The sequence below is a fragment of the Callorhinchus milii genome, unplaced genomic scaffold (genome assembly GCF_018977255.1).
Source record: "Callorhinchus milii isolate IMCB2004 unplaced genomic scaffold, IMCB_Cmil_1.0 Scaffold15, whole genome shotgun sequence".
In the NCBI taxonomy this organism is placed as follows: Eukaryota; Metazoa; Chordata; class Chondrichthyes; order Chimaeriformes; family Callorhinchidae; genus Callorhinchus; species Callorhinchus milii.
In genome coordinates, this window is record NW_024704756.1 from 4,185,700 (window position 1) to 4,329,878 (window position 144,179).

At 41.6% G+C, this 144,179-nt stretch overlaps 5 protein-coding genes and 1 long non-coding RNA gene across 7 annotated transcripts; 3 read left to right on the plus strand and 3 right to left on the minus strand.

Moving 5' to 3' along the window:
- Positions 1-28,774: 28,774 nt before the first annotated feature.
- Positions 28,775-69,257, minus strand: LOC103179303 (golgin subfamily A member 6-like protein 1). The gene is made up of 3 exons (XM_007894523.2): positions 69,230-69,257; positions 49,311-49,364; positions 28,775-30,380 (listed from the first exon to the last, which is right to left on the minus strand). The coding sequence occupies exons 2-3, from the start codon at positions 49,339-49,341 to the stop codon at positions 29,452-29,454; spliced, it is 960 nt and encodes a 319-aa protein (XP_007892714.2). The 5' UTR covers positions 49,342-49,364; positions 69,230-69,257; the 3' UTR covers positions 28,775-29,451.
- On the plus strand, positions 50,670-52,458 carry LOC103177405. Its single transcript, XR_487721.2, has 3 exons — positions 50,670-50,707; positions 52,114-52,232; positions 52,352-52,458. It is a non-coding gene; the product is annotated as an uncharacterized LOC103177405 (long non-coding RNA).
- On the minus strand, positions 57,917-59,077 carry kctd12b (potassium channel tetramerisation domain containing 12b). Its single transcript, XM_007891537.2, has one exon. The coding sequence runs from the start codon at positions 58,968-58,970 to the stop codon at positions 58,050-58,052; it is 921 nt and encodes a 306-aa protein (XP_007889728.2). The 5' UTR covers positions 58,971-59,077; the 3' UTR covers positions 57,917-58,049.
- A 927-nt stretch (positions 69,258-70,184) lies between the features above and the next one.
- On the plus strand, positions 70,185-105,753 carry LOC103177406 (exocyst complex component 1). Its single transcript, XM_007891540.2, has 18 exons — positions 70,185-70,322; positions 72,630-72,760; positions 73,880-74,039; positions 80,758-80,960; positions 85,557-85,784; positions 86,197-86,329; positions 87,218-87,327; positions 87,902-88,051; positions 89,312-89,414; positions 90,409-90,536; positions 90,623-90,673; positions 92,169-92,282; positions 92,609-92,691; positions 94,531-94,774; positions 97,976-98,159; positions 101,236-101,435; positions 102,180-102,374; positions 102,692-105,753. The coding sequence occupies exons 1-18, from the start codon at positions 70,199-70,201 to the stop codon at positions 102,842-102,844; spliced, it is 2,694 nt and encodes an 897-aa protein (XP_007889731.1). The 5' UTR covers positions 70,185-70,198; the 3' UTR covers positions 102,845-105,753.
- Positions 105,754-108,051: 2,298 nt separating this feature from the next.
- On the minus strand, positions 108,052-114,197 carry irg1l (immunoresponsive gene 1, like). Its single transcript, XM_007891553.2, has 6 exons — positions 114,081-114,197; positions 113,796-113,853; positions 112,686-112,873; positions 111,708-111,800; positions 110,496-110,701; positions 108,052-109,863 (listed from the first exon to the last, which is right to left on the minus strand). Exons 1-6 carry the CDS (start codon positions 114,096-114,098, stop codon positions 108,945-108,947), a joined length of 1,482 nt encoding a protein of 493 aa, XP_007889744.1. The 5' UTR covers positions 114,099-114,197; the 3' UTR covers positions 108,052-108,944.
- A 5,477-nt stretch (positions 114,198-119,674) lies between these two features.
- si:ch211-153b23.3 lies at positions 119,675-129,098 on the plus strand. Of its 2 annotated transcripts, none has more exons than XM_007891564.2 (11): positions 119,675-119,715; positions 121,225-121,392; positions 122,321-123,790; positions 124,485-124,577; positions 124,881-124,985; positions 125,085-125,194; positions 125,488-125,682; positions 126,146-126,308; positions 126,478-126,643; positions 126,758-126,852; positions 127,364-129,098. In XM_007891564.2, exons 2-11 carry the CDS (start codon positions 121,236-121,238, stop codon positions 127,447-127,449), a joined length of 2,640 nt encoding a protein of 879 aa, XP_007889755.1. In that variant the 5' UTR covers positions 119,675-119,715; positions 121,225-121,235; the 3' UTR covers positions 127,450-129,098. The 2 variants fall into 2 exon arrangements, with proteins under 2 accessions (XP_007889755.1, XP_042196819.1); XM_042340885.1 differs by having other exon boundaries at positions 119,690-119,719.
- Positions 129,099-144,179: the final 15,081 nt, after the last annotated feature.

Here is a 144,179-nt window from a genome sequence, read left to right on the forward strand (position 1 = left end):
AGAAGTGCTCATGTACATTGGAACATATTTTTCTGTGAGAGAATCTAGCGATTGGGTTTCCATTAACCTCATATAATTTCAGACAGAATGCCCACTGAATGTAAAACTTCAGCTGTAAAGGAATTACTGTCCATTTTGTGGTATCTCAAAGGGATCATTCTGTGGAGTAATTTCTTTGCTTATTTGGTCAATTGCTCATTCCTCATACACTCCTTCCCACCGACCTCGCTTTAAGGGCTCACTCAGAAACGAGTTGTTGATTTGAATCAATAATTCTTGTATTCAATATGAATGATCATCACGTCAAAACATCCTGGTGCAGTGGTAGCACTCTCACCTCTGAGTCAGAAGAGATTGTGTGTTTAAGATTCATGTCAGGACTTGGAATCAGCGCAGTGCTGGGGTGTGTTGCGTTGTTGTTTGGATGAGAAGTTAAACCTGTTTAGGTATATGTTAAAGATCTCATGGCACTATTCGAAAAGAGAAAGGAGTTTCTCCCGGGGTCCTGGGCAACAATCCTCCAATTTAAAATTTGTTGCTTACTTCATGCCTATTTATGAGACATTGCTGTGCGCAATTTGGCTGCTGCGTTTCACCCATAAAATAATACACTTTACAGAATATCCTGAAATGTCTCAATGACATGATAAGACCCTATATCAAATGCAAGGATTTTTATTTATTTATTTATTTATTTATTTATTTATTTATTTATTTATTTGTTTGTTTGTTTGTTTGTTTGTTTGTTTGTTTGCTTGTTTGTTTGTTTGGTTGGTTGTTTGGTTGGTTGTTTGTTTGTTTATGTATTAAAACTCTTAACAACCTGAGTTACTATGCATGCATGTTGTGTATTAAAGATATTATAATATTATTAATAATATTTACTAATAATATTCTTTGAATTAGTATTGCAATATTATGGTATCTACCATTTGTTTGTGTATATTTATTTATTGATGTTTATTTGTTAATTGATTTACTTCTTGCATACTTTGTGATATCAATTCAAAACTGTGCTAGATTGCAGTCATTTTATACAATGGGAAAATGAATATTTAAGATGAATCTTTAAGGTCTAAACCAAGTTGTCCTTAGGGTTTCTACCCACAAAATACACAACCACTTCACCTTACAGTGTATCCTGTGAAGTATTTTGAGATGTCTTGATAAGGACCTATATCTGGAGTCCTGTAGCTCAGTGTAGATCATTCGCTTTGCAAGTGAGAGACCTGAGTTCAATTCCAGGCAGAGAGCGAAACCTTGGGCAAGTTTCCTTACTCCACACAGAGCCTAATAATAATCCCTCCAAAAACCAAAAACAATAATAAATTGGTCATTTTCAATTTACGACTGTTTGTGGGACATTGCTGTGCGCAATTGGCTGCCACGTTTGCCCATAAATATACAGTCAATTCACTTTACAGTGTGTTCTGTGAAGCGCTTTAGGACATCCTCCCGACGTGAAAAGCGTTATATCAAATGCAAGGATATATTATATCAAATGCAAAGATTATTATTATTATTAAGGTGTACAGTAGTGGTGGAGAGGAGGTAATAATCAGATGGTATGACGTGTCATTTACATCAGTGCTAAACACTTCAGGTTAGATTATCTTTCAGATCACACAATGTCATCCGATGAGTTTCTTGATTTTAATAAAATTAATTCTATATATCTGAAAAGTTTGCTGGAGGTGGTGGGTCTAATTAAAAAAAAACACATTCATATCCACTCGCTTGCAAGAGTATACGATTCATATAAATTAATCATTTAACCATCATTCTGCAACTGATAGGATTGTGAATGTAAAAATAGATTTCGCTATGCTTCGCACAGCTTGATAACTCATTGCCAGTTGGTATTAGTCTTAAATGAGTGACACGAGAAGGCTATAAAACCTCATGCCCTTCTGACATTGCACTGCAAGCCTTCTGTTTGGCACTGTGTTGTTTTCGTAAATTCTTATAATATGTGTGCATTGGCTGAATTTTGAGTGGATTAGACAATCCCAAGGGAGCAGAAGGAACGAGGTTCATAAAGACCTTTTTTGAGTGGGACAATTGTATAAAGCTTCCATTGTTATAACACAACAAACTGCAATATCATTAAATGCTTTCATTGCTTCACGTGGGGAAAATAGCATGCATTATTGATAGAATGCAGTGACTCACTCATACCTTCCAACTCCTCTCTTTTTGTACAGGTGTTAGCCATCCCACCTCCATTACCTTTACCCAGCAAAAATCACATTCAAGTCATATTTAAATTGGCCACAAAGTCCCAGTCTAGGCTGACACTCTGGTGAAATGCCAGGGTAGGGCTGGATTGTCAGAGTTGCTGTACTTCAGATGATATGATAACCTGAGGACCCGCCCGCACATTCCAGTAGATATTAAAGATCCCCTGGCACTATTGAAAAACAGAAGGGAGTTTCTTCCAGTGTCCTGGCCAGCAATCGCCTAGAGAAAATTAGCCACTCACTTCATGGCTGTTTGTGGACATTGCTGTACACAATCATTACAGTTTACAGTAAATCCTGTGAAATGCTTCGACACATTCTTGACGTTGGAGGTGCCAAACCAAACACAAAGATTATTATTTTGTTAATTCAGTGATATTGGAAATCATTAATGCAAAAAAAAATTTTTCCTCAGTACATATGAGGTCTTGTTTGGAAATACCACAAGTTGGCCCCTGCTGTACTTAAGAGAGCAGTGAATCAAACCGCAGTGATATAAATATTAGTTCAGATGATCATAACACAAGGCTTGCATTCTCAATGTAATTTATGGTTTTAATCTAAACCGTTGAACTTTTGTAAGGCAGTTTGCTATTTGAACATCGTTCATGCGATCGATCGTAATGTACCCAGCGACCTGAGCTTCACAAATGCATTTCTAGAACCTCCTGCAGAGAGAATTATTGGTTGCAGTTTCATTGCAGCTTTGACAAGTCACAGTCAACACAGCCATCATTTTGCTCAGCTAATGGACATCCCTTACTGTGCAGTGGAAAATCTCAGAGCTTCAATAGACTTATGCCCTTACATTGTAATCATAAACGTTGCACGCAATATCGCACCTATCACATGGGGAGGGCGTCTCAAAGCACTCCACAGGATATATTGTGAAGTGCTGCGTATTTTGTAGGCAAACTAGACAGTCAATTTATAGATAGCAATGTCACACAAACAATAGTGAAGTGAATGACTAGTTTTACCTGAGGGATTGTTGTTGTTGTTGATGATTATGATCCAGGACTCCCTTCTCTTTTCGTGGGATCTTTAACATCCACCTGAACAGGCAAACAGGACCTTAGTTTAACATTGTATCCGAAGAACCTCACCTCCAATCCAGTGCTCCCCATAGCCCTGAACTAGAGCATCAGCCTTTTAGACTACATGAGCTCAAACTCCCAATATGAGGCTTGAACCCACAAACCTCTGACTCCAAGGTGAGAATGCTGCCAACTGAGCCAAGCCGACACACCTGTTGTAGGAAGCAACTACAGAGTAAACCTTTAAGAGTCCTGTGGCTTATTGATTGGAGCACTCGTCTCGCAAGCGAGAGGACTTCGATTTCCGGCAGAGCGAAACGTTGACCAAGTTTCCTAATGACACACGCCTGTTTACCTAGCAGTAAATTGCTAGTCGAGTGACAGATCGCTATTCTGGGCATAATAATCCCTCAAAAAAACAATAATAATTTGGATACTCAATCCATGACTGTTTCTGGGACACTGCTGTGCATAATTTCCTGCTACGTTTCACCCACAAATATACAGTCAACTTACTTTGCAGTATATTTTGTGAAGCACTTTGCAATGTCTAGAAAGTGTCTAGAGAAAAGGAGCTATACCAAATGCGACAATTATTATAGGATTATAAGACTCCAGAAGGTGGATAGTGATTCCTGTTTTGAATTTTGGATCTGAGGTTTTCCACTCGATTCTCCTGCAGTATACATTAATATATACAGTCTGCCTTTCATTAAGTAACACATCACTGCCTGTCTTTGCATCAGTCTCCTGCAGTGACTCCTGTTGATTCCTACTCCAGGAATTCAGAAATAAGAATCAGCGTGTGTGCAGGCTTGAGGTGACTGCCAACGTGATGACTTGAGCAATTAATGTTGCTAAGAAACAAGTGGAATTATGAGATTAATATTTGCCCAGAGTGCCAATGTTTGGGAAGTAAACCACCGATAAGACCAGCCCTTTACATGCTTTTTAGTGATTTATCTCATGATTGAATGTGGGCTATGAACTTTGACACAGAGCAAAAAAGCACAGAACTCCTGCCAACTGAACAGGGCTCATAAATTCATTGTTGATCTTTGCTAGTATAAATTGCGGGGGAGGGAATTCTATCTTTTTACATTTCTCTAAATGCAGTGAATTGGAATATGTGCACTGGAGCCCATTCTCCATTGCAAATGAAGTTTTTAGATTCTTCTTTTAAATTTTCTGTTCTCTGCAATTGGCGGATCACTTTTCGGGGGTAGTAATCCGTTCAACCGAATAAATAAATAATAATTTGGTCACTCAATCCACAATGGCTTGCGGGACACCACTGTGTGCAAATTGCCTGCCTTGTTTCCGCCACAAAATATACAGTCAATTCACTTTACAGTATATTCTGTGAAGCGCTTTGAGATGTCTCAGCACCTTGGGATGCCCTCCCAACATGAAAGGCACTTTACAAATGTAATTTTGTTGTTATTTTGTTGTTGCCTAAACAATGTGATAAGGTGATATATCAAATGTAAGAATTATTATCATTATCATTGCTTTAAGACCCATCTTTTTGAAAGTGCTTTCAGCTTCCTACCAGCTCAGGCCCTCAATCAATTGTATGAAGTGTTTGAGACATCATCCAGCAATTCACTTTACAGTATATTCTGCGAAACGCTTTGAGACGTCGCAACGACACGTTAAGACTCTATATCAAATGCAAGGATTATTCTTATTATTTCTATATATAAATGTAAATTGTTGGTGTTACGTGGAACACTATTCTTGTCAGAATTTTGATTCTATTTCACCTTAAAGAACACTCGACTGATCTGTTCATCCGTGAAGACCCTTCCATCTGTGTGCACAGTTTCACCCACCATGAAACTCAGCATGAATGCAGCTGTCTATCTGCCTCTGTCTCCAATTCACTGCAAACAGCTCAAATATTTCACGAACGAACTCAGCAGTTCATATTATCTTGCTTGTTGACCCACTCTCTGTTATTTTAGTGACTGTAAATCCTCCCTCTTTCTACATCGTTGGCATCCTTATGAAATGCTCTGAGATGTTGTCCCACGGGAACATAAGAACATAATAACATAAGAAGTAATAGACAAAAAAACATCCATCTAGTTCGCCTTCCACCTTCCTGGCGGTCGCATGCACATAACTCCTGAACTACCTATGTACCGTATCCCATCATGTTATTTTCTAAAAGAAAATTATCTAATCTGTGTTTGAAGGAATCAACATTTCCTGCTTCAACCGTTTGTTCCGCAAGTTTGCTGTTCATATTGAAATGCACTGTTATAAAAGTTGGTGTTATTGGTGTTGTTATCGAAGTAAATCCAGTAGAATACAAAACCGGCTTTAAATCAAAAACAAGCTGGAAAATTCTAATGCAACATGTAATAGATTTCTATGGGTTTGTGGTTCTAGAAGACATGAAAAGCGTTATATCAAATGCAAGGATTATTATTATTATTAAATGGCAGAGCTGATACTGATATTGTACTCAGATCTTTAACAAAAGCCCGTCACCAAGCAGTGAATACTGCTGACCGCACAGCCAATATCACTCAGCAATACAAATGTGCTTATCTTTGATCTCCAATTATAGGGGGGTTAGTTAATACACACAGATGAATAACAGTAGTAATAATAATCCTTGCATTTGACACAGCAACTTATCATAGTGTTGAGACATCGTCAAAGCACTTCACAGGATATACCGGAAAGTGAATTGAATGTATTTTGTGGGTAAAACTTTTATTCTTCCGTGAAGAAATACTCTGCTAACTTTTATGCAAACAAAGGGGCCTAATTTGTAGTATTTCTTACCTCATCTCTCAATAGAAAATGTGTAAATTATTGAATTTCTAAAACATGCATTCAAAGTTTCAGAAATTCAAAACAAAACATTTCCTACCAAGAGAGTTTTTAGGAAATACCGCAAATGATCACATCAGGACTGAGCTCATTTCCTATATCCCGATGGCAAACTGTGCTCCTGTTTGCTCTTAAAACCTCAGCTTCCCTAGCTGTATATTCCTGTTGAGAGAGCTCTCTGCTATGTTAGATGGAAACGTCGAGCTCCATCGCAGGAGTGCACAGCATCAGCAGGCGAGGGATTCGAGACTTCACTCTCCAACCCAGGAGAGCACCCTGAACAAATGCTAGATTTTTATAAATCAGCTTATTTTTGAAAGGTTTAATCCTGATTTCACGAACCCAGTAATGATATAGAAAGGCGTTTACTAATACAGTACCCGCTCTACTTTCTCCTTGACAACGGTTGCCAATATGAATGGCTTCATATTCATTTAACACACAAACTGAATGGTTGGCTCGTCCATTGCACTCACTGTGCCTTCCCCTTGCCAGTAAATCATAACTTCTGCATTTCAACACGTTATTAGTCTCTCTCCCTGGAGGTTCACTGTTTGTTGTTTGTTTGTTTATTTGTTGTTCTTGCTGATTCCTATGTATATTGATATGTATGTACATGTGTGCCAGACTGGCACTTTGAACATCCTCCTTATATGAAAGGCACAATATCAAATGTAAGGATTATTATAAGTTATCATCATTGTTCTGGGTTTACTTTCTGTATAGTATTCAGTATAATATCTGTCTATAAGGTCCCCTTTGAGATCCTCTTTCAAGGCTAAAGAGACCTTATCTTACCCATTAATTTCAAATAGCTTGTTACTCATTGCTGTTCCTCTGTTTGTGTCACAGTGACCAGAACTGTATGCAATACTCTGGGTTCAGCCTGACCAACTCCGTATACTGCTTGATCATAATTTCTGAACTCAACTGATTTGGCAATGTAGCCCAGTGTTGTGTTAGCCTAGTTTACCATTTGACTTGAGTGCTGAGGCAACGAAAACCTCTAGAAGGTATCTATCAACTTCCCTCTTGGTCAAATCTATTCCATCCATGGAGTGAATGTTGACTTCCTATGTACAGTATTGGATTGAACTTATTTGCCAGTGATCAGCCCAGGTGCATATCCCATCAAGCTCTCTGTATACCATCTTGGTTGCCTCCTCCTAGCTTGGAACCATCTGCAAATTCAATTATCTTGCATTGAGTCCGTGAATCTGGATCAGTGAATCTACTGTATGCTTTGGTCTTTTGAGAGTCCGTAGGCCATCCATCATCCATTGAGTCAAAAGGTCTACTTCCAGGCCTGTGTAAACGCCTTTCGCATGTCTTAGAGGAATCCTTATAGAGATATGTAAGATGCTAAAGGGAATTCAGAAAGTAAACTCAGAACCATACTTTCAGCTGCAGCAAGGTCAAGATGATACATATCCATTAAACTACATCAGGACAGACACCAGGAATTATTTCTTTATGCAGAGTGTAATTAAGGACCAGATCATTAATGACACTTTTAAACCAACATTTTAAAATTGAAAATGTTGAATCACCAAAACAGGTCATTTAATCCATGTTCAGTCTCCAGCCATTCTAATCATCCGCTTAACATCTCCCTCCATTCCCTTCTCCCTCGTGAAGGTATTGAGTTTCCTCCTAAATGCAATGTTCATTTCTGCTTCAGCCACGGCTAATGGCAGTGAGTTGCGCATTCTCATCACCCACTGTGTGTAAAAAAAAGGTCTTCTTTAGCTCTCCTTTATCAGTACTGTACTCCTCCTTTTTTAGTCCTGCAGTGTGTTATGTACACAGGATGCTCGTGGAGTAAACAGGCTGTTCTCATCTCATGGCAGCCTCAGAATTAATAGGTGCTTCTTACGAGGTTCAAACAGAGGGTGACCAATGACCTCTGGAGATAATAATAATCCTTGCATTTGATACAGCGCCTTGTCAAGTCTTCGAGACGTCTCAAAGCGCTTCACAGAATATACTGTAAGGTGAATTAATTGCATATTTTGTGGGCAAAAAAAATGAACTTTTTTTAAAAGAAGAACTTAGCAACAGAGACATTTTTGCCAGCAAGGAAGCTATTTACAGGCAGCAATAAAAAAAATTGAAAATGTTATTGTAAAAAAAAGGAAGTGCGGAGAGTCCAGATTTTTGCGATAAGTTTTACCAGCCAAGCAGAGCTTTAGCTTCTCTTCTAAGCTTGGAATAACTGAGCTGGAACTTTGCAGGAACTCCAGATGTTCCATGTAAGATGCCTTTGGAGGATGGGTTTGTATCGTACATAGATTCAGATAACAGCGCTTAATAACGATGACCCTCGTATTTCATTCAGTGCCTTTCATATCAAGACGACATCTCAAAGAGCTTCACAGGATAAAGTGCACTTTGGGTACTTTGGGATATGCTCCTGATGTGAAAGGCGCTATACAAATGTAATTTGCTTTTGTTGTTGTTTTTGGCGAATGGAAAAGCTGACTTGCGCACAGCAAACAGCCATTGCTGCACATTTTAATTAGAATGAATGTCAGACAATAGTATTTTCTGCATTCAGATCTATGATGGAGCAGGGTCAAAGAGGTAAAAACACAGTATTACTTAACCCATTCCAGCCCCGAAATTCGCCCACAAAATATACAGTTAATTCACTTTACACTATATTCTGTGAAGCGTTTTGAGATGTCGCAAAGATGTGACCAGACACTATATCAAATGCAAGGATTATTAAATAATTATTATTATTTACTATTATAATAATTATTATTATGACAGCAAAATAAAAGACTGTTCCTCACTCACGATGATCTAGCGTTATTCCAACACTCCTTTCCAATGCCAAAGATTGAGCCAAGTACTGTATCAAGAACACTATGAAAGGTCGAAGAGTTCTTTATAGAAACAGAGACATGCACCGTATGGCAGTGTGAGGCCCATTCACTTCTCTGGAGAGCCATGAATTGGGAATTACTTTTAGAGGCATGGTCCTTTGAAACACAATGTAGGAAATTTCTGGTTTGTTTCTCTTCCAGTCAAGTATTTTTCAGTTTAATTTAACAAAATGTGACCCAAGATTTCACCTAGTCTAAGCCTGCAACACCATTAAAATGGCTTAAAATATAAGATAATGCGAAATGTAGAAAATTCTTCAATTCAATCTTAATTTGAAGTGTGTTTTACCGCAGGACTTCATAAGATTACAAGATTGGTCTGGGTGAAGACGGCTTTTGGCCCATCTGATCTCTTCCCTCTATAATACCCATCCTCCCATCACAGTATCAAGCTGCTTTTCAGAAAAGCCTAGCACCCTGGCCTCAAAGACCCCTCCAGGCCAAAAGTTCCCAGTCATTAATTAACCTCTGTGTAAAGAAAAGCTTCCTGGTTTCCTTCCTAAAACTGCCTTGTGCAAGTCTAAACCTGTTTGCTCGTATTCTACTGTCTTGGTGCATCCTAAAGTAAGAAGTTGGCATCCAAATTAAAACTGAATTGAAGAATATAGCACGATTATTATTATTATTATTAATATTATATTTGAAGACAAGGAGGCTAAGACTAGGTGAGATTTCAGGCCATGGCCTTTTAAGAGAGTCTAGTTTGGCCAGGAATAAAAGATGAATGACATTTCATTCCCTATCTGTGAACCCCGTCTGCAGTGTGATCTTAGCTGGAAAAGCCACCTATAAAATGCTTGAGTCTGATTCATTGAGACCCAGTTTCCCACAGGGTCCATACATATGAAATAATAAAGAATGAAATTTATTCTTGGTTGGCCTTGATGGAAATGATAATAATCACTGTGGGTGCACTCCTTGCACTGTGCATTATAAGCCTCAAAGTGCTTAAAAAGAACTCACGTTTTTATAGCGACTTAGCACAATCCAATGACTCAAGGGCTTCACAGAAAACGGTTGTTAGTCACTGGAAAACATGGCAGCCATTTTGTGCACAAACAGTGCCCACAAACAGCTGCAAGGTGAATGACTAATTAACCCGGAGAGTTTGCAGGGCAGCCCACCAGCGGGAGAAATCCCCCTCTCGGCAGCTATTTTGTTGCTACTCTGGGGTGTATGTTGGAGAGATTGCGGCGTTGAAAATGTTATGACTAAATTGTCCAGATTATGTCAGAAGTGTTTCACACGTTGCATTTTAGTCAAAAATGGGTTCGGTATGAAAACATAACTCCATTTGCAGAACACTCTGACTTGTTCTGATCCACACGTTTCTCTTAATACATCCAACAATTTTTTTTGTGTATCAAAAAGAATGAAACACCAACTCTGGCCACAGCTGCATAAATACCTCTAATCTCTAGCCCTAAGGATCTGTGCTCCATGTTTCTCTGTTTTTAAGTGAGACTGACAGCCAGCGCTGTGTTAATATGCAGCTCCACATTCAGGCATTGATTTTTCAAGTAAATTTCTTTCATGCTTGCATTTCAAAGACAGTGTCTATGAAAACGTTATCATCAGCTGCTTTTTTTAACCCCATGCTAAGTCTTGAGACTAAAATGGCTCTGTTGTGCGTTGCTGCCACATGGAATTTATTTCACTACACGAGAGTGGCTGACTCAAGTCCAAAGAACACTGCCTTTTTCTATTGACTGAAAGTGATCATCTGTCCTTAATACATTGGACTTGTCGTGACATCATAGAGCATCGCAACTCCTCAAAGCACTTCACGGTCTGGGGCTGTCTTGACCCATTTCTTTCTTTCTTGACCCATCCAATGGCACCTAAATCCAGGGCGAAACATTGGGCAAGTTTCCTTACTCCACACGCCTCTGTTTACCTAGCAGCAAGTAGGAACCTGGTTGCTTGTCGATTGGCGGATCGCTTTTCCGGGTGTAATAATCCCTCCAAACAATGAACCACTCAATCCACGACTGTTTGTGGGACACTGCTGTGCAAAATGACTGCGGCGTTTTGCCCACAAAATACACAGTCACTACACTTTACAGTATATTCTGTGAAGCGCTTTGAGACATCAAATGCAACGATTATTATAAATAACCCACAATAATTCGCCCACAAGACACTCCCCTTAACCTACGATGTGCTTGCGTTGGATACCCTTTCAAGAGGAAATAAACAATTGAATGGGAACCAATGTAAGAAGTCAAGGAAAATAACTGTGTGGTTGGAGTTTTGTGAGCTAAGAATAAAGGAGTTACTTCATACACCTGAGTTGTGAGATTCAATACACTTCAAAACGTCCTCCCTACATCAAATTATTTTTTTGTTATCCACGCATTCGAATTCACAAATTTCAGTCAGAACTCAAACGTCCAAGAACCCTCGACCCTAAGACATGGTTGAATTTTTCTCTATTATTCTCTCCTATTGCTCAGCACCTTGGGACGTCTTCCCGACGTGAAAGGCGATATAGTATATCGGTGCAAGTTGTTGTTATTTTTGTTGCTTTTGTTCCTGAAACATAAATCTGCATTCTCACAATGTAGTTGCTTCTAAGATTAACTTAGTATTTAAATGGTCGTGCTGAAGGAGAGGAGCCTTCACTGCACAGACAATGCTTTTCAGATTTACTGACCGCTGGAGCCCTGCTCAGGACACAGATCTTTTGTTCCTTGGTTTCAATTGTAGTTTAGCAGGCTGCATTCACTAAAGGATGCTAGCGCTCTGGGATACTACCCTGCATGAGGAGCGCTATACAAATGCAAGTTGTTGTTGTTGTTAGCTGGAAGGACACCACTGGGGAGAAGCTATTTGCCATCTCTGAAGAACTGATCTGCTTCCGTTAGCTTTCTGTTCTTCTGTAATCTATAAGAGGCCCATTTCTCGAGTTCACTGTGGTGTAGAGTTCTCAGGTTTAAACCCCTCCATGGCTTCGTCCCACCCTCCCTGTGCCATCTGTTGCCATCCCACTGACCCACCCGATCCCCTTGTTCAGTGAGCTTCATGTTCCTCGTCCTATTCACCCCACCATCGGCTGGCGAGCTCTCAGCCGTTCTGCCCCCGTTCTCTGGAACTCCATCCCAGAGTACCCCTGACTCACCACCTCCCTCCCCACTTGCAAAGGTCTCCTCAACACGTAAACTTTTGTTCATCTTCCCCACCCCCCACCTTCTTTATTCATCTCCAGCTCCAGCACTTCGGTAGAATGTTTGGACCCAAATCCAATAATGCCTTTGACCACTACCATTGACGTTCTGCCCTCATTTACATTTGATATAGCACCTTATCACATCGTCAAGACATCTCAACAACAACAACATCTCAAAGCACATAGGATACACTGTAAAGTAGATTGATTGTGTATTCAAATAAGAAATGAGGCAACAAATTTGCATCCAGCAATGGAGTCATGGAGTGAGTGACCAATTTCATTTGGAGGATTGTTGGCCAGGACTCCGGGAGAGAGAAACTCCCTTCTCTTTTCAAAGAGTGCCGTGGGATAATTAACGTCCACCTGAACAGGCAGACAGGACATTAGTTTAATATCTCATCCGAAGGACGGATTTGAGTGTCATTCATGGGATTCCATCTTAACTTTCGTGAAATTCAATTACAACCTCCTAAACTTTCGTGTCAGGCTCCCTGATCAAACTTATTGACCAGAGCTCAGTTGGAAATCCTGGTACAACACATTGGTACTAGACAACAATCCTTTAATAATGATTTCTAAGTGCATCAGCATTCCAACCTGGTGCAATATAAAGGTTAGAAATTCTAATGCGCTGACGCTTCACTTAAGGTGCCCAAGTTTCATCAGGTAGCAGTCCTCTTCAATCAAGTTGCCTCGAATTTGCACAGCGGTCACGTTTAGAGAGGCTTAAATTCCCTAATTCCTGATCTCAAGGTTCCCTGTTTTGCGTTAGTTTCCAGTGCCCCTGTAAATGAAAACAGCACTTTAAATTACCCTTAAATTGTGCAGCATTTGCTAAATTGGAATAATTGGACCTACGGAATGCTTTGCTCACCCCCTGGCTATCCCATTAAATAGCTTCCAACTAGGAAGCAAATTTGGTGAACTATTAATCTAAAAAAAACCTAAGTACCAGAGTTTTGAAAAAGGCTCGCACAAAAACATATCTCGAACCTTCCTTCTGCAGCTCACATACTGTTGAATGAAGCATGAATCTGCCTCTTTAACCAACATCAGTGAGCATGAGTTTCAGAGGTTGTTCTTCCCTCCACTGACATATTGTGGTCTAATTTAGGATATATCTTGATGAGGAATTTGAGTCGAGCTAATAGAGACAGCTAACGGTAACCAACAATTCAGACTGACAATGGGGCAAGGAACAAGTTTTGGGCAACCCTTAATAAGTTCCGTATGCTAATTAAAGCAAGGGATGGATTCAGGAATTTGATTTGTGGTAGGCAAGAATGGAGGGAATTTATCCTGCACATTGCTGTTTTGCAAATACGGTACAGTATTACAGATTTGCCCCTATCACATCACACTTTCAGGTTCACGTCAAGTAGGAGAAACATCATGAACTGAAATGAGTATTGGTGGTTTTAATGAAGCTTTGGGTGAGGTTCCATCATTTGGATGGACTTTTTTAGAATGAACCTTTGCACCTGAGCTGAAAATGATCTGCTTGAAAATAATGATTGCAATGCCAAGGCTGTTAAGTGTTGAAACTTCAAAGTAACACCATTGTGTAAGTTCGTGGGTAGCAGCCTGTAGTGGTAACTTTGAAGTTCTGTTCCGCTCAATGATGCTGACACATCGCTAATTACAGTAAGTTGCTGCTGATTACCAGCAGCTCAGCAGTAAAGGCTGACGTTTAGCCTCAAACCCTTGTTAGGTGCATTGGTTTGTGGGGCGTGTCAAGCTTCCCATTCAGTCCCTTTAAAACTTTCACGTTTCTAAGTATTTTCCGTAGGGTTTCTGTTCTTTTTCCCACAAACTGCAGGTGTTAGTGTGTACAGTTTGTCCGTTTTATAGAACTCCAGTGTGGCAAATATATAGTAATCCTTGCATTTAGTATCGCGCCTTATCACGTCGGAAGAATGTCTCAAAGCGCCTCACACGATATACTGTGAAATGAAGTGACTGTGTATTTGTAGGCAAATGCAGAAGCATACATTGCAACATCTACAGCGACAGGCAGTGTTTATAAAATCTTTCACCTTATCCATGGAAACAACCCCTCTGATAAACAGTTCAAATTGTAATTATATCAGTAAGTTCAACAAATTTACCATGACATCTCCTCCGGCTGTTGTTGTTGGTTGTTTCCCATCATAATTATGCACGTATTTCTGCGGAACAGAACGGTCTAAGGGTACATTAACTTGATGAATTGAAAAGAACATGAAATTTTGAACAATTCTTAAATTCAGTCTTAAAATTGAAGCAGGTTTTTAAGAGATTCGGGGGCAGGTTCCATGCTGACATCGCAGCATTGCGATAGCTTGTGTGCACAGAGAACTATTCAGAGAAAGAAAGAAAAAAAATATTATACCATAGAACTACATAGAATGATAAGTTACAGAGAAACAAGCCTTTCGGCCAAACTCGTCTGTGCTGGTGTTTAAACTCTCCACACGAGCTTTCACCCCTCCTCTGCTCTATTCCTCTCACTCTCATGTCACTTTGTTTCCTCTTAAATACATTGAAATGAAAATTGGTCATTCACTTCATGGCTGTTTGTGGGACATTGCAGTGCGCAAACTGCCTGCCATTATTTGCCTACAAAATACACGGTCACTTCAATTTACAGTATCCAATGAAGCACTTTGAAACATCCTCCCGACGTAAAGCAAGGATTATTATTGATATTATGCAGCGTCTTTCGCACGGGTAGTGTCTTAAAGCGCTTGACAGTGGAGGAGCGCGATGCCGAGGCCGGAGGGATGGGGCTGATGATCATAAGCACGGTCAAAGAGGAAGTTCTTTAGGTGCGCCCTGAAGATGGGGAAGGAGGGGGCAAGACGGAGCGACTCAGGGAGAGTGCTCCAGAGTCTGGGGGTATGGTGGCTTTAAGCTGAAGATGGGGCTGAAGTAGTCTGATATAACTGGATAGTGGGTGATTCAGTGAATAGCATATCAGTAGCTGCTCAGTGACCAAACTAATCCTTAAAGGTGACTCCTTGATTATTTATGCTTTGCTGCTTCTGTGCCTGCTTAGAGTGCTTTGCTATTGATTCTCATCCTGCGTTCTCCATTCAAACTATGTGACGTTGGGGACTGTCTCTATTCAATTTCCTGTAAGTCACGCTTCCTCTACTGCTTGCACCACACGGAGCTCTCGAGTTCTTCATCTCACACGTGTTAACTTGTTGTTGTCACTCTCGTCTCTGAGGCAGATGGTTGTGGGTCAATCCTCATGTTGGGATTTTGAGTGCACAGTCCAGGCTGATGTGCTGGTGGGAGCACTGCATTGTTGGAGGTGCCGTCCTTCAGATAAGATCCTTCAGCATCTCTGCCCCCACCCTTTGGAACTCCATCCGACAATCCCTTTGCCTCTCTCCCTCCTTAGCCTCTTTCAAAGCACAACTCAAGACCCTCCTTTTTCGACCGTCCCTTCAGCCACCTTCTTACCTCTCTGCCCTCCCTCATCCCAACCCTGCCTCCCCGACTGTTTAGCACCTTGGGATGTCTTCTCAACGTGAAAGGCGCTTTACAAATGTCATTTAGTTGTTTTTGTTGTTGCTAAACCAAAATCTTGTTTGTCTGTAACCTCCAAGTCTCAATGTGAGTTTGTTCCAAATCGAGGGGGTAAACATAAAGGATATTCAGTAGTTAAAAGGGAGTGAGAGGGAACTTCCTTATGCAGAGGGTGATGAGAATGCGGAAATCACAGCAAGAAGTCGTGGTTGAAGCAGAAAGCGTCAACTTATTTAAGATGAGATTTGCTGCAAAGGGAGAAGAGAGTAGAGCAGTATAGAAGAGCGATTATGAGGGGTGGAGGTTCAATTGGAGTATATACACCGGTAGGGACTAGTTGAGCTAAATGGTGTGTTTCTGAGTTGCAACACTCTATGTAATTCTCCAGTTAAAAAATAATCATTAATTTCATGGCTGTTTCTGGTCACTGCTGTGCACAAACGGTCTGCCATATTCGCACACAAGTACACAGTCACTACACTTCACAGATAACCCTGCGAAGCAGTCTGAGGTGTTTCAACATGAAAAGTGCAAGGATTTTTATCACTGAATAGTATGGTAACCTGCTGAGGAGGAAGCTAAAACAGACTTAAAGGTGTTAATTGACTTCACTTACCATGTCAAAACAGTGTGAGGTGCTAATAAACAAGGCAAACAAATCGCTGGCTATTTTGCCAAATCAGTGGAATTCAGATCCCCAGAAGTGATGCTCCAGCTGTAGAGTGCCACACCTGTGGTACCTACAGAAGCAGCAAGGTTGATCCACTGTGTTAGAGAAATGAGCTATTGGCAACAATTAAATAAATGAGAGCCCTTCAACCTTGAAAATAGATATCTCAGATGGGTCCTTAAAGGGTCATATATGATTCCAAATGGGATTAAGACACAGAACAATTTAAACAAAACAGTACCAGTAATAAACAATTGCATAAACAATACTATACTTTAACCTGCACCAATAGGCTGACTTTTAAACCAGTACTTAAATAGCAATCACATTAAAAGCTTACTGCTCTGCCAGTCTAAATTGTATTACAACACATAGCAGCAGCCTGTCTGACCTACTTTATCTAATTTACAGCCCTGAACAAATAGGGTGTTCAACTATTGAATGGAGTATGTATGCTCTAATGTAATTTAGTTATAAACACACTCAGGGTTGTAAATGGAAATCAAACATTGTCCACAGAGACTTAGAGATTTGTTCCTGTTTTTAATATGTTTCTAATGTATCATTCTACTGGTTTAAAAGACTTCCATGTGCAATAATAGTTTAAAACACTTTTATATGCAATTTTTATACTCTGTCGGTATTCCTCCAGACAATCAAAGGAAGAACTCCTGCACAGGGATAGGACTTGCTTTGTTTCTTGCTCAAAGGCTCATGCGTCAGTGTATTAATTAGTAGGAAGTATGAGTGTGGCAGCCTGGCTCAGTTGGCAGCACTCTTGCCTCTGCGTCAGAGGGTTCAAGGTTCCAAGTCGTGGTATTTAGAACTCATACAGTCTATGCTGACACTCCAATACAGTGCTGCATTTTTGGAGGTGCCATCCTTCGGATGAGATGTTAAACCGAGATCTGGTCTGCCTGTTTAGGTGGACGTGATAGGTTAATCTAAAAAAGAGGAGGGAGTTTCTCCTAGTGGCCTGGCTAATAATCTCCTAAATGTCCCTCTTTGTGGGACACTGTTGTGCACAAATTGACTGCCATGTTTGGCCTACAATTTGATGGCATATCTGCGCTCACTGTCCCAAGCATTGGCTTTAGACCAGCAGACAGAGGGGATTTCTTTTCAGAAGCCAAGGTTGATTGACACCCACATCCAACAGATAAAAGGATATAATGCCTCCCAGGCACCGCTCGTGCAAATTCTATGAATTCTTTCATGCACACACAATGTTGATTAGATATTTATTTAAATGGCATTCAAACGCTGCAACACACCAAGCATGTCATATGATATACACAATCACTACACTTTACAGTATATTCTGTGAAGCACTTTGAGACATCTCAACCAGTGATAAGGCGCTATATCAAATGCAAGGATTATTTTTTATTAAAACACTCTGAGCAGATACCATTACAAATGCAGCGCCCTAATCTGTACTGTGGCAGACTGTGGAGCCTCCATGTTATTGTGAAGTTGAGCTCTGTTCTGTTGTTGACATTCAGCACGTTTTAACACGAGATTGTTATCTGTTGGATCACGCTCAGTTCCTGTGTATCTGGTTTACATGCGGCAGTGGATTTCAGCGGAAATGCGTGCTTTGGTATTAATAGTAAAAGCACAGTTATTTTTAAAGGAAATGGAACTTTTCGCACCTTTGTGGCCAGATCTTTACAAAGATAAAGCTTTGAAGCCGACAACACTCCTCTCCAGCATACGAGCATCAGTTATAATGCTTACCCCACACTAATTTCAGTTCTGAATTCAAAACAAGTAACAAGTAAAGCTGTGACTCCTCTGCTGCCAAGCTGGTCCACGAGAGCAATCCGCAAAGATTCTGTGTACCTGATTGCATATTCTCCCTTTGCTGCGATGAGTGGAAACATCAGAAAAGCAGCAATCTTACAAATAAGGCTTTCTTTCTCCTCTGAATCGACTATTGCTGAATAGAGGAAGTGACGATAATTATCACACCAAAAAAAATTGCAGTTCAACACTGACTTTGCTTGTTGAGTGGTTTGAGATATGACCATTCCTAATATATCCCACCCTGCCACCCCACTTAACTTCTTTGGCATAATGGATTGATGGATTGATCACAGTGGCCCAAAACTGTCCGAGACCTCTAACCAATGTCATTATGTCTTTTCATTGTGCAGCATTTCATTGTCACTGCAATGGTTTAATGGCCTGACTCAAATCGCCCTCCTGATTCCTGTCCTTGCCTTCTCATCACACACTGAAAGGTTGTATTGACCTACAGCCTACAGCAGCCTCCAGGGTAGATAGCAATGCTGGAAGATAACTCAGGTGTTGCTTCCATCTCCAGAGGCTCCTGGACTCAACTTGGGAGTAGGACATCTCAGCACTTCCAGGGAAACAGTGAAAATACAGCCTCCGCCATGCCTCTGACAGCACCAGCCACCACTGGTTTTCTAATACAACATAGGCGCGACCTGAAGGTAGGGAGATGGGGAAGGAGGGGGTAAGGCAGAGGGATTGATTACAAGAGAGCTGAGTTCAGTCATTCATTCTATATAGATAATAATAATAATAACTTGCATAGTTGCTTCATATAAAATGAACACCATAAAATGGAAGATACATCTGGTGCAATGTCTCTGTTATTGGGGTATCATTTTAAGCTTCAAATGCAATATCCTTGACTCACAAGAATGTTGAGGGTAGCATTACTGCTTATCAAGGTATAGCTTTGTATACAGCTGTCCCACTCCTAAGCATTTGCACTCAGAAAGTGTGGTAGATTAAGCCTGAAGGTTTTGACCTCAATAATGCCCAGTGTGGTATATATTCATGGTAGCAATGTTCAAGACTGCTTACCTCCACTGAAATTCAGACTGATGGCACAGTATTGACATTCTACATTCTACCAATGCTGATTCCAAATGTTTGGATGATATATTGCATGTTAATTCCCATTTGAATAATGATTTAATTGTAAAACTGAGTATCTAGGCAATTTCCTCCAATTCTGCCCTCCTGCCCACACACTCTTCTGCTTCTGGTCTAATGCTTGTTCCTCACTACCCTTCACCCACTATTGGTAGCCAAGCCTTTAGCCACTCTGCCTCTGCTCTCTGGAACTCTCTTCTGAAACCTCACTGCCCTGACCTCAAAACTCTTCTAAAACACACCTTATCAATCGTGGTTTTGATCAACATCTTTAATATCTATCATAATATCTTTAACATCACTACTTCTTATCATATTCGTTTAAAAATGCCCATTCTGCGTGAATGCAATATACAAGTACAAGTTGTTTTTGTTGAGTAAAGCAGTCTTGCTGTTGCCAGTTTTGTTGCTATTTGATTTTACTGAGTAAAGCCTTCTCAAGTTAAATGTTCAATAGATTGAGGAGTCAAATTCTGATCATCAACATTATACCAACTAACTGAAAACAGATATTTGATCATGGATCAATAATGCACAATGTGAGTTAAGATATGTTTTCTGTAACTTTGTTAACTCTACCTTTAGGAACAGTGACCCCCTTTCTCAAGGACCTGAAATGGATCCTAATAGATTCAATGATCCGTGGAAGTAATATGGGCTTCACAGGCTGAATGGTCCTTCCTATCAGATGCTTTAGTTGATTCTTCCTGGTGTGTGTGTATCTGAAGATTTACCTGCTGAACCATCAAGGGAGTTAGCAATGGATTTTCAAGAGGTCAGAAATGAAATGCCATTTTTTATTTTTAACGTCACGTTGGCTGGGCAATATGGGTAATTTGAAAACAACTGGAACTCTAATTTAAGGCAGCCTCTCATATGACACATCTGGTTTTATTAAAGGATTTTATTTTTAAAGTTTGGGATTTTTTCAAGTTTTAACAAATCTGCTGAAATTTCATGAATGTGCAGAGCTCTGTAAAATCTGATAGTGTTCAGTCGCTGACAATTTCCATTGACTCAGCAATGTTTGAAGTCATCATTAAGAGCTAGCTCCCATTCTCTTGCTCCTTTTATGCAGATTGCACATTAGGTTCTATTTCGTTGAGTTGGTGCAATTATTCAAACTGGTCTCTTTTGATGATTGCACATGAGTGATTTCCACAGATCTCCATGATTTGGGTTTAACTGCTACTTTTTCCCTATTGTCTGCATGATTGTCCCAGGTAGATTTTGACTACATCTGTCTGTTCACAAAGCACATCACTGCAGGTAAAATATATCGTAGGAAGACCAGCTTTACTGGGCAGAGCACGACTGCAATTGATTTGTGGATTTTTCTGTCTCAGTGAACTGAAAGATATTTTCTACTCTTCCTGGTGCCCTCTTGGCTGATATGCTTTATGAAGCGAAACATTAAATAAAGCCATCATTTTCTAATTGCAGCAGGTAACTGAACCAAACCGCCACATCTCTTGAAACTTTTAATATATTATTGAGGTGAAATTTGCGTTATTTTTCAACCTGTTCCTTGTGATAACAACTAAGGTTGTCTGAAACACTCCATTAAATTTCACTCCATTGTTAAATGTGTGCAGTTGTTTGAAAATGTCCTGTTTCGTTTGACGTTCGATGAGCGTGTAGCTGAAACTAATTGAGAAGTAATTTAGTAAATGTTTCAAGTGGCTGACAGATGAAGACGGGACAATAGAGAAAATATGCCTGGAAAACTCAAATTATGGAGATTTGTGAACCATGGCTCATATGCGTTCATCCAAATAGACTGCTTTGAAAATAATCCTTGCATTTGGTATAGCACCTTATGCAGTCATCGAAACGTCTCAAAGCATTTCACAGGATTTTACTGTTAAATTAATTCCCTGTGGATTTTTGTAGACAAACACCACAATGTGCAATTTGCCTTTACCTGAATAGATTTCTTTACCACTGACTCAGAATAAGAGGAGAATTCTATCCTGCAATCATTATTCATGGGTATATGAATAATATACCCATGAATACACTCGATATGTGCCAATATCCAAGTGATTTGGAAGGCAAAATTATGAGCCTTTTGGGAATCATACCCTGCAAACTTTTTGCTAGCTATGAATTGTTAATCCTTGGCCATTTAATCAACATCCGTGGTTCTAAAAGCATAAAGCAATGGGGAATCTTGGTGTAGAAGAAACAAGTTATAGAATTATAGAATCATAGAATCCTACAGCACAGAAGGAGGCCATTCGGTCCATCGTGCCTGTGCCAGCTCTTTGAAAGAACTATTTAATTAGTCCCACTCCCCCACTCTTTCCCCATAGCTTTGCAAAAAAAAATTTCAAGAAAAATATCCAATTCCCTTTTGAAAGATATTATTGAATCTGCAGTGAATTTTTCAGGCAGTGCATTCCAGATTGTAACAATTCACTGCATAAAACAAATCCTTCTCTTCTTCCCTCTGGTTCTTTTACCAATTTCCTTGAATCTGTGCCCTCTGGTTACCCATCCACCCACCAGTGGAAACAGTTTCTTCTTATTTACTCTATCAAAAGTATTTTTTTGTACAAATTGGCGAAATAGATGGAATTCCTTAATAGCAGCTGCCAAAAAAACACATTAGAAGAACAGGAAAAGGGAAATGATTTTATTGCAGAGGGAGGAGCAAAACAGGACCAATGTTCCTTGTGCCAATTGCTATTGTCAGACATTAGGGGTCTATTGCCCACACCATCCCAATCTGTTGTGATCCACACACTAGTTCCATTTTAAGTATTGTTAAGTATTGTTATTCTGCCAATGGTTGAATATTCTCTCTCAGGTTTAAACCTGCCAAGGAATAATTCCAGATGTTTGAGTATTTTTATTTAAGGACTCCAACTCCTATTGGAATCTTCAGTTTGTGGATCACTTTGACCATAAGAAAACCCAATTAGAATTCATGATGATGTTATAATCATTGAATGAAAGTTGACCAACTCTGTTGGTCAACCTTACAGATTTTTTTTATACAGTATATTTAGTGTGCCCAATTATTTTCTGTTATACTGCATGGAAGTCCTTCTTCCCCCTCCCCACACCATAAACCTCCATACATGTCCTTGGCTTCTGCTAACCTAATAAATACATCTTACACCTAGTTTCCTGGAGCAAAACATCGAACAGTTTGCTTACGGCTGTAAATGAAACCATATGGCAATGTTTATTTTAGACACAGGGATTAACTCCATCAGCAGAAATAGAGCTCTCCCTTGCTACTTAGACTAATGTCCTAATTCTGAAACGTAATCTCTTCGTAATATGTATTGCAAGTCAAGCATTCACCACTCTGCCCTCTGAATTCCCTGTAAGTAAGTCAACTCTTGACGGAATCTCACCAGTCTAAAAGAGATATCGGGGATGGAAATGCCATGAAATTCAATTTAAAAAAATTGGGGAGAATAATTCAACAACAACCACTGCATTTATATCGAGTCCTTTAAGTGGAGCAGCGCCTCAGAGAGTTTAACAGTGGCCGAGCAGGGAGGAAGAAGGAGGTGACCATAAGCATGGTCAAAGAGGAAGGTCTTCAGTCGTGACCTAAAACAGCAAAAACAAATTACATTTGTATAGCGCTTTTCACATCAGGGGCAAGAGGGGAAGGAGGGGGCAAGACCGAGGGATTGGGGAAGTGATTTCCAAAGCTTTGAGGCATAGACTGAAATTCAGTTCCTGAAGGACTGTGAAGGTCATTTTGTGATCATCGTTTTGCTTTCCAACCTCAGTTTCACGTTTCATTTAACAATGTAGCGCTCCCTCAGTTCTGAACTGGAATATCAGCCAAAACAAACCATGAGCTCAAGTCCTAATGTGAACCATAGTTTGAATCTTTGACCTTTTGACCCACAGGTGAGCTTGCAGCCAAACCAACCAAAAGTGATCTATTTAAGAAATGTTCCAGGTTCAAATGAATCTCATAAATAAACAATCATCTCCACAAGGTTAACAAATGTCTTCCATTTACTGCCATGAGATTTATTCATGCGAGATTCTATTTAGGGTGTGTGTGCAAATCCACTGATATCCAGCGAGAAATTCCACCTGTGCCTACATTTACTCTATTTATTCCAGCATCTTGGGATGCCCTCCCGACGTGAAAGGTGCTGTACAAATGTAATTTTGTTGTTGTTGTAGCATTTCAGAACATCCAGAATTTGGCAAAATGTTGTATTCAGTCTTAACTTCGAAGGATTTTTTTTCTTGCTCTTAAAAGAAACTTACTTGAAAGCGTAGGAGATCTTCCTTAAATGTGAACAGTTTAATAAATTTAGGCTCAAAGGAAGACAGAATTTAGGAATGTTCCATAATTCTCCTCCATCATAAACTTTGGGATAAAATGGTCTTAAGTGGGATTTCGAGCGATCAGTTGGAATCAAAATGTTATTTCAGGCGTTGAAATAGAAAGCTGGAGCTAAGTCATGCTGTCAGCCTGTTGCCTGGAAAGGATCTTGGCATGTTAGCAGATTAGATATCTCCTGGATGCAATGGTGGCTTATTTTGACCAGGAGCTAGTTTGCACTTTAATCTGATGGCAATGTTGGTGCTCAAGCTCAGTTTGACCTTGTACGTGAGGAAGCTTGTGGTTGGAGAGCATCTCCACTGGATATAAGAGAAAAATAAGCATTAAAAAAAAGTACATGACTATTAATGGAAAATGTTGTGGTTTCTCCTGATGTCCTGGTCCTCGATGGAATTTGGGAGTCTGATGCTAACTGCTCTTGGCAAGTGAGAGCTGACCCTTCATGTCTGATCCTGTGTGGTTTACACGCGTGCTGTGGCCAGTTCTGTGCAGGGAATATCTGCTTGGCACGACCTCTCGACACGAAAGGCGCCGTTTGAATGTAATTTTTTTTAGTTGTCTACAACAACTTGGCTCGGTTGGCACGTTTCTCACCTGTGGGTCAGAAGATTGCTGGTTTAGAGTCTAGGCTGACGCTCACAGTGCAGTGCTGGGCTAGCGAGCACTGCATTGTCAGAGGTGCCATCATTCGTGGAGACCTGTAGCTCAGTGGTTAGAGCACTCGCTTTGCAAGTGAGAGACCTGAGTTCAATTCCCGGCAGAGGGCGAAACCTTGGGCAAGTTTCCTTACTCCACACAGAGCCTAATAATAATCCCTCCAAAACCAAAAACAATAATAAATTGGTCATTTTCAATCCATGACTGTTTGTGGGACATTGCTGTGCGCAATTGGCTGCCGCGTTCCCCCACAAATATACAGTCAATTCACTTTACAGTGTGTTCTGTGAAGCGCTTTGGGACGTCCTCCCGACGTGAAAAGCGCTATATCAAATCCAAGGATTATTATTATTATTATTATGTCCTGACTAACAATCCTCTGGATAAATTGATCATTAATTTCAACAAATACAGTTACTACAGACTAAGAAAAACTCTGTGAAGTGCTTTGAGATGTTTTAATGTTATAAGGTGCTGTATGAAATCCAAGGATAATTTTCATTATTGTTATTATTAAGTTGTGTTGTAAAATGTTGCAAATATTTCTGTTATAAAATAAAAGGCATACAAACGCTATTCAAAAGAGTAAGACATAGGGTTGATGCAATGCTGATAAACTACTTGCATTTTTTTTGACTGTCAATTGTGGTTCGAAATATTACCAGAAGTTCTGTACGTTGGCCATCATACAATGGATCCACAAAGCAGAACTCATACTTGCTTATAATGAGTTTCTTCCCACATGAGACAAGGATGCTGAATAGAAAGAGGATTAATGAAGACTTAAGATATACACCATTTATCAAGCCAACTTGTGTAATATTAAAATGTGGCATGTCAGCCTGCAGGAACATATTCATCATTTTCCAGAAATGAAATACCTCTTGCTGCCCTGTATCACTTTTTACACCAGACAATTTGAGATTAGTCCAGGTTAACTTGTTATTCACCAAAGTCATGAAAAAAGACAATACAGACAAAAACACAATGCAGAAGAATCTGATAAATGTTTTCTTCCAAAGTGAGCGTGGCCACGAGTGACCAAGTCTGTTTTATTCCACGCCCCAAACAGGTGAAATAAAAATCCATTTAATTTTTTTAAATAGTTGAGCTGTGCAGATAGACAAATACTCTGGAGTTTGATTATCTCTTAGTTAAAATATGATTTATGTTTATCCTAAGCGACAGAGGTGTGCTTAAGTTTATGGTACAACAACCACATTCCATTAACAGAGCGCCTTTCACGTCAGGAGGACATCCCAAGGCACTGTATAGTTGGGTCAGGACCTGAGCAAGGGGGAAATGGTCAGGGTGAGGGGAGGGAAGGGAGGGGGTGAGGAGGGGGTAGAGAGTCGAGAGGGGAGCTGAAGGCACGGTCAAAGAGAAAGGTCTTGAGACCGGCCTTGAAGGAGGAAAGGGAGGAAGCGGCGAAGGCACTGGGAGTATAGAGTTCCAGAGCCTCGGGGCTGAGAGGCTGAAGGCCCGGCCACCGATGGTAGGGCGGTTGGGGCGGGGGATGTGGAGCAGACCGGAGCCAGAGGAACGGAGGGTACGGGCAGGTAGGTAGGGGGATAGTAGGTCGGAGAGGTAGGAGGGAGCGAGGCCGTGAATGGCCTTGTAGGTGAGGATGAGGATCTTGAATTCGATCCTCTGGGGGATGGGGAGCCAGTGGAGGCGAGCGAGGGTGGGAGTGATGTGGTCCCGAAGCCTGGTGCGGGACAGTACACGAGCTGCAGAGTTCTGAATGACCTGCAGTGTGGAGGGAGGTGCCGGGAAGGCCGGCGAGGAGAGAGTTCCCATAGTCCAGCCTTGAGGTGATAAAGGCGTGGACCAGAGTTTCAGCAGCGTGAGGGGTGAGGTAGTGCCGTAGTCTGGTAGAAAAGCTTTTCTGAGTTCCTGATCTGATCACGATGTGAGGTGACCTTGAAGAAGCCCTTTCAGCCTATTTGATCTTAGTTTTTTCAAATAATGCCAATGGGATCTTAAAATCCACCTGAACGGACAAATGGGACCTTGGTTTAACATCTCATCTGATGGACAGCTCCTCCAACCATGCAGCAAACTCCCAGCAATGTATTAGAGTGTCAGCCTAGATGATAGGAATTCAAAGCCCTGACATGAGGCTTGAACCTAAAATCTTCTGACTCAGAGGCAAGAGTGTTACCAACTAAGCCAGGCTGCCTTTCCATTCATGCTAAACAAAGCAGCAGTTACCAATCCACTGAGAAACTCTTGCTATATGCTCAGTTTTTTCCACCAACCTGTTTCAGGAGTTTTGTTAAGTTCCATTAGAACAGTCGTTAATATTTAAATTACTTGCAGGTCACTGATTTAAGATTGGGGTTGCATTGCTTAGTCTTGCAGCAGGGACTTAATCGTGTTTCAACTGGTTTTAAATCTTACAATGTATAGTATTTTTCAAGTGTACTTGGTCGCTTGAATGAGATGAATAAACTAATTTTATGATCCCTTTCAGATTAATTGACCTCCTTCAGTAAGTTACTGAAAACATTTCACACATTAGATGAAAGTCTTAAGATCTTAGAACATGGAACCGCATTGTTGCGCTGTCAGTTTGCAAATCTGATTAGTAAGTTGAAGTCATCCTTATGTAATGAGGCAGAACCCTGAACGAGGAATCAATTAGTTCATATTTGGAATCATAGAGATTTCCAGAACAGAAAAAGATCATTCAGCCATTGAATCCATCCTGGCTCTTTGAAAGAACAATCCATTCAGTCGCATTTACCTGCCTTTTCCCCCTGCAAATTATTCCTCTCTAGATATCTACCTCATTCCCTCTTGAAAGCTAATACGTATTCTGCTTTATCCGCCCCAGGGCATTCCAAATGTTAGACATAAGGATCTATATCAAATGCAAAGATGATTATTATTTTATTTATTGATGGATTGGTGACAATGGAAATGATTGCCTAATAGATTAGTGAAGACATTGCAATGCCTAGATTTACTTACTCCTGCACTATTCCGCCTTACAAGCAGCTTCATGTGAGTACTTTGCTGCAAGAGACGGTGAAGTTTATCTCCATGAGTTTAGAATGGGATTTCTCATTATAAAGTCACAAGAAACTGGATTGTTACTTTAATAATAAATAATAAAGGCACTATAGCAAATACTAGGATTATTATAAAATTGACCCCACAATCTAGAAATATCTTAATATTACATGTGGGTTTTTTTCAGAAACACTCAAGAACAATGTATCTATAATTACTTTTAATTTCTTCTTTGACTGTAAAAAACAGAAACCGGATGAGTTAAACTGCCCAAATATCTGAATTCCTCAATAATAGTGAATAACAATCTGTCTGTAGCGACATCCGGTCATAGTATCCCTTTACAATAGCTTCTCAGCACAAATACATTGAATCACAAAGACAAAAGCTGCCTCCATAGACTGCTGACGTGTCATTCAGCAAAAGGTCACCCTAATCTTTTATGCCTTTCATGACTAATAATTTCCTGTTTTCAATTTCGGAGAGGTCGTTTTATATCGATTTGCTCAGTATAACATTCGCACAAGTCTTCTGCTAAAGCAGCCTGCAATGCAATCAAAGCTAAAGTAACAGTCCGAACAGTGCCTTTGCAACAGCAGGTACAAAACTTACAAGTTATAAGACTCTACATTAGCAACTCTATCTCTATTGTGAGACAAATTAATTGTATGTTTTCATATAACATTGTATCTGGTAAATGAACATGATGTGATCTTTTTAAATTCTCTCATTATAATATACATATGCAGAATACTACAATTGATTAGGTTATGATAGAAATGTGCTGCCGCAAAGAGAGAATGTGACTAATTTACCATTAAGTAAAGTTGGTATAATCTTGACCAAACCATTCAGCGATTTGAAAGACTTGAGTGCTCCTCTTTGAAGGAAGGTATTTCAGGAGAGAAATTATACCAGGGTCCAGACTTAGACTTGTTTATTCTTAAAAGAGCCTACAGAAAACCAGCTACAAAATTAACACTGAATATAAGAGTTGTCAGAAACCCATTCCATAACATATCAAACATTCAAACATCAATGTTGTACCTTCAAAGAAGAGTCCAGCCATACAGTCGCTGAGTTGAATGAACAGTTCATGAAACACATTGTTTGAATGCAACCTGTGATAAGATTCCTATGGATGAGCATTCAGGATTCACATATGAATTCTCTGATCTTTATTTGAGGATTACTCCTCTTCCTAAGTCCCAGGTTCAACAACTGACTCTCTGATGAGATTTTGCAGTACGATGAGCAGTCAGATGCTCTAAGATTGTTCAAATAAATTTTCAGGCTTTCATGTTTTGTTGCTGGTAACAGTTCGGCCTCAGCCTGGCTCAGTTGGTAGTACTTTTGCATAGTCTATGCTGACACTCACTCCAATGCATTGTTACTCCAAAAGAGAAGGGAGTTTCTCCCAAAGTTCTGGTCAACAATCTCCAAATAACAAGTTGGTACATGGCTGTTTGGGTGACATTGCTGTGCGCAAATTGACTGCCACATTGGCTACACAATACACAGTTGCGAGATTTTACTCTGTGAAAAAACTACAGTAACTCTGTAAGTACTTAGGAGTAACAGTTATAGTGTTTCTTATCCCGTTCCTTGTCAGTTAACACAAGCCGCGAATCATACCCTATTGTGTCAGTGTGTATCATTTGTTCTGGGGGAAACTGTAAATGTCCATTTCCCGCCGGTGTATGCTGTACACTTCAAAATATTCAACTGAATTTTGAGAGTCAAGCCGCACTCCTCAGCTTGCGGACTTTACAACTGTTTTTAACAGTACAGCTGATTGTCAAGTAGTTCGTTCATCCAAAATCTGTGTCATTAAAGAAGTTAAAGAGTTAAACTGGGAGTACTTGTGAGGAATAGCTGAAAGTGCAGACTACCTGGATCTAATGTAAAGTTCAGTATACATCAAAGTGTGTAGTATTTTTTGAAAGAAGTGTTGAGCACTTTGAAATATTAAAACAGTTGCCCATTTTTCCCAATGAATGCCAATATAAAGTGTCCAGACACTCTGAAAGACGGTTTCTATTCCATAGTTGTGATGTCCAGATTACCACCTTTCGCTTACCAACAGGACCCATAGAGTCTGTCCGTATAAATGATTTACACTTTTTAGGTTATTATGCTACTGGCTGTTCTCTGAGAGACTCACATGTTGTATTTCTTCAGCAATTCATTTTGCCAGTGCCTTTGCTTCTTTGCAAACTTTGGGGGTATTTTAAAGTTTTTCAGATCTTCGATGCATTTCTGGAGCTCTGCCTCCAATGTTTGTTTCTCATTATTATTGTCATTTTCGTCCATCTCTGTGGTTTTCTCCATGTTGCTTTTATTTATGTTTGAGTGCTGCTGGCTTAGCAATTTCTGCACTGGGTCTTTAGTTTTTTCCATTTCCATTCTTTCCTCTTCCTCTATTCTTTCCTCTTTCTCCATCTGTTTCTCAACTTCTATACGTTTCTCCTCCTCCGTCCTTTTTTCTTCCGTCCTGTTCTTTTCCTCCATCCTTTTCTCCTCCATCCTTTTTTCCGCCATCATTTTTTCCTCCTCCATCCTTTCCTGCTCCATCCTTTTCTTCTCCTCCATCTTTTTCTCCTCCTCTATCCTTTCCTGTTCCCTCCTTTTCTTCTCCTCCATCTTTTTCTCCTCCTCCATCCTTTCCTGTTCCCTCCTTTTCTTCTCCTCCATCTTTTTCTCCTCTTCCATCCTTTTCTCTTCCATCCTTTTCTCCTCCTGTATCTTTTTCTCTTCCTGTATCTTTTTCTCCTCCTGTATCTTTTTCTCCTCCTGTATCTTTTTCTCCTCCTGTATCTTTTTCTCCTCCTGCATCCTGTTCTCCTCCTCCATCCTTCTATCCGCCTCTATGCGTTTTTCCTCCTTTATCCTTTCCTCCTTCTCCATTCGTTCCTCTTCGTCCATCTGTTTCTCCGCTTCTACCCATTTCTCCACCTGGATCCGTTTCTCCGCTAGATTCGGTACGGTTATCTGCAGTGTGTCCGTGTATGTTTTAGTGTTCTCAATGGTTCCATTCATTTTATCCAGCTCCTCTGTGACGCCAAGCAGTTCAAAGGACCTGTTTGTAACTGCAGTAAAATATAACAATAAAAAAATTACTGATTAGACAAGCAATCGTTTTCTTTTAAACTCCATTCACTGAATTAAAATCTTTTGAAAATAATTTACTCAGTTAAAGCCGCATGCTAAAGGGTCATTGTTGTTGAAAGCAATGGCATTCTTGTACTTTAAGCTAAAATACGGTCTAACATGACAATCCATTGATTTTTAAGAGCTTGTGTTCCAGTTTGCAGTAATATAACAAGCACAGATTGGGAAACTGCTTTGCTAATATTTCTGTTTCTATAAGCAACTCCATCCTAGTTTCTGCTCTGCCACTCACTTTCAAACTAACTGCTCTGGCCTTGACATCCTCCGCTGCTCCTATGAATTTCTAAATACACTTCACCTGCGACAGGTTACCTTTTTCATGAGTTTTTCCATCTTCCACCTTAACTTCAACATCACCCAATTTAACGTGAGACCAAGAGTTACAGGGAGTGCACAGCAGATGTGTCTGAGGAGGGGTGAAAGTTAACATTAACATGTTGAGGTATTTGCCTGACCAATTTAAACTGTTCCCATTGACTTGCTGTGTTTTGTGGTTTTACTCCAACAATTTGGATGGTGGCCCTTGCGGAAAGCCAGACTCTGAAGCCTACTGTATTACTGTACATTTGTGAGTTGTTAAGAAAAACTGCTCTCTTTGAAAACAAAGTTAGCTGAGGGATACATTTCAGAGGAAAAAGTCAACTTGAAAGAGTTTAATTGGGTTTCTTTCTTGGTTAATGATACATTTACTTTGGTTTTCCCTCCCAAGGAGATCATGTGTCCTCTTTTAATTGGCAGAATGAAGAAGCTCCTCCGCAACATCAGATATGGTTTAAGGACATGGTCCATAAATTTGGTCATTCAATCCATGACTGTCTGTGGGACACTGCTGTGCACAATTGGCTGCTGCATTTTGCCCACAAAATATACAGTTAATTCACTTTACCGTATATTCTGTAAAGCTCATTGAGACGTCCCAAAGACATGATAAGCCACTATATCAAATATAAGGCTTATGGTTATTATTATTATTATGTGGATGGAGTTTTAAACAAACTAAACAGAATACCACTCAAGCAACACTGAGCCATTGAAACCAAGAAACTCATCGTATAACTCGTAATTTATCAAGTCATGGAGAGCCCAATACTGCAGATTTCTGAGTCAATATCTTCTCTTGTTTTAACAGTGTACTAATAAGGATATCATTGCTGTGTGAATGGAACACTTTTCTACCGTGAGCATCCAATGCCATCATCAAGCAATCTTTTAAGCTTATCCCAGCCGGGTTCACAGAAAGACTCTCTATACATTGTTCCAACATGGTTTGCTATACATTACTCTGAACCAGTTTTCCTTAGCTTCAGAGGAATGCATTCACTGCTTCCAAACGAACTTAGTTTACTTTCAAATAGGTTGTGTGCTACTGCGCAACCAGTCACTAACCCGCTCTTTGGAACTCTCAATGCAAATCCCCTACCCCTTGCCTCTCCTTTCTAAACCCTTCAAAAAAGATTTCTCGTCAATTGAGCCTTCAGTCAACTCCTTCCTACTCTGGACACAATTTCCTACCTTACTCGAATCTCATTCCATCTCTAATTTGAGATGAAATCCTACCTGGAAGATGCTATTTCACCCACAAAATATACAGTTGATTCACTTTACAGTGATATTCTGTGAAGAGCTTTGAGAAGTTTCAATGATGTCATAAGGCGCTATATCAAATGCAAGGATTATTATTATTATGCAAGTACAAGTTGTTTTTGTAACTGTCAGCAAATTTGTGCTTTAGGTCAATGCTCACTTAAAATTACATTAGGACCATCTAAACTCGTATCACTTGGAAACTTTGCAACCACCAAACAAAGCAAAACTTCATCTGTTTAGCCAAACTGTTTTCAAACTCCCACAGGTGAAAGGGCAATGTTCTAACCCACTGCACTACTCAGTGCTTATAATTGAATGTTTGTGTGAATGCCCACTTGGAGGTGAAGCACGATTCAGTGTTTTCTATTCGGTCATTGAGCTGGGATGCTGCTCGATCCAATCAGCCCTGCCTGCCTGCTGCTGTCATGCTTAACAAGTCCCAGAACTGCTTTCTTGAAACAAATCAGCTTCTGCTTTTTACTGAAGACCTTTGCTTCAATCATCTCACTGGAACGATGTACAGCATGCATCTGGGAAATTAAACCCTCAGCGATTTTTTGAATTTGAACATTTTGACCCTGACACAGTACAAGTGGAATCACATTCCTTAATCATTCCTCTGACAGCGTTAGAGTTAAGTGATTTTTTTTGCCCACAAAGTGGTGAAATGTCTAACAACAGCAATAAAATTACATTTGTAAAGTGCCTTTCACGTCGGGAGGATGTCCTAACACAACAGTATAAATTGGTCCTGCTGCATATTGACACAATTGCATTGTGCAAATTAAAAATGTATACCGTTTTACTCAGGAAACTTTGATGTTGAAGGCCGAAATTCCAGCAAGTCTTAACCTACAAGGCCATTTTGTCTTTAAAATTTAAGCTTGTGTAGAATTACAGGTAAACTCTTAAATGCTGTCTTCGTTTGGAAGCCAGTGTTTGTAATTGCACTGCAATTCCTTTGTTTCTCAGTAGAAGATACTCATTGACTTTTTGTAGTGTTTTGTACCAATAATGTCAGCCCCCCACGTGTCTTGTTTGGCTAGTGGAATGGAAAGTAACACAAGATAAAGGGCCAGGCTTCATTTGTACTCATTCTACTTAGTAAAACATTACACAACATTGCTTTTCATGTAACCTGATCATGCCTAAAGAGTCTGAATATTCACAGCACTGATTGCTATTAGGACTGGGGATCAATTTATCTATGGGGAGGTCATCACAAGAGAGGTTTAGATGAAGGAGGCTCTTCTGCCCATTTGATTTCATCCTTCCAGAATACCCAAACAATATTGAAATTTTTTTTTAAAAAAATGAATCCAGTGTCCTGGCCTCGGTCACCCTTCCTAGTAACTTGTTTCAGTTGTTAATTACAATAATAATTTGGTCACTCAATCCTTGACACTGTGGGACACTGCTGTGTGCAATTGGCTGCCACGTGTTGCCCACAACATACACAGTCATTTCACTTTACAGTATATCCTGTGAAGCGCTTTGAGATGTTGCGAAGACGTGATAAGGCGCTATATCAAACACAAGGATTATTATTAGTAGTTATTCTCTGGTAGAGAAATACTTCTTGGTATCTGGCCTCGAATTACCATTTACAACCTGTTCTGCTGTCTCATTGCATCCTAAAGTATTATTCTAATTTGAGTTTCTCAGCGCCATTTAAAATCTTATATAGCTCCATAAACGACGTTCGTGGGACACAGCTGTGCACAATTGGCTGCCGCGTTTCTTCCACAAAATATGCAGTCAACTCACTTTACAGATGTTTTGAGATGTCTAGAAGTCGTGAGAAGTCACTATATCAAATGCAAGGATTAATATTATTATTATTATAAGATCCCCTCTCAGATGTCTACTTTCAAGATGATAGGGATCTGTCTCTCCCTCTCTCCTTCTGGAGCTGCTTCTCTGTTTTGGTAGGCACCAGTTTGCAACTCACTCACACATACTGCAAAGCCACTGCGCTGTAAGAAACAACATTTTTGACTCTGCCATTAGATTGTTGCCCTCAAGCCGGACAGAGCTTGAAGCACACTTGCTGTCAGAGGGATGTAGGGAAAAATCCTCATTGTGTTCAATACCTATTGTGGGAATTCTTCATGTCAGAGAAAAGTGAACCTAATCCAAAATGGGCTCAAATCCAAGTTAATAGTATTCTGTTTGCTTCCTTGCCTCCACCTCGACAGAGAAATAAAAACTAAGTTTCAGGATTTCCAGCTTGTGACAGGGATACAAGCAAACCTCAGAGTGCACCTGAGATCAAAACAATTTACCCAACAGCAGATACACTTGAATTTGAACTTTGAATGTGAACTTGTTGTTATTTGAGTAGATCAGGTTTTATTTGCTGGTTTACAACTGTTCATTTTTATTCATTGCGGTATTCATAATGTTAGTATGAAGGACACAAAGCAACACTCACCAAGAATAACTTTTGCACTCATTGTTGTACGTTTCACCCAGACTTTTATTGTAACACAACTACTATAAAATCAGAGTTCTACAATTACCACCTCACTTCTATTATTTCATCTGACTTTCTTTTGTATCCCCAGATCTTGCTGACAATCTCTTAATTTGCCTGAATTAACTCTACTGTGGTTCAATTCGCCAACAAAATATGCAGTCAATTCACTTTACAGTATATTTTGCGCAGCGCTTTGAGACAACTAGAAGGCACTATATCAAATGCAATGATTATTACTATTATTAATTCAACATTATTTCTTCAAATATTGTTGAATTGAAATTTGTGTGATTTCCAATTATGCACTAAAACTTCATCAGCTCTTCTATTCTGCCTTTCAATATGTTAGTGCCAGAAAGCACGTCAGAGAAAATCAAAGCTGTTGATAATTGTTGGAATTAGATATTTGGAAGGCAAAATGTAAAGGTCGTGTTCAAGCTGTGGGGACATGTATTGAATAAATAAATCTCCAACCATCTGCCATGGCTGACTGGTTTTAAATATCATTCTCATTGACTGTCCTTTAATAATTACACTTGCATAGTCACGTTGTGATCCTCTCAAATAACTTTTAATTGCATTTACTCCCAGCTGATTTACTCAAGAGCTCCAGAGCTTGCCATACTATATGGTTTTGATGCTCCTTCAGGGATTGTGAGTTTAATGGTGATATTTTCAAAACTAGCTTTGTGGGTTAATTGTGACTACCGGCTTATGAAATGTACAATTTGCAAAAACTTTGCTCATGTTCATGTAATCTGCAAATATTGCATTTTAGAACCCATATTTACAACAATTACTTACATCTCCATACTATAGAGAAGTAAGAAATCTTGTCAAAGATCATTCTACAGATAAGGCATCGCCTTATCATTCTGCTGTACAAGGTGACATGGTCAGTTTGGAAAACTGCTAGGTGGTGAGCTATCCGAGGTGAAAGTGGCAATTCTGGCTTCAAGCTGAATTAATCAACATTAAGCAATGTGTCCAAGGTGTCAGCCTGGCTCAGTTAGTACTATCCACAAGTCTGAGTTAGATGTAGCTCAGTATCAAATGCAAGGTTTATTATTTATAATATCTGCCCAACACCAATTGAAAGTCGGGCCAATTGAAATTTTCCAGATCTGATATCACCTCAAAGAGCTGCAAAGACACAAACACAGAATGACTTCATTGCCCAAATAAAACAAGCTGTTTGTTCGAAAATGAAATTGTCTCCAGTAGCGGCTTCTGCTTTATGAGCTTATCAATCTTCAGGCCAAATGAGGGGCTGAGGCCATGACTGAGAGCAGAAGCAGTGCTTATAAGAACATTGAACCAGGTGTAACAGTGCTGAGGGATTAGAGATGTAGCTGCACGCTAGAGCTACTGATGTGATCACTCATACTTTGAAGAGCTGATCTCAGGCTCTGTTTGCTCAGGTCCCTATCAGCATGTAGAAAAGTTTATTTCATCAGTCTGGATACTACATCAAACTGGAATCTGGCATAAGATTGGATGGTGTGCTAACATTTCTGTTATCTAGTATCTCTCTCTATCGAATGTAACCAAAAGAGCTTTAGAATACGCCATTATTCATTAAAGTGCGGTGAGCGAAAGAATGTGAATAGCTTTTATTATTATTTTTCAGAATCTTTGTTCTTTTGAGAAATTGCTATACGTCCACTGCCTGTGTCAAGGGAAGAGCTGATTGTGGTACAGGGACACTGATGTACAGAGTGACTCTGTGGTCAATCACAAACAGTCACATTATTGACTAGCTATTAAAGGAGATTGAAATGGTTTGAGAATTGGCTGAAAAGAAGGAAGAAGAGCGTTATTGTAATATAATCAAATGCTTTTAACCATTCCCTTTGTTCTTTTGAAAATTATTTTAGATCCTTGCCCTTTAGTTACTGACCAATGGAAATAACGTCATCCCTATCTGTGGGCCACAGGGTAAGAGGATAATATAATACTGTCCTTTAAGTGGAAATATTTAGGCAAGTTTTGTTCTGCTTCTGTTAAAGTTGCTAAGAAAAGAAATTGTCCTCATTGTAATGGTGTATTACCCACATGTTCGCTGCCTGGTGTTCCCTGGTGGTTATGAGGTGCTGGAGAAGGCCAAGAGGTGGCAGCACCTGGTATGTGGGAGAGCAGATAGATTCCTGGCTCTAAAGACTTTTGTTTGTGTTCGTCTCAAGCCTGAGAAGCAGGAGTAGAGTTTCCAAGCAATTGCTAATGAACAAAATAGAGGCCCAAAACATTTATTCCCAGGAGGAATTCCCACTTAACCATTTGAACCCTGTTTGTGGGAGGCTGAGTGATAGATAGCAACTCGCATTGAGAATTGAAAATTAAGTTTGGCCCAAGGAACATTGGCAGCCATTATAGGTCTGGCTAATAATCATACGGTGGTCCTTTGAGACTTCTGGGAGACTTTGTTTTCAGTTTCATAAATAGGGAAAGAAAGAAATTAGGACAGAAACCAATGCATGGATTTTGTAAAGAGATATCCTGATAACAGCCTATTTACGATTCCCCCAAAATGCAAGCAAGAGGACCCAGGTTCAATTCCCGGGCGGGGTGAAACCTTAGGCAAGTTTCCTTACCCCCACCCCTTACTGTTTCCCTAGCAGTAAATAGGATCACTTTCCGGGGGTAATAATCCCTCAAAAAAATGTCACTAAATCCACGACTGTTTGTGGTACACTTCTGTACATAATTGGCAACCGCGATTCGCTCACAAAATAGAAAGACAATCCACTGTTCAGTATATTTTCTAAGGCATTTTGAGACGTTTCGATGATGTCATAAGATGCTATACAAATGCAAAGATTATTATTATTACCACCATCATGGCTCTTTATCAACAACAACAACAACAAACAAAATGGCATTTGTTTAGCGCCTTTCACATCGGGAGGACGTCTCAAGGCGCTGGACAATCAATGTTTCAGACCCGAGCTGGGGTTCGGGATCGGGGAGGGTGGAAGGCAGGGGGAGGGATGGAGAGTGACCAAAGGCACAGTCGAAGAGGAGGGTCTCAAGACCGGTCTTGAAGGAGGCAAGGGAGAGGGCAAGGCGGAGGGACTACAAGATGGAAATCCAGAGGGTGAGGGCAAAGTGGCAGAAGGCCCGCCAGCCATTGGTGGGGGGGATGTGAAGCAGGCTAGAGCCTGCTGAGCGGAGGGACCAGGAAAGTTGGTAGGAGGTTAGGAGGTCTCAGAGTTAGGGGGGGAGCAAGACCGTGGAGGGCTTTGAAGGTGAGGACCAGGATCTTGAACTGTGTGATGGGAAGCCAGTGGAGTCGGGTGAGTGCCGCCGAAACTATTCCCACCACTAGTCCATTGAATAGAAGGATGCCCAAAGCTACAGGGGACTAATAACTGCTACTGGAGGTGCTCCAGGAAGAGAACAGAGGTTTGAAAGGAACATTCGCAGTTTACATGCTTATCAGCAAGGAACAAGATACCTAACGCAGAAGGGGCTCGGGACCCTTCAAAGTAGGGGAGACTCCAATACCCAGTGTCAAAACAAGTCAGAAGGATGCCTGCCTGAAGCCAGAGATGACTGAGAAAGACAAATAGTAGAATGAGTAGTTGTCAGTGGGACAGTGTGCGATTGTGCTGAATTATTCTATTGCTGCCACTGGCAACCCCATCTATAATTATTTCAACATCTGATGTGACAAACTGCATTCATTAATGCTGCCTTCAGTGCTGCTGCTTTACACAATAGTAATAAATATGCTCATCTTGTGACCTACACAGCACACTGCAGGACTCAGGACACACAGCGGGCACCAGAAATAGTTCCTGCACACATTGCTTCAGTCACAGTACTTGTTAATGCAGCAGTTTCACACCTCCTAATAATGAGCGCCAACCAATTTAAGTTGCTCCGATTTGCTTAAAGTGTCTGAGTGTCTTCATTGCAAACACAGAGCAATTTTTCAATGAATTGATTTCGATTTTTTTGTTTTGAAAGTTATAGAATCCAAAGGGTTAAATGTAGGGTCATGTCTTTGGGACTCTGGGTGTACGTTATACAAAAATTGGGCATTGAAATATTCCCATTATCTACCTAAGGGGGCAAAAAATAATAGGGTTAATTTTGCGATATTTGTTAATGGATTCTTAATTAAGGAGTACATGTCGGGACTTTTTTCAATAATTGGAATTAAGTCACATACTTCAGTCTGGCTCAATGGCGCCAGTCCAAAAATGATTTGAGTTGTAGCAGCGAATCAATGTCACCGAATCTGGATTTCTTAATTAAAACATTTCTTAATTAAAGACCATAAAGTGGACTCCAATATTTTTTAAAGTCTCCAGCCCTTGCAAGAGAAGTGGAATGTATTTTTTTAAATATAATCCACGTGTTATTGTTGCAGTCTGATCTTTAGAGCAAAGCTGTTCAGCTAGTGCCAACTGCAAGGCTCCAATGGAAGGCAGAAGTGATCAGCCCACTGTTTGGTTCTGTCCATCAATCAGGAAAGATCAGAGCCTGGAAGATCAGCACCAGCTGTGTGCACAACAGTCATTCTGGCTGAGTTTGTATTCTCCATGTGAAAGTCAGCACTGTTCCAGCTGCAGGGTTGTGCAACAGTGCATTGAATGCATGCAAACCACCCAATTAAACTCAACTCCTGGTCTATTCTTTGGCAGGTTTCCAGTGGGGCCGCAGAGAGGAAATGGCCCTATAGGGGGTGCAGCAAAAATTGCTAAATTCAATAGTCCCATCATTAGAAAACCATAAGAAATGATGGAGTGACAAAAGGCCATTCAATCAAACCTGCTCTGTTCACAGACCACACAGACCTACTTTATTGTGTACCTCATCCATCTATTGCATCTCCTTGGGAGGAAGTTCTGCAAAGCTAATCCCTCATCCAAAACGGTAATCAAGAAATACACATTCATCGATCTTCGCACTTCCTGTTAAAACCTCGCCTCCTTAACTCCACAGATAACATTTAAATTGCCCCTTCCTCCCAACCCCTACCACTGAAGATGTCCCTTGAGTCTTACCTTAAAATGCCTCCACTAAAATTTCCCCATCATCTCTGTGATCTATTCCTCTGTCCAAAGGACAAACTCCTTGGACCTTTCCACAGAAGCATCTCTAACCCCTTGGAAGACCAGTGTGCGGTGTAAGAACTCACAATAATCAACTAACTACAAGTGAAGGGAGTTTCTCCCGGTGACCTGACGGAGACAGATAAAGTTGGTTATTCACTTCGTGCCTGTTTGTGAAACATTCTAGTGCGCAAATTAGCTTACAGATTTGCCGATTAATAGTCACTGCATTTTACAGAAATTCCCTGTAAAGTTATTCGTGACATTTTGACATTATAGACACTCTAGTAAAAGCAAAGATTATTATGATATCTGCCTGACCAATGTGGAAGGTGTGAGAAACCTTCTGCGTATACTGATTGAAATAGAGAGCTGCTGGTTAATATGGATTAAACAAGCTTAAAAAACAGTTACACCTGCATGGTGGAGTACAGCCAACATCCTTTGTCATTACCAAGGTTAAAGTATTCAATCTATAATATCCAAAGCTAGAGGGAGCACACATTTGCACACACTGTCTTCCCAACTACATCTAAATGATTTCTTAATGTTGTGCATACAGTCATCAGCTAGGATCAGAAACATTGTCAGCCATGGAAGCTCCCAGGCGTTCAACATATAAAAGTGAATACCCTCTGCCCATTAAAGCAAAGAAACGTTTCTCCCTACCTACTCTTTTCTTGAAATAGTATCAACTCTCACAGGCGGTGACATTCTTAATATTTTTCAGCTGTTCTTTTACTTGCATTAAAACGCCATTGGATAATAGGAACCAACAGAATTTCTGTTCCAGTTGTTAAAAAACACATGTGACACCTCACCAACAGATTGATGTGCTATCATTATTCCGCGGGTGTAGATGATAATTTAATTGCCCAGCGATCTGATCGTTTGCTAGAAAGAGATTATTAGGGATGCTAATTCAAACCATCTATTAATCGTCTGATTCACAAAAGGCACAGTGGAACTCATTTAAAACTCACATCGAAAGCACAATAAATAGACCAATGTGCTATATATGAATGCTAATCTTTCCATTTAGGGCTTGCAAGCACCTGCAACAGTTAGTTTCCGAGCCTCTCACATTGGTGAGAGGACTTTTATACTGTGCTGTCAATGGTACAATCACCCACACAACATCCGTGAACACAAAGTTGATCCCAGTGCCAATTGTGTGGCTGCCACTTTGTTCAAATATAGGCAGCTAAATGGCTATTAGATTTGTTTATACAGTTAATGTCATTCAGTGATGAACCACATCTTCACAGATATGCACGATCATGCCACCAAAGGAATTAAACTGAGTCAGACTACAAATAAATAATAATAACAGCACCATCCTTCACAGTACGACTGTCCAATGCAACTTAAGACGTGAAAATGTAACATTTCATAATTTCAGATTCACTGTGAATAAATGTGCTTCTGAGCACAGGTTTCTATGGATCAACAGTAATGGGGCAAGGCTGGCTTGTGATGGGGGAGATGTCAATGTCTTTGTCACTGAGCAGCTCTTCTTCAGAGTCACACGGGGGATTATTGTTTGCTGATCATTTCTTTGCTTGCTCTTTTAAACGTGGTCAGCAAGAGCTCACAAGAACAACGCCTCACAAGCTTCTTATAAAGTGCGGCAAGAGGAAGGTGTGAAACATTACCATAATGCGTTGAAGTGTCAGCCTGACTTAGTTGATGGTTTGGGGGTCAGAAGGTTGTGAGTACAAGCTATGCATCAAATCTGGAGCTCACAGGCTAGGCTGAAGCCTGATTTGTCAAGAGTTCTCAACTTTTGGATAAGACTGTTAAATCAAAGTGCTGCCTGCTTGTTTTCATATGGACATTAAAGATCCCAAAAGGGAAGAATTTAATTTCCCATCAGTAACATACCTTACTTTAATAACCGCCAACCAGTTACTCAGTAAAATGGATCATTCACTTCATGGCTGTTTGGGGAACATTGTTCTGAGCCATTTGCCTATAAAACACAGTCACTACACTTTATTAGTAAATCCTACGAAGCACTTTGAAATGTCCTCTTGATGTGAAGGACGCTTTATCAAAGGCAAAGATTATTATTATTGTAATTCTTAGAACAAACTACATCCTGGCAGTAATCTCTTTAAGAGATTCCGTTCCACCTCAATTTAAATATGATTTAAAATATGAAATCTTAGATTATGATTTGGAGATTTACATCACCTTTTCATTTCCGTCAACAATGTTCTTTTTTCTTTTGCAGTTATCTTTCAATTCGACATCCTGACACGGTAACATAGAATGACAGAGATTTACTCTTATCTGTCTGAAATCCGCTTGCCTGTCATTGTCCCGGTCAGAAATGTTTCCTACCTCCTATCTGGCACATCTAAAACTGTCAGACTCGGAATAATGATAAGCTGATTACCTTTTTTTGGCAAAAATCTAACTTTTTATGTCCCAGCAGGGCTTTGTAATAGATTTCCAGTATTTTGTTTCCTGTGGCGCTTAGGATAGATTTTCCAATAATTTCAGCATTAAAAATATCCTTCGATTCTAAGTGGAAATGTTATGTGTAACTCTAGTTGATGAAATGTTTTGGCCATCGGTTGCTCAGGCTCTGAAGAGTCCTAAAGAGGACGTTTTGGTACCGAGAGCGCACACCACACAAACCAAAACAGACTTGTTAGTTCAACAAACCTTCACACTGAACAGCCCTTTAACCATCTGTTTCCCCAGGCAGGCAAATCCCAGGAGCTGCTTATTCCCATTTTCACTGCAATGGTTTTTCCCCTTGTAGTGAGTGCTGCTGCCTCCGCAAAGACCATTGGGCCTTTGAGTTTGAGCCAACCTCCAAGTTTATCATGTGTGAACGTATCCGTCACCAAGCTGTCCTAGTCCATCTGTGTCTGCCTGGTTTATTAATTATTAGTAGTAAAGATAAAAGTGCCCTGATTGCGGCAGCAAACGTTTTGTTTTAAAACAGTCAAAATAAAATGTTTTGATTTTAATATGGAAGCAGCACCTACTACTGAGTTAACACAAGGTAGTGGCAGCTAAGAGGGTACCCCTGTGTATTTACACATTCATTTATTATTTTGTATCTCTTATTCTCCGCTTAAATGGTTGCAGGCTCTTGCCAAGTCTACTCTGTGACAGGGCCACCAGCTGTAAGACTCTGACATGACGTGGCATAGGTTTGACTAGCTTCAACCCAGTTCTTAATTAGCGCAAGCCCACAAACCTAGCCAACTAAGATTCAGTGGACACTGGCATTGAACTGACTCGAAATTGCCCAGCTCACTCAGATTCTAAATTTAGACTCTAAATTGCTGCCTCCAAGTCAGAAGTTGGTTATGGGTTCAAGCCCCAAATCAGACTTGGAATCACAGTCTAAGATGCATTGTTGGAGATGCCGTCCTTCGGATGAGACATTAAACCGAGGTTCCGTCTGCCTGTTCAGGTGAACATTAAAGATCCCACAGCACTATTTGTAAAGAAAAGGAAATTTCTTTCTCCCGGTGTCCCAGCCAACAATCCCCCAAATAAAATTGGTCACTAACTCCATGGCTGTTTTTGATTGTGCGGGTTTCACTCACAAGATACATAGTCACTCCACTTTACAGTATACAGGTACCATCCTTCGGAAAAGATGTGAAAACAAGATCCTTTCTCCCTGTTCAGGTGGACATTAAAGATCCCATAGCACTATTCACAAAGAAATGGGAGTTTCTCCTGCTATCCTGGCCTATAATTCTTTAGATAAAATCATTCACATTATGGCTGTTTGTGGGACATTGCTGTGTACAAACTGGCTGCTGCATTCACCTACCTGCATTTACCTACACAAATACGCAGTGACTACACTTAACAATAAATCCTGTGAAAACCATTGACAACAGTCGCTTCATTAAATGTAAGGAATTATTATTATTATTATTATCATCATCATTAAATAAGGAATTTTGGGACCAACTAATTTTGCCGCTCAGAGCTACTTGTCAGCCGTGTATCCCAAACAACATGAATAATCATCACCAGAGCAGTGATAAAGCTGCCTTGTTGGAGGTCTCATCACTTTGCTGAGCTGCTAATGCTTATTAAAGATTTACAGCTTGTCAGCAGTGTTGAGGAGAGAGGCTTTCTCTTATGATGCACTTTGGAAACGCATGACTGTACGGCGCTAATTAAGCATCACAGCTTCCAGAACAAGGCCCAAGTGAGAATTGGAATCAGCAATTTGGAAAAATTATTTAGTTACACTAACCTGTCTCAATTAAACGACAATTTAGATTTTGCAACAGAAGGCACACAACAGGGCACGTGTGTGGTTGCAATTCTTTCTTAGGTTGCAATTCTTCATAAAAGAACACTTTCCCAAGCGGTTAGGATTATAGTACTCATCACTGCATCTTATCTTCAGCCCCAAAAAGACATCTGACGTAAAACAACCCACTGCAGAACTACAAACAATAACAGTACATTGTAAACTAAACTGAAATACAGTTGGTATTTAAAGTCATAAGCATTTGTTATCTAATCAAGTTTCCATTTGTGTGCTAATGAAGCTTTCAAGATTTCAGAGTCTAATAATACTTGAAATGTTGCTATAATTAGTGAAGAGCAAGGCTGTTTTCAGAGTGCAATAAACATACGTTCACAGCATTAAATGCACTTTCGCAGTACACACTCTGTAAGTACCATTAAAATCTTCTCGTGCTCAATGCTAATGGGGTTTTTCAGGTAACTCGTCCAGTTTGATGATATTTCAAGCAAGTTGCATTTATTTTTCAATTCAACTTTCCAATAAAACAAAGGCAAGTGTCAGAAATTGTGGATTCAAGCACCACATCTGGTATTTGAACTCATAGTCTAGGCTGTAAACCCAATGCAGAAAGTGGGGATCTCCCGCCATATTTTGGCTGAGATGTTAAACCACAGTCCTATCTGCCTGGGTGGGTATTAAACAACATCTTGTGACACTATTTATAAAGAGAAAGGGGTATTTCCTGGTAACATGGACTACAAGCCTCCAAATTACTGTAATTGCCCTTGGTCATTCACACCAGCCATTTTTCTCCAGTCACTACAGTAAGTACTTTAAGATGTTTCAACCTTCAAGACTCTTTCAAAATGTAAGTTCTTTAAAATGTACAGCTTCAATGTCACAGGAAATTGAGTTACACATGTGAACAGCTATTGTGCCTATCACAATTAACTTTACACAGTCATCATACAATAAATGTTACTTTAGTCAGATTTGGGAAAGAATAATAATAATAATCCTTGCATTTGATATAACGCCTTATCACATCTTCGAGACGTCTCAAAGCGCTCCACATAATAAATGATTAAAAATGCTGGTATCAATCTCTGAAAATAGCATTTCATTTATTTATGTTATATTGTGTCCTAAGACCAAGAGACAGTCTGGCTCAGTTGGTAGCACTCTCGCCTCTGAGTCAGAGCTCCACAACAGGACTTGTAACTTTCACAGTCTTAGATGACACTCCAATGCAATGCCATGCGTGTGCTGCATTGTTGGAGATCCGTCCTTCAGATGAGACGTTAAACTGAAAATCTGTCTCCCTGACCAGGTGGACCTGAAAAATCACATGTCCCTATTCAAAAGAGAAGGGAGTTTCTCCCAGAGTCCTGGCCAACAATCCCCCAAATAAAACTCACTCCTTTGTTATTTGTGGGACATAGCTGTGAGCAAATTGGCTACTGTGTTCGCCCACAAAATATGTACAATCACATCGGTTTACAATATATCCTGTGAAGCACTTTGAGACGTCTCGATGACATGATGAGCCACTACATCAAATGCAAGGATTATGATTAATACAGATGTTCACCTTCTGTCTCCAGCCTTTTCCTTGGTAATGAAAATCATGACTCAGGCAAAGCCGAATTCCTTCAAAGTTATGAATTTGTCCCAAAAGGATAGCATTTGTTTCCTGGAAAGAGATTTCTGCCCCTCGCGTTAAAGACACACAGAGCTCTTTATTAAAAATGGAAAATTATGCTACAGAGTTGCTCCAGATAAGATCTAACTCAGCTGAAAGAATCTCCACAGCGCAGAACTGTTTGAGCAAATGTCTTGTTATCTGGGTGCTTGCCTTTTTCCAAAGGTAGTGAAACCGCTATAAAAAATAACTGCAACTTAATGACGGTTCCTATCAAGAGTTATAGCAGAATGATACAAGGCAGACACAAGATGTGGCACGTAAGCACTTAAAAAATCTGGCACGTAAGCCAAGATCCAGTCCGGCTACACACACTGGCACGTATAATAGATCAGACTGATCCTCCAGTGTTAAACCTAGGCGGCACGCTAGAGTCACAGGTTTCAAGGCTGATATGAAAACTAATGGTTGGCTTTTTTACACATAGACTCGATTGCAATTAAGACACTGAAACGTAGAAGTTAAAACTATTTTGTAAGCTAGAAATAGTAAATGAACTCCACAACTCTGCATTCTTCGTGGCTCAGTAACTTGCTATTTTAATTCCATAACCCTTTGTAGAATCTACAAGATCTTTGTGGTGAAATATTTCAAAATTTTGGCATGTAATTGGGTGGAAAATGTGGTATGCGATGTGCTAATTATATCACATTTTCAGGGTAGTGTTCTTTCCTCTGCATCTGCTGTTTCATCAGTACTGCTATGGTCATTGTTCCTCTCTCTATGTTCCTCCCAGATGTCACCTCTGCCACCCTACTCATTCTTTGATACACCCCATTGCAACCTCACTGGGTTGAAAGCAAAGTTAGGTATTCGCAATTTGCTGCTTTATGAATATTGCAAATCAAACTCATTCCAATCTATGCAAACAGTAAAAGCTGCAGTGAACACAACAACTCCAGGCTTGTAGCACATGGTAATGGACAGAATTGGGCAAGGTGTGTCTGTGTGAGAGTCCCACACCATCCAGCTCACTGTTCTCCTTGCGAGGCCCACTTCAACCTACCTGGATGTTCATGACCTGAACCTTGCCGCATGTCCCACACTGTTTATTTCAAGAACTAGTCCAATCTACTTGTCTCTCCATCTCTTGTCTCATTTCTTATCCTGCTGATTATAACCCAAGAGCGCGCAAGTCTGAGTGCAAGGAAGTACAAAAGTACAAGTCCTGTAGCACAGTGGTTAGGGCACTCACCTCGCAAGTGAGAGGACCCGGCCAGGGTGAAACCTTAGGCAAGATTCCTTACTCCACATGCCTCTGTTTACCGAGCAGTAAATAGGAACCTTATTGGTATTTGATCGGCAGATCACTTTCCGGGGCTAATAATCCCTCCCCAAAAAATGTTTTGACAATGTTTGCAGGATAGTGCTGTGCGCATTTTGCCCACAAAATGCAGTCAATCCACTTTTCAATATATTCTTAACGACATGATAAAGCGATATATCAAATGCAAGGATTATTATTATTTTTCCAAAGTGAATCTTCAAACTATTGCTGCGTACTCTATCAGATAAACGCAGTGACATCCCTGTGTATTTTGTGCAGTGGGTTTACAAATAACAGCAAAAGCACAGCTTTCAAACAAAGTATTGGATCAAAGGTTGCACAAAAAGTGAAACAATATATATATAGCCCGCACAAATAAAAATGTTAGTTTCATGGTGAAGATTGTTCTGTGATTAAGTGTTCCCCAGGATTGCAAACACTATAACATTTCTATATAATAATAATCCTTGAATTTGATATTGCGCTTTTCACAACTTCTAGACGTCTCAAAGCGCTTCACAGAATAGACTGTAAAGTGAATTGACTGCATTTTTTGTGGGCGAAACACAGCAGCCAATTGCACACAGCAGTGCCCCACAAACAGTCGTGGATTGAAGTGACCAAATTATTATTGTTTTTTTTCTTGAAGGATTATTATCAGGCAAGGAGAGTAAGGAAACTTGCCCAAGGTTTCGCCCTGCTGGGAATCGAACCCAGGTCTCTCGCTTGTGAGGCGAGTGCTTTAATCATGAGCTATAGGACTCCACATCTGTAAGGACTACATGATGTTTCTATTCAATCTCTGAGCCAAGCGAACCCGAGAAAGCTTACTCAGCCTTTGTGTAAGTGTGTGTTTGTGTGTGTGAAGAAGGAGTTATAAATCAGAGCGAGATAAAGAAATTCCTAATGTGTGAAATCCATCACAACATTGAAATTAATTTCAGAGAATCATAAAATGTTCACAGCATAGAAGACTGAGTTCGGCCCATTGTGTCTACGTTGGTGCTCGTTCCCCCACTGGAGCTATCAACTCTAATTTCATACTAATGCTAACTCCCTATAGTCTTGAATATTATTTTTTCTCATTCGTTGTTGAATTGCTGTTATGCACTAAGCTTCAACAGTTATTTGTGGTAGAGCATTCCATATCCTAACAACCCTCTGCGTAAAGACAATTCTTCCAATCTCCCTGTTAAACCCAGAAGGATGATCAATATTAGAGAGATTACAAATAAAAACTCACGTTCTTTTACAAGAAATACCAAATCACTTTTGGATGGTAAATTATACTTGCAAATAGATATAGAGATATTCCTCAGAGCTTAGATTTACTCTATTTATGGAAGGTTTCAGAGCATCTAGAATTGGGCCGATTCCTAAATTTTAGCCTTAAGTTTCAAACTGGTGTCCTGCAAGTTCTTTTGAGAACTGAAGAAAACCGACTTCAAAGGTAAGATTGATTTCAACAATTTCCCAAATTGTTCAGGTGGACACCACGGATTCCACGGCACTTCAAAACGAGCAACGAGTTTCTCTCGATATCTTGCCCAGCAATCTTCCAATTTAAAAATTGACTGCTCACTCCATAGCTGTTTGTGGAAATTTGCTGTGTACAAATTGGCTGCTGCATTTGTCTACAGATACCTTCACTACATTTTGCTGTAAACTGTGTGAAGCAGTTTGGCATGATAAGGTGCTATGTCAAATGCATGTATTATTTTTATGAAACGAGCAATGCAAGACCAAGCTGATTGTGCAAGTAAGCCAGGCATGCTTAAAAACAAATGCAGTCAAGCCAGCTTTGTGGAAATAAAACCCCATGACACTGTACTGTCTAGTCTGGCACAACCAACGTGTTGTTCAGGAGATAGAATAATATAGCGATTCTGAACTCAGCTGTTAAAATGGTTTAAATGTTTCTTTCCCTCTCCCCTACTCATGGCCCAGAACAGACAAGTATTGTGGGAGTTTGAGATCACTTAACCATCCGGATGATCTTCTGCCAACTCCAATAAATGTTTAAGCCTTGTTTAATTTCAATCTGACTTTATCTTTCCATTAGCCACGTAGTATTAAACCATTATTTTTAACTGTTTCTGACAATAATGCTCTATAAAGTAACCAAACTGGTAGCATACTTAATAGCTTAAAGACAGTAGCACAACAAAAGAGCACTACAGTATTTGAGGCCACAGAAGGAATTAGTGACTGGATTATTTTTGTAAAAACACCCCTTAAGTATTTCTAAAGCTAAACTAATCCCAGCTATGTGGCCAATCATATGCTGACCTATGCTTCTTTCCGGAGAATTTCTTGCTCAACTATTGTGAAAATCCATTTGCAAAGATTACAAAAACAGATTGCAATATAGCCAGAGAAACTATGACAAAGAGGATTGCTTTCAAACTTTCACCACAGCTCTTGTAGTCACAGGCTACAAAGCACATTGATTGTTTGCAGGCACCTGCTGTATATTAACGAGTAGGATCTGTTGTAATGTTGTGGTTGCTTACCTGTTCCAATCAGGTGATCAATGCTGTCCATCTGATTCACAGAGTTGGGACAACCTGTTTAGGAAAAAACAGTCAGAGCTTTACAGCTAATGGAAGCATTGCAAAGTACAGTTACAAACAGTAAAAAAAATGCAGCGTAATCAAAGGAGAAGCCATCACACCCAGCAAACAGTGTTGTAATTTCAAATTCCAAAGGCGCATTTCAGACTGCACCTCTTAAACATTATAGTAATTAACTTATGTAATTCAGTAAACCACACATTTGGATCTTTGGCTCAGATACAAGTGAAATTTTAACCCAAATACCATATTTCTGAATTCAAACCACACTTTGCAAAAACCTGTAACAATAATTCCTGAAACGCCAGTTTTCACTTTGTATCCAAATTTCTTTCTTTATTCAAACTTTTCTTCCTTACCGAATAATTGCTGCAGTAACTTGATATCACAAACTCTGCAGCTTGCTTGGCAGTTCGTTGCACACTATAACTCACCAAGCCAGTCAGGAACCTAGGTGTTTTGTTCAACCCTCAACTGTCTTTTCTCCCGCAAATTCAAGCCATGCCTTCCCTCACCTCCTTACATCGCCCGACTCCGCCACTACCTCACCTCTCAGGCCGCTGAAACTCTTGTTCATGCCTTCATCACCTCCAGGCTCAACTATGCAAACGCTCTGCTTGTCGGCCTTCCCAACTCCTCCCTCCACAGACTGCAGATAATCCAGAACTCTGCAGCCCGTGTCCTCTCCCGCATCAAACTCTGTGACCCCATCTCCCCCATTCTCGCCCGACTCCACTGGCTCCCTATCCTTCAGAGGATCCATTTCAAGATCCTGGTCAAGACCCTCCTCTTCAACCATGCCATCGGCCAACCCCCTTCCCGTCCCCTCCCTCCCTCCATCCCCAACCCCAGCTCAGGTCTGAAATGCTGTACTCTGTCCAGCGCCTTGGGACGTCCTCCTGACGTGAAAGGCGCTATACAAATGTAATCTTGTTGTTGTTGTTAATGGTTAAGTGATATCTATATTTCTATACGTATAATGCACTCCCTAGGCTCCCCAAGCCTTAGCTCTTGCCAACCTATACTTAACCGTCAGGAATTAAGTAAGCAGGGTGTGACCTTCCTAGGAATGAGTTCCTGTCCCATTCCAGTCAAGGGAATTTCAATGTGTAGGTGGCATGCATGAAACTCTCAGTCTGGTTTGGATCCTGTCTGAAGCATGGGTCTCTGCATGGGTCTGACACCTGGCTGGCACATGTGACTTGTGTGCAGTGCTCACATCAAAGCTACACGATGTGAGACGTTGGATGTTAACCAGGCATTGAGAACTGTGAACCTTTTTCTTTTCGCTTCGATTCTGTAGGGGAGTGGGACTAAGCAGATGACTCTTGTGTAGAGTGAGTATAATGGGCTTCTTCTGTGTTGAAACATTCTGTGGTTTTATGTCTAGATTCCACAAGTTATTTTTACTTTTCTGCAGTGAGGGATAGTGTTAAGCATTTGCAGGCAATACAATTTCACACTCTGAGGCTGTGAACTGCGAAATGCTCTATTTTAAAATGTCTGCGTGACCGATGATCATTTATTTAAGTGGTGTTTTTTAGGCAGGAGCCTGGAATTAACTTTATTTTAATCAAAACAACTGCTTTCAACTTCTATCTTTTTGTGATAAACTCATTTTTCAACATTAACAATGGGGTCTAGTTTGCAAAACGCAAAGATTACGCTTTGAGTTGAGCGTTCGTATATGTATTACACTACACAGATGACAATATATTCAACTGTAATACATACAGCAGATTGCAACGAAAATGAATTCAATTGATTGTGTTTCGAGTTCAAGATCTTCGCCCTCACCTTTAAGGCCATCCATGGCCTTGCCCCCTCCTACCTCTCTGACCTGCTGACTCCCTACCAACCTGCCCGCCCCTCCGTTCATCGGGCTTCGGTCTGCTCCATGTCTCCCGCCCGACCCGCCCTACCATCGGTGGCTGGGCTTTCAGCCTCCCTGCCTCCACACTCTGGAACTCCATCCCACGGTCCCTTCACCTCGCTTCCTCCCTTGCCTCCTTCAAGGCCGGTCTCAAGACCTTTCTCTTCGACTGTGCCTTTGGTCGCCCTTCCACCTCTCTGCCTTCCCTCACCCCTACACCACCCCTCCCTCATGCTCGGGCCCCGACACCTGACTGTTCAGTGCTTTGAGACGTCCTCCCAAAGTGAAAGGCACTCTATAAATGTAATTTTGTTGTTGTTGTTTATGACGCATTATTGAGCCACCTTGTGATATTACTGTAGTTTGTCATCTTGTCATCCTTGTAAAAATAGCTTAAAATTTCCCGTATTTGCTTTGTAACTTTCTACACAAGTGAAACTAGACAAACAGATTATTGGTTAAAGCAAATCGGAAGTGCCTTGTGATCAACTTCATCATGAAGAGACTTAAAATATCATGTACTCTATCTATTAAGCTTTGACAAAATTGATATTTAATTAGTATCCTCGTAGTTCTGTAATTCCAGTTAACCAGTTGAGATTGCTTGATGTCACTATTATAATACACTTTGGGGATGGAATCAGGATGCTGAATATCCACTGATATTTCAAACGCCTGTTAGAACATGCAATGTACAGCAATCTTTTTTCCCCTCTCTCCACAATTCAGTTCTGTTTCAACAGAAATTGCTTGTTCATTCAAATTTCAAATCTTTGCGTAGTTTTTCTGCTAATCTGTTGATCTGAATTACTCTCTCTTCTCAGACTGGAAACTGGAAGAAAGACGTTTTTGTTTCTTTTTGTGCAATAGGTTCCATCACAACAGCCCGGCATGATGGGAACAAGGGCAGATTCTTCACAAAATAGACTCATGTTTGCTGAAATTGCACTGGCACACCATTTTATTTTAATGATAGTTCAATGAAAATGGTGAGCTATCAACCAGACAATTTTGTGTTGTTTTTTCTTACTATTGGAAAAGTGTTTTGTTTAAAACCTCGTTGTGTCCTGGTGTCTAATGATATCTTTCTTTTGGTCTTTCACTTCAGGCACCATAAAATTAACCAGTGATTTAGAGAGAGGAATGGACAACCACAGAATGGAAAGAAAAAAATGGTAAAATAGGAATCAACCAAAAAGTATGTAACAGAACAATGTGGGAGTGTCAGTAAATTGAGCAAACATTTAATGCAGTTGAAATCCACAATCTTCAGTTCTAAAATACCCTAATTTGTCTCTATAATTACTGTAATGGAAGATGTTGACATAACGCTGGATAGAGATGCAAACAGGACAATGGAGAGATGACTGGAGAGGGAGCAGACATTTTCAGATAGAAGAAAGATGTTTTTTTTTGTGGAGTCCTGTAGCTTAGTGGTTAGAGCACTCGCCTCACAAGCGAGAGGACCTGGGTTTGATTCCCGGGCAGGGAGAAACGCTGGACAAGTTTTCCTTACTCCACACGCCTGTTTACCTAGCAGTAAGTGGAAACCCGGTTGTTAGTCGATCGGCGGATCGCTTTTCCGGGGTAATAATCCCTTCTAAAAATAAATAAGTAAAAATTAATAATAATTTGTTCACTCAATCTATGACTGTTTGTGGGACACTGCTGTGCGCAATTGGCTGAGCGTTTCACCCACAAAATGTACAGTCAATTCACTTTACAGTATATTCTGTGAAGCGATTTGAGCCGTCACAAAAACGTGATAAAGCACTATATCAAATGCAAGGATTATTATTATTATATATTACTCTAGTTCAAACGAAGACTGCAGGTGGTGCAAAAGGGCAGTTTTTCACATCGACAAAGATAAAGGCGTGAGATTAAGAAGTTTGTGATATGAAGCAAAATGAGGTATAAGAACATAGGCTCTGGTCTAACAATCCTGATTTCTTCCCTGCCAGTGGGCTAATTGAGAGCTGGTAAAAGACCAAAACAGTGGAACACATACAGCCATTTCACTCAGAAATTACCTTACTCTGAACAGAGTGGAGGGCAGACTGACATCGCCTAATTAACATTATGTAACCTCAGTTGCTTCACAACTGAGTAAGTGGTACATTTCCAAAACACTTGGCAAACGGCTGTGTTTGGAAACAAACCATGAAATCTACTATTAAATAAACAGAACCTTCAACTTGGGTCAGGGAAGAGTTTTATTGTCGATAGCCCGATATAAACAATATCCTTGAGATAGTTTTGTTTTAAAAATGATTTTAATGAAATAAAGGTACCATAAATCCATTCTCTTTCCGAGCTCATAACATGAGTCATAGATTCGAGAATGCAAGAAGCACTCTAGCAATCATCCCTTAACCTGCCTACATAAACTGAAAAAGGGATTGTCAGGATCAGTGCTTTCGAAAACTTGCAATATGCCCAATTTCAACATTCTTTTGGTTTGCGTTTTCCGTTTCTTTTATGTTTTTGTAAAGCGGACAACGCTGGCAACCACAGCGAGAATTGGCAATGGAGGAGTAACAACAAAAGTCTCAACAGCGATGGCCCAGGTGATGTTGACAGCTTTGTAGACACCCGTACCATAGTGGTTAGCGCACTTGCCTCACAAGCAAGAGGACTCTCGGATTCTCGGGCAGGGCGAAACCTTAGGCAAGTTTTCTTACTGTTTCCCTCGCAGTAAGTAGGATCGCTTTCCGGAGATAATAATCCCTCCAAAAAAATGTGGCCACTCAATCCATGACTGTTTGTGGGACACTGCTGTGCCCAATTGGCTGCCGCATTTCGCCCACAAGACATCTAGAAGACGTGAAAAGTGCTATATCAAATGCAAGGATTATTATTATTTATTATTATTATTTTCAACAACGTGATAGTGCAAAGATTATCATCATTATTATTAAGAAGACCTGTCACATTTGTTCCAGATACTAGAGCTACTACCCCACACAGTGCTGCCCATGGCCTGAGATACAGTTCATTTACATTCATGAGAGCTCAGAAAATCCCGTGGTCTTTGCCTTAAAACAACAATCTTAAATCATTAAGATCGTGCTGATTTTTGTAAAATTCATTAATTCAGTCTTAATTTGGAAGTCAGTGTAAAGGGCAGCCTCCAAAATAACACTCAATCTGAGAAATTTACAAAATTCTGCACCATCTTAAATTATAATGTAATGGCCTTAAGGCTACAACCATAAGAAATTCTGTGTAGGGTGGGGGGAGCAGGGGCAGGGGGGGGGTTCTGTTTATCAACAGAAGCTAGCTGCATTTGGTAACTTCTGCATAGTGGAGCCATAGGAACATAGTGACACGAGTAGGTCATTCAACCCCTCAAGCTTGTTCCACCAATCTATTTGATGATGGCTGATCTGTACCTCAACTCAATAACAAAAATCTATCGACAGAGCTCGAGGTGATGAGACTGTTTGAGGAAGAGCTCAATGGGGCACCAGAAGTAGCCTGTAAAGCTTTGCCATTGATATTCAGTACTGACATTTTATTCTGACTCACAATGTTATCAGCAACAGCTCTTATGCTCCTGACATTAAACAACATGGAGACTTTCACTGAGCTTGAATGTCTGAGGGAGTTGAGTTGCTGTATCGTTGAAATGATACAACTGTGAGAGCAACCTCGGTTAATGAGTAAAATTCTACTGATATTAATTCAGCTGTTTCACGCTATCCACGTGACAACTACCCCACATTGACTACTAATCATACCATTAGCAGTAAACCGTTACCCTATTAAAGATAGAAATAAAAAATAAACATTAACATAAACAAATCTTTGATATTATGAAGTGCGTGCTGTTGCCAACACTCCTTATTTTTTTTTAAAAGATCATTAAAAACATGTGAGTAAAAAGAATACGCTCCAAAGTCTAAATGTTTTTAATGAAATGAAATTGTTCTGGTGACTGGTTTCCCTCCCTAGCTAAATCCCCCCCACTGTGCAAAACATCTCTGGAAGATTGAATACCATGACAAATTCTCCGGTGTAAGAGGCTTTATACAGTCTGCAAAGGCTTACCAAAGAGAGGCAGTGTTTGAGGTGCTCAATTTCCTGCCCAGGAATGATTTGCTTTGAACTTTGCTATACCCAATCCCTTATCCTTCTGAGGCTGGGCAGGTTTGTGGTGATAATTCTCAATGAGTTGGAGGGACTAAACCATAAACTGGGCACAATTAAAATTAATCTTCCAAAGTGAAAGGGATGCACTATTTACTACATAACTGCACAACCTATTATTTTAAGTTGAAACAATTCTCTGAGTCCAGTACAGTATTCACATTCTTTTTCAAAATAATGTTTAAAGGGTAAGGATATACAGCTTTGTGGATTATATAGGATGCACCTCATCTGCAGTTATGCTGAAAACTGCTTGCAATATATAATACTATGTTCAGTCATACAACATTCAATGACACCATCCAATTCACTGAGAGTACGCTTGTGGTTACAATCCGCCATGCACAACTCTTATGCTGTCCTCTCCCTTATGTTATACTGAACAACATGGGTCTGACATGTAGAACGATACAATTAGGAAGCCATTTGCACTAAGTACTCCAAATGCTGCTCTATAAACAGATGGCCCATAGTAGGAACCTTCTTCCAAAAAAAGAAACACAGAGAGACAAAAGGGGGTTGGCGGAAACAGTTATAATTCTCCTTTAAACTTATGGATGCAATGTCAGTAACAGATTGTAAATTGCATCACAATTTGAAGCAGATCAGTGTTGCTCAGCTCAAGCAGAGCCTTTTAATGACAAAAATCATTAGAATTAATTTTTCCAAAGCAAGGAAGCTGAAATTTCCCTTCGACCAAAGCAATTTTTAAAAGCTTATCTGTTGTAAGTTTTTTTTTGGCCGGGGGGAGGTGAGGTAGTGATTAGGCTTTCACGATATCATCATTTGGTCATCGGTGGACGTATGAGAACGACACAAATACAATCAAAGCAATACCGAATTCTCTGATAAATTCACCCCCTTATCTATCATCAGACTATTTACCCATTTTTCCGATTTTGTTGCCAAGTATAAATCATAAATGTTGTTCAATCATTAAAAGCAGCTCCAATCATTCCCTGCTCTTAAGTCTCAAGACACTTTTACGGTGGAGATTAGAGTAATTCTTTTGCAGCAGGAAATGTCCTTTCCCATTGATGCAGCCAAAATTCTGAGATTGAAATAACTCTATACAAATTAAACTGTCAAGACTGTGCCATTGGTTCTAGACACAAAAATAGCTTTATTTTTTTAAACCATATCACATACGCATATCATAAGAGACATCAAAGTTTAACTGGAGGTGTCTGCACAATTGTTTAAGCAGAAACCCATGCAGTTTTATCCAAAATCGTACAACAGTAACTTCACTTGAAATTTGCGGGAGGGTTTTTTTTCTTTAAAGGCTACGCGTAATTTGGCAAACATTTAGAATAGGTTACAAACTGCATCTCATTAAAAACCCATTGCGCAGTATCGGTCATTCACTTCGTGGCTGTTTGTGAGGCATTGCTGTGCTCAGATTGGCTGCCGCAATGACCTACAAAGTACACAGTCACTACATTTTACAGTAAATCCCGTGAAGCGCTTTGAGAGTTCCCTCCCGACATGGAAGGCGCTGTATCAAATGCAAGGATTATTACGATTATTATTGTCCAAAAAAAAATGGCAATTTTTGTTTTGTTTGGAACGGCTGACCTGCTCAAAGAATCAAATTCTTTCACTGGCGATTATATCAAAAAAATAAACTGTGAGCTCCCTCCCTGGTTTCGCCAACAGCTGCCACATTCATGGTGTAGGATCATATACGCACTTATCTGCTTCGTAGAAACAAAGGTCTCTTCCCTGACTCAACTGCAAGAGAAACTTCAATGTTCTTGCCGTCGGATGCTCTCGTTCTCGACAGTTCCTTTGCAAAGAGCGATTGTGAATTCTTATACCTTTCTTTCGGATACGCCACTTAGAAGCTGTCAGAGGCATCAAAAAAGGACACCCAATGCCCACCAAAGGCAACGATAGATATTTTGAACAGACAGAGGAAAGAGGGGAAGGGGCTGGCTTCGAAATCGTTGGCGACGCATCGATTATAATTCAATAGGGATGCAAACAGTTGCTCGCACTCTATAACCCTTTAGCCGTGCTTTCTCGGTTTGCTCCCCCCTCAAAATGGAAAGGCCGACACCGCAAAGGGGGGCCCGTGAGGAATGTAAACAAAACGGTATTTGCAAAGTCCCACAAAATACAAAGTCGATTCAATCCACTTTACGGAATATCGTGTATGAAGCTCCTCGAGACGTCTCTCGACAACGTGATAAGGCCCTATATCGAACGCATGGATTATCATCATTATCATCATGAAGTCAGTCAAATATAGGGAAGGAGGGTGGAGAGGGAAGGGTGTCTATATGTATATATATACACACACACACATACAGTATAAAAAAAGTTTGTCCATCCCAATGGAACAGGAGGAGAGCTTGAGACTGGGGGGTGGGGGGTGGGGAGAGGCAGCAACGCTGGTCAAAGCTGGAAGGACAACCCAAGGTGGGGCTTTTGGAGGCATCGAGTTCTGATCTAAATCCTCTGGAGGCAGGAGGTCAGGAGATGGTCAGTTGGTTGGCTGGTGGTGGGGGGGTGGGGGGGGTAGGTTGGCAGGTGGGGTGGGAGAAGAAGCAACAGGCACGAGTTTTTGTGGGGGGGTTATCTTTGCAAGATTGGGTGGGGGTGGTGTTGGTGTTGGAGTGGTGGTGGGGGGGGGAGATGATGAGCCAGTTTCACTCACGGTAGAACACATATTCGGTGTAGCTGGTCCAGATCTTGTCGTCCGTCTGCTCGTGGGCGAAGGCGCAGGTGCCGGTGGAGTTGCAGGACAGCATGTGGAAGCCGGCCTCCGCCAGCTTGTCAAAGGCCTGCTCCAGGAAGGTGAACTTCAGGTAGTAGCGGCTGGTGTACCGCTCGGGGGGGCGGTCGGGGTCCCGGCTCTCGTTCAGCGTCTCGCCGAACACCTCCTTGGCCAGAGCCGTCTTCCCGCACACCATGATGCGAGCCACGCGCCGGAACTTGGCGTCGGTCTGGCTGTCCCGGCCCAGCGTGTAGGAGCCGCGGTAGCCGATGGTGATGAACCCGGCTCTCTTGTCGCCGGGGCTGGTGGCGGTGGCGGCGGCGGCGGTCGCGTTGGCAACCGTTGCGTTCGCGGCGGCGGCGGCGGCCGACGACGACGCGGAGGAGGCGGCGGTCAGGGTCCTCGGCGTGTCCGCGCAGGGGGAGCCCTCCTCGGGGTCGCTGGGGCAGGCGTCCTCGCTGACCGAGTTCTGTTTGCTCAGCCTCGGGCTCAGCGCCTTGACCAGCTCCGGGAGGGCGAAGTACTCGGCTTCCCGCTGCAGGCGGCTCCTCTCGGGGAAGCGGTCGGGCAGCACCACCCGCTGGTCCCGCATGTAATCCAGGATGTAGCGGAACAGAAAGCCGTCGCGGTCGATGAAGAAGCGGCCCTTACTGTCCCGGGCCAGACCCGCCGCGCTCGGACCCCCGAACATCTGCTCGGGCAGCGAGCCCGCCACGCTCAGCAGCGTCAGGTGCCGGGTGATGTACACCTGTCCGCCCACGTTCAACTCCACGATCTCCGGGAAAGGCGTCGGCTCTCCCGCCGCCGCCACCGCCGCCACCGCCGAGCTCACACCCGTGTCCGGCAGAGCCATCGCCCCTCAGCCGCCTCTCTGGGAGCCCAGAGGGAGCCTTCTTCGCTCCGTTGGCTTCTTACTCCCCTCTCTCCTCCTCTTCTCTCTCTCCTTTTCTCTCTCCCTCAGCCTCTCCTCCTCTCCTCTCTTATTTTCTCTCTCCTCTCTTCTCCCCCTCTCCTCTCTTTCTCTCTCCCTCTCTTCTTCCTCTCTCCCTCTTCTCCCCTCTTGCTCTCTCCTCTCTTCTTTCTTTCCTTCCCTCTCCCTCTCTCTGTTCCCTCTCTCCTAGCTTCTCGTCTGCCGCTGGGAGCCCAGTAGGTAAGGGAGGGTGTTGGGTTCTTATCTCCTTCTCCTCTTTCCCTTCTTCTTCTCTATTTGTCCTTTCTCTCTCCCTCTCTCTCCTATCTTTCTCTCACTCTGTCTCCCCTCTCTCTCCCCTTCTCCTCTATGTGTCACTAGGAGCCCAACCGGGAGTTCGCTTGTTGGATTCTTACCTCCTTCTCTTCTCTCCTTTTTTTAATTCTCTTTCTCTCTTCACTTCTCCCCTCTCTATTTCCTCTCTTTCTCCCCTCTCTCCACTTTCTCTCTCTCGCGGCCACTGGGAGTCCGAGAGGGATATCGCGTGTTGGCCTCTTACCTTCTCTCCTCTTCTCCCCTTACTCTATCTCTGCTTTCTTCGTCTCTCTCTCTCTCTCTCTCTATCGTCTCTCTTTCCACTTCTTTTTTTCTCGTTTATCACACCCTCTCCTCTCTTACACTTCTCCCCTCCCCTCTTTCTCAAATCTCTTACTCTCCTCTCTCTCGCCTGTGTCACTCCTCTTTCTCTCGCCTCTGTCACTCTCCTCTTTCTCTCGCCTCTATCACTCTCTCTCTCGCTTCCCTTTCCACGTTACTTTAAAGAGCAATTAAAGCGAGAGGCGCCCGCGTCCTTGACGTCAGTTTCAGCGGCGAGTAAAGCTCTCCTCCCCGGGTTCCTCCTGTACCTGTCAGTCCATCCATCACCTTCTGAGATCTTGCTTCACAGACATCCCTCCCCAGCCTCACCCCCTCCCCAGCCTCACCCCCTCCCGTTTCGTGTTATTTGCATTTCAAGTGACTGCAAAGCATGACCACGCCAAAGGAAACGTGTGCAAACCTTTAGCAACGCTGGAGATCCAAATGTCATTCTGTATATTGGATTTCCCCCGCACTTTTGCACATCTCTTGAACGTCTCTCGTCGTCATGTAATCAGGGAATTCAAACCCATAACCGTGCATCAAATCACGAGGTGAATGCCAATGCCAGTCTTGGGATCCTATAGGAACACAAGGCTGGTTGGTGTCAGTGGTTTCGACTCAAAAAAAATACCAAATAATCCTTGCTTTTGGTATAGCGGCTTATCACATCGTTGAAACACCACAAAGTATTATTATTATTATATATCATAAAGTGCTTCACAGGGTTTTGCTGTGAACCGTATTGGTTGACGGACGCAAAGTGAGCATTATCTACGAATCCCTATTTCAGCTCAAGGGGTAAAGATTCCACGTAGACCCGATAAACATAAGCTGTGCCTAATGCATTTTTTTAGACGTAAGTATACTCACAGCTGTTGACCCCATGTTAAATGCACAGTCCATCACGTTAAGGGTGATCTTTGATGCATATTATGAAATCTGTTGCAAATGTTTCCGGGATTTAGCATTTGTTGCTAATCTGCCCAGCTCTATTCAAGTGAAATCCGTGTCCACGTTGTATGTTGTTCGTTCCTCTTATTTAGGCGTTTTGATGTACTTTTCCCCTTCAAAATGCCAATTTCCAACCAAGTGAATAGCTGAACCCTCAAACATTTATTAACATACTTGAGGTGCTTGAATATGGCTCCGTGGCAAGTGATAGACATAACAGTAATATATTTACTACAAATGTTGACATCTCAAAAGTGCATATTTTATTGAATCGAAATGCTATATACATTAAACTAAAAATAATAATAATAAAACGCAAAATACTGCAGATGTTGGAAATCTGAAACAAAAGCAGAAGTCGCTGGAAACACTCAGCAGGTCAGGCAGCATCTATGGAGAAAGGAAAGTGAGTCAACATTTCGGGTCCACGACCCTTTGTCAGAATTCATAATAATAATCCTTGCATTTGATATAGTGCCTTATCACGTCATTGTGACATCTCAAAGCGTTTCTTGGAATATACTGTAAAGTGTAGTGACTGTATTTTGTGGGCGAAACACGGCAACCAATTGCACACAGCAGCGTCCCACAAACAGTCTTGGATTGAGTGACCAGATTTTTTATTTTTTATTTATTTTTTGGGAGAGCTTATTACCTCAGAAAGTGATTCACCATTTTAATAACTAAGTTTCTACTTACTGCTAGGTAAACAGATGCTTTGTGGTGTAAGGAAACTTGCCTTAGGTTTCACCCTGCCGGGGAATTGAAGTGAGTGCTCTATCCACTAAGCTACATTCAATTTATAACACACAAGGTAGCTAAATACCTTACCAATGTTTTCCGCCCTCAAGGTAATGTAGGCACAATGTTAAGAACTGCTCTCCTCCGCAGAAGCATCTAAGGGAATTATACCATCATGGCAAAGCTGCAATTGACAGAGGCTGTAGCTATGAAGCTGTTTAACTGAGCCTCAACAGTTAAATAAGGAACATGATAGACAGTTGACGACAAAATTAATTAAAACAAATTGATGTAAAATACAAGTGATTTCAAATATACAATGTCATTGTTTTTAATAAATATAGAATTAGACAATTATATGCCATTTAATTATGAAATTTCACATTTTCTCCCCAGTTTTAAGAGTATATCAGAAAATAAATTCAAATTATTCCAACATCTGCAAAGGGATATGTTTCCAATGATCAGGACGTGATGCGGCGGGGTTCAATCCAAATTCCAAATGAATCTAATTAAATGCTGTGGCATCATAAAGGATGAATAGGTGATTTTTCACACTTCATTTATATTCACACACAAATGGTGTTTGGATGTAGAATCACATTACTGTATATTTAAATAATTTGTTGATACAGAGCCCTCTAATGGTAGTGGGGAGTAAATGAATCATGTAAATCTTTTAGAGTAGGTGGCGTTAAGCAATTTTCATAAAAGAGGAGTACAAGAGTAGACTCAATGACAAGAGGAGTACATCCTCAGAGTGAAATACCCATATAAAACCAATTTGGTTTGCCTGGGGAATTTTCATTATCTCTGAAAGTGCACTTTTTGGTGTTAAAGACAGAGGTGGAAGGGAAAAGTCCTAAGAAAACACTTACGATTATGAACTGAAAACCTGTTTTATATTCATAAAACATTAAGGGTTTATTGTACTTATTGTCTACTAAGTAACTAACTACATATTCAAATACCAAAGTAATAGCTATCTTATGATATCATCCAGTTAATAGGTGTCACTCTGGCTCCGTTGGTGGCATGCTTGCCTCTGAGTCAAGAAGGTTGTGGGTTCAAGCTCCACGTTGGATTTTGAGCTCACAGCCTAGGGCCAGGTTGAGACTCTAATGCAGACCCGGGGGGAGCATTGCATTGTTGGGAAGTGCTATCCTTTGGATGAAATGTTAAATCAAGGTCCTGCCTGCCTGTTCAGGTGGACATTAAAGATTCCATTGCACTGATTTCAAAAGAGAAGGGAATTTGTCTGTGCCAAAAATCGTTGTTTGCCTACAAATACACAGTCACTACATTTTATATCCTGTGTAGGTAGCTGAGTCTTCTGATGATGTGATCAGGCGCTATAATTAAATGCAAGGATTATTATCGTAATAAAAATTCTTGCATTTAATATAGACCTAATGATGTCATTGAGATATCTCAAAACGCTTCACAGGATATACTGTATCGTGGACTGACTATATATTTTGTGGGTGAAAATAATGTTTCTGAGACTTTTTTTAAAAAAGGTTTATGTGGTTCTACACAAAATCATCTATACTAATAAATGCAAAATGTCTGCCTGTGTGTCCATCTCTCAAGAACGCAATAACCAATTGAGGTAGAGACATGATTTATACCTCATCGGAAAGGTCTTGCATGGAGGAGTAGCATTGGGCATATTTGTTTTTGAGATCTCCTATCATTGATGAGCTATGACCTAAACAAGCTCATCACACAGGAGTCCTCCCAATAGGAGGCCTCCCACAGGAGTCCTCCCAACCACGTGTCCTCCCACAGGAGTCCTCCTAAACAGGAGTCCTTCTAACAAGGAGTCCTCCCACTGAGTCTTCACACTCAGTCCTCCCAACAGGAGTCCTCCCAATAACACATTTTCTTAATCTTAAAGATGTCTAAGCGAAGATCAAGCCTTTCAAGGACAAATTAAAATGCCAAACCAAAGAGGGAAGGATGGTTAAATGAAACTGAAGAACAAAGAACAGCATAGTTGGACTTTGACAGAAAGGCATGCAGAGAAAAGCTAAAAGGATGGCAAAATGAGTTGCAGGCTCAAACAGCACGGCTAGACTTCAATGTTGAAAGGATTGCAAGAGCGCGGCAAAATTAGCTCTTCTATTGTTCATGAGCTATTGCCCTTTGATAGGATTTTCTAGCTTTCATGAGCTATGACCCAAACAAGCTCGTCGCACATGTATGGCAGTTTTGCTTAAGGTGTACACACAATGTTTATGGCATGTTAAATGGTTTGTGAGTGGTATCACTGAAATCTACATTCCATATTGGATCCTTTGGTTGCAAACATAGCTGCAACGGGTACAGCTAGTAACTTATGAATGAAATTCAATGAACATTTAATTAATATTAATTAATCAAGTTAATTGTTTATTGAATTACTGGCATAATACTTTTAATAAAGTTGTGGGATGGCCTATAATCGTTTTTTTGTTCTGCTTTTACCTTTTTTTAATCATTGTACTGTACTTCCCAGTAACACTTACACAAATATATCAGAATGGGAATGAATTGGGCCCCAACATCCTCAATAAACATTGTATTCAAAATCTTCATATGGAGCACAGATTTCAGTTCTGTGTTAGGTTAGAAAAAAAGGAAATAAACATACATATAGTGCAATTTTATTCTCATATTTATGTTCTTTCTCTTGCGCAGATTGGCTTGATACAAAGGTTTTGTTTAATCAACCAGGTATCTGGCACACTCAGAAACCAATCACAACATTAACAATATGCAAACAAGATTAAGAATTCCATATAGGTTTACCACTACTTAGGGAGATACAAGAAACACTTTGATTATTTGAATTAGTTTTGTGAAATGCATGAACTGATATACTCGAAAGCAACAACTATATTTCTGCTGAAACCAATACAAATTTTACTGTCCGGTTATGTATATTTTCAAACAGAAGTGGTATTAATTTCAGATAGAATAAAAATAATGGAAATGTCAGGAGAAGTGCATATGTGAAGGAACACAGCAAAGAGCACTTGTATAAATAATAAAGTATAAAAAGCTCTTATTGATGTTAAGGATTATTTACAGCGTAAAAATTGGCAACTAGTGGAAGAAAACCTCAAGTTTTGAATATTTAAAAATATAAGACTGAATAAATGAAAGGACAGATCCTCTGAAAGTCATAATGCCAGCAGAATAATGTAAAAACTAACTAAACTGATTTAAAAATACATCCAGTCAGTGAATGTCCTTTATCCTTTATGTTCCTTATCCTATCTCCTTCCCCTCCTCTGTCTGTCCCCTGCAGGTGGTGTTTCCCAGATTGGGTAACCTGGACAACACAATGAGTGCCCGGACCACTCTCCCTCCTCTGCGCTGCCTCTAGTCCCTGCAGTCTCCACGTCTGCGGGCTGACTGTGCCCCGCTAACCGCCTGCCTCAAGTTTTGGCATGTGCATTTTGACTGCCGCCCCCAATCCAAGCTGTCCTTCCCCAAAAATGCCCCCATCCCTGCAACTCTCCCGCTCTGTCCTCTCTCAGTCCTCCTCATCTATCCCCACTTGACCGTCCCGCAGCCTCCCTCTGCTCCATCCTGGGAATCCTTTGACGGGCCAACCATGGCACTCAGCGTTGCTCTATCCCCTTACTCCTCTGGCTCATTCCCTCATTCGAGCACCTTACACTTTACCATCCCTCCAATCTTACCCTCAAAATTCTACTGATTTACCGCCCCCCCCAAAACCTCCCCCACCTTCATCTCTGACGTCTCCACCCTTTTAGCTTCCCTCTGCACCTCAGGCTCTGGCAGCATCAACCTCCATGATTGCACACTTCAACTCACCAAGACAGTCAGGAACCTAGGTGTCCTGTTCAACCCTCAACTGTCTTTTCTTCCTCACATCCAAGCCATGACCCGCTCTGCCTTCCCTCACCTCCGTAACTTCGCCCGACTCCACCACCACCTCAACCCTCCGGCCGCTGAAACTCTTGTTCATGCTTTCATCACCTCCAGGCTCGACTATGCAAATGCCCTGCTTGTCGGCCTTCCCAACTCCCCCCTCCACAGGCTGCAGAAAATCCAGAACTCTGCAACCTGTGTCCTCTCCCGCACCAAACTCCGTGACCCCATCTCCCCCATACTCGCCCAACTCCATTGTCTCCCTATCCTTCAGAGAATCCAGTTCAAGACCCTGGTCCTCACCTACAAAGCCCTCCATGGCCCCACCCCACCTTACTTCTGTGACCTCCTAACCCCCTACCAGCCCGCCCACTCCCTCCACTCAGTTGGCTCCAACCTGCTCCCGTCCCCCAACCCACCGGCCCCACCATTGGCGGGAGAGCCTTCAGCTACTCTGCCCCCAACCTCTGGAATTCCATCCCCCAAACACTCTACCTCGCCACCTCCTTAGCCTCCTTCAAGTCCCACCTCAAGACCCTCCTCTTCAACCATGCCACCCCTCCCCTCCCTTCTCCCTCCCTGACCCAGCTCGGGTCTGAAATGCTGTACCCTGTCCAGCGCCTTGGAACGTCCTCCCAACGTGAAAGGCACTATACAAATGTAATCTTGTTGTTGTTGAACGCCTCCTCATCCTCAACGACTTCAACCTTCACTTCACCCCCTCCTGCTTCATCTCCTCGGACTTCTCTCTCCTCTCACAACCTCTTCCTCCACATCCCAGATTCAGGGCCACACACTCGACCTGGTGATTACCCAGGCTCAGTGTCTCGGATATCACAATCACAGACAAAGCCATCTCTGATTACCATTTCATCTCCTTTAACATCTCAATCCCTCTCCCCACTGCCACCAAACCCACATCCATCTCCTACCGTCCCAGGAAAAAAATCTCCCCATAATCCCTCTTGGCTACCATGGAGTCATCTGAACTCCTCCCACTCTGGCCTACCTCCCGCACTGATTAATCCTCCTCGTTCACTCTCCTCCACAACTCCCACTCCATCACTCGTGATGCCCTTTGTCCCCCCTCACCTCCCAAACTGCCTCCTACTCACGAACCTCATCCTGGTACACCAGCCACCTCCACTCCAAGTGTCCGGTGCGGGCTGCCAAACGCACCTGGTTCAAGCGTGATCTAACGGTCCACCAGCAGACCTGGCTGGACCACATCAAAATGTACACTCCAGCAACAACAACAACTTGGATTTATACAGCGTCCTCCATGCCGGACAGCGTCTCAGAGCACTTTACAGTAATGGATCCCAGGACCAAGCCAGGGGGAGAGGGAGGAAGGTGACCAAAGGCACGGTCAAAAAGAATGGTCTTCAGCAGAGACTTGAAAATGGGAAGGGAGGGAGCGAGATGAAAGGAGTGAAGAAGGCAGTTCCAGCGCATTACAGCATAGTGGCTGAAGGTACGGCCGCCGAGGGTGGAGTGGAGGACTTGGGGACGAGGAAGCCAGACCAGCAGGCACCAGCAGGCCTGAAGGGCCTGGAGATCCGCCAAAAAGCACACTCAGTACCAGTGGCCTGACTGCGGGGCTACAGGAGCTCACCAACTCCTGCCTCTCATGGCCCAGCACCACATATAGACAGACCCAGAGAGAGAGACACAAACACTCACAGACACAGGTACACACGGAGACAAATACCCAGAGAGAGACCCACACTCACAAATAGAGAGAGACACACTCAGACACAAAGAGACATAGAGACACTCACAAACACATACAGACAATCCGAAACAGCGGGGCCTCCGAGTGGAGTGAAGCCCATTTCCCGCTTGCGCACCACTGCGCATGCTCGTCCGGAGCCGCTCCGCCCACAATGACGTCAGGTAAATAGCCGGCAGAGGCGGCGGTTGCTTCTACTCGGTCCGCTTCTCGCTTTGCTGACCGCTAAAGGTCGTTCCCCTCAGGTCCGTGTCACCATCTTGTTCAGGGTGTCTTTTGCGGGACGTATTGGTGTTTGGTCTCTGGCAGGTCCGTCGCGCTGCATGGCTTCTAGCCACTCCGCCCAATTGCGGCCGCATTTATCTATTGGCCCAGCTCATGACCAAAGGCAGACCCAAACAGATAGCTTTTAAGAGTTTGAAGGCAGGGGAAGAAGGCAATGGGATTCAGGGAACTTCTTCATTACAGAGGGGTGGAGTCAGAGATCTGCACAGAGAATAACCTCAGAAGACTTACTCAACCAGTCATAAATTACCACAGTGGGTACAATGTTTACCATTCTGTTTTATGTTACATTTGCAGGAATGGAGGCGGGAGGCTTTGATGCCTTTGATTTTCTGTTTGCTATTAAATTAAACTTTTGAAGGCTTAGGAGAGTGTCCAAGGATTTTCCACCCTTTAAATTAGGCAACTGATACCAGAGGCGTATATTCCACCTCCCCTTGATGAAGTAACACTCAAAGCCGACGTATTTTTCCGTGCAAAACAAAAATATCAAATGACAACTGGGACATTGTTGTTTCTGCAGACAGGCAAATCTTGAATCGGCATTTACATTTTACTTTGATCTCAAGTGAAGATTGACAGTGTCTGCCCACTAACGTTTAGCTATATTTATTCAATGCTGATTGATTCTTTTAATGGTGTTATTAAACATGTTTGGGGTACTTTCAGTATTTGAAACCCTAGTGGGGTTGTTGTAAGGAGTGCTCCTGTCGAATTCTGTATTCATCTCAATCCTTTAGGAGATCAAGGTTGTCTTCTTATGTTGTATTTAATAATACTCCTTATAAATACAACCTGAACAGGTAGACAAGACCTCAGTTTAATTTATCATCCGAAAGACAGCACCTCTGAAAACCCAGTTCCCTTCCTAAACAGCAGTGTTGACAGAGTGTCTGTGAAGACCAACCTGGGCAACTAGACCTACATGTGAATTTAAAAAGATAAATGGATAAATTCCCAGTCTGACCAAATGCTGGTGGATATTTGCGAGGTCAAAAGCACAGTACAGCCACTGCAATGCACTTGCTAACTGTGCAAACCTGCTGTGCAGTAGATCTGGATTTTGCATTAATCTGCATTAAACAGGCAAGTGTCAGGGAGCAAAATATGGCCAGAAGATGGGGCTAAGAGGTTATGAAATGCTTTTCAAAGAAGATGGGTGGAGTGCTATGATCATGGAAAATAGAAGAGCGAAAAACAAAGTTTGACTGAAAAAATCAGAAGGCTATTCAAGGAATGTGGTGGAAGGGAACTTTTAAAAAGACATTTTATTTAAGGAAAGCAGGTAGCAAGCGTGCATGGAAGAACCAAGCAATTGTGTAAATTTACTCCATTTTTTTGGTTAGCCGGGTGTCTGACACACTTGGAAGCTCATCACCATGCTTAAAAGTTTCCAAACCAGACTGGTAGTTCTACAGATGTACAATACAATACAAAGTTGCATTTGTATAGTGCCTTTCACATCAGGAGAACGTCCCAAGGTGCTGATACGTAGGTCTGCACGTGGAAATATACCGGGGATGGAACGGTACAGTTTCCCAGAAGGGGCGCGCTTTGCTTACCTAATTCTGAATAGTATTTGGTGCAGGCTGGCAAGGCCGCCAAAGGTTTGGGGGCTCCAGTGTGCGCCGTTGGGGAACTGCACCTCACCTTGGAGTCAGCTCAGCCCTGAGGAGCTTACCTCCCCCTTTCCCCAACCAGAACAGTCATCAGTTTGACATGAGATAATAACAATACTCCTTGAATTTGATATAACACTTTTCGCGTCTTCTCGACGTCTCAAAGCGCCTCACAGAATACACTGTGAAGTGAATTGACGGCATTTTTTTTTGGGGCGTGGGCGGAACTTTTGCGTGCGCCATTCAAAGCGGATTCCAAGCCCTCGACGTATAATACGCGCGTTGTGTTCACGAAACCCCCGGGGTAACGCCACCCAACAGCGGTTATATCCCCAAACCGCTAACAGTACCTGATCGGATATCCCACAGGCATCTTCCTCGGGCAGGAATTCTTCAATCCGAGTTCTTCAAGGCACTCCTTGTTTGGGCGCCGCAACGCTTCCAAGTCAAGCCTGCTTTCCCACCATTTTTGTTTTTGGCACCACTTTAAAGCTGACCAACACGGTCCAGCAAGGCTAACAACAACAACAACTTGCATTTACACAGCGCTCCTCACACGGGGTAGCGTCCCAGAGAGCTCGATGGTGGCGGGGTACGACGACGAGCCGGGGTGGGGGGGGTGGGGGGGTGGAGGTGACCATAGGCGCGGTCGAATAGGAAGGTCTTCAGGTGCGACTTGAAGATGGGGAAGGAAGGGGCGAGGCGGAGGGATAGAGGGAAGAGTGTGGAATTGTGGCAATGGGAGGAGAGGAGGCAGCGACCCTCCCAACCGCCGCTCCATTCAAATTTTTTTTAAAAAAAAACCGTTATCTGGGCGGGGCCTGGAGGCGGGAGGCGCACCCCCTGATGCACGCGCGCTCCCTACGCGCTGTCACTCACCGCGTGCAGCCAATCAGGAGCTGCCGTGCTGCCGAGGCGGGAAGGCGGCCGCACGCGCAGCCCTTTCCCTCGCGCTTCCGCTGGCGGTTGGGGCGGTTGGAAGCTGAGGCGACGGGGCCGCGGTGGGGGGGGGGGAGAGACAGTTCCTCTTTCGGGTGCTAATTAGCGAGCTTGTCAGAACCGAGCCACATCTGCAGACACTTCCCCCTCACACCCTCCCCTCCCCTCCCTCCCTCCCCTGAAGAGAAACAAATAACGGGTGCCTTTTCGCTGTCATTGCGAGCTGGTGAAGTGCGGCGTCAGTCAGACAAACAGACATCGGAGGTTCTTCTCTCATACTCTCCCCAAGGGGCGGAGGGTGTGCGAGGAAAGAGCAAAGCGACCTCTTTTCTTTTCCGTCGTCGTTATTCCCCGCCCACCCACCACCTCATTCGTCGCCAATGATCGCCATCAGGAACCAGCTGCAAAAGGATGTCTTCACCCCGCAGGAGGAGAGGCTGCTGGGCTTGCTGTTCGTCTGGAAAGCGGGCAAGAAGAGGAAGAACTGCATCCTCTGCGCCGCAGGTGCGTGGGTGATGGGGTGGGGGGTGATGGGGTGGGGGGGGTTTCTTTGACCCAAGGAATCCCAATCCGTTTCTTTCCTTCCGCAGCCCCATCACAAAACACCAGCTCCCCAAAAAGGGGACCCCCCCCCCCCCCGATACGTGGTCCGTCGCTTCCTTTGGGTTCAAAATTCCCCCGAGGTCCACCGAAACGCCAGCCCCCGATAATTATGCGTCTCCTGTGGGTTGGCGGCGAAGTGCCTGAGTTAGGTTTGTTGGTGCTTTTGATGCTGTAGAAGAAAAGGTCTTCGAATGGAATTGGGTGGGGTGGGTGGGTGGGGGGGGAGGGGCGTTTTGCAGGTTTAATTTAAAACAATTTTTTTTAAAAAAATCAAATTAGGCACCTGCCCCAAAAGCTGTTTTTTTCCCCCTCCCCACCACTACCAACAACAACAAGATTACATTTGTATAGCGCCTTTCAGGTCGGGAAGACGTCCCAAGGCGCTGGACAGAGTACACCATTTCAGACTCCAGTTGGGGTCGGGGTGGGGGGGAGAAGGGAGGGGAAGGGGGATGGCCGATGGCATGGTTGAAGACCAGGATCTTGAAGGAGGCAAAGTACTAAGTACACCACAGTACAAACAACAACAACAAACACTCCCAATCTTGGCTTGAACCCACCCCCAAACTGGTAGCATTGGTGACCGCCAAACCTTTTTGGATCAAGTCAAGAGTTTGCATCAAATAGTAATAATAATGATCCGTGCATTTGATATAGCGCCTTATCACATCATTGAGACATCTCAAAGTCATTCGCCTGCCCCTCTCCACCCTCTCTGGGGACCCAGGAGGCCCTCTGCCCTGCCTTTATACAACTGTCAATGCTCTCCCTCTCTCTCTCTTTGAGGGAAGGCACCTACCGCACTTTTTCTTCTTCAATGCATTCCGGGTCTCCGGAGCAACCAAGGCACTAACTGAGGTGGAGGGTGAATGACTTGTTCCAAACTGAAGTTAGCCAAAAAGCTTGGCGGTGACCGATGTTGCCATTTGGAAGCAGAGTGGGAAGGGAGCATTTTTCACCACAGGAGGTGTTTTAGCCAATATGTTTTAAAAGTATCCTATTATTCTGGAGCTATGTACCATCTGTAGCAAAATTACTCCCAGCCTTTGCTAATGTCACTTCAAATCGGTATGGTACAGAAGCTATTTATCCCTTATTTTATTTATCTTTTGCCTTCCTGTGGGGAAGTGATTGACTGCATATCAAGACAGATTTTTAAAAAAACAATAAACTCTACATTGCTGGTGTCCACTACTACTAATCTGTATTTCATTAGAGTGTATTGAGCTGGATAATGATGGTAGTCATACATCTGCAGAACTGGCATATGCAGGTCAGCAATTTTCCTATTTATTTCCTTTTCTTCACTCCATTGCGAGATGGGATGAAGAAGGGTTGGATATGTGTGAGTTGAAAGTGGTTCTGATGAGGTTGATTATGAACAATGTGCAAACCATTTCCAATAACCTGGAATTTTTACATCTTTAAATAGAATGCCTTTTTTTTTAAAAAAAGGAAACATTTTACTTTTTGGTAGTTTGGTGCCACATTTTAAATGTAAGGAGGTGGGGGATGAAAAAATCTATGTACTTAACAACAACTACAGCAACGACAAGGTTACATTTGTGTAGCGCCTTTCACGTCGGGAGGACATCCCAAGGCCCAGGACACAGTATACAGCATTTCAGACCCAAGCTGGGGTCGGAGGAGGGGGGTGACTGATGGCATGGTCGAAGAGGAAGGTTTTGAGGCAGGACTTGAAGGATGCTAAGGAGGGGGTGAGGTGGAGTGAATTCCAGAGGTTGGGGACAGAGTGGCTGAAGGCTTTCCCGCCAATGGTGGGCGGATGAGTCAGGGGACATGGAACAGGCCGGAGTCGGCTGTGTGGAGGGAGCGGGCGGGTTGGTATGGGGTTAGGAGGTCGCAGAGGTAGGGTGTGGCGAGAGCATGGAGGGCTTTGTAGGTGAGGACCAGGGTCTTGAACTGGATCCTCCTGAAGGATACGGAGCCAATGGAGTCAGGCGAGTATGGGGGAGATGGGGTCATGGAGTTTGATGCGGGAGAGGACACGGGCTGCAGAGTTCTTGATTATCTGCAGCCTGTGGAAGAAGGCGCTGGGAAGGCCGATAAGCAGAGCGTTGTGTATAATTGTGCACCTTTGCTTTAACAGCCTTAATAGTTCAAGTTTGAATAGTTGATGTGGTTTCTTCATTCCTAGCAGCAGGGTAGTATAAAAGTGACTGATTGTATGTTTACCTTCTTGTGCAGTATCAACAGATCGTCCATATCAAACCTCCCTTGTGAAATTTAAAAAAGCAGATAAAGGAAGTGTGTACAAACAAGTGACATGGTGGTCATTCGAGGACCTGCTGCTGGTTGATGGGAAGAACCCCAATAAGGTATGAGAAGATCTTTTAGAATAAATCATCAAGTTGAAATGAAGTAGAAGGAAACCCCCGTTTAGTGCTGTCTCATTTATGGCATTGGTTGCACTATGAACCCATACTAACTGGAAACACAGTGACCTGGCTTCCAGCGCAGACTAGCCAGCTTCCTGTGCTAAATAAATGACTACTGTCTGGGTTGTCAGTTACAATAACAACACTTTCTGTGTGCTGCACTGTTTGTTATGCACAGGAAGCGACATTGGCAATTTGCTAATAATGTAGATTCTGAAATGTGTTTTTTCTGAAGTTACTGTATTTAAGGCATTTTAACAAGAAATCAGAATGTATTCAAAGGATCAAAGTGAAGAATAAGAATGTTGTAAATAGAGCGGAACACATGACTATTTATGAGCTTTATTTTTTAAATTATGCCCCAAGCCCAAACAAATTAATAGATGACAGAATGACACTGGCATTATTTTGTGCAGTCGGATGTAAATGATGGGAATCATGGTAGTCTCCAAGGTAGGAACGTGGCCATCCAGTATTTGTGGCATGAGCACTAGGAGGAAAATGTCAGCGAGAGGAAGAATTTCAAGATCAGGTAAAGAATCAGGCTAGCAGTTGAATTCTGTAATCTAAATGTATAATAAATAATAATTTATATTTTATAAAAGAAGACATAGATTTAAAAAAGCAAAATTGGAAAGTGTAAAAAGCATTAGCCGAAACTATCAGGTGGGGGAAAGAAAGGATAAAGGGAAGACTTTTTTACGATCAAATGCAAATTAACAGTAAAGAAATAATCAATTTCTATTTGATCTTATCTTTATTGACATATCAAATCTGAGGAATCATGTGTCTGCCTGTAACCCATATCTGTTATCAGCAAGAATTAAGATTGAAAACATGAGCGTGACATTTAAAAAGTTTGAACAGGGTAAATATTTCTCTCGACCCTCAAGATTGCTGTGTGCAATTGGCTGCCGTATTTCACCCACATAATACAGTGAATCCGTTTTACAGTATATCCTATGAACAGTTTTGAGGCAACTCAATGATGTGATAAGGTGCTATTTCAAATGCAAGGACTATTATTATTGTCATCATAAATGCACTTTTTTCATGTAGGAAGCCCCAGAATTTGACCTGCAGTTTGACAAGGTGTATAGATGGATTGCCAGTAGCTCAGGAGAAAAGAATGCTTTCATGTCCTGCCTCTTGAAGCTCAACCGACGTTATCTGCACAACAGGATTAAGTTTGTAAATATTAGCGCTCATATTTTGGAAGGTAAGAAATTGCATATCTTTCAATATCGACATTCTTACTTCAAACATGAAAGTATGCAGTCTTGTCTTCCAGTAATTTAAATTTAAATCTGATTCCAATAAAGGGCATTCACAGTAAGTTCTTCCTGAGACAACCCCTGTTATCCTTTCTCTAAAAATGAGGTTATTGCACTCTGTTGTAGAAATATTAATTAATTAATAATCCTTGCATTTAACTGTGTTTTACTTTTGTCAACAACAACAAGATTACATTTATAGAGCGCCTTTCACATCGGGAGGACGTCCCAAGCCGGTGGACAGTTGGGTCGGGACCCGAGCAGGGGGGAAATGGTCAGGGTGAGGGGAGGGAAGGGAGGGAGCGAGGAGGGGTTAGAGAGTCAAGAGGGGAGCTGAAGTCACGGTTGAAGAGAAAGGTCTTGAGACTGGCCTTGAAGGAGGAAAGGGAGGAAGCGGCGAAGGCACTGGGGGATGGAGTTCCAGAGCCTCGGGGCTGAGAGGCTGAAAGCCCGGCCAACGATGGTAGGGCGGTTAGGGCGGGGGATGTGGAGCAGACTGGAGCCAGAGGAACGGAGGGTACGGGCAGGTACGTGGGGGGATAGTAGGTCGGAGAGGTAGGAGGGAGCAAGGCCGTGAATGGCCTTGTAGATGAGGATGAGGATCTTGAATTCGATCCTCTGGGGGATGGGGAGCCAGTGGAGGCGAGCGAGGGTGGGAGTTATGTGGTCGCGAAGCCTGGTGCGGGACAGTACACGAGTTGCAGAGTTCTGAATGACCTGCAGCTTGTGGAGGGAGGGCTGGGAAGGCCGACGAGGAGAGAGTTCCTGTAGTCCAGCCTTGAGGTGATAGAGGCGTGGACCAGTGTTTCAGCAGCGTGAGGGGTGAGGTAGTGCCGTAGTCTGGCGATGTTCCAGAGGTGGTGGAAGGCGGTGCCAGCTGTGGCGTGGATGTGGGGAAGAAAGGACAGCTCAGGGTCGAACAGAACACTGAGGTTCCTGATGGCTTTGAGAGGTGGAGAGTGCAGCCTTGGATGCTGACGCTGTCAGTGCCTGAGGTGCGGAGGCGCTGACATGAGCCAATCAGGAGGGCCTCAGTTTTGCGCACATTGAGCTGAAGAAAGTTGTCTCTCGTCCAGGACTCGATGTCAGACAGGCAGGCTGTCAGGACATCGGTGGTCGTGGAGTTGAGGGTAGAGGAGGAAAGGTAGAGTTGGGTGTCATCCGCATACATGTGGAAGTTAACCCCATGTCTGCGGATGATGTCACCAAGGGGGAGCATATAGAGGGTGAAGAGGAGGGGACCGAGGACAGAGCCCTGAGGGACACTGCACGAGACAGTCAACAGCCAACTATGCTTTTTTTGGCAGGTGAAGTTCAGTTTTACATTAAATTTACCCACAGTGATCTGGCTAACTTGTTTTATTTGACATTAAGAATTGCAGAAAAGATGTCTGGATTTGCCTTCCCTTGATGTACACATAATTTAATTTATCATAATTTCAGTATTTACTAGATAATTGTCATATTTGATCAATCTTTATTTTTGTTTTGTTCTTCCTCCCAGGCATTGCTGGCCAGAATTGGTAAACTCTTAATTGGTATTAAACTGGTTCCTCTTGTCTGCAGCAGAAATTATGAGAGGATGAGAAAGATTAAAAGACTAAATATACAAAAGTTATATGATGTGTCATGTGGTACTAAGATTCCTGGATTCAATAACAATGTTTTTTAATAATTATTTCCGAAGATTATCATAGTATAATGTTAGATTGCCACTGGACATTATTGCCTATTTAGAAATAAACAGTCTGGTACCTGGAAAATCTCCTGCAGAGAGCAATACTCTCAGCTGCATTTTGCTATCTGAGTCTTTCTTAGTTTGTTAATTGGATTAGTTTCAATTAATATCAATGCTAACTTAGTAAAGTTGGAAATTCTAAAAAGCCACCAGTGGATACTTATTTTGTCTCTTATAATTAGGCCCCTTAAGTATTATGACAGATTATAAATTGCCATATAATTGATTTATGCTTTTATTTATGTAATTGTATTCATCATAATTATTCAGCCATGACCAAGCCATTGTCCTGTACAAGATTTCTTGTGGAATGATTCTAAATTTCCACATGATCTCCCCATTATCAAAATAATGATTTGAAGGACCTGTGGCAAATCCACCCTTGGTCATTGGTAAATTATGCTTGTTTGATTTGCACCCATTATGGGAATATATAGCCCAATATGTGTTGCTTAAGAATAGCTGAAACAACAATATACTGAACGGAAGGAAGTCAGTCAGCTGTGTCTTAAATTATCAAGAGAAGAAAAATTCAATTACTTTGTAATAAATAAAGTTAGACTGCATCAATGTTTTCTGGTTTATATTATGTTTTGACTGAGAACAATATAGGGAATCCCTTTATTGGTCAGAATTAGGCTACAGGAAATAGCACAAAGTTCACTACTTTGTAGTGAATCATTGATCATTTATGTAGCATTGCAAGCGTTTCACTTGTTTCAGCCGGAAGGTGATGTAGGGGGAGGCCTAACTTGTTTCCTGTGATATTCTTTGATGTTTGTCACTATATTTTCAGACTTATTTTGCTTGACTGATTCCTGTTTTGAAAATTAAGTAGGCAGTCTTCAATTTAATTGCTGTTTGTAAATATATACTGCACTAGCTGTACCTGTTGCAGCTACTCTTGCTACCAAAGGATCCAATATGGAATGTAGATTTCAGTGATACCACTCACAAACCATTTAAAATGCCATAAACACTGTGTGTCCACCTTAAGCAAAACTGCCATACAAGTGTGATGAGCTTGTTTAGGTCATAGCTCATCAACGATAGGAGATTTCCCCCCAAAAGTATGCCCATGACACTGCCTCATGCAAGTCCTTTCTGATGAGGTATAATCATATTTCTACGTCAATCGGTTATTGTGTTTGCGAGTTGAGTGCTCTAACCAGTAAGCTACAGGATTCCACAAGATACATTTTGTGCTTTTTAAGGTGACAGATATTGCTGCCTGAGAATAAAGCATTTTCTGTTTTTAACCAATGTCAGTGTGAAGTATTCTTAGCACAAGTTAGATGTAGAATGTAGCAACATTACATCTTAACCTCAAGCTCAGAGCATCCTCCCACACTAACGTAACCTTCTCATTTCCTGCTTTAGTGAATCCTATTATGCTCCGTCTCAGTGAGACTGCCAGTTTACTTGTGGATTATGGTTAGATTTATATTGTGGTTTGTGCACAGTATCTATTACATTGAGACTGCTGAACTAATTCCACTCAAGTTCTTTGCAAAGAATACTTTAAAACTGTAAATCTGGGTTTGATTCAACCCCCAAATCACAGATCCATTGCACTACACTTTCAGTGGTTCAGTGCTTGTCATTGATGGATTGTATATTGTATATTAGGCAAGTTTGCTTACTCTACATGCCTCTGTTTAGCTAGCAGTAAGTAGGAACTCGGTTGTTAGTCAATTGGAGGATCGCTTTCTGGGGGGTAATAATCCCTCCCCCAAAAAAATGGTCATTCAATCCACGACTGTTTGTGGGACACTGCTGTGTGCACTTGGCTCCACGGTTCACCCACAGTCATTTCACTTCACAATATATCCTGTAAAGCACTTTGAGATGTCTCAATGATGTGATAATGCACTATATTATCCATCTATGGATACACACTCCACCTTCCTAAGCCAGTCCGGAACCTTGACATCTTGGTTGACCGTCAACTATCCTTTCTACCCCCATCCATGCCATGACCCACTCTGCCTACCCCCCCTCTGCTGTCTCACACGGCAGGCCGCCAAAACCCTCACATATGCATTCATAACATTGAGGCTTGGCTATGCAAACTCCTTGCTTGTTGGCCTCCCCAACTCCTCCCTCCGTAGACTGCAGATCATCCAGAACTCTGCAGCCCATGTCCTTTCCCACACCAGGCTCCTTGACCCGATCACCCCCATCATTGCCCAACTACAATGGCTTCCCATCACTCAGCTTCAAAGCCCTCCATGGTCTTGCTTCCTACCTCTGCGACCTCCTAACTCCCTACCATCCTATCCGCTTCCTCCGCTCAGCGGGCTCCAGTCTGCTTCACATCCCCCGCCTCGCCCACCCCACCATTAGGGGGTGGGCCTTCTGCCACTCTGCCCCTATCCTCTGCAACTCCATCCCACCGTCTGTCTGCCTCGCCCCCTCCATTGCCTTCTTCAAGATCCATCTCTTCGCATACTTTCGATCACCCTACTTCCCCCCCCCCCCCCCGAAACACTGACTGACCAGTGCCTTGGGACGTGCTCCCAATGTGAAAGACGCTATACAAATGTAATTTTGTTGTTGTTATTATATCAAATGCAAGGATTATTATTGTATACAGTTGACAGTGGTTATTTCAATACTTATACTGGTGTTAGAGAAATATCTCTCTTCTAATATAGCTGTACCACATGCACTGCCTTCTGGTCTGTAGACGCAATAGAAGATCATTCTGAAATGTAAATACCCTTTTGCAAACATGGGAATGATTGAACTACTGACAAGCTATTTTCTTCAGACTTGAGTGAGAAATCAGACTCAGAATTTTGTCTCAAGAATTTGTTGCAACCAGGTGGTGTATTGTGAAAAGTGGAATTAATCCAAAGTTGAAGACAGTTTGTCATTAAAAATGGTGTATAAAACTGCGGCATATAAGATGAGTAATAAAAAGAGCATTGTCAAATCAGACTTTACTTTGGGATTATCCATATCTAGCAGACCTCCACTGAGTTGACTGCAGTAAATAAGTCAATTCCAGTTCTATCAAAGAATAAAAATAAACTCCCGTAAAATGATCATGCCATAAATCGTGCTCGACACACTGATGTGCAGTGAGGCAATAGATGTGACTAATGCACTGAGCAAGACTTTTGCGTGAAGTAAAAGTCTTTGAAAAACATGTACTCTAAGAAACCAGCAGTAAAATGGATAAGGAAAATTACGTTCCAGATTATGTGTCCGTGATAGTCCTGTATTTAATGTGATTAAATTAACTCCCTTTAGTTTAATATTAGATTTTAGCTTCAAGAAAATTCTTCAGAGAAAGGAAAACTATCTTTATGTGTATACTCTTGAATCTAAAGTGTTTAATCAAGTTTTTACAAGATCCATAATTAAATTGGTAATGATTAAAGTTAAATTATAAGAGGCAATGACATTTTATTGAACTTTGATGTATCCACACGTGTAAAATACAAACATTTGAATAATAGAGCCGTGATATTAAGTAGGGGTTAATCCTTGCCATTAAAGTTAACCGTCAGGTTGAGATGCTGAGCCCTGTTGGGCACTCTAAAATGTATTGATGCACCGTCAATATAATGGGCATGCACTGTAACTTACTTTATAAATGGGGTTGGATACAAAAATCACTATTCAGTAATTAGTTACAGCCAGTGTTCTCATTTGATTGTTGTGGAGTGGTAGCTTGCACAATGTTGTTATCCATGACTCTTAAGTTCATACTGCACCCATTAAGAATATTGTTTCTGTTTCCTGGCTAGTACTGTATGTATTTCTTTTGTGCTTTCATTAACCTGTCGAATCCTTATTTGCAGTCAGACTGATATACAAGACAGCAACCTAAATTTGTGAACATTCTACTTCAATTCTGAATTTTTTGATGAATGATTTTTTAAAGAGTGGGTTGCAAGGATATAACATAATCTTGTCTTTCTGAATCCAGTACAGCTTCGTTATAGCTGTGTAGATGGAGGTCCATAACATGAAATGTTTTACATGTGGTATGTTATATTGTGATTCCTTGTGATCACTTTTGGATGTTGAGGATCCCTTCCAGGCTGTGCTCAATTTCAGTATACCACAAAACTATCGTAATATAACCAAACCTGTGGGATACTGAATCTAATTATAACAACAACAAGATTTCATTTATAGAGCGCCTTTCACGTCGGGAGGACGTCCCAAGGCGCTCAACAGTTGGGTCGGGTCCTGAGCAGGGGGGAAATGGTTAGGGGGAGGGAAGGAAGGGAGCAAGGAGCGGGTAGAGAGTCGAGAGGGGAGCTGAAGGCACGGTCAAAGAGAAAGGTCTTGAGACCGGCCTTGAAGGAGGAAAGGGAGGAAGCAAGGCGAAGGCACTGGTGGGGTGGAGTTCCGGAGCCTAAGGGCTGAGAGGCTGAAGGCCCGGCCACCGATGGTAGGGTGGGGGATGTGGAGCAGACTGGAGCCAGAGGAAAGGAGGGTACGGGCAGGTAAGTAGGGCAGGTAACAAAGCCGAACAGCGCCTCGTGAACCATGAGTTTAAAACTCAAGAAGATTATAATCAGATGTAGTCCAAGATTGTAAACCTTTAACTTGGATACATTTGTTTGTAAAGTACAGAGTTTCCATTAGTGAGCTTCCTATTTTAGTTTTATTCTACAAGATTTTGTTACAATGGTTGCTGCCATTTTATTTAAGTTTTACTGAAACTATAAAACAATCTAATTTGTCGAATTGCAGCTGCTGCAGGAATGAGACGAGGCAAACAGAAGTTGCAGTACACACCTATCCTTGTAAAACTTCAGCACCATGTTGTCCATGGTGACACTGAGGAATGTGTGGTATAATAGGAATATGTGGTTTTGTTGCATCATGGGGAAAAACGGCTACATGGAAAAATTAGGTATTTTGTTTTAACCCACTGGCAGTAAATTGCTAATGCTTTGCAGAGAGCCACCGTCCTCAAGTGGAACAACGAGTATGTGAACCAATTGAAGAAGAAGAGGAAGAAGAAGAGGTTGGTGTGTATCAAGAACTGACACCAAAGGAAGCCATTGACATTGAAAAGCTGATAGAACAGTTTGATCAATCTATTTCGAACGCCGAAGCCTTTGCAGAGAAAATGACCAAAGATTTGCATGTATTAGACGAGGTAAGTAAAAAATAAGTTCTGGTCTAAAATCTTGAATTGAATCCGAAGCATAAGTAAGTGCTTCACGGCGCTAATCCATGTGAAGGGCGCTATATAAATACGTTATTAGATGACTCATGCCTTATTTGCACAAAATACTGAAGACAAGTTACTTGATTTTGGTATTAGATTCACAGTTAATTTGCCTTGTAAAACTAGCTCTGTTTAAAGAATAGAACCATGAGTGCCATAACTTCAAATCACAGATGATTAATCAGATTCAAATGCAGTACCAATGGAAAGACTCAACCTGCAGATCATTAACATTACCAACGAGGTTCCCTCAGGCTCACAAGAGTTACCAAGGTGGGTAACACTGCAGCCGTGCCATGTTTTGCTTGCCCTATAATTTGAATGGGTGGCACTGCACAACAGCAACATTATGTTGTGCACATTTGCTGCAGTGTTGTGTCATAAGAATTTACAAACCAGCTGTGAATTATTTGTCTTTAGTACTGTTTATGGAAATTCTGCGTATCTAGGCAGTAGTTTTGGTTGTATGATCTGAGTGCATTTTTGAATGAGTGCTCCACAGTTGTGTGTTTTTATTAAACATTAGAACAGTTTTTTTAAAAACTTTCCAGAATATCTGCATGCTCTTACATGATGGATATATAGCTGCTACTTTCTGCAAGATCAAATAATCGTATATCGCAAAATGAAAGTAAGTGGACCTGAATGGTAGAATAAATACTGTGCCAAAAGCCTATCCACTAATAATCTGACTATATGAAAGTCCACAACTGTAATATTTGATATTATGCACAATACAAAATTACATTTGTCAAGCGCCTTTCACGTCGGGAGGACATACCAAGGCGCGCTGAACAGTTAGGGATGAGGACCCGAGCGGGTGGGGGGTTGGGATCATAGGGAGTGGAGAGCAGAGAGAGTAGGAGAATGGCCGAAAGCATGGTCGAAGAGGAGGGTCTTGAGACTTGCCTTGAAGGAGGCAAGGGAGGGAGTGAGGCGAAGGGAATGTGGGATGCCATTCCAAATGGTGGGGACAGAGAGGCTGAAGACCCGATCGTCGATGGTGAGGCAGGCCGAGCAGAGGACATGGAGTAGGACAGAGCCTGCTGAGCGGAGGAAGCGGACAGGTTGATAAGGGGTTAGAAGGCCAGAGAGCTTGGAGGCAAGGCCATGGAGGGCCTTGAAGGTGAGGACGAGAATTTTGAACTCAATCCTCAGAGGGATGGAGCCAAGCGAGGGTGGGTGTGATGGGTTCACAGAGCCTGGTGCGGGAGAGGACACAAGCTGCAGACTTCTGGATGATCTTCAGCTTGTCAAGGGAAGAGTTAGGAAGGCTGACAAGCATGGCTTTGGCAAAGGAGCCTGGTTTTAATGAAGGCACAGATGAGGATTTCGGCGGCCTGAGGGGTGAGGCAGCGGCGAATTCAGGCAATGTTGCAGAGGTAGGGGAAAGCAGAGCAGACCATGGCCCGGATGTGTGGGGAGAAAGGACAGTTGAGTTTCTAACAAGACGCCTAGGTTCCTGACTGACTTGGTGAGGTGGCATGTGCATCCTTTGATGCTGCCAGTGCCTGAGGTGCGGAGGCGCTGGTGAGAGCCAATCAGGAGAACCTAAGTCTTGCTGACGTTCAATTGTAGAAAGTTAACTCTCATCCAGGACCTGATACAAAAATATATCATAGAATCGTACAGCCATTTGGCTCATCATGTCTGCGCCAGCTCCGAAAAGAGCAATCCAACTCAATCCCACTGGCCCACATTCTCCATAGCTCTGCAATCTTGCATAGCCCCAAATACCCATCTACTTCTCTTTTAAAAGTTGTTATTGAATCGGCTTCCACTACCCTTTCAGGTTATGCATTCCGGATCCGAACAACTCGCTGGGTGAAATTTTTTTCCTAACCTCTCCTCTGATTCTTTTAACTATCTGAAATCGGTGTCCTCAGGTTACTGATCCACATGCCAGTGGAAACAGGTTTTTCCCGGTTCAACCTATCAAATCCTCTCTTGGTCTTGAAAACCTCTATTAAATCCCTTCTTAATCTCTGCTTTAGAGAGAATAATCCTAGCTTCTCTAGCCTCTCCTCATAACTGAAGTCCTTCATTCCTGGTACCATCCTGGTAAACCTCCTTTGCACCCTCTCCAATGCCCTAACATCTTTCCTAAAGTGCGGTGCCCAGAACTGAACGCAGTACTCCAACTGAGGCCTAACCAGCATTTTATAAATATTCAACATAACCTCCTGACTTTTGAATTCTATGCCCCTATTTATAAAACCTAGTATCCCGTATACTTTTTTAACAGCTTTATTTACCTGTCCTGCCACCTTCACAGATTTGCTTATGTGGACCCCCAGGTCTCTCTGTTCATTTGCCCCCTTTAAGATTGTACCATCAGCTTATACTGCCTCTCCTCATTCTTCCTACCAAAATGCAACACTTTGCGTTTCTCCACATTAAACCTCATCTCCCACGTTTCTGCCCATTTTACCATCTGTCTAAGTCCTCTTGGTGTCTGGTGCTATCCTCCTCACTATTAAGTACTTTTCCTAGCTTAGTATCATCTGCAAATTTGTAAATTGTGCTCCCTATATCCAGGTCCAGATCATTAATATAGATCAGAAAGAGCAGTGGCCCCAATACCGACCCCTGAGGGACACTACTACACACCTCCCTCCAGTCAGCAACCGTTTATTACCATTTTCGCTTTCTGTCTCCTAGCCAGCTCTGGATCCATGTTGCCACAGTTCCTTTAATACCATGGGCTTTTATTTTGTTTATAAGTCTCTCCTGTGGCACTTTGTCAAATGCCTTTTGAAAATCTGGATAACCTATGTCTACTGCATTACCTTCATCCACCCTGTCAGTCATTTCATCAAAACATTATATTAGTTTTGTCAGACACGATCTACCTTTAACAAATCTGTGTTTACTGTCCTTTATTAAATCATATTTTTCTAAGTGAGAATTTATATTGTCCCGGGTTATAGTCTCCAGAAGGTTCCCTACTACTGATGTTAGGCTGATTGGCCTGTAGTTCTCTGGTTTATCCTCCTACCCGGTTTTGTACAGGGGAGTAACATTTGCAACCTTCCAATCCTTTGGCACCACCCCAGTGTCCAAAGAGGATTGAAAGATTGTGTCCAGATCCTCCGCTATTTCCACCCTTGCTTCCCTCAGTAACCTAGGATGCATCCTGTCCGAACTAGGTGACTTATCTATATTGTGCACCGACAGCCTTTTTAGTATCTCCTCTCTGTTGATTTTTATCATATCCAATTTCTGTTCACACACCTGCGGTATTGTGGCATTGATTGCATCATCTTCTTTTGTGAAGACAGTTGCAAAGTACTTATTTAGTACATCATCCCTCTGCCTCAACAAGAAGATTTCCACTTTGGGAAAAGCTGCATTATGTTAGTGCTTAAATTCAGATTCAATTATTTATAGAGATTTTTATTCAGTTTCAATGTTGATAAAAAGGAAAATAAGGAAAGATTGCCCTCTGGTGGCAATGCAAAACATACTGGAAAACGTTGAACTCTTAACACATCATGAGGAAAAATCACATTGGGGTATAACATGCTGTCCTCAAACCCTAACAAACCTTTTATTCTGGTCTTATAAAAAGAAATAAGTATTAGCATTAGTTAACAGCACATATTAGGCCCATTATTACAATTATATGATTATTATTTGTGAACTAGAGTATTGTAGATTTTTGGATTTAGGATGTTTATATACAATATTTAATAATAATTTGTGTTTTGGGGGGTTTGGCCACCGTAAATTATAATGATTTTTAGTAGAATTATTTTACCTGCAATGTAGGACTAGGGCTTACTTCAAAGAGTGCCTGAGAGAATCACAATTTTTAATCTCTTGCAACTGCTGTACAGCCTATTGCTATAAAGACAACTTATGTTCTTTGGTAATTGAAGGCTCGTATGACTTTTTAAAAAAAAAATAATGCTAGTAACAGAAACAAACCCCCCATAGTATACTAAAGTATACTGATATGGTTGCTATGGAAGCATGTTATCCGTAGTACTTTTACAGCAGTGATGGCCAACATGTTTGGTCATCCAACCAAATTAGTAAATTCATTGTAGATCATTAAACATAGAATAAAAATGAATTAAAGACACAAACTACTTGAGCAGTAATAAATTATGAAATAATTTTGAAGTCAAGCTAATCTGCTACTCCAGGTTATCAGCAGGGATGCCCATGCTCGATTTGCAGTGCTCCAAAATATACATGTTCCTTCTCCCCATCCTACTTATTTTATACTGTAGTGGAATTTTACTTGTGGATGATCATATTGTAATTGCATTCCTCAAAGTTGACAAAAGTGAAATAAAGTATATTTAAACAAGGTTTTAGTTGCTGTTATTATGAAATAATTAGTTTCTAATACGATATTTGAATTGCTAATGTTCAGTAAAGCACACAGAGACTCAAAATGTATTATTTTCGGTAGAAACCATTGCTCATCATTTGGAAAGCAAAGCAATTTGTCATCCATTCATACTATAGCAAAGTTTTGGCAGCATGGTTGTAATTGCATTGTTTGTCCTATAGGAAAACATTCGATCGATCATCGTCTCAGAGAAGCAAGTGACTGAAATGATGGAGTTGATTGATATGGGTCTTGTGGAAGTGAACCATATTGAGAATACTCTGCAAACCTATGAAGAGTTGTTACAGAGTGTTAAGGAGCAGATGGATCATATTCATCAAAGCAATTACTTGTTGCAAGTCATTGATTCCAATCAGCAAAAGCTTCTAGAACAAGTTACTTTTCTCGTGGTAAGCAAAAGTAGGTGAGGTAATAATTATCAAGTGTCTTGTGACAAATCAAATGTTCATTCATTTATGCAGGTGCAAATCTATTGCAGTAGAATTAGTTCAAGGTTGATTAATAATTCAGAAGTGAAAAAAATTTCAATCCAGCATAAAGCTACACTACTACTTCCGGATTATTAGTGGGGATGCCTATGCTTGTTTGCCTCAAAATATATCATGTTCTTTCTCTCCACAAATATTTTATTGTGGAATTCTGATTTGCTCTGATTTGATCATACAGTCTATTGTAATTGCATTCCTATAAGTTGACCATTTTTTAAAAAAATATTAAAATAAAAGATATTTAAGCACTTGAACAAACACTGCCATCTCTGATGTTGTCCCATTGAATTGTTAATACATGTTATTCTATTAGCACATGCTGAACATTGCTGAAGAACATCAGCACGCTTTACGAAATGGTGATCTGTCGAAACCTGCTGGTGTACAGGCTTGCATTGCTGCCGTTGAAGCTCTCAATAACTGCATGAATGTTAAGTTGCTCCCAGGTATATTTTTATATCTTCTAAGTCTTGTTGATTTTTTTTTATGCAGGTTATTGTTCAGATGTCTCTGGGTGCACTTGAGCCTCATTAGCACCACTTACCCTGCTTTGATACTAAACCTTAGCAAGTGGCTTCTCACATCAAGATCTCCTGCCTGTTTGAATGACTGAATCTAGCTAGGCAGCTTTTCACACACATATAAAAAGGTATTGCATGTGCATATTAATATGCCATTTAAAGGACCCCCCAGCTCCACAATAACTTTATCCTTTTGTCATTGGATTATGAAAGGGAAATAATAGCCAAAGCTGCCATTCTTATCACTATATAACATAATAATTCACACTGGAAAGTATGGGCCTTGGGGATTGTCAGAATGTGGCATAGTTGTGATGTCCCTACAGTTGCCAACAATCACAATCAAGTGCTGTCATCAAGAATGGTCACTTTAAAAAATTACTAATGGGCTGCAGGCAACTACTGTATGAAATGTGCAGTTATAGCATTTAAAGCAGGTAGACAATTTGGGGAGGGGAAAGCGTATTCATTCTCTAATGCTTTCACCTGATGATCAATTACTGTGCATAAATGTAAGCAATAGTGTTTAGTCAAATACCCATTCCTGAACCTGCTACTATATGCCATAGCCAATTGTAGCACTCTTGATGTCACCCCAATTATGTTCATCCAATTCAATACAGAATCAAACCTGGAAGCTGGTCTTGTAAACTCAGCTGTCTAGTGAATAAAAGGGTTAGATTAGAGGATTGAATTACCATTCTCCTTTAATCATTATCTTTTCTAAGTTTGTTTGGCTTTGGAGCAAAATATTACCAGTGATTTTCACATAAATTTAGAACAGTAACTTTATAAAATTTCTGTTTGTTTTAGGCCATCGTAAAATGCAGAGCGTGGCAGAACAATTAATAAAGTGTGAGAGCTTGCGGCAGCATTTTGAAAGTCGATTCATACGACACATTAATAATATGTTTGTACTACAAGTAAGTGCAAAGATGAACAATACAAAGTAGATTTCTTGTATTTAAAACTAGAAAATAAAACCATCTATGAATGTAGCTGAGCAACATAATATTTTTCTGGTTGGTTTGCATTAAATATCTGCCGATAATGTATCCCATTCTTCACTGGAGCACGAGATATGATAGATAGAAGACCAGCCATGTGTTAAATAGTTTAACTCCCATTTAAACTGGTAAGAAATAATCTGCCCTGCTCAATTACTTACCAAATTGAGTGAAAATGATTCACGTTCTAGTACAAATTCACTTAACAGTCTGTTAATAACAAGCTTGCTAAATTCTGCTGACAGTAATTGGAAACAATTATTTCTTTGGTTATATATTATCTCAACCCATTGTGACAAAATCCATGCTTATTTTTATGCTTTTTATAAAGAAAGATGATTTTCATTTTATAGTTCAAGAAATATGTTTTTAAACATTTGAAATTCTGGAATGAAAAATTAATTGTGAGCGATAAGCACTATTTGTGTGCAACATGTAGGTTTATTGTTGTTTTCTGTGGTCTTTTAATTTTTGTTTCTCCTGATTGAAGGGAGCTGACCAAAATATTACCTTAACACAAGAGTCTGGAGATCTGATCTTACCCAATCATAGGTTTTATCATGAAGAATTATTGCCATACACCCCTTTAATGGCTTGGCTAAAAACCAGCAATCCAGCGATTTTTACTGATTTATCTAAGGTATGTGTTTCTTAGTTAGCAAAGAACGGAGCAAATTGAAATTTTAAAAGTTCTCTTCACATTGTGGGCATTAGACCAAAATTAAACTGACATTTCGCTGTTCTTATTATTGCCTGATTAATGAATAAAGATCTATAGTAATAAAGGCAATGTATCTGTCTGTCTGACTGTATCTAACACTCATGCAATAACCGATTGACTTAGAGGCATGATTTCTACCTCATCGGAAAGGTCTAGCAGTGTCATGGGCATATTTTTTTTGTGGGGAACGCCTATCGTTGATGAGCTATATTAAAGCATGCTTTAATTAATCCCCAAAATATGAGGTATGCATCGTATTCTACAACTACGTAGAGGGAGAGGAAGGCACACACCGTTCAGAGAAATACAACTATATTCTGCAACAAAAGTATGGCATTGTGTTTTTGGTTGTCATGGGAGCTAGAATGCTCCCATGTGGAACAGACAGAGAGAGGGGACTGGGAAAGAGATTGAGAGACAGACAGAGAGAGAGAGACACACAGAGAGAGAGACTAAGAGAGACTATGAGAGAGAGGGAGACTGGGAAAGAGACTAAGAGAGAGACAATGAGAGAGAGAGAGACTGTGAAAGAGAGAGAGAGAGAGGGAGAGATACTGAAAGAAAATATATTAAAGGAGTCCTTCCACAGGAGGACTAAGAGGCATGATTTCTACCTCATCGGAAAGGTCTTGCGTCTGGCAGTGTCATGGGCATATTTTTTTTGTGGGGAACGCCTATCGTTGATGAGCTATATTAAAGTATGCTTGAATTAATCCCCAAAATATGAGGTATGCATCGTATTCTACAACTACGGAGAGGGAGAGGAGATACAGCTGAGTATCGATAAAGACAAAATGTCTGTCTGTGTGTCAATCCACATTCCATATTGGTTCCTTTGGTTGCAAGCGAAGCTGAAACTGGTACAGCTAGTTAATAATAAAGGTTTGAGTGGAAATGACTATTACATGTAAGCAAAGTTTTTTTGTTATCTACATAATTTAATTTTTTTTAAATATATAACTTTCTAAACTTTGGCAGATATTGCAAAAAGCAATAAAATTAAACTGATGTAATTTCATTACATTTAGAATTCTTATACCATCTGGGCTGGATTTAATAACAGTATCTACTAATGACAAGCAATGTGCTATCTTAGTGTTGTCATTAGCATTTGACATAGTTGCATGTCAAGGTCATCAAATTCCTTTTCTAATATGAATGGTGTTTGTTTTGTACTAGGTATACACAGACAATATTCGCAAACTTTATGAAAGACAAATCAAAGAATTTTTTGACCTTGTAAAATTTAAACTGACTGGAACAAAGGAAGGCATGAGATTCAGTAAGTACGTGTGTTTGCTAAGCTGGTAGCTACAAGATTGGAGGCTTATTACCACATTAGGGTTAAATTACTTATTTTATATGTACACAATAGCTATTACCAGGAAAATAGAGATTTTAATACAGATTCTTCATGGATATCTGTTGATTGAGTATTTAATATTCATAATAGAATCTTTCTTTTCTCTTTTTGGACATTCATTTACTTTATGGTGGGGGGGTTGTATTTACAATATATTTTGTGAAGCGCTTTGAGACGTCAACGATGTGATAAAGGGCTATACCAATTGCAAGGATTTTTTATTATTATATTCTGAACTGCCACCAAATTTAAACTATTATCATTTCACCACTACAATATCATTGACTTGACTACTTTTTAAGCTTTCCTTTTTCATGCTTCCTGATTGAGCAGTTTTTTTAAAAAAACTTGTGGTCATTTCATTTGCTTGTTGCAGATTGAGGTGACGACTGGTGTCACACATTGTGACTTTATTGGCTATTTTCAGCTTTGGAAGAATAGGAGAGCGAATTCACCCCCAAGACCTAAGAATATATATATTTTTTTAAATGTAATGCCTCTGGCAAAAAATCTTTCAAACCTTCTGACTCACCATGAAAATGAGCAATGTTTTGTTTGTTTTTTGTGGAATAGTTTGACCCGAAAGAGTAGAACGAAAACAAGGCAAACATTTGAGAGCTGACAAAGAGCTCCCTATCCTTCAAATTTGTTTTTTTTCAAATGAGAACTATGTCATCAGCACAAAGTAAACATAGGTGAAATCATGAGTTTGGATGAGCTTCAGACTGAAAGACTGAAAGGTTTAATTTAACAAGTGGTTTTTTTAAAAAAAAATTTAGATGTCAAAATGTCTGTTTCAAAGATATGACACAGGGTTTGAACCCACAACCTTTGACATGGAGTCAAGATTGCTAGCAAGTGAGAAAAAAAATCTTTAGTTTCTTTCTTTTGTTTTTTATGCTATGATTCTCAGGAATTCAGGAGAGTTTTGAAAAGTTGACTGCTTCTACATCCAATTTGCAGAAGTCCCTTTTCCGTCCTTCTTTCTATGAGCACTTAGGATCAGAAGCTGATTTTGCAGATCGTGGAATGATGGACAGGGTGGGTGTTTTTCTTTGCATTCATTTTGATATTTTAAATATCAGACCACACAAGAAACATACATGTGTATTTTTTTTATCTCCTAGGTAAGGGATGGCCAGGATGGAGAATGGAGCATTTCCACATCTTGCATGCAGGTATGTTCGCCTACAAAATACACAGTCACAACACTTTACAGTATATCCTGTGAAGCGCTTTGAGACATCTTGACTTTGTGATAATGCGCTCTATCAAATGCAAGGAGGATTATTATTATAACTGCAGTCATTTTATAATTATAGCAGCAGTACAGTTTTGAGTGTCCTATGTTTCTTCTGTTGTACTATATAATGTGGTTCTTTATGCTTTTAAATTTTATTTAACTTTGAAGACCACATTAACGTTTGAATAATCTGTTGTTGAACCATAAATAAAAAAAGACCTTGGTCACAATTGGAGTCCACATGGTTATAAATTCAGTCAGTATAGCATGAGTCCATTTATAGCAGGGATGTACTGTGGACACTTTCCAATCCTGACTGGGCAGCTAAAAATTAGTCGCTGGTTTACTGCTGATAATTTCTGTTCACTGTTTATTTGTCTATTCACAGAGGAGGCAACGTTAGCAGCAGCCTTTTTATATTGCTCTATAACACAGGGTCTGTTTGTTTTGGACCCAAACCACTGCGTTATTTTAAATTCGGAAAGCAAGGATTTATTTTTCAATATGTCACCCATTAAACATTTCTGTAGAAATCTGAATAAGCCAATCTAAATAAGAGATATTTAGCAAATTTAAATTAGTTAGTGGCATAAGACTATAGTTTTCCTTTTTCCACTGTGTATATGAAGAAAATACTCATTTAGAATTCATTAGATTCATAGATCCAATTTGACTAGTACAAGTTCAAGATTTCCCACAAGAGATCTACAGATGAAGAACTTTGACCATTTAATCTCGGCCATCCGTCCAGAATAGCCACCCTACCATCTTTCCATTGCAGCATCAAAGCTGTTTCTTAAGAGGCCAGCGAGTTGGCCTCCACTACACATCGTGATAATTGTTTGTGTGACGTCACCACCACAAATCAGTTCTCAAGATGACCACTGGATGATGTTTTCCCAACTTGTATACAATGCCTCCTATTGATCAGGAAGCAACTACAGGTTGATCAAAAAGTCATAATATCATTACAATGTCTAAGAATTCTTAAAGAAATAATGATATATTTTTTAGATAATAGGGTAGATAATCATGACTTTTTGGTTACCTTGTATGAAGTGCTAGCAAATGATTCAGTAGCTTTGGGTGAAGTTGTCTCATTGGTTGTAATAACTACCGTATAGATGCAATTTACTCATTAAGTCATTTAATTTTGTTTGCTCACATCCCAGGTGCTATCTTTGCTTTCAAAGGGAAATTCAGACTCTTAACTGTCTGTGTCTTTTACTGACTGAATCATTATAATTGTTCTACTTGCACATTGTGGGGTTTGAGTTTTATTTAATAGCACCTGTGTAATTTGGAGACATTGTTTACCTCACTGGTCATCAGTAATTTAAAAAAATTGTACGTGAATATTGCTTTAATACAATGTCCCATTCATTCTATTTGGTTTGTGGATTATTGGCATTCATTTTGCTCTGTTTAAGATTACAGACCAGGTGTTAGCAGAGCTGGAACCTATGTGTATTGCAGAGGAGGAGTTTATTACCAAATTCTTCATGATGAATGAAGACCGAAGCAGTGAAACAGTGCAGCAGGAGGTAGTGGGTGCAGTTTTATGAATAGTTTAAAATCTATAGATTAAATCCATCTAACATTGAGACATTATTTTAAAATTGCATTAACCTCCAATAATATTTGCTTCATTTCACCATTCTAAATACAACATACTTTAAGAATTTATTTCCTCAATTATTTCATTCAACAAATACTGGTTGGTGTTACTCCAAATCTTTCCTAGCAGTTATAATCTGGTTCTAATTCTGCATAGCAAAACAATTTCCCAGTTATAATATTGTGACTTGGTTCATTAGTGGATACAAATCGAGATGATTTGTAAACTAAATCTGATTTTCTTTACTTCCAGATACTAGGGAGTAGGAGTGATACTCTTATTGTGGTTAATGAAGACTCGTCAGAGAGAATAAGGATTTGTCGGAGTGTTGCAGAGTATGTGATGCGGGTTATGATCCAGTAAAGTTTTTGGGGTGAACACTTTCCAATGTGTAGAAATTACCTAATGTCAGCCTTAATGGTAAATTAGTGGGACTTTGTGTGATCGAGAAAAAACAAATCCTTCCAATATGACCTCAGGCGCTGACAGCATCAGCATCCAAGGCTGCACTCTCCACCTCTCAAAGCCAGTCAGGAACCTCGGCATTCTGTTCGATCCTGAGCTGTCCTTTCTTCCTCATATCCGCGCCACAACTGGCACCGCTTTCCATCACCTCCGAAACATCGCCAGACTACGGCACTACCTCACCCCTCACGCTGCTGAAACAGTGGTCCACGTCTTTATCACCTCAAGGCTGGACTATGGGAACTCTCTCCTCGCCGGCCTTCCCGCCACCTCCCTCCACAAGCTGCAGGTCATTCAGAACTCTGCAGCTCGTGTACTGTCCCGCACCAGGCTTCGGGACCACATCACTCCCACCCTCGCTCGCCTCCACTGGCTCCCCATCCCCCAGAGGATCGAATTCAAGATCCTCATCCTCACCTACAAGGCCATTCACGGCCTTGTGCCCTCCTACCTCTCCGACCTACTATCCCCCTACTTACCTGCCCGTACCCTCCATTCCTCTGGCTCCGGTCTGCTCCACATCCCCCGCCCCAACCGCCCTACCATCGGTGGCCGGGCCTTCAGCCTCTCAGGCCCGAGGCTCTGGAACTCTATCTCCCAGTGCCTTCGCCGCTTCCTCACTTTCCTCCTTCAAGGCCGGTCTCAAGATCTTTGTCTTTGACAGTGCCTTCAGCTCCCCTCTCGACTCTCTTCCCCCTCCTCGCTCCCTCCCTTCCCTCCCCTCACCCTGCCCATTTACCCCCTGCTCGGGTCTTGACCCAACTGTCCAGCGCCTTGGGACGTCCTCCCGACGTGAAAGGCGCTCTAAAAATGAAATGTTGTTGTTTGCAGGACTAATTCATGTTATAATTTCTCCTGCAGCAGAAAAATAAATTAATTATCATGTTATCCACTTAGACTAATTACTATGGTATGATTGTGACACAGCTTGTTACAACATGCTAAAAATAACAACAAGAAATTACATTTGTATAGCGCCTTTCACGTCGGGATGATGTCCCAAGTCGGATTTGATGGAGAAATACATGGAGAAACTAATATGTTTTTCAGTTTGAATAATTACTATGGGTATGATTGTTATGAGGTGGCACAGCTTACTACAACATGCTAAAATACATGGAAAAACTAATAGCTTGGCATCTCAGAAGGATCCTTGTTTGAAATGAAAACTACTTTCAGTCAACTTACCAAGCAGTGAGAAGGCAGACACTCCCTTTAGAATTGTTGTATGTTCCAGTCTTTCATTTGCAGTACCGGCTTTCACATTAATCATCATGTTGTTGCATTACTAGTGTGTCTCCAGGAATTATTGGCTGTTATTTATCCTACAATTCCTATTGAGTGAAATCTAGTCAGCCAGTTGGTTTCTCCTGTAGCAGTTGAGGATGATAAACCAGCAAACACCTGGCAATCTGACAAAATTATCAACTTACAGTGCAAAAAATGGAAAATGAAATTCTAAAGGCTGTCAGGGACCAGAATAGAAACGTTCACATGCATGATCCAATTATAACTATTCAACCCTATTCATTTCATTTCTGTATTTTAATAATATAGGTTACTTGAAATTTGAACATATTTAACATTGTATATTTCCAGAGTAACAACATGTTTCTTCTATTATCAGTATGTATCTACTCTAAGGGTAAACTTTCTGTTTGGAATGTCATCTGCAGCTTTTAATCATTTTGAGTTTTATTTTCTGCCAGACAAGAAGATCCAGCACTACACAGCACACGAAAAATGATGAGTGAAATTTTTAGTACTCTGGAAGCAGACCTGAAAGGATTTGTAAATCTATGTGATAAGATCAACCCTTCTAACTCCCTGCATTTACTGGTAACAGTGAGCCAGCGTGCATTGACAGTACAGGATGGGGGCCCTTGCTCTTTTCTCAAATCCACTTTAGGAAATATTCTGGTGCAAGTTAAACGCAACTTCGACAAATGCATTGTAAGTCTTTGTCATATTGTTCTTGACCATTGTATATCTTGTGTATGCATGTTTGCCTAAATTACCCATTACTGTTAAATCTAATCCAACTAAGAAGAGACCACTTTTTCTCATCTCACTTTATAAAACTTGTTTAATATAATATGCCTGGAAAACTTTTGTGTTAAGAATTAATCAAATTAGATTTCATATAGTTTGAAGTATATGAATGCCTTTTATTTATTGTAGTGACATTTAAGCAGCTGGCTTTAACTTTTTGGATCAATTTAATAAATCTATAAACTGGGTGGAACTAGCTGCATCAGGTAGCCTAGTACTTGTGCTTTTCCAGCTGGAACAGAAAGCTGTTCTTGAAGTAACTGATGTAATAATGTTTTGCTTTGTTACTTTCAAAGATAACAATCAACGTCAATCAACAAAATTAAAGTGCTTTAGGCAGATTTTGTTCATGTTGTTTGTGGCACGGGAAGAGCTACAGTGGTATTGAATTTTAAGATTTTATTTACTTGAGGGAAATATTTATCATGTTGGAGAAGGTTTTAGGCAGCCTAAGCATTCAGAAACAAACCATAAGCTCTGAAAAGCTGGAAACCAACCTCCTGAACCCCCGTATTTCATAAATTCAACAGCCAATAATCAAAATACACATCCAATATTCTGTGAAGCATTTGAGATGTCTCAAAGACGTGATAAGGCACTATGTCAAATGCAAAGAATTAATTATTAATCAGATTGTTGCACCATTTTCTTTTTTGTATAAGTTGATCAAATATTTTCTGGTGGCAATATTGATCCTTTTAATTATTTTTAATGAATTTCGATATCCTTTGAAAATAAAGCTGTGACACTTATCTGAAACTCCCAATTTTCCCCTTCGGGTATTTTTGGGGAGGATTATTTAAGATGAAGATTGAATTTTGTTTTGATAGTTTTGACTCATGAAAAGATTTCTAGTTATGTTTTTTTTTAAAACCTTGCTTCTCTGCAGCAGCCCAATCTATACTGAAGACTTTGATAAATCCAAATTCAGCCTTGGCACTCTGAATGGTATGATTTCAGTTTCTGGTGCTTCCTAACCTGGTGTGCATGGGTATTATTTGGTGGTTTATTTTTGTTCTGGGTGTTTTTCACACAGTAGAATTTTATACTCTTCTAGTGCATGCACTGACATGAGCCATGGAAAAAGGGAATGGTAACCATTGGCATAGTCAAGGATGAAAGTCTTCAGGTGCGATCTGAAGACTGGCAAAGAGGAGGCAACAACAACAACTAAATTACATTCGTATAGCGCCTTTCACCTCAGCAGGAAGTCCCAAGGCGCTGGACAGACAGAGTTATGAATCCGAGTTGAGGGGTGGGGGAGGGTGGAGGGCAGGGGTGGAAGCAGGGAGAGTGAAAGCATAGTCAAAGAGTAGGGTCTTGAGGTGGGTCTTGAAGATGACCAGGAAGGGGACGAGATGGAGGGACTGCGGAATGGAGTTCCAGAGGGTGGGTGCAGAGTGGCTTAAGCCCCGCCTGCTGATAGTGGGGCAAGCAAGGAGGGGGACATGAAGCTGAGCAGAAAGAGTGAATAGGGTGGTAGGGGGTTAGGAGGTCATAGAAGTAGGGGGGAGTAAGATCATGGAGGCCTTTGAAGGTGAGGACCAAGATCTTGCACCGTTTCCTCTGTGTGATGGGAAGCCAGTGGAGTTAGGCAAGGATGGGAGTATAGGGCCATGGAGCCTGGTGCGGGAGAGGACGTGAGCTGCATAGTTCTGGATGATCTGCAGCCTGTGGAGGGAGGAGTTGGGGAGGCCAACAAGGAGTGAGTTTGCATTGTCAAACCTCGATGTAATGAAGGCGTGTATGAGGGTTTCAGCGGCCTGTGGGGTAAGACAGTATCGGAGCCGGGCGACGTTGCTGAGGTGGGGGAAGGCAGAGCGGGTCATGACGCAGATGTGGGGTAAAAAGGATAGCTGAGGGTCAAACAAGACCCCAGGGTTCTGGACTGGCTTAGTAAGGTGGAGTGTGCAACCATGGATGGTGATGCTGTCAGCGCCTGAGGTAAGGAGGTGCTGACGGGAGCCAATCAGGAGACCTCGGTCTTGTTGACGTTCAACTGAAGAAAGTTAGCTCTCATCCAGAACTTGATGTCTCACAGACATTCTGTTAGCACTGCAGTGGTCCTGGAGTCAAAGGTGGAGGCAGAGAGGTAGAGTTGAGTGTCATCCACTTGCATGTGGAAGTTGACCCCATGTCTGCGGATGATGTCACCGGATGATGATATAGGTGTTGAAGAAGAGGGGACCAAGGACAAAGCCCTGAGGAATGCTGCATGAGACAGTCCGGTGGCTAGAGAAGTTGTTTAAGGAGATTAAGTGCAGGAGGTGTGAGAGGAACGATCTGAACCAATGAAGGACAGCGCCGTTGAGGTGAGAGGAGAGGCGGTGGATGAGGATAGAGTGTTCGATAGTATCGAAAGAAGCAGAGAGGATGAGGAGGCAGACAAAGCCCTGGTCGCAGATGGACAGAATTCATTTGTCACTTTGACGAGCGGTTTCTGTGCTGTGGGCGGACGGAGGCCCGATTGGAGGCATTTGAGAAGGAGTGGCAGGGAGTTCCAGAAGTTTGGGCTTAGTGGCTGAAGGCACAAGCCAGTGGTAGAGTGGAGGGATTGAGAGGCAGGTTGGAGAGGTTGGGGATACTAGAGCATGAAATCTTTTTGTAGGTGAGCGAGAGGATTGTGAAATCGATCCATTTGTTCATAGCTCAATTTATTTTGTACTCAAATGAAATGCCATAAGTACAGCAAACACAGACATGATTTAACTTGTTGAATGGAAATAATGTTGATCATTAAATTTGTTGGTAGAGTGGGTTATCAATGAGACATATTTGAATTGTTCCCAGAATAATGGAAAATGTAATTGTTAATTTAATTTATTGTAGCCAATTCCAACTGGGCAATGTCCACAGTGAAACACTATCAATTAACACTAAACTGTCCATCTCGTTCAATACCATCTTGGGAATGGAGGAAGTAAAAATGTTACACAATTACAATGGGTTTCTCATGAGGTTGGGGTTAAGGTATTGTTAAGAATGGATATTGAACTTTGAGAAGTTTAACATGTTATACAATATATTAAATGTTCAAACACAAACGTAATATACCATGTGTGGTGAAATTGATCCATCTTCTCATTTTCTATTTTAATTCAGTATGCTTTCTGCAAGCAAATTGAAGAGGCTAAGGTCCCAAAAAAGATCAGGGTTGTCATTCTGCCATTTGTGGTTGAATTTGACGAATTCCTGAATGTAGCTGAATCCATCTTTAAGAATACTGACAGGAGAGGAAATTTGGATAAAGCTTACAATAAAGTCATAGCAGCTGTCTTTGCCAGTGGTAAGTAAACATTCTCCAGAAGCGGAAGAAAGGCTTGTTCGCTCTAAAGTAAATGCATTTCAAAGCCCTCAGTCAAACCTTTGTAAGTTCCAGACTTGACATTTTTAACCCCCTGCTCCCCAGTCTCCCGAGCTCCACCCTCCAGAAACTCTAGACTATACAGAACTCTAAAACCTATATTCTTTCTCACACTCAGCACAGCGAGCCCATCAACCCCATCCTCACCCAGCTCCACTGGCTCTGTATCCCCTGCTCCCCAGTCTCCCGAGCTCCAACCTCCAGAAACTCCAAACTATACAGAATTCTAAAACTCATATTCTTTCTCACACTAAGCACAGCGAGCCCATCAACCCCATCCTCTCCCGGCACCATTGGCTCTGTATGCCCCAGCGGATCAACTTTAAGATGCTGTCTCTCACCTTCATATGCTTCCACAGCCTTGCACCACTCTATCTCTGATTTTTTTACGACCCTACCCTGCACATATAGAAACAAACGGGTATGATCTAGTAGCTATCACCGAGACATGGTTACAGGGAGATCAAGGGTGGGAGCTAAATATTCCAGGGTACGTGGTGTATAGGAAAGATAGGCAATGTGGTAAACGAGGAGGGAGGGTGGTCCTGCTAATAAAGGATGGGATAAAAACAGTAGAGGAAAGATTTTAAATCAGAAAAGCAGGAAGTAGAGTCAGTATGGGTAGAAGTACGTAACAACAAGGGGCAGAAAACTCTAGTGGGAGTAGTTTACAGACCCCCGAACAGCAGTCACAGTATCTCTCAAGGTATAAATCAGGAAATTAGCAGAGCATGTAGTAAAGGAAAAACATTAATTGTGGGTGATTTTAATCTGCACATAGATTGGGACAACCAAATTGGGAAAAATATGACAGAGGAAGAGTTTATAGAATGTATTAGGGATAATTATCTATATATAAAGAGGAAGAGGCTGTCAAAGGTAAATGTGGGTCCGCTATAGGCAGAGACGGGGGAAATTATAGTAGGGGACAAAGACATGGCAGAGTCATTAAACAAGTAATTTGCTACTGTCTTCACCTTAGAAGACACTGAAAACCTACCAAGAATAGAGGGGAACCAAGAAGACAATGTTAGCGAGCAACTTAGGGGAATTAATATTAGTAAAGAAATGGTTTTAGGTAAATTGTCAGGTCTTAAAACTGATAAATCTCCTGGACCTGATGGCCTACATCTTAGGGTTTTAAAAGAGGTGGCTACTGAGATAGTGGATGGTTTGTCTTTGATCTTCCAAAATTCTCTGGATTCTGGAACGGTTCCCATTGATTGGAAGATTACAAACGTAACACCACTATTTAAGAAGGGTGGGAGAGAAAAGATAAGGAACTATAGACCAGTTAGTCTGACATTAATGGTAGGGAAAATTCTTGAGTCCTTAATTAAAGATGTCATGGGATTCCTGGAAAACCATAACAAGATTAGACAGAGTCAACATGGCTTTACAAAAGGGAAGTTATGCTTAACTAATCTTTTAGAGTTTTTTGAAGATGTATCTAGCAGGTTAGATAGGGGGGAACCAGTAGTGTAGTATATTTAGATTTTAAAAAGGCATTTGACAAAGTGCCACACAAAAGGCTATTGCACAAGGTTAAGGCCCACGGGATTAATGGGAACATATTAGCATGGATTGAAGAGTGGCTAACGGGTAGAAAACAGAGTAGGGATAAACAGGTCATTCTCGAATTGGCAGGATGTGACGAGTGGAGTTCCACAAGGATCAGTGCTTGGGCCTCAGCTATTTACAATTTACATCAATGATCCAGACGAGGACATTGCATGTAACGTATCTAAATTCGCGGATGACACTAAACTAGGTGGGAGAGTAAGCTCTGAGGATAATGCAAAAAGATTGCAACAGGATATAGATAGGCTAGGGGAGTAGGCGAGTAGGTGGCAGATGGAATTTAATGTGGGGAAGTGTGAAGTTATTCACCTAGATAGAAAAAATAGAAAAACAGATTATTTTCTAGAGGGGGAGAGATTAGATAGTGTTAGTGTTCAGAGGGATTTGGGTGTCCTTGTACACCAGTCTCAAAAAGTTAGTATGCAGGTACAGCAGCAACTAAGAAGGCGAACGGCATGTTAGCGTTCATTGCAAAAGGTTTAGAGTACAAGAGTAGGGAAGTCTTGCTGCAACTGTATAGTGCCTTGGTGAGACTGCACCTAGAGTATTGTGTGCAGTTTTGGTCTCCTTATTTTAAAAAAGGACATAATTGCCCTGAAGGGGGTGCAGCGTAGAATCACTCAGTTAGTTCCTGGGATGAGGGGACTGACCTATGAGGATAGGCTGAATAAACTAGGACTGTATTCTCTAGAGTACAGAAGAATTAGGGGAGATCTTATTGAAACATAAGATTCTTAAAGGTATGATTAAGTAGACACTGAGGGTCTGTTTCAGTTGGTAGGAGAATCTATAACCAGGGGTCACCGTCTTAAAATTAAGGGTCAGCCTTTTAGAACAGAGTTGAGGAAACATTTCTTCACTCAGAGGTTAGTGAATTTATGGAATTCACTACCCCAGAAGGCTGTAGATGCTCAGTCCTTGAACATCTTCAAGGCTGAGACTGATAGATTTTTTAAAAATAGAGAGGATTAGGGGATATGGGAATAGGGGAAGTAATTAGAGTTAAGTCTGAAGATCAGCCATGATCTTATCGAATGACGGGGCAGGCTCGAGGGGCCGAATGGCCTACTCCTGCTCCTAATCCTTATGTTCTTACTCTTCGGACACTCCCTCCGCTACACAAACTGCTCTCTGCCCCACCTTCAGTAGTAGAGCCTTCAGCCAACTTGCCCCTGTCCTCTAAAATCTCTCCCCAAATCCCTCACCCCTCATTGCCAGCAGTAAAAGTATTTATTTTCAGTTAGCTTGAATAGGAATAGACAGTGCACTTCTACATATGCAGAATTCTATTAATCCACATTACCTGAAACTCATGGTTGAATGCTGTTTTTGGTCATCTTTACATTTCCACTTTTCATGTGTTTTTATCAAGCACAGGAGAAATCACCCTAATAATGAATGTTTCTTTTATCTCAAGTTAAAAATATTGCTTCAATGAATCTGAAAAAACCTCCAGATGTAGTTATAATGGAGAACTTTCACCATATCTTCTGCTGCCTCTCGAAAATGAAGATCATCAGTCTGGAAGATAAAAAGAAGGAAGCTTACCAGCAATACACCGAGCACTGTAACCTCTATGTCACCAAGTACCTGGGACAGCCTTTGGAAAAATTAAACGTATGTGTTCAGCCATTTAAGATATTTTTATCTTTCATGGTGCAGAAACATAGGGACTGAAATCCTTCTTGACTAAGTTGTGGACTTTGACAATGTCTATTTGCAATGGAAAAATCCCATCATTATTGCACATGATCAATGCCGCTGCACAAGGAGGCAGATTTTCTATCTGTAGAGTCGGAGTACTGCTGGTCTTCAATAGTGAAAGTTCAGATTGACTCTGCACATGGTCATCTATATACATTGACTGTAGAATTTTACTTATTAAAGCATACAGCGTAAAAGTACCATATTGTAAATTCATAATCAAATACTGTATTTGAAAATACAGATTCTTTCTGAAATACTTATTGTGGAGACCTGTAGCTCAGTGGTTAGATCACTCACCTTGCAAGCGAGACACCTGGGTTCAATTCCAGGCAGGGCGAAACCTTGGGTAAGTTTTCTTACTCCATACGCCTAATAATAATCCCTCCAAAAAAAAACAATAATAAACTGGTCACTTTCAATCCACGACTGTGTGTGGGTCACTGCCGTGTTTCGCCCACAAATATACAGTCAATTCACTTTACAGTCTATTCTGTGAAGCGCTTTAAGATGTCGAGAAGACGTAAAAAGCGCTATATCAAATGCAAGGATTATTATTGTGTTCTCTAAACCTAACATTGTTTCACTGTTTCTAGTCCAATGGTCTTGTCAAAATGGTGTGTTTAACCATGATATGTGTATATTTTGCATTCACAGAACTTTTTTGATGGGGTAAAGGCTCGTATTTCTCAGGGTGTTAAAGAAGATGAAGTGAGCTATCAGCTGGCATTTAGCAAACAGGAGTTGAGAAAGGTTATTGAGAAGTACCAAGGCAAAGAGGTCAAAAAAGCACTAGAAAATCTCTACAAAAAGGTTACCAAGCACCTGAGTGAGGAGGAAAATCTGCTTCAGGTAAATAATAATAATAATCCTTACATTTGATGATGTACCTTTATCACATCATTTGTGATGGCTTGCAAAAAAATAAAGTAAGCAACTTTATTATTGTAGGAATGTTAGTTTGTGTGCCAGGTGCTATTCTCTCAATCCATTATTTTAATTTTTTGAAATTAGCCTAAGTGTTCAGTGTTCCTGACCTAGTGAAATAAGAGCTTAGTTTGAGGTGTTCATGGATCGTTGGTTGCAGTTTGAATCCTTGAGAGAATTTTTTTCTGGTAATGCCTATCAATCCTCCAGAATATCTTACATACATGTCTTGTTATTTGCAGGTGGTGTGGCGTACAATGCAGGGAGAGTTTGTTCGGCAGTACAAGGAGTTTGAAGATATGATAGCACGGTGTTATCCTGGCTCTGGTATAACAATGAACTTCACTGTAGAGGACATATTACAGTATTTCTCAGATATAACAAAATCAAATTAACAGCAACCTTGTTAACATTTTTGTATGATCCCTTGTCAACCTAATTTATCAAATTATCATTATCTTAGAGCTGAAATTTTGTTTGCTAGACTGATTATTACAGTACAAATTACAGTACAAATTTCAGGTTTTGCCTAAGATGCATAGTGCAGTTAGTTTTCTTTAATTAGAAACATCTTTCTCAGGGATTTCGGTTTTATTTAATAACGTTTCTCAAAACATTATTTGTACTCATTTACGTGTAAGTAGTCTGAGGAAGGTCTGAATGATGCCTTTCTTTTTGATTGTTTGATTGTTAAGTGCTCTGAGACGCTATCCTGCATGGAGGGCGCTATATAAGTGCAAGTTGTAGTGTTCAGTTTGAATCCAGGTGGATTTGCCCCCCTGTTTCTATTATACATTCACTCGGTTTTTTCAGTCCTTTAACTAATGAGAAAAGAAGCCTTTTCAAAATTCATTACTTGTTTACTTTGTGATCCTAATTTAGCTACTTTAACTTTTCCCTGGACAAATTTGTCCAACAAATTACTGTCTCACATAATAAAATGTTAATTCCCACTTTAACATCTACATTCATTCCAAGGTGGCCATTTTTATATGTCTTCAACTTTTGCAAGCTTTCTCAAAATTTTAAAAGCTATCAAGTTTAGGCAACACTTACACACCTAGAACTTGCAAAGTGAAACAAAACAGATTTTTAAACTTTTGCCCGAGTTTTAATACTTCTCCCCTAACGTTAAGTATGTATCATGTATGTGGTATGTATCTGGACAGTTGGTTGACTGCTGAGTTGTTGAGATGCATATCGAGTACTTAAGGTTTTGGAGAAGCAAATGTTTATACCCAACTAATATTTAGGAATCCCACTGCTTAAAATATCTCAAAGAGCCAACACAAGAGAGTTGTGTTGCTTCACACTCTGCTAAGCCACACGAGTGCCTAAACTTGGGGCAAAATCCCAAGCCTGAAAAAAAAGATCACATTAAAGCAATGAAAAGTTAGAAATCAATCTTCTTATGCCCTAACCATAAGGCTTACTTTATAAATTCATTAAAGGAAGGGTTGCATTAGTTGTCTCAGATTAGCATTTAGTACAGAGGATACATCAATCACCTGCCACATATCGTTTGTTAAAAGTTAAGTGACATCAATACACCATAGAAGAAATTCAATCTCAATCTTGGCAGAGGAGACTGAAACTTTTCATTTTTCTAGTCTCGGTTGGATCAATGCCAAACACTTTGAAGCTTTGATTTCTACATGTTGAATTATAGAGTTAATAAATATATAATTATAGTCTTTATTAACACATTGAATGTGCTCTGGCATGATTATATCTAAATATTGTTTTTGACTATTGAAAACATCTTATTTTTTGAAAACTAATTCAACCAGTGAAGTTCTTTCTGTATTTCTTTCTGAAGATTTCATAATTAGTGCCTAAAAATCCACTGTTTAAAATGTCTCAAACAGCAAACACAAGAGTTAAGATTTTTTTTACGTGTGTGGTAAACAAATAATCCCTCCAAAATAAATGAGATAAATGAGGTGCTGTCCTTGAGCTTGCGCTGTGGCTCATTGGATCAACGTAGGAGACCATGGATGGAGAGGTCAGAGTGGGAGGGAGAGTTGAAGTGACAAGCATAAGACTTCCCTTAAATAATGCCTAAGAATTGGGCTATGTGTAATTTCGCTGTTTAAATTCTAATCCTGGAAAATTTTACATTGGTATCTGAAAAAAGGCTAGATGTCTATTGGTTGTTTCAGGCTTTTATTTGGTACAAGTGCCATGCCGGCACATACTTCTGTCCCAAACTTAAGCCATTGGAATTTCTCAACTGGTCAGCAGGGCCTCTTTGTGGTTAAATTAAACCCATGGGGATATGCCTGACAATGGAGTATCAGAACTGAATTTGATTCTCTGTGCCAGTCTCAGTAGGGTGGTTCCAGACTCAGCCTATCCCATCAGCAGGACACACATTGGGAGTGAGGAAGTTTTACCACTCAGCACATTTTAACCCTACAAGGTCCTAATGGGTAGGAGGTTCAAGCTGAAACAGGCAGTGGAAAATTTGGCAGACAGTGTTCACAATGACAGTTTTAGCTGGTTAAACTCCAGCGCTACCACAACACATGCTCTGGGGTCCCCAAACAGTTTTCTTTGCAACCTGGCCTAATTTCCTAATCATTTCCATAATTGGGTGAGCAGGGTCGGACCCTAAGAGAGAGTACACACTCCATTCCAGCAAAAGGAAAATTTCTGTACATATATCAAACTCAGTAACTTGGCTTTGAAACCCATCACTCTGCTTAAGAGTATCCGCCACCCAAATGTACAAAACAACATTTCCTCATCTGACTGGTAGAATTATCAATCTACTGTAGAGGAGACAACAACAAAATTACATTTGTAGAACGCCCTTCATGTTGGGGGGATGTCCCCAGGCACTGGACGGACAGAGTTTCGGACCTGAGCTGGGTGTCAGGATCGAGGAGGGTGGAGGGCATGGGGGGAGCAGCAGCCCCCTCAATGTACATGGCAGATGTGACTGAAACTTGCCATTTGTCTGGAAAGGGTTCCATATATTTGTGCCACAATCTTTGAGGTTTTGATTAAAAATAATAGTTCTTGAACTTGAATTAGCTGTTATAGTGGCTATTAATGCATGCCTGCTCTGTTGCGTTTTACATTGCCTTTTACACTGTACATCAGATATTCACTGTATGTTGAACTGGTAGCTAGTTGATCTCTGCTAGTTAGAATTAATATGGTAGTTCATTTAAAAAAAGGTTTGTTGTAATATTGGATTTGACAATTTTATTTTTGTGCTGAAGTTCACAATAATAATCCTTGCATTTGATATAGTGCCTTATCATGTCGTTGAGACGTCTCAAATAAAATATATTATAAAGTGAATTGACTATTTTGTGGGCGAAACGTGGCAGCTAATTGCGCACAGCAGAGCACAATAGCACAAATAGTTCCTAAACACTTGTGGATTGAGTGACCAAATTATTATAATTCTTTTAAGGGATTATTACCCATGGAAAAGCGAACCACCAATCGACAACCAGTTCCTACTTACTGCTAGGTCAACAGGTGTGTTGAGTAAGGAAACTTGCCTAAAATTTCTCCCCGCCCGGGAAACAAACCTGGGTCCTCTCGCTTGTGAGGCGAGTGCTCTAATCAATACTCGACAGGACTCCATATCCGCAGGCCACGTAAATCAGTTCTGGCAGCTAAAACCTAAAACATAACTTAATGTAAGACCTAAAAATAAGAGGCTTTGGAGACTTCTAGCCAGGGTGATTCTAGTTCTTGCATTATTGAACAAAGAGGTTTGCACTTTGGAATGTGTTGGTTCAATCATTTAAAGTCATGAAAAGGAGGTTTAGAGGGTTTATGTTTACATGTGTCACTTTTGCTTACCATTCTTTAGGAAGCCATTAGAAAGGATACAGAGCAGATTTACTAGGATAATATCAGGAATGATTGATTGAAGCTATGCGCAGAAACCATACCAACTAGACCTATTTTTGCTAGAACAGAGTAGGTCGAGGGGAGATTTACACAAGTTTAAAATTAAGAGTTTTGACAGTTGAAAGAGAAATTATTTGTACCAAAAGGGGGCGCCTTGAGATTTTTTTACTGAGAGTGTGGATGTCCTGCTGGGAGCAGTGGTTGAGTCCAGAGCTTTATTAATTAGGGAACTAGACAGAGGAGTCATTTGCAGAATTATGGGAGAAAAAGCAGGTAAATGGAAATTAAGGGATTCCTCTTTCAAAGAGGAAGCACATAGCATAATAACCTGTGTTATAACGCTCTGTTTCTACTGTATCTGCTTTTGTATGTAACAAACATTCACACTTCAAGGGTATAATTAAGGAAGATGTGCCATCTATTGTAGTGAGTAATCGCTGTTGAATAATAATTTGCCTTTCATTGAGGTAGAATGTCTCAAACCACCAAGGTGGAGTAGAAGCCCGAACTTCCCCTACATCTGACTCAAAGTGCTTCGCAGCTATTACTGCAAAGTATAATGACTATTTGTAAGCAAGTGCAGCAGCCATTTTACAAACAGCAATATCTCACAAACAACCATGAAATGGAGTTGATAAGAAGAATGATCTGGTAATTTTTTGGTTACAACCTGGTCAAACCTTACATACTTCTAGGGCTTGAGATGAATAGAATTGGAAAGGTGAGAAAATATGAATCACTCAAGTAGAAAATATCACTCTTAAAGTAAACTGCAATCTTGAGGCTATTCTATGTATTTCTTTGGTAAAACGACACAGGCGCAACTTCTCAGCTACTATGGAATTCATTACAATTTGTTTCTATAATTTGTTCCCGTCATTTTTCACCCCTTTTCCTCTCACATGAAAATCCCTGTTTTACTTCTGTGCATACGGTCACACGAGACATTAAATAGCCTATCGCACTCGCAGTCAAGGAGCTAAATCAGAGTCTGGTTCCTAGTACAAAGAACAGGGAGTTGCATGCCTTGAGAAAAGGTGGAGAGGATAGAAAATGGATAAATATTACTGGAGAAAAAGTTCCGGAGAGGATAGCAAAGAGCAAATTCAATTGTGTACATGTTCACATGGACCAGAAGTTGAATGTGGACAAGAAATGGAATTTGGAATGAATTTATTGATGAGATCTGGACAAATCTCTTGAGCTGACTTTACAGAGTTCAGCCATTCTGCCCTCCCCTCTTTGGAACTCCATCCCAGAGTCCCTCCAGCTTGTACACTCTCTCCCTTCGTTCAAGGTCCCTCTCAGGACGTACTTTAACTGTGCTTAATAAATCATAATAAATTATAGTTTAATAAATCTTAATAAATAATTTTACCCCTCACCAGGGCTCCACTCCCAGCTCAATACCCAATCAGCAGTGTCAAGGGCTTTCAGATGTCTTCCCAATGTAGAAGGTGATGTATAAATGCAAATTGTATTATAGTGTGAAATAACAAAGCTTGGTGTGTTTCTAAACTGTATTTTGTGGTTGAGATGAAATTAATTTGTGTGTGATTGTAAACCCTTAAGACAAGTTAATGCCTGTAACATGTTCCATCAAACTTTACATCAATTGTGGTTGCTGGTGAAAGCCTTCCAAAGTATTTGATAATGTCAGCACCATATGTTCAAGACAAATGTTTACAAGCAAAGATATATTTGTAAAAATCTGAATAAGTCCACATTTTTTTGATAAGAATAGTTTATTTTTATTATTAAAATTGACAATAAATTTCAATGTGTTAAGTTTGGCTCTTTATTTTTTGGCCTTCGGAGACTACATTTCTAAAATACACTTCAATCTTTTCAAATAAAATACTTGCTATAGCACCAGATCAAGTGCTTCTCAGGATACACTGTAGAGTGGTATGACTGTATTTTGTGGGCAAAATAGGTTAAACAGGTATTACACACATTTCATATCTGTGTACATAGGTAGAAGAGTATTCAATGGAATATAGTCAACAGAAGCCAAAATAGAAGTTAAATTATACAGTACAATTGATATTTCACAAAAAAACCCAAACATTGAAAATACATCTTAAATAATAAATGAATCATAACAGCAATAATTATTATTTATACAGTGTGATCGACTGAATGAGATGAGCCTAAATGGCTAACTTGATATTAAAAAAATTACTAAAAACTCCCATTTAAAATGTTTCAATACCAGAAATTAGTATCATTAGTTCCTACCACATGCTGCCCCTAACATGGCTTTACTGTGGAAAAAATGACCTGAAATATTAGTCTTTGACACAGTCACTGTAAGTTGAATTCTTCACTCATCTTCTGAAGTGCAGTGATAGAAAATGAGGGCTGAATCAATTCTGATGCTGAAGTTATTTAGCATTGAATAACTGCACAGAATGAAGGCTTTGTGTATCGATTCTTAAGAAATAAATTACAATATTTACTGAAAGTACAAAAATAGAATAAGGATGCAAAACCCAGTGCGGATGCCAAAGTAGTTGCCATCCCATATGTGTCACATCACAGACCCAGTATGGAAAGCACCCATCAATGCGTTAATTAGCTACATTAAAAGTGTGGTGAAGACACCTGTCTATTCTCTCACTGCAGAAACGAGCCTAGGTTAGAACTATCCCTCTCTCTTTCAAGGTTCTTGACTGTGTCAATGATGGCTTCGATCTTCTCCTGCTCCAACACGTGCGAAGCATTCTTGGTGAATTTCCTGAGCAGCGACTCTCTGGACAGTGGATTCCGCCAGTGTCCGTAAAAAGTGTCACACCTTCCGCTGAGCACGTCCCGGTTGCTGAGCACCAGGACCACCTCGCCGTACATCTTCTCGAAGTTGGCCGGGTTGTTGTCGGGATGCTGGACGGTCACTTGGTGGAGCAGCTGGCTCAGCTCGGGGCGGCAGCGTTGGCTCTCGCTGAACGACTCCACATTCACTTCCCCGTCCAGCAGGGCCGAGCAGGCGTTGAACTGGAACGAGTGCCGGGCTTGGTGCTCCGACTCTGGGAACTGCCTGTTGATGTAGCGGGAGGCGGGGACCCGCAGGATGATCCTGTCGATCATGGAGGGGGAGAAGGAGCCCTCATTGGTGATCATCAGCTCCCTGACCGAAGCAGCGGCGTCTGCCACCCAGTGCATGCCCAGGTGAGCCGGGAAGCGCTTGAACGCGATATCCTGATCCTCCAGCAGAAAGCGGGTCTCCTCCACCGGGGCCAGTGGCTGAGGCTGGTAATCGCCATAAAAGGCACCGAACCCAAAGCAACCTGGGATGTCGTCTAGGATCTTGGCACTGCCCTCCATGCCATTGGAGGCCAGCACGGCTGCCTCGAAGCCCAGGCGGGTGGCGTTGCCGATGTGGATGGGTTTGGCTTGAGTGGCTGCGTTGGCCATGGGTGCCCCCGACAGGGAAGCGGCAATGGCCAGAGCGTTCATACACTGGTTCTGGTTCAGAGACAGGAATTTAGCTACAGCCGCAGCACTGCCCATCGTCCCCACTACACTGGGAGGGTGGAACCTGTTTAAAAACAAAAACAGAACATGGCAATTCACGGGTCATTCAGTTTCCTTCATTTCTCACCATTCATCACATTCGGGATTTAACTCAACACATCATGTGTTTCTGTTTCTGCAATGTTTTTAATCTTCTTGTTGTTTGTTTTCCCTGAGAGCAAAACCCTCTCGCTAACGTTTCCAAATTGTCCATCGATCAGCTATTTTAATATTTATTCCTAATAATGACTTTCTCGACCTTTGGGTTGTAGAACACAGTCATTACACTTTACAGTGAATCCTGTGAAGCGCTTTGAGATGAGCCACACCAAATACAATGATTATTATGATTATTATGTGGTTGCTTCTTTGCAAAAATACTCTCTGGGGTGAATAGTTGGTTCCACGTTTATTTCAAGCTTTATCACTTAATTTGTCTGTACGTTTGTATCTACATGTTATTGTCCACCATCCAGCCCACATGAAAGTTTGAATGATATAAGAGTATTAACCTGTACTCCACTGCAAATAAAAAGGAGCTTCCTTTTAACACATGTATCCAAACAAATGTTAGGATTGTAAATGAAGGGATCTATGTGGCTCATTTGACCTGTTCACCATTAACCTGTGCAAAGCAGCGCAGTGTCAGAATCTCACCTTTTGGGGATGTTGTGAGCCTCTCGGGAGAAGCGCATCAGTCTGCCCTGGATTTCTATCCCCACATTGAAGGCGAGCAGTAAGTCCAGGCCAGTGGGCTTGGAGCCTGGGGGCAACATCTCAGCAGCAGCAAGGAGAGCAGGCAATACAGCACCCGAGGGGTGGGTAGCAGGGTGCCAGGTGTCATCAAAGTCCATGGAGTGGACCTGAGCAGGAGAGAAAGGCAACATTCAGACTAACTCCCCCCAGCAATCTGACAGATCAACCAGGCTGCCAACAAGAACATCACAAAGGGAAAGAGAATCGTGACTTTTAAAGGATTGAGATAATATGTGCAGGGAAAAAGAGAGAGAAATGGATTTGAAAAGAGGGAGAGAGAAAGTCAGAAACAGATTGATAAAGAGGGAAAGAGAGAGACAGTTTGAAACAGATTTATAAAGAGGGAGAGAGAGAAAGTTTGAAACAGATTTATAAAGAGGGAGAGAGAGAAAGTTTGAAACAGATTTATAAAAAGGAGAGAGAGAAAGTTAGAAACAGATTTGTAAAGAGGGAGAGAGAGAAAGTTGGAAACAGATTTAAAAAGAGAGAGAGGTTACACAAAGTAAGATTGCATTTAGAAATAATTTAGTTTGGCTGCAGATGGGACTTGCGGTAAAAATGTGGTTTGTTTCCTTTCCCCTGCCTCAGTTTTTTTTCTCGTTTCACTCTCTATCTCCCTTTATAAATCAGTTTCTAACTTTCTATTTCTCTCCCTTCTCTCTTTCACTCCCTTCTATCTCTCTCTCTCACTTCCTCCACAGTAAGTCCACTTCTGTGATAGTGAGAGATTGTTAAATATTAATCATAATATGATAACAAAAATATTAACCAATATGTGCCACTGTTTGGTGAGTGCAGGGCTGGGCTCCAAGATATGATTGCCTCTGTTCAGTGGGAGATAAGTAATTTTATCTTAATAGTTCACGTGGTGTGACTATGAAGATAAGATATAAGGTGCCTCACTGGATTCTAATTGTTAGAAATCTGATGCTCTGCAGATGTATTCATCAATTTAAGGATGACCACTGTAATTTAAATTCCCTCCCCCCAACATGTAGTCTAAATACTTCCGATAATTTTAAAAAATGTTGCCCCCCCCTCACTATTTTAAGCAAACAAAGGTCAAGCCGAAAAGTCACTCTATATATAATATATAATGATAAGATGTCTCACCGCAATTCCATTGACGAAGGCAGCCATTGCCGGAGAGAGTTTCAAGCCTTGCCGACCATACACAGAGCTGACTGGATCTTGTGCAAACATTTTCTGTTGACGACAAAATAGTTTCAGAATAGGCGGGAATTATAATAATATAATAATAATCCTTGGATTTTTTTATAGCGCTTTTCACGTCGGGAGAGCGTCCCAAAGCGCTTCACAGAACACACTGTAAAGTGAATTGACTGTATATTTGTGGGCGAACGCGGCAGCCAATTGCACACAGCAATGTCCCACAAACAGTCGTAGATTGAAAATGACCAATTTATTATTGTTTTTGGTTTTGGAGGGATTATTATTAGGAGTGTGGAGTAAGGAAAATTGCCCAAGGTTTCGCCCTGCCGGGAATCTGAATTGGAATTGGTATGAGCCGCACTAACGTGGATGGGTGCCACGACATTGGCTTAGGTCAGGCAATGATTCACGATGTTCCTGGGAATGTTTTGAGGAAATCTGCTCCAGACAAGAGCCTGCTGTGTTCAAATGACACAAACATTACAGTGGTCATAAGCCCACCTCACCCCTGTCTCGTTATAGAACAGTGAACATCAACCATAACTTGCATTTAATTAGCGCATAATACAGTGTGTTCCACAGATGCGTGATTTTTATGGGGATTATTAGCCGTGATTCATGCAGAGTAGCATCTCGGAGCATTTAACATTGGAGGAGTCTGATGCCAAGCTGGGTGGGGAGGAAGTCAAAGAGGAAGGTTTTGGGACGTGATCTGAAAATGGGGAAGGTGGTTCCCGAGGCAGAAGGATTGAGGGAGGGAGGGAGGGAGGGACGGACGGAGATAGTTCCAGGACATAGTGGCTGAATGTTTTAGCAGTGAATGTTTTACTGATTGCATTCACAAAGAAACGTTGATGGCCCTAGAGTGGTCACATTTAAAGTGTTAAAGTTTTCATGCGCTTTCTTTCTCCGCGTTACCTGGCAGTAATTCAGGCCAATGTTAAAGACTTGGGTGGTGCTTCCCAGCAGTCCGACTCCAATGTTATCAAGGATCATCCGCTTGCTCCTATGTAGGACTGTGTCTGTGAGATGGTTGGTTTGCACTTGAGATATGAACGAGCCAAAACTCTCCGTCACGCTCTCCTTCACATTCGGACTCTCGAACACTGCGGGGAGACAAGGAGTTAAAAGAATAAGTTTCATTTACACAGACAAAAAATACCTTTGAACCAATTAAATATATCTTGTTTCGCATTCTTGGCAGCAAACATGGAATCATCTGCAAATAGATTTCTCCTAATACTGTTATTTTAATTTATTTACTATATTTACTCTCTTTTGGAATCGCCAGCACTGTGTGAGATTGAAATTTCTATAAGGACACACCAAAATAAGAGGCTTTAATGTTACATGATTTTTCACATGAATTAATGTTTCTATCCAAAAGATAGGGTCAGGTAACTCCACTAGTGTATGGGTCCTAACTGGACTTGCGTTGTATTTCTTGTTTCATCCACAAAATATACAGTCAATTCACTTTATATTCTGTCACATATATTCTGTGAAGTGCTTTGAGACTCATAGCCTTATCATGTCACAATGTTGTGATTCGCACTATATCAAATGCAAGGATTTGTGCTAAAAAGTTATGAAGTAACAGGAGGAATCATGTTATATGCTCCCCAGATTGGCTGGGAATTAACCCATTTTAGAGATTTCAAATGTAAATCATTCAAAACAGAATTGTTGAAAAGCGAACCTACTAGGATTTCAATGAACCATTCTATGTTGCATCCGACCAATAAAGATCTAAAGCAGACTCAATGTACACAACAGCTAAACGTTCAGGCTTTGCACTTTTCCTTTCCCTCCGCACGCACAGCTGTTTGCGGGACATTGGCTGCTGTGTTTCGCCCACAAAATACAGTCGATTCACTTGACAGTATATTCTGTGAAGCGCGTTGAGACATCTCAACCCTGCGAGACGGTGCTATATCAAATGCAAGGATTATTTTTTATCATGATTGTTATTATTATTATCCAACAACCAGTGCATTTCCCAAAGAGCAAGTCTGACAGAAGTTTTACCTTGCCTGGCTGTGTTGTGATACAGTCTCTTGCCAGCTGAGAAGCCAGGTGGAAATTTCTAAAAACAAAACAAAACAGAGAGAGAGAAAGAAAGAGAGAGAGAGAGAGAGAAAAAAAATTAAGGCTTTGGCAACAAAACAATTCCATTTGCAAAACATACATTCAAAAAAAAACACACACAAGACAAAGATAAAGAGCGTTTGTCGCAAATAAAGATCATTGCAGACGAATAAGACACAGCAAAAGTTTCCCCAACTTTTGAGAAAGTTTCTCAAAACTCTTTACCCGCAATTTGAGGAACATCTTGGCAGAGCAAGTGAGAGTGTGGCTTTGCTGCTCCTGAGCCAAAGGAAATCTTCAGAAGAACTTTTTTTCTCTCTCTGTCCTCCTCCTGAAAGCCATCCCTGTATTTATGCAGCAGCTTTGGGGGCTGGAGGAGAGGTTGAGCGCACGTCACTTTCTCCTCCCAATGTGAAGTCGTGATCACAGAGCAAAGACCAGTTGCATAATTCAACTTAGTGGAATTTCCCTTTTTTCCGTTAATTGGCCCTCATTCCATCTGCGGATCGCACTTAAGTCGCTTCCCCGATGTGAGTAAGTGGAGAGAGAGAGAGAGAGAGAGATAATTCTCCATCTCATATTATATCTTCATATAAGTTTATTATTGTTATGAGTTGGAAGAACAACGGGAGGTACTCCAGACACACCCCCTGAGACACTCCAGACCAGGAATCACGCAATCACCACCCTCTTCTGGTCACAGAAAGATGCTTTTATTTCCTCCTCCACCCAAAAAACAAATTTGGTTCTGATTTCTTTTGGGGGATTGTGTTGAACCACACACAGGGGTCGATACCTCTGAGCTCCACTAGGGGGCACCAGCAGTGCAGACTCCGGCATCCCATAGCTGTATTATTTTGCTGTTGGACTTGCCATCCGAAGCCTGAGTCAGTCACAACGGGGTGGGGGGGGGGGGGAGTTGCTCATTTTGGTTTAAACCCCCCTTGTTAGAGGCACATGTGGCCATTTTAATGAGGGAATAATTACCCCCTCCCCACCCCCCAAAAATTTAAACATGCGGTCACTCAATTCACGACTGTTTGTGGGGCAATAACAACAACAACAAAATTATATTTGTAAAGCGCCTTTCACGTCGGGAGGATGTCCCAAGGCGCTGGACAGATAGAGTTACGGACCCGAGCTGGGGGTCGGGGTGGAGGAGGGTGGAGGGCAAGGGGGGGAAGCAGGGAGATCAAAATCACGGTCGAAGAGGAGGGTCTTGAAGGTGGAGAGGGAGGGGGTGAGATGGAGGGACTGCGGGATGGAGTTCCAGAGGGTGGGGGCAGAGTGGCGGAAGGTCCGCCCACCAATAGTGGGGCAAGCAAGGAGGGGGGGCGTGAAGCAGGCCAGAGCCCGCTGAGCAGAGGGAGCGAACAGGGTGGTAGGGGGTTAGGAGGTCGGGGAGGTGGGGGGGGGAGCAAGACTGTGGAGGTCTTTGAAGGTGAGGACCAGGATCTTCTGTGTGATGGGAAGCCAGTGGAGTTGGGTGAGGTTGGGGGAGATGGGGTCACGGAGTTTGGTGCGGGAGAGGACATGGGCTGCAGAGTTCTGGATGATCTGCAGCCTGTGGTGGGAGGAGTTGGGGAGACCGACAAGCAGTGAGTTTGCATAGTCGAGCCTCGATGTAATGAAGGCATGAATGAGGGTTTTGGCGGCCTGCGGTATGAGACAGTGTCGGAGCCGGGCAACGTTGCGGAGGTGGGGAAGGCAGAGGTGTCTTGAAGTAGATGTGGGGCAGAAAGGATAGTTGAGGGTCAAACAAGACCCCAAGGTTCCGGACTGGCTTAGCAAGGGGGAGTGTTGCTCTATACGCAACTGACTGCCGCATTTTTGCCTGCAAAATATGCAGTCAATCAATCAATTCACAATATATTCCGTGAATCCCTTTGAGACGTCTCAACAACGTGATAAGGCGCTATATCAAATGCAGGACGATAAATCTATATATTTTTTAAATCTACTGAACGCATTTCACATGGACCGGTATGTCAGTCTGTCATTTGTGAAAAAATATCACTCCTTGCAACAACATCAACTTGCATTCATATAGCGCCCTTCACACAGGTTAGCCTCCCAGAGCGCTTCACAGTGGCGGAGTCTGACAACAAGCCGGGGGGGGAGAGAGAGGGGGGAGCAAGATCAAAAGGAAAGATCTTAGGCGGGATTTGAAGGTGGGGAGGGAGGGAGAAAGGCAGAGGGATTGAGGAAGAGAGTTCCAGAATTCCAGAAGAACATTAGACTTGGCTGCTCACCTCGTAAAAGGTAATTTGATAAACAAGGAGTGTCCCTCCAGGGAAATGCATAATCTATTCCAGGCACAGAGAAACTCCTATGTTGATGCCTTAAAGCATAGTGATAGGTTTCACCAGGCACCCAAACAATAGTCCAGTCACAAACTCCAGTCAACCCAGTGAAACCTATGTACGATGGAGGAGGAACATTACTCACAAACATCTAATACCTCAATAGAGGAGAAACCTAAGGAAAGATCTTCAGTGGCTCTGAATAAAATAAATACATTTTGTATTTGATATTGTGTCTTTCGTGCCAGGAGGACATCTCAAAGCATTTCACCAGATATACTGTGAAATGTCGTGACTGGGTGTTTCATAGGCAAATCCAGCAGACAATTCTATACACAGCAATGTCTCACAGAGCTAATGGAGTGAGTGACCAACTTTATTTGGGGCATTGTTGTCCAGGACCCGTGAAAAATTCCCTCTCTTTTCAAAGAGTGCCATGGAATCTTTAACATCCACAGGCAAACAGGATCATAGGCAGATAGTCATCTGAAGGACAACAATCCAATAATACCCACGCCCTGGTCTAACTCTACTCTACAGACAGAGACATCATTTGGTACCTGACAGTTCGGACACGTCACATAGGATTATTTGGAAACTCGGGTGTCAACATATTTGCTCTTTCTGTTGATGCAATTGACCAGATTACGTTCCTCATTGTTTCATCTGTTCCATTGAAGTCATGCTAAGATCCTTATCCTATGTGATTACATTGTTCATACCTATCAGCTATTGATACTCGATGGGCCAGAATACAACATAACCTGTGGGGCAACATAGCAGTGGTACGCTTTGCAATTCTCTGAAGCAAGGCAGAGAGAAATGCAGACCTAGATTCCAAGGTGAAAAGTCAGTGCTCACTCACAAAGCATTTCCCGTCTCACCCATCAGGCTGCTGAAACACTGATCCACGCCTTTATCACCCTTAGGCTGGACTACGTGACTCTCTCCACGGGTCCTGACGTGAAAGGCGCTCTATAAATGAAATATTGTTATTGTTGTTGTCAGTGTAATACATCAATCAGTGGAATCCTGTAGCTCAGGAGAGACCTGGGTTTGACTCCCAGCAGGGTGAAACCTTGGGCAAGTTTCCTTACTCCACACGCCTAATAATAATCCCTCAAAAAAACATAATAATAAATTGGTCATTTCAATCCACGACTGTTTGTGGGACATTTCTGTGCGCAATTGGCTGCCGCATTTCACTCACAAATATACAGTCAATTCACTTTACAGCATATTCTGTGAAGCTCTTTGAGACGTCTAAAAGACATGAAAAGAACTATATCAAATGCAAGGATTATTATTATTATAATAATCAGTGCACTTTTAACTATTAACAACACATCATTGGTAGAGTAAAACCAACCTGTCTCATGAAGGTCTAATCTCAGCTCACGTTCCCTATTAGTGGATGAACAATCCAATACTTGGTGAATTCTGCTTCACAATGATAGGAAGCGCTGACATCAAAGAATTAAAAAGCGTTCATGCTATGAACACTTGCCCACCACAAGCCAGATATCCCTGGGGTGACTTTTCTGACACTGATACCAGTGATGAGGAACTTCAGTTGTGGGGAGAGACTAGAGAGGCTGGGATTATTCTCCTTAGAGCAGAGAAGGTTGAAGGGAGATTCAAAATTCTGAGGAGTTTTGATAGAGTAGATAAGGAGAAATTGTTTCCTTTGGAGGGTGGGTCAATAGCTGGAGGACACAGTTTTATGATAATTGTCAAAAGAACCAGAGGGGAAACAAAGAGACATTTTTTTTACCCAGAGTTGTTACGGCCTGGAATGGACTGCCTGAAAGGATAATAATCCTTGCATTTCAAAGCGCTTCACCGAATATACTATACAGTGAATTGACTGTATATTTTGTGGGCAAAACGCTGCAGCGAATTGTGAACAGCAGCGTCCCACACACAGTCATGGACTGAGTGACCACATTTTTTTTGAAGGAATTATTATTACCGGAAAAGAGATCTGCCAATCAACTAACAAGTGGGTTCCTACTTACTGCTAAGGAAACAGAGGTATGTGCATGGAGTAAGGAAACTTGCCGAACGTTTCGCCCTGCTCAGGAATCAAACCGAGTTCCTCTCACTTGCAACGAGTAATCATATCACCCCTGAACCTTCTCTTCTTCAGTGTGAACCTGCTGTCTCACATGGAAGTGGGAACCCATCAGAGACAGAGACAGAGAGAGAGATCAGCATCGCCCACAAAATATACAGTCAATTCACTTTACAATATATTCTGTGAAGTGCTTTGAGATGTCTCAATGACATGATAAGGCGCTATATCAAATGCAAGGATTATTATTATTATCATTACCAGTACATCACAGCCTGATACATGCGGAAACCCATCAGAGACAGAGAGAGAGTCGGGAAGAGAGAAGAAGGGAAGAGAGAAGGGGAAGGGGAGACAGAGGGAAAGAGGCGAGAGGGAGTGAGCGAGAGAGAGGAGAGACATATACGTATGTATATACGTATGCTTAGTAGTCTCCAAATCAAGCTGAGATTTCCATGTATCCCACCCACATCCAGATGGTGAAAGCAGATTCAATAACAGCTTTCAAAAGGGAATTGGATAGATACTTAAAAAGGAAAATCTTGCAGGGCTATGGGGTAAGAGTGGGGGAGTGGGACTAATTGGATAGCTCTTTCAAAGAGCCGTCACCAAATGGCCTCATTCTCTGCTGTAAAATTGTATGATTCTATGATTCACTGTGGTTACGTTTCTAACACCTCCTGCTTAAAACCCCAAACGCCAGAAGGATTGTGAAGTTTCTGTATTTATATGGAAAATCAAGATCAATTGAAGTTTTGTCTTTCTGCTCTACAAGAAGGTTTTGTTCTCCACAAGCTTGCCTTAGAACATCTGCAGGTAATGGCGAATGACGCCCAAAATAGTTAGTGGTAAAGTATTGGACAATGGTCAAAACGAAATTTAGCACCATTAGTGTACAATGACTGGGATTGAATATGACGAGACATTAACCTTGGCGAGACATTTCTCCCAGTCTCCTGGCAAACAATATCTCAATAAAATATGTAATTTACTTAACGAGACATTGCCATGTGCAATATTGGCCCGGCGCATTCGACTACCGTCACTCCACAGCTCAGTAACTCTTGAGTTACGAGAGCAACTGTTTGAGAAAATCTGGTGATGGAAAAGGCATGACACCAAAGGCAAACATCATTATTAAAAGGAGGTATTTGGAAGCAATAAAAACAGAAACAATCAAGGGAAAAACTACACTCCAGCTAAATCAGTCTAATTCTCTGGACTGTGGATTGACAATGCCTATCAGGGAAACCTTTCTTGGATCGAAGCAGAGAAAACTGAGGAATTGCCACATAAGGAAGTTCTGGTGACGTAAAATGAAACTAAAGAAGCAAATCGTTGTATGTTTCAATGCTGTAATGGAATCCCCTCCCTGTTATTACTCCCTCCTCCCATCCCTGGGAGTTGTTATAAGGTTGGGCAACGCTGTGGTTTGGTAGAACTTACTACCAAGAGGCTGGGACAAGACTGCACTTGCACATTGGTAGGTAAGATGCCATTGAACCTGGGGCAGGAAACGTTATAAAATTATTATATAAGATTTGTCAATAAGCAAAAGGCGACAGGTTAATAACGGGCAGAAGTTTTAAGCGTCGTTTTACTCGTGGGGACGTTTGTCCTGCAACTAAAATATTTGGTTTCATTTCTAACCAGCAAACCAAATAAACTACAGCAAGAATATTTTTTTTTTGGGGGAGGAGGGAGTAAAAAAAAAAGAGTTTGCGTTTAAGAAAAACTGTTAATTTGGAATACTCCGGGGGTGGGGGGTGGGGGGGTGGGGGGGGGTTATGAGCTTATATAATGGGTTTTATAGCAATGATTTGTTGCAGGTTTATAAAGCAGTACGTTATCGTAGAGGAGAAAGTGATTGGGTGCACATGTAACTCACCACAAATGACTGTTACTGTTAATAGGGACCTGGTATTGAACCAACACTCTGTTCACATCGCAGATGGCGCTATTGGAGCGTTTTACCCTTAAGACTCAGCTATTCCTTCCTAAATAATGTCTGTGCTTAAGCCCTGTCCTGTCATACTTCCTCTACTGCAGCTGAGTAACACCCAGACTGGGCTCAGTGTGCAGTGAAACTGGTCAAACCATCCACCACAATCAAATGTTCGTTTCAGGCAAATGAAGCACATGTTGGGGTTTGGTGCAGAGAGAGGGGTTGTTGTATTACAGAGGGTATAAAAGCGTTTGAGAAAGCTAACTTAACTCAGTTGCTCCAATTGGCTCTCGCTTTTTAGTAAGGAAATGCAGTTGCCACCTAAAATGAGTTTCTGCAGTACAGCAAATGGACTGTCTCTTTTCAGGTGTTCCTGATCAGCAATACTTGTCAGATTTGGGTGTATGTTTGGAATTAAAGGCAATGGAGTCTATTTTGCAATTGATATTTTTCTTAAACGCAAACTCTTTTTTTTACTTATCACGTCATTGAGACGTCTCTTAAGTGCTTCACGGAATATGTTGTAAACTGAATCGACTGCGCGTTTTGTGGGCGAAACGCGGCAGCCAATCATGCAAACCGTTGTGGATTGAATGACCACAGTTATTTTTGGAATATTCTCAATATTGTGGTTTGGAAAATTGAACTGCGAGGTTATGCAATCCAATCTGAAGTCAAGCCTCATGCTCCGACTTTCTGCCTTTGCCATCTTGGGAATCTGTTGATGGTTGATGTTATATTTTGGCTGGCAAACTGCAAATAACATAATAACGAGTCTTGCTACCTTCAAGACCCATCCCAAGACCTTCCTCTCCGACTGTGCTTTCGATCACCCTGCTTCGCCCCCCTGCCCTCCACCCTCCCTGATCTCGACCCCAAGCTTGGGTCCGTAACTCTATCTGTCCAGCGCCTTGGGACGTCCTCCTGACATGAAAGGCGCTTTACAAATGTAATTTTGTTGTTGTTGGTGGTGGTGGTTTGCAAATGTCACAATTTAGGCCCCGAACTGTCCGTTGACTAACTTGCATTGCACTTCATTCATCGCAGATTCGAAGACAATGTCCAGCTCAGAAGGCTTCGCTGCCATCTTTTATTCCGAACCCGGGGTCCTGGGGCTTTTGGCCAACGTGATAAGCGCTTTCCTTGTAGCCCTGCAGAACTTCACTCTCGTCAATACCAACATTGTGGCCAATGGCATCGAAAACATCCTGGCAGGTGAGTGAGAGCTTGTCCACATATCACAATGTTCAGGTATTTCCCCATTGGTGAACTCAACAACAACAACTTGCATTTAGATAGTGCCCCTCACTTAGGGTAGGGTCCCACTCACTCACAATGGCAATAATGGAGTTGCCATTGAACAAGATTCCTGAATTAAGGAGCCTGGAAATACATCACACTGACATAAGGGATGTTTTCAGAGCAGAGTTCCCATGAGTCACTGTAATATACATGACGTCTTTCTAGGTATCAGATGGAATTCTTGCATAATTCTATGTTTAAAGGATCCTATTGCAAATCGCTGCATTTCATACCTCAATATTATCGCGTCCTAACATTGCATTAGAAAAATGTTTTAGGATGGAAGCTTTCTTCACTAATCTACAATTTTTTTTGTAAAAATATGCTTTACACAACAAAGGTGGAATGTGATTGAAAGGCAGAATGTAGCCATAGAATCATAGAACCTTATAGCACAGAAGGAGGCCATTCGGCCCATCGCGCTTGTGACAGTCCTTTGAAAGAGCTATCCAATTAGTCCCAGTTCCCCACCATTTCTCCATAGTCTTGCATTTATTTATTTTCAAGGATATATCCAATTCTCTTTTGAAAGTTATTATTGAATCTGCTTCCACCGCGCTTTCAGGCAGTGCATTCCAGATCATAACAACTCGCTGCGTAAAAGAAATTCTCCTCATCTCCCCTCTGGTTGTAACCAAACAATGCAGCATTGCGTCCGGTGTATCTGTTTGCTCAGTGTATTAAAAAAANTGCCAATGCCAATGTGACTTCGAAAAATGAATTCCATTTCCTGGTTGCTTGGGGTATGCATGAAGGTATTTATTCAAAATCGTATCTACAAGTTTGATTAGAGGAATTTTGATACACTTTTCATTCAACCTCCATTTTGTGTTTTCCCTAGGTGTTCACCTGATTTTAATCGGGGGAGTGATGCAACTTGTTGCTGGTTTGTTAACCTTCAGAAAGTATGATCATCTGGGAGGCACTGCCTTTGTGGCCTTCTCAGCTCTTTGGAGCAGTTTTGGGGCAACTCGGATTATTCAGGGAGCGAACCTCGCACTCTATAACACCACCTCCCTCCCTCCATCCCTACAAAACAACAGCAGCGCCGTAAATTATAGCATAAGCGTTGCCGTGCCTCCTGTCACCGAGTCAGCTGTTGCAGGGCTGGTAGCATACATCAGCGTGGCCTTTATCTTGACCTTCTGCTCGGCCACAGCTAATTACATCATGCCCTTTGTGTTCGGGGCTATAACGATCACACTAGTCTTCGAGGCGGTGGGGCTCTTTGGCCAATGGGCGTTCATAGTGTCAGGAATCTTTGAGTTAATAATCGTTCTGTTTGGGCTTTACGGAGCCGCTGCGCTCCTTTTAAAGGGAATCACCCAAAGATATGTCCTCCCTGGCTTTGGCAACTCTCTGTTTAATGTATTGCTGTTGGGGGCAGCAAACAAGTCCTCTGCTAAGAGTATTGGGGAAGAGAAGAAAAAGAATACAAAATATGCTGAGCCAATGGCACTGGGCGTCTTGTGTGATGTGATTTCTCCCTTTATCTTTGCTTTTTACTGCTTCGGCTACTTAAACTCCTTCTATGTTGGTGCCGTGTGGATCAGCATCAATTCCCTGTCACAGCTTCTTGCTAGCTACTATGCTTATTTGCGGGGTGATGTATTCTTCACAACTAAGTTTGGCGTCCATGCTACATTCTGGCTGGTCAAGTCCTGGGAGGAGTTTATTCTAAGCGTGCTGATCAACGTGAGTAATGTGGACAACAGCAGAGTGAGGATGGCGGGGGACTGGTTTTTCCTGGTCACTGCTCTCATCCTGTGCCTGATGTCTCTCAATAAGGACATACTGGAGATCATTCACAATAGTGTCTTCATCCTTCTCACCATCTCCACCATCCCTCAGATTAACAGTACACAGTATTACAACTTCTTTGGTGCCATGTGTGCTGTGTATGTAGCTCTCTCTCTCTATGCAACATTTGCCAGTTTAATTAACTCGATTGCGGAGAAGGCTCTGATCCCTATCGGGACTCAAGTCCTATCCTCAGCCACATTTCAGAATGTCCTATTTGCCCTGAAACGTTGCCTCACTAGAGCTGAGGAGCTCCCGTCTTCCACGAGTGCCTATCTCCCAGATGCCCTTTTCTACATCTGTAATGGGCTGGCAGCGCTGTCGGCCATCCAGAGTACAACCGGAGACCAGACTTACGCTCACCTGACCATCCCCTGGGTGTTGATCCCAGGAACCCTGATCCAACTCTACGTGTCCAGGATTCAAGTCCAAGGAGGGAAACGCTTTGGCTCCGTGTTGCCATTCAGTTACGCAATCGTCTGGGCAACGTGGACCTGGCTACGATTTGCAGGTACATTTGGGAACGAGTACTGCACGTTAACCAACCAAACAAATTGCATTTATGCAGCGTCTTTCACGGCGGGAGGATGTCCCAAGGAGCTGGTCAATGAGGGGTTTGCTGGGGGTTGTGGCTTAGGGGTGGAGGGCAAGGTGGGGGTAAGATGACCAAAGGTCCGGTCGAAAATGAGGGCCGTAAGACAAGATCATGAAGGAGGCAAGGGAAGGGGCGAGGCAGAGGGGTTCCGGGATGGAGATCCAGAGGGTGGGGCCAATAAGGCTGAATGCCTGACCACCAATAGCGAAGCAGGCAGAGCTTGGGATATGGAGCAGGCAAAGTAGATCATTTTGTTAATAACACACACTCACGTATTTTCATTACCCTGATTAAAAATGAAGACATGCATGGGTTACCTCATTGCCTGCGGCATATTAGCTATCATTCAAATCTAAGCATATCACTGACCTACACATTAACCCACTAAAATAAACAGTGCTGTGCTGTACACTAACATGTAAAACCATGTCATATTCATATTGGAAAATCAAACTTTATTCTTCTTCATTAGATAGGAAAACGAGAATATTGAGGTCATCAAGCCTCAGTGTGAAATGTTAGCGCTTTTCTCAGTGACACTTATAATAATGTCATCTGCTTATAGTTATGCCTCATTATAATGAACTTGGTAAATATGATTTCTTTACAGGACAGTTGTTAGCCATTGGCCCCACATCTGATGATGCATTCACCGCAGGAGCCATAGCCTTCCTCATCGTCAACATGTTTCTAATTTTCTTAGGTGAGTGTTCTAATCCAAGTTCTGGTCAATTAGAGCATTTGATCAATAAATAATAATAATGCATTTGATATAGCGCCTACTCACATCTTCGAGACATCTCAAAGCGCTTCACAGAATATACTGTAAAGTGAATTGACCGTATATTTTGTGGACGAAACGCGGCAGCCAATTGCACAAAGCAGTGTCCCACAAACAGTCTTTGATTGATTGACCAAATTATTATTATTATTATTATTATAGATATTATACTTTTAAAATTAAGCATCATAGCTGAACAGTTGTTCTCTCTCAATCTTTTCACAGCTACCTATGTTAACATTGTGCTGCTCGTGCTCACAGTCATAATGGAAGTGGTAATCATCTGCTTTCTCCTGTTTACTGTGGAACGCCTGCCTCTGCCGTTGGAAGGTGAGTCTTCGACTCAAGTTACCTTTGTAATCAAACCGCAGCTATCTTTGTAGTTACCTTAAACACTGAGCTCCATTTCCCTCTTGTGTCAATCCCCAGGCGTGATGCTCGGCTTGTTCAGCCTTGTCTGTGTGTACGGAGCCTTTGCAGCTTTTGCCAACTCTACATTTGGGAAGCAGCTCATTCCTCTGGGGAGCCCTCTCTTCAAGGTAAATGGAACACAGTGAAATACATGCAGGAGCATTTTGTTTAATTCAACAATTCATTCTTCATGCCGTGTCAGGCATGTTTTAAATTAATGATTTAATTTGAAAGTAAAGCATCATGTGCTTTGGGATTTTCTGATGACTCGATAAGGTGCTGAATTAAATGCATGGATGATAACATATTGCATCCATATGTGTATGCTTCCAAAGACAGCTTTGATTAGAGTAATTTACAGTTGAAATTAATGATTTTCCTTCTTCTGGAATACATTATAATATTTATCCACTAATTTCAGCCAAGGAAACGCGAAAATGATGAGCAGATCCTGGCTACATGCACCACCGTTTCCTCCCAGAAGACAAGTGGACTGCGGACTATTGCAAACATCGTAGACTCTGGCAAAGTGTGTGGAATTCCCACTGACACGGTTTATGCTTTGGCAGTTTCTTGCAAACACCCTGCGGCCATTGAAAAGATATACAACATCAAGGTATGGACAATATCAAAGCAAGAGCCAGTGGGACACATTTAAACTACATTCATATGGCTCACATTTGCTGCTGCTGATACCAAATATCACATAGGAACATAGGAACAGGAGTAGGCCATTCAGCCCCTCGAGTCTGTTCCGCCATTCTATTAGATCATGGCTATCTGTACATCAAATCCAATTACCCGCCTTTGCTTCATATCCCTTAATACCCTGACCTAACAAAAAATCAATCCACCTCAGTCTTGAAAATTTGAATACAGCATCCACAGCCTTTTGGGGAAGAGAGTCTTACCAGAGTAAAAATTCCCACTACTTAATGTTGGCTTGAAATTGATGATGCCCTATGACACTTTTGATGTTGCAATTATCACAGTCAACAACATTGTGAATTGCCACTCATTTAGCCTTGGGTTTCTTTGACGTCTTTGTTCATTCACGAGTACTGTTCCCATCTCTCCAGGACCGTCCTGCAGAGAAGCCCATCTGTATCTGCATCTCCAACCTAGAACAACTCATTGCTGTGCATCCTCCATTCAGCCCCCTGCTCTGGGAGCTCATGAGGAACGTCTATCCTGGAGGCATCAGCTGTATTGTGAAGAAAGGAGATTGGCTGAGGAAATTAGGTAATGTGGACCAGACTGTGCAGAATGCCAGAGCCTTTGTTCATGCCTATGGACGCTATCAGTGTCCTAATTTGGGGAATGGATATCATAGATGTGTTTCATTAATATGTCATATTCAGAGACTCTGGTAACCGTGTTGTAGTACTCAGATTGTGTTATTCTATCACAGGGATTGGTGCAGCCTATGATCGTGTGGGCACAAAGGACAGTATCATGATCCGTGTCCCTGACCACACTGTCACAGCTCATCTTGTGGCTATGACTGGACCATTAGCCATTACGTCAGCCAACCCCAGTGGAGAGCCCGATAGCACCCACCACGACATGGTCATCTCGTAAGTACTTCAACAGATCTAGACAATGGAGAACATGACGCTTGATGTAATTACTGGCATTTATGTTATCGCACACATTGTTTTTATTGAGCATCATGTTCCTGCTTTTGACAGACGTCTTGGCCATAAGATTGATGGGGTGTTGTGTGATGGGTTCTCCAATGAACTAGTTGCCTCCACTGTTATCAACTGCACCAAAATCGATGAAGGTAAGAAAACTTTGTGTCGAAACACGTATTGATTGCATTGGGGTCTAATTTGCGGTATTTCTCAACAGGATTCCTTAATAAGGAAACAAGTCATGCAAACTGAGACTTTACTCTGCTGAGGTTACTCTGCTGAGAAAGTCAACAGGAATTTTAATTATAATCCTTACAAGAGAATCCCATTAAGAAATAGTATTAATTATTTGGCACTAAATACACAGTCACTACACTTTGCAGTAAAATTACGTGAAGCGCTTTGAGCCATCCTCCCAATGTGAAAAGGCGCAGTATCGAATGCAGATATCATTATTTGATTATAAACTGACTTTAACCAACAACGACTGGGGTCGTTGTGTCTTTGAGTCTTTATTTTGATGAAACTTTTTAAATTTTAGCGTATCAATGGTGGGGTCTTATTTCAATATATCAGGAAGTGTTTTAATGTTGTCCACTTTAGTAATAATTTTGGCTGTGGTTTACTCCTTTTCTAACACATCTTACCCTCGTTCTCCAGATGGCATTACGATTCTGAGGGAAGGCTGCGTTCCAGCTGCAAAAGTTCTGCAGATTTTTGAGCGAGTGAAGAACAAGCTTGATTAATTGGCAGATGGACTGAAAATCCCCAGTACAGGAGTGAAGTGAAGTTAGCATTCAATTGTGTGTAACTAACAGAACAAATATCAGTCAATCTGTCCCACACAGAGGATATTGATGTTTCACTCTAGCTGCTACATCTGAGCTTTTGACAAGTGTTTTTTTTCTCTCAGTTAATACACTTCATTAATGACTGGTGGTTTCCAAGTAATACAGAAAATATCGTTTATTTATCCATGATAGATTTGTGGCTCATCTGGTTTGCATTACAACTGAATACTTTCCTAGAAGGGGAATACAAACTACTAAACTATCATTCTGTGTTCTACTTCTGACAGATAAGAATCTTTTGACAGTGAACCAAAGATTCATTGAAATCAGGACGTTTTTGCTAACTTAGGGTTCAGATCATTGTAGTTTGAGTTGTTGTGTTTCTCTGCTGCCACCAAGGTCATTGAGGTACAAATAAGTGCAAACAGCACTGATAACATCGAGTTAGAAAAGAAAATGACTCCGAGAACTCATTGTATAAACAGAATCGAAAAGGGCTACTACTTCAAGTGCAAGACAGGAGTTCAGTAAAACATAACTCAGTTTTGACAGCTGATAGTGTATCAGCATTGATAATGTTATTCGTGCTGTCTGCTCAAAATATGCACTGTAATGCAGTGAATGTGATGAAATGTAGGAGCTTTTGCAAATGATACACAGGTACACTACAATACAAGAATACAAAATTACATTTGTATAGTGCCTTTTAGGTCAAGAGGACGTCCAAATTAATTACACTTACCAAATAAACAACAAAAACTTGCACTTATATAGCGCCCTCCATGCAGGGTAGTGACTCAGAACAAATTAATCTTAAAATCAGTTAATTAAGTTAGTTCATGTTTGGCACCTAGTTTAAGCAAAATGGTTAATATGAACATCAACCAGAGAAGATGATTTATTCATGCGTTGAGGGTGAAAAGCTGGTTGTGGGACAAGTGAAAATTATTCTACACCCAATAACATGTAAATACACAAAGAAAATATCAATACCAAATGTTTCTGTAATGACATGATTAATGAAGCTGGTTCTGTATATTGTAAATGTGTTGCCTTCTCCCAATGTAACTGTATATAAAACGATAGATTGCACCATTCATTTGTTGAAGAGAAGATAATGGAAAGCATTTGATCGCGTATCCATCTTTAATGACTTTTAAACTAATAACTGTAGATACAATGTTGATAAATCTTTCAGCCAGTGTATATATTACAGAGTGTTAATATTTATTGTTGCTCAGGTATGCCTTTTTTGTATATGAAGACGATCACTACCTCTGGTTGTGTCTGAACGCTAGTAAGGAACTTTAAATCTCGTTGAAGTGTAGAGATTGATGAATGGTTAAGTTAAGTTAAGGCCTTTGTGGGGGAGCACATCTGCTTCTCAGCTTGTTGATATATAAATCAACTAATATTTAACTCAACAAGGTCGTAAAATAATGGTCACTTGTATATTTTGTAAATTAACACCTCTGGGAAACTGAATATTTTTTGCAGAAAATTGTACAAGTAGATTGTTTTATATTTTTTAATGGATGAAGGAGCTCATTTAACTTTGGTGCTTATTTTATGACAATCAAGTGAATAAAGATTGTGCACTCGAACATGGCTACCTTTTTTGTTGTGCGCACTAGCAAGAAGATTGCAATGATAAGGACAACATCAATTGCATTTATACAGCACATTTCACATCGGGAGATGTCCCAAGTCAACTGTTTGCACTTGGTTTGGGGGTTGGATTTGGGAGGGGTTGGCCCAATGGGAATGGGAGAGGCAGATGACCCAAGGAACGGTCAAAGAGGTTAGGGTTAGTCTTGACACAAATCTTGAAGGAGGGGAGGGAAGGAATGAGGCGAAGGGACTCGAGGATGGAATTCCAAAGAGTGGCAGCAGGAAGGCTGAAGGTGTAATCTCTCATGGTGGGATGGGCAGGCTGGGGACAACAACAACAACTTACATTTGGAGTCCTGCAGTTCAGTGGTTAGAGCACTCGTCTCGCAAGCGAGAGACCTGGGTTTGATTCCCAGCAGGGCAAGTTTCCTTACTCCACAAGCCTCTGTTTACCTAGCAGTAAGTAGGAACCCAGTTGTTAGTCAATTGGTGAATTCCTTAAAAAAATAATTTGGTCACTCAATCCACGACACCGCCCACAAAATATACAGTCAATTCACTTTACAGTATATTCTGTGAAGCGCTTTGAGATGTCTCGAAGATGTGATAAGGCGCTACATCAAATGCAAGGATTATTATTACATTTATATAGCGCCCTTCATGCATGGTAGAGTCCCAGAGCGCTTCAGAGGCAAGTGAAGAGGCTAGTGCCCACCGAGCAGAGGGAATGGGACGGTTGGTAGGGTTTAAGAAGGTCACAGAGGTAGAGTGGGGCAAGACCATGGAGGGTTTGAAAGTGAGGACGAGGACCTTGAACTCAATTTTTAGGGGACAGGGAGACAGGGAGACAGTGGAGCCTGGCGAGGATGGGGATGATAGGCTCGCAGAGCCTAGTAACAAGGAAAGCAACATGATCTTAGGCCACACAGTTAGAAGGATAGAGATGCAATAGTGATTGCTTGCCTGTGCTTTCTGTCATCTTTCATACACAGTGTATCCACTTTACAATGAAACAGTCAATCCACTTTACAATATACTCTGTGAAGCGTTGAGACATCTCAATGACGTGATAAGGTGCTATATCAAATGCAAGGATTATTATTATCTTTCCTTATGCGTCCCACCTCCAGTTTGGGTGTCAAGCCAATACCGTTTAGCGATTGGGATGTCCTCCCGACATGAAAGGTGCTATATGAATGTAAATGTGTATTGTGTTGTACAAAGGGCTGGTCTGGTCCTAACTGGGCATAACATTTCTTAGAATCTCATTTTTAAAACCGTTGCCTTAAAATTTGAGATTGTGCAGAACTTGGGGGAAATTCTTTAATCTAATCTTAATTTGAAATCTAATTGTTCCTCCATATTAAGGGTGAATGTAAGGATTTCCAAAATAATCAAGATAGGCAAATGATGTTTGCCAGGTTTCACCAGAAGATAATAATAATCCTTTGATTTAACATAACGCCTTATCACTTCTTCGAGACGTCTCAAAGCGCTTCACAAAATATATTGTAAAGTGAATTCACTGTATATTTTGTGGGCGAAACTCGGCAGCCAATTGTGCATAACAGTGTGTTATGGAAGATAACGCAGGGGTGGGGGGGGGAGAGGTGGGATGGCGGTCATGGCTTAGGTGCCAGAGACCGGGAGGGAAGAGAAGAACAAGGTATCAAGTTCAGTGTCTTAACATGGGGCTTGACCCACACAACCACCTGACTTGGATGAAAGTCATAACAATTCTCTCCCATATTTCAGTCCCTTGGCAGAGTGTGTGAAAGCCCTTCACAGGGCATTAATTCACGTCAGTTAGTTCCTTAACAGGAATTGCACACAAGTCAGTCTAATCCACAAACTCACATGATTGACTTGTTTCTTCCTTCTCAGAAATCCCCAACATAATTAAAATTACACATTACAAGGCTTGTTTCTTATTTCAGGTGGATTACGTGAAACATTGTTTAGTGCGGAAACATTTTGTTTACACGCCAGTTAGTGATTGTTTCCATCAAATGAGCTTCCCTTACTTACTTACTTAATCCTTAAAGCCCAGGTCACTGCAGCAAAGGCCATTGTATAAACTCATGAATGTTATTCTTCCAACTTTATATTGAAGACATTTCATAGAAACAAAGAGATATTGCAGTAGATTGGATGGGTAGGCAAATTGATTCTGATGCATGAATTATCACTGTGTTATGGGGTAGCTTTTGTTTCGCACTAGGCACTGATTGACGAGCTGACCTGTTGGAAATATCTATTTGTAATATAAAAAAAACAATGGACTGCAACTGGGAAGCACCGACAAATTCATTACATTTTACAGAAAATTCTGAAGTGTTCTTAGATGTTTTGACATGTTAGGGTATGATGTCAAATGCAAGGATTATTATTTATTCAGCTAAGACTATCTATTATACAGCAGCGATATGTATCTCACAGCTTGGCTCAGTTGATAGCGCTCACCTCTTGGTCAGAAAATTGGGGGTTCAAGCCCCACTCAGGACTTGTGATTCATGATCTAGACTGGAACTCCAGGGTTCTACTGGAGAACGCTGCATTGCTGAAGGTGCCGCCCTTCAGGTAAAGCATTAAACGTATTTGTCTGGCCATTAAATATCCTGTGTCACTATTCAAGAGATTCACGTCAGGAGGACATCTCAAACGCTTCCCCACCCTCTGAAACTCCAGCCTACATTCTCTTCGCCTCATTCCTTCATTCCTTGCCTCCTTCAAGGCACGCATTCCAAAGCAGTGTGTGGCGGTTTCCTGGAGCTGGTTGCCCAATGTGTCCTGTAGCTCAGTGGTTAGAGCACTCACTTTGTAAGTGAGAGACATTCCAGGCAGGGCAAGTTTCCTTACCCCACACGCCTAATAATAACCACCCCAAAACAAAACAATAATAAATTGGTCATTTTCATTCCACAACTGTTTGTGGGACGCTGCTGTGCGCAATTGGCTGCTGCGTTTTGTCCACCAATATACAGTCATTTCACTTTACAGTGTATTCTGTGAAGCGCTTTGGGACGTCTAGAAGACGTGAAAAGCGCTATATCAAATGCGAGGATTATCAAATGCGAGGATTATTATTATTAAAGCGCTATATCAAATGCAAGGATTATTATTATTATTAATTCACCTACTGGCGAATTTTCAAGAAAACAAGAAAGAAAAAAAGAAATTGGATATCCGAACAGTTTATGAATTAAAGTAGTGTTCTGAAATTATGTAATCAGTCCACTGATTTTCCTTCAGCTCTCCTTCACTTCCAAGAAGCTATTGATGCCTCAAGCATGTTTGTCTTTGAGAGAGAGAATCAAAGCTACAATAGTTAGAACATTTTTGACTCAGCCCCAACAACAGACAATTTCTTTCTTTGTTAACCGCTTGTTTTCTTGCTGTGGATTCCAGTAAAGTTGTGGTTAGAGCACCTGTATCACAAGCCAGAGCACCTGGATTCGATTCTGGGCAGGGCGAAATCTTAGGCAAGTTTCCTTTCTGCACATGCCTCTGTTTACCTAGCAGTAAACAGGAACCTGGTTGTTAGTCAATTGGCGGATTGCTTCTGGGAGGATAATAGTCCCTTCAAAAAAATAATAATTTAGTTACTCAATCCACAACTGTTTTTGGGACACTGGCTGTCACATTTCACATCAAGAGCGTGCACTTATATAGCACCTTCCACGCATGGTAGCATCTCAGAGCACTTAACAGTGACAAAGCCTGTCTCCGAGCCGGGGGGACGTGGCTGTAAGCGTGGGCAAAGAGGAAATTTTTTAGGCGGGACTTGAAAGAGGGGTAAGAGGGGCAAGACGGAGGGATTGAGGGAGTGTTCCAGAGTTTTGGGGCATAGTGGCTGAAAGTGGGATCTCCGGTGGTAGGGCAGAGGGTGCGAAGAACAAGCAGGAGCCGCTGCCAGTCGAGCGGAGGCACCGGGTGGTGGATTGGGGAGTGAGGAGGCCGGAGAGGTAGGGAGGTGCCAGGGAGTGAATGGATTTCAACACCAGTGTAAGGAACTTGGAGTCAGTCTGTTCGGTGATGGGGAGCCAGTGGAGCCTGGGCCAGAACTGGTGAGATGTGAGTACGGAATTTGGTCCGGGTCAGTATGCGAGCGGCAGAGTTTTGAATGAGCTGATCTTGTGAATGGTGGAGCTGGGGAGACGGGCGAGGAGTGCGTTGGGGTAATACAAACGGGAGGTGACAAATGCATGCATGAGGGTTTTGGCTGCATTTGGGGTAAGGAACGGAGGCGGGCAATGTGGCGGAGGTGGAAGAAGGCAGTCCGGATCAGGGACCGGATGTGGGGGAGAAAGGACAGCTGGGGGTCGAACCAGATGCCTTGGGTTGCGCACTGGTTTGGTGAGTCTGAGGGAAAACCCAGGGAGGTTGAGGAGTTTAGATCCGCAGGAGTGAAGACGTTGATGGGAGTCAAGGAGTATGGCTTCTGTCTTGTGCATATTCAGCTGCAGGAAGCTTACACTCATCCAGGCCCACATGTGACTTGGCGGGGGCGGGAGAAGAAACCATTTACTGAGATGAAATGGAGTTGGTTGGTGGGAGGGGGAGAGGTGGGATGCGGTCACGGCTTAGGTGCCAGAGACCGGGAGGGAAGGGAAGAACAAGGTATCAGAAGGATAATTGACTGTACTTTTAATAATATAATAATAATATTACTATGTTATAGGTGCCAGAGACCGGGAGGGAAGGGAGGAATAAGGTATCAGAAGGATAACTGACTGTACTTACCCTACCTGGCGGATTTGAAACGTCAGTGGGTGGAGATGTGAGGACATGAGTCATGGATGGAGATGTGAGAACCTAGGTCAGTGTGTACAGATCATCCTAAGCAGGGCAGATCTTCATTAAAAAGTCATAACAAATATGCCTTCCATGTTGTGTGTGTGCGTGGGCTGGGTGTGGGGGAAGGATCTCTCAAGTGCTTCACAGAATATGCTCTAAAAGTGTCGCCACTGTACATTTTGTAGGCAAATGTGGCAGCCAATTTGAACACAGCAATGTCTGACAAACAGCCGTTAAGTCAATGACCAATTTTATTTGGCTACGAACTTTTGAGTGATGCCATGTAATATTTAATGTTCAACTGAATAGGCAGATGTGGACCTCAGTTTAACACCTCAACCAAATCAAGTTCAGTGTCTTAACATGGGGCTTGACCCACACAACCACCTGACTTGGATGAGAGTCATAGCAATTCTCTCCCATATTTCAGTCCCTTGGCAGAGTGTGTGAAAGCCCTTCACAGGGCATTAATTCACGTCAGTTAGTTCCTTAACAGGAATTGCACACAAGTCAGTCTAATCCACAAACTCACATGATTGACTTGTTTCTTCCTTCTCAGAAATCCCCAACATAATTAAAATTACACATTACAAGGCTTGTTTCTTATTTCAGGTGGATTACGTGAAACATTGTTTAGTGCGGAAACATTTTGTTTACACGCCAGTTAGTGATTGTTTCCATCAAATGAGCTTCCCTTACTTACTTACTTAATCCTTAAAGCCCAGGTCACTGCAGCAAAGGCCATTGTATAAACTCATGAATGTTATTCTTCCAACTTTATATTGAAGACATTTCATAGAAACAAAGAGATATTGCAGTAGATTGGATGGGTAGGCAAATTGATTCTGATGCATGAATTATCACTGTGTTATGGGGTAGCTTTTGTTTCGCACTACGCACTGATTGACGAGCTGACCTGTTGGAAATATCTATTTGTAATATAAAAAAAACAATGGACTGCAACTGGGAAGCACCGACAAATTCATTACATTTTACAGAAAATTCTGAAGTGTTCTTAGATGTTTTGACATGTTAGGGTATGATGTCAAATGCAAGGATTATTATTTATTCAGCTAAGACTATCTATTATACATCAGCGATATGTATCTCACAGCTTGGCTCAGTTGATAGCGCTCACCTCTTGGTCAGAAAATTGGGGGTTCAAGCCCCACTCAGGACTTGTGATTCATGATCTAGACTGGAACTCCAGGGTTCTACTGGAGAACGCTGCATTGCTGAAGGTGCCGCCCTTCAGGTAAAGCATTAAACGTATCTGTCTGGCCATTAAATATCCTGTGTCACTATTCAAGAGATTCACGTCAGGAGGACATCTCAAACGCTTCCCCACCCTCTGAAACTCCAGCCTACATTCCCTTCGCCTCATTCCTTCATTCCTTGCCTCCTTCAAGGCACGCATTCCAAAGCAGTGTGTGGCGGTTTCCTGGAGCTGGTTGCCCAATGTGTCCTGTAGCTCAGTGGTTAGAGCACTCACTTTGTAAGTGAGAGACATTCCAGGCAGGGCAAGTTTCCTTACCCCACACGCCTAATAATAACCACCCCAAAACAAAACAATAATAAATTGGTCATTTTCATTCCACAACTGTTTGTGGGACGCTGCTGTGCGCAATTGGCTGCTGCGTTTTGTCCACCAATATACAGTCATTTCACTTTACAGTGTATTCTGTGAAGCGCTTTGGGACGTCTAGAAGACGTGAAAAGCGCTATATCAAATGCGAGGATTATCAAATGCGAGGATTATTATTATTAAAGCGCTATATCAAATGCAAGGATTATTATTATTATTAATTCACCTACTGGCGAATTTTCAAGAAAACAAGAAAGAAAAAAAGAAATTGGATATCCGAACAGTTTATGAATTAAAGTAGTGTTCTGAAATTATGTAATCAGTCCACTGATTTTCCTTCAGCTCTCCTTCACTTCCAAGAAGCTATTGATGCCTCAAGCATGTTTGTCTTTGAGAGAGAGAATCAAAGCTACAATAGTTAGAACATTTTTGACTCAGCCCCAACAACAGACAATTTCTTTCTTTGTTAACCGCTTGTTTTCTTGCTGTGGATTCCAGTAAAGTTGTGGTTAGAGCACCTGTATCACAAGCCAGAGCACCTGGATTCGATTCTGGGCAGGGCGAAATCTTAGGCAAGTTTCCTTTCTGCACATGCCTCTGTTTACCTAGCAGTAAACAGGAACCTGGTTGTTAGTCAATTGGCGGATTGCTTCTGGGAGGATAATAGTCCCTTCAAAAAAATAATAATTTAGTTACTCAATCCACAACTGTTTTTGGGACACTGGCTGTCACATTTCACATCAAGAGCGTGCACTTATATAGCACCTTCCACGCATGGTAGCATCTCAGAGCACTTAACAGTGACAAAGCCTGTCTCCGAGCCGGGGGGACGTGGCTGTAAGCGTGGGCAAAGAGGAAATTTTTTAGGCGGGACTTGAAAGAGGGGTAAGAAGGGCAAGACGGAGGGATTGAGGGAGTGTTCCAGAGTTTTGGGGCATAGTGGCTGAAAGTGGGATCTCCGGTGGTAGGGCAGAGGGTGCGAAGAACAAGCAGGAGCCGCTGCCAGTCAAGCGGAGGCACTGGGTGGTGGATTGGGGAGTGAGGAGGCCGGAGAGGTAGGGAGGTGCCAGGGAGTGAATGGATTTCAACACCAGTGTAAGGAACTTGGAGTCAGTCTGTTCGGTGATGGGGAGCCAGTGGAGCCTGGGCCAGAACTGGTGAGATGTGAGTACGGAATTTGGTCCGGGTCAGTATGCGAGCGGCAGAGTTTTGAATGAGCTGATCTTGTGAATGGTGGAGCTGGGGAGACGGGCGAGGAGTGCATTGGGGTAATACAAACGGGAGGTGACAAATGCATGCATGAGGGTTTTGGCTGCATTTGGGGTAAGGAACGGAGGCGGGCAATGTGGCGGAGGTGGAAGAAGGCAGTCCGGATCAGGGACCGGATGTGGGGGAGAAAGGACAGCTGGGGGTCGAACCAGATGCCTTGGGTTGCGCACTGGTTTGGTGAGTCTGAGGGAAAACCCAGGGAGGTTGAGGAGTTTAGATCCGCAGGAGTGAAGACGTTGATGGGAGTCAAGGAGTATGGCTTCTGTCTTGTGCATATTCAGCTGCAGGAAGCTTACACTCATCCAGGCCCACATGTGACTTGGCGGGGGTGGGAGAAGAAACCATTTACTGAGATGAAATGGAGTTGGTTGGTGGGAGGGGGAGAGGTGGGATGCGGTCACGGCTTAGGTGCCAGAGACCGGGAGGGAAGGGAAGAACAAGGTATCAGAAGGATAATTGACTGTACTTTTAATAATATAATAATAATAATATTACTATGTTATAGGTGCCAGAGACCGGGAGGGAAGGGAGGAATAAGGTATCAGAAGGATAATTGACTGTACTTACCCTACCTGGCGGATTTGAAATGTCAGTGGGTGGAGATGTGAGGACATGAGTCATGGATGGAGATGTGAGAACCTAGGTCAGTGTGTACAGATCATCCTAAGCAGGGCAGATCTTCATTAAAAAGTCATAACAAATATGCCTTCCATGTTGTGTGTGTGCGTGGGGTAGGGGTGGGGGAAGGATCTCTCAAGTGCTTCACAGAATATGCTCTAAAAGTGTCGCCACTGTACATTTTGTAGGCAAATGTGGCAGCCAATTTGAACACGGCAATGTCTGACAAACAGCCGTTAAGTCAATGACCAATTTTATTTGGCTACGAAGTTTTGAGTGATGCCATGTGATATTTAATGTTCAACTGAAAAGGCAGATGTGGACCTCAGTTTAACACCTCAACCAAATCAAGTTCAGTGTCTTAACATGGGGCTTGACCCACACAACCACCTGACTTGGATGAGAGTCATAGCAATTCTCTCCCATATTTCAGTCCCTTGGCAGAGAGTGTGAAAGCCCTTCACAGGGCATTAATTCACGTCAGTTAGTTCCTTAACAGGAATTGCATTCCCTTCAAACAGCTAAGCAAGGCAACCCAGCATTTTGTAAACACATGCCGAATCATGCTAATGGTTCCTACCAGGCAGGGGATAGGCACCGACTCGAGGAAGGGAAAAACAAACCGTCATGCGCTAAAGAATAATGGGTAGGCTGCTTTGTGTCAGCGACCCCTGGTTATTTGTAAAGAACAGATAAGCAACTGACTCAAGGAATGCGTACGTGGCACACCCCCGATTGGGGAACTAAGGGAAAGATACATGGGGCAAAAAGTATAACTACCCTAACTTTAGGCAAATAAGGCAGAAGATCAAGAGATGAAAAACTAAAGTGAAGACAACACAATTGACTGCTCCACAACTGGTAGTATATGTTTTGTTACTTATGCTAGTGTCAGAACTTTTCTATCTGTTTTGTATGAGTTGCTTTTGTCATTAAAAACTCTGTTATACCATTGTTGGTTTTATTGGGTCATAATTTGAACCCCGGGATCGTGGTGTCCCACATACAGTCGTGGATTCAGTGACCAAATTATTATCATTATTTTTTATTTACTTTTACACAGTCACTACAGTAAATCTTCTGAGGTGCTTTAAGATAATCTCTTGACATGAAAGGCATTTTATTAAATGAAAGGATTATTATAACTATTAAAATCACTGCACTACAAAAAGTTTTAGGGTCAATGCATTCACTACATTACAACTTTACTATCGAAAGCATTTTCAGAATGGGTAGAGTTTCAAAGAGCGATTTCTGGAGCGATAGAAATGAAAAGCAGGGGAGTTATGCTAAACTTATGTAGAACCTTGGTTAGACCACACTTGTACTGTGTACAGTTCTGGTCCCCATATTATAGAAATATTATAGGATATAGAAGCACTGGAGAAGGTGCAACAGAAATTTACAAGGATGATACCGGAACTGCAAGTTTATACCTATCAGGAATGGCATGCTTGGACTCTTCTTTTGAAAAGAGAAATGTGAGGGGTGACCTGATAGAGGTCTTTAAAATGATGAAAGGTTTTGATAGGGTAGACATAGAGAAGGTGTTTCCACTTGTGGGGGAGACCAAACCAGGGGCCATCAATATAAAATGGTCACCAATAAATCAAATAGGGAGGTCACAAGAAACATCTTTACCCAGACAGAGTGCTGGGAATGTGCAACTTGTTACCACAAGGAGTAGTTGAGGTGATTAGCATTGAAGGGGAAGCTCGATAAGTACATGAGGGAGAAAGGAAAAGAAGGTTATGCTGATAGACTTAGTTGAGGAAGGGCAAAAGGAGACTCGTGTGGAAATATAAACGCCGGCATAGACCAGGTGGTCCGAATGGTCTGTTTCTGTGCTGTATATTTCTATGTAATTCTATGTAAGTTTATGCAATGTGTCCTCATAATTTAACCCTTTAAGCCCTGGTATCATTCTTGTAAATCTATACTGTACCCCCTCCAGAACCAATATATCCTTGCTGAGGTGCAGTGCCTAAAACTGAATGCAGTACTCCAGATGGGGTATGACAAAGACTCTATATAGCTGAAGCATCATTTCCTCTCCTTTATATTCCAGCCCCCTTGAGATAAAGGCCAAAATCCCATTAGCCTTTTTGATAGCTTCTTGAGAACTCTATGAGCTTGTTTTTAGTGATTTGTGTGTGTGGATACCCAAATCTCTTCGCTCCTCCACAATCCTTAGTTTCTCACCATTTAGCAAATATTCTGTTTTGCTATTGTTGGATCCATAGTGGATGACCTCACACTTCCTGACATTGAATTCCATCTGCCACTGTTTTGCCCACTTACTTCATCTATCTAAGTCCCTTTGTAACTTCCTGCTCCCATCTACACAATTCACTGTGCCTCCTAACTTTGTGTCATCTGCAAATTTGGATATAAACCTCTCTATTTCTTCATCCAAGTCATTTATATAAACCTATATGGTGAAAAGCTGGGGGCCCAGTACAGATCCCTGGGGAACACCACATGTCAAGTCCCGCCAATCAGAGAACATTCCTTTAATTACCAATCTCTCTTTCCTGCCTCCTGACCAATTACCAAACCACGTTGCAAGGTTACCTTTCGTTTTTGCTAATAATCTCTTATGCGGAACTTTATCAAATGCCTTCTGGAAGTGCACATAATAATAATCCTTGCATTTGATATAGCGCTTTTCACGTCCTCTAGACGTCTCAAAACGCTTCACAGAATAAACTGTAAAGTGAATTAACTGTATATTTGTGGGTGAAACACGGCAGCCAATTGCGCACTGCAGTGTCCCACAAAGAGTCTTGGATTGAAAATGACCAAGTTATTATTGTTTTGTTTTGGAGAGATTATTATTAGGCATGTTGAGTAAGGAAACTTGCCCAAAGTTTCGCCCTGCCTGAAATTGAACCCAGGTGTCTCGCTTGTAGGGCGAATGCTCTAACCACTGAGCTACAGGACTCACGTAAACAACATTCATAGACACTCTCTTATACACCATGTTAGTGACTTCCTCAAAAAATTCAATTAGATTCGTTAGACATATCCACAAATCCACGCTGACTCTCTTTAATTAGATTCCAGTAACTTCCTCATAACTGAAGTTAAGAGGAAAGAATTTTACCCCATCTGATTTGGCACAATGAATGAAAATGAGACGAATGGCCTCTCGATTAACTTGTTTTTAAGCATTTCGCAATCCGTGTAATTTTGTTCCGTGCTGCATCTGAGAAACAATAATAAATTTTGCTCAACTTATAACACAGTATTAAATTTTATGGATCCTATAATATGATTTTATATTTTACAGTCTTTGCATTTTTGGTTGATGTAATAGCCTCGGATCTCCAAAGGAGTGTTTATCAATTTCCAAATGGATTTCAAATGGATTTTCCACGGCTCCAAACATGACATCACACAGCTTGTTACAGAACGTGCTGTGTTCAATCTGGTTCCTGTTTCACAGCTTCTTTCCGAATGCCTCTTACTCATCCAGGAATCTACAAATGGAAATAACTTATTCAGATACACAAATGATTCCCTAATCAAGTTCATGGCATTTAACACAAAGCCCTAACAGGTGCATGCCAGCCAGACAGTGCTCTTGATCAAATGCTCTGCGGTTTTAGCTGTAAAACACCAGCAGCACCCACAACTCACCCTCCAGGATTCCTGCTCTGAAGCAGGTTGCAATGTGAGAATGCTCATTCCCTTACAGGATTTGTTTATAAGAAGATGGTTGCTTTCCTGATACTTTAAAAATGTTAGGTCACTTAGATCAACACCATAAATTGTATGTTCCTTTGGCATGCTTGCTTCACACGAAACAGGGAGGTGACTCAGAAAAAAAGGGAGTGCTGAGTTACAAGATTAATGGTTACTTGTTATGGAAAAGCTTATGTCATCTGTGCACACAGGTAAAGTTATCTTTAATCTTGTTTTTTTAATCCATGGTTATAACAGGCGAAGTTAGGCAACATTCCAACAATTAGAATAAGGATACTGGTTAGTCACTCCACACAGCAATGTTCCACAAACAGCCATGGAGTGAGTAACCAATTTTATTTGGGGTATTTATTGGCCAGGACACTGGGAGAAACTCCCTTCTATTTTTAAATACTGTAACAGGATCTTTAACGTCCTTTGTGAAGTCTAGACAATGCAACCCGCCCCTGAGGCTCTGCATTGAAGCGTCAACTTATGACCACGGTGGTCCAACTGGCAGCTCAGTGGTAGGATTCTCACCTCTGAGGTTGTGGGTTCAAGCTCCAAGTCGGGATTTGGAATCACATAGTCTAAGCTGACACTTCATTGTAGTGCTGGGGGGAAGGGGGGGGAGCGTTGCTTTGTCGGAGGTGCTGTCCTTCAGATGAGACGTGAAACCAAGGTACCATCCACCTGTTCAGTCGGATCTTAAAGATCCCCAGGCACTATTTGAAAAGAGAAGGAATTTTCTCGCAGTGTCCTGGCCAATAAACACCCCAAATAAAATTGGTCACTCACTCCATCGCTGTTTGTGGGACATTGCTGTGTGCAACTGGCTACCGCGGTTCTCCCACAAAATACAGTCACTGCGCTTTACAATGTATCTTGTGAAGCGTTTTGAGACTTCTAAATTACTTGATAAGGTGTTATATTAAATGCTAGGATTATTATTATTATGACACTGTTGCTGAACTTTCAGTGAGTGCTTATTACTATATTGTTATTGCTTAAACAATCCATTAAAAACTGTCATTCCAAAGCAAACATTGATATGCAACTAAAACAACAGAATCAATGAGTACAAAGAGATTCTTGTACTAAACTATCAATACCTTATCCTACTTCTCATAGCTCAATTGGCAGCCTGTATGTTTCCTTTACGAGAAACTGGTTTTGAGGTGAACAAAGAAATAACCTTGAAAAGCACCTGGTGGAGGTTTTATTAATCCCCTCGGGGGGTCATCTCAAGGTGCTATATAGCAGTATATATATAGCGCATATACTGCATTGAAATGTCATCTTAGACTATGTGAAACCAAATCCAGAAGTGGGGCTTGAACCCAGAACCTTCTGACTCTGAGACGAGAGAGTTACCAACTCAGCAAGTCTAACCAATACTGATTTAAGATAAGATGGGATCTCAAGCAACAGAGGTGGAAACTCTAGTTGATTTTTTTTCTACTTCCAAAAAAAGTGAGAGACAGCAATAAACATGGTAAAAAGGGTGCTGGACTACATTTCTAAATCAGTGGAGGTCAATTCATCAGAAGTTCACTGAGAAGCAATGGAATTAGACAGGACTGACGGAATTGGACAAATTTTGAAACAAATACAGAGATTACATTTGTTTTACATTTTTTTCTTCAACCGTGCCTTCAGCTCCCATCTTGACTTTCAACCCCCTCCTCGCTCCCTCCCTTCCCTCCCCTCACCTTGACCATTTCCTCCCTGCTCAGGTCCCGACCCAAATGTCCAGACCCTTGGGACATCCTCCCGACGTGAAAGGCGCTCTATAAATGCAATCATGTTGTTGTTGTTACCATTAGGTAATAGATACAAACAAGGAACCGGCATTTTTATAGCCCCTTCTCGTGTTGAAGTGTGTCAAAGCGCTTCACAGTAATTACTGACAAGTGTAATAATAATAATCCTTACATTTGATATAGTGCCTTTTCAGGTCTTCAAGACCTCTCAGCTTTTCACAGAATATACTGTAAAGTGAATTGTTTTGTGGGCCAAATGCACACAGTAGTGTCCCACAAAATACTCGTGGATTAAGTACCCAATTTATTATTTTCTTGTTGTTTTTTGAAGGGACTTTACCACCGGAAAAGCGATCTGCTAATCGACTAACAACCGGGTTCCTTCTTACTGAAGGATAATAATCCCTCCAAAAGCAAAAACAATAATAAATTGGTCATTTTCAATCTACGACTGTTTGTGGGACATTGCTGTGCGCAATTGGCTGCCGCGTTCGCCCACAAATATACAGTCAATTCACTTTACAGTGTGTTCTGTGAAGCGCTTTGGGACGTCCTCTTGACGTGAAAAGCACTATATCAAATGCAAGGATTATTATTATTATTATTACTGCTAGGTAAACAGAGGCTTGTGGAGTTAGGAAACTTGCGCAATATTTTGCCCTGCCTGGGAATCGAAACAATATGCTATAGGCCTCCACGTGTAGAAAATTTTATTTTGATAGGCAAACACAGCAAACATTTGCACATAGCAAGAACCCTCAAAGAGTTGTTAAAAGAGACAGCTTTCAAATTAAGACTGGATTTAACAATTTTCCATAATGCTACGTTTTAAGAGAATATAAGGCTCACAGGCTAGATGGAATTTTGAGACGTCTCAAAGCGCTTCACAGGATATACCGTGACGTGGATTGATTGTTTTTTGGGCTTCTTAAATGTAAAGTTCACAGCTAATTTCTACTGTTGAAAAACGTACGTCATTGGGGTCTCGTTGTCTCTGCCAACTGCCCTTCCCACGATAAGTCACCTTAAAGTTTTGTTAATCAACAGTTCCTTCACATGTCCATTCACCACACCTGCTGAATATCCAGTGTCATTTGTACTTGTACTTGCTTCTACTAATCATCCTCTGGCGGGAGGGGAGATAAGAGGTAAGCAGGGTTTCCTTGGACCTCAGCTGGCTTCAAGTTGATGTGTTTGGAAGTGGGATTAAGTTAACCTTCTGTGAGGGGCTCCATTTCCTGAGTCAGGTGGCTCCACAATTCTCTAAGGCACTGATCCTGGCTCATCAATAGGACTCGGAGAAACAGATGAGTCACTGTGGGAAAGGATTCCTCACCCTCTGGAACTCCATCCCA

Bases quoted from the DNA above. Each gene is read 5' to 3' on its own strand.
- LOC103179303 (XM_007894523.2), bottom strand. From the start codon at position 49,341: ATGGACAGCATTGATCACCTGATTGGAACAG. The intron at 30,381-49,310 runs GTAAGCAACCAC...ATTTTACTGCAG, and splicing joins TGATCACCTGATTGGAACAG to TTACAAACAGGTCCTTTGAA.
- kctd12b (XM_007891537.2), bottom strand. From the start codon at position 58,970: ATGGCTCTGCCGGACACGGGTGTGAGCTCGGCGGTGGCGGCGGTGGCG.
- LOC103177406 (XM_007891540.2), top strand. From the start codon at position 70,199: ATGATCGCCATCAGGAACCAGCTGCAAAAGGATGTCTTCACCCCGCAG. The intron at 70,323-72,629 runs GTGCGTGGGTGA...CTTCTTGTGCAG, and splicing joins CTGCATCCTCTGCGCCGCAG to TATCAACAGATCGTCCATAT. The intron at 72,761-73,879 runs GTATGAGAAGAT...TTTTTCATGTAG, and splicing joins ATGGGAAGAACCCCAATAAG to GAAGCCCCAGAATTTGACCT.
- irg1l (XM_007891553.2), bottom strand. The intron at 110,702-111,707 runs GTGAGACATCTT...TCTCCTGCTCAG, and splicing joins CCTTCGTCAATGGAATTGCG to GTCCACTCCATGGACTTTGA. The intron at 109,864-110,495 runs GTGAGATTCTGA...GTTTTTAAACAG, and splicing joins GCTCACAACATCCCCAAAAG to GTTCCACCCTCCCAGTGTAG.
- si:ch211-153b23.3 (XM_007891564.2), top strand. From the start codon at position 121,236: ATGTCCAGCTCAGAAGGCTTCGCTGCCATCTTTTATTCCGAACCCGGG. The intron at 125,195-125,487 runs GTAAATGGAACA...CACTAATTTCAG, and splicing joins TGGGGAGCCCTCTCTTCAAG to CCAAGGAAACGCGAAAATGA. The intron at 126,644-126,757 runs GTAAGTACTTCA...TGCTTTTGACAG, and splicing joins CACCACGACATGGTCATCTC to ACGTCTTGGCCATAAGATTG.